General features: G+C 33.0%; 2 protein-coding genes and 1 pseudogene across 2 annotated transcripts; all 3 read right to left on the bottom strand.

Annotated features, from left to right (window-relative positions):
• Nucleotides 1-58,950: 58,950 nt before the first annotated feature.
• LOC123662685 lies at nt 58,951-99,506 on the bottom strand (annotated as a pseudogene).
• A 6,280-nt stretch (nt 99,507-105,786) lies between these two features.
• Nucleotides 105,787-107,649, bottom strand: LOC123662684 (piggyBac transposable element-derived protein 4-like). The gene has a single exon (XM_045597488.1). The coding sequence runs from the start codon at nt 107,647-107,649 to the stop codon at nt 105,787-105,789; it is 1,863 nt and encodes a 620-aa protein (XP_045453444.1).
• Nucleotides 107,650-143,009: 35,360 nt separating this feature from the next.
• LOC123662683 lies at nt 143,010-143,652 on the bottom strand. The gene has a single exon (XM_045597487.1). It carries the CDS (start codon nt 143,605-143,607, stop codon nt 143,026-143,028), a length of 582 nt encoding a protein of 193 aa, XP_045453443.1. The 5' UTR covers nt 143,608-143,652; the 3' UTR covers nt 143,010-143,025.
• Nucleotides 143,653-144,179: the final 527 nt, after the last annotated feature.

The raw sequence follows: 144,179 nt of genomic DNA, 5'->3' as shown, positions 1-144,179 counted from the left end.
CCTACGCCTGTATACGTGAGAAACATATTAAAGCCTATATTGAGGTAACTTTGACGTAACATTTATAACTAAAAACATTAATGAAACTTGTTACAAAAGTATAAACATGCATGATCTTCAAGATCTTATTGAAGGAAAAACTTTATGGAAAATACAATAAAGGTTATAGTAGTCGAATGTAAAGCGTTATCTAATGATTTAAAACACAAAACCATGTGTTAAATAATAATTTTTAAAAGAGATGAATCTAAAATCTGAAATTAAAAAATATTTTTTCATTTACTTCCTAACTTCTCGTTAACTTCATTTAAGATGAAAATTGTTTTCCTCTCAGTCTTTTAATAACAAGTTACTTTCAACATAAGTACTGATTATTTTAAAGACTTTCGCTGCTTTCATTAAATTTATTCTGATCTTTTTTAGAAAATGATGTAAGAACATAAAGTAAAAAAAAAAAACTTAGAGAAAAATAAAATAAGTCGACGAAATATTATTTGTGAAAATCTTCAATGTGGTTTCTTCAAATGAAAATTTTATAACGAAACATTCCTTAGAATGTTGTGAAAAGGCTATATTTGAAGGCTAGCGTGATGTTCAACGTAGTTTTGAATTGAAATGTGCATTTCAATATTTCCCTAGACACTTGAATATTTATATATGCAGCTTAACATTACATCAAAATCCATTTACTTGTTTTATACTGAACTTTACCTTTACAGTTTGTTGTTTATTTCATCTATGGATAATCGAAAAAAAGAATTTTGAACGAGTGTCATTTAGAATATAATTTTTAGTTAATAAAGCCTATTTTTTACCTATTGAAATTTTATAAGTCATAAGGCATATGTGAGTTTCGAGAAACGGCTAAAGAAAAGTATTGAAATTAAATATATACATACATTACGGGTGAAAACACAAGAAACATAGGATATTTTATTTACAATATTTTTCAGGTTATTTCGAAAAGAATTTTTTCTTTTTCTTTTTTCAAAATATTTTTGTATGGGTAACAAAAACAACTAGCTTGTTGAAGCTCTGTGTGTATTTTACTGGAAGTTAGAAAAATTTATAGTAATTAATACTTATAACAAGCCTTTACGTTCCGTGGGATAATAGGAAATAACAATGTTTTGTATCATAAAGCTACTGTCAACACTTTTAGTCATACTTACGAAATTATTATTTGGAAACTACATATATTTTGGTGACGTCGCAGACGCCCCACTCACAGGCGGCTATAAGTCTTTATTCATTTTAAATTTGTGATCTGATATTTTACAAAAAAATTCCCTTGCTCTAGGCATTGCTGTGTTGTAGAATACATTCCATTGTTACTTATATAGACATACTATCCCATCTATCTTCTACTGTTGACACACGCGAGTGATACATTTGTCTGTGCTTTGTACTTTGATTTACGGCACTATCTATCCTGTACTTGATTAACTGCTTACATGTTTTATGTTTTGTGTTGTGCTGTGTTTGCCACGTTGATGTAACGGTCACAGCTATGCATTGTGCCTGTTGCGCTGGCGGTTGCGGGTTCGATCCCCGCACATGACAAATATTTGTTTTGGACATACAGGTGTTTGCCGTGGCCTGGGTGTTTGTGCAGTCTTTGTGGGTCTCCGCACCGTGCCTCGGAGAGCACGTTAAGCCGTCGGTCCCGGTTGTTATCACGTACACCTGATAGCGATTGTTACTTATAGTAAGAAATATATACGTCAACCCGCATTGGAGCAGCGTAGTGGATTAAGCTCTGATCCTTCTCCTACATGGGGAAAGAGGCCTATGCCCAGTAGTGGTATATTACAGGCTGAAGCATGTTTTATATTTAACAAATTCGCTTATTATACTGAAATTGATCTTTTATGGAATGAACAACCACTCTGACGTCGTTTGTCACTTACTTTGAACTATACTGTCTTAAAAATTAATTTTCCTTACAAAACCTCACCTAAACTCCACGTGGCAAATTTCCAGTGTCTGACGAGAAGGCTTTTCAAGCACTTACTTTTTTATAAAGATGCTTATGTTGTGGATTTATTCCTAACTACGCGTTAAATACTGCGTTTGCATTTAAATTCACATTAATATGATTTTGATTACGTTAAAAAGTTTCACAATTTGTAACAGTTACTAAATATCTACGTCACTTTAAAATTTCTAACATTTTATAAATAAGGTTAGTTCATTTTTCGGCAGCTTAAAGTACAACCATTAGATACGTATTAAGAAAGAAAAAACGCAAATTTTTGTAATATTATCTGAAAGGCATGTTTACAAAAGCATCCATAAACAAATATTGGCTTTCATTTAAATAAATTATATGTAAAAACAGTTAGTTAAAATGAGTTATTTTAATAGATAGAATATGTATTAGAAATCATCAGATACATTAATAATAGTATTTTTTAAAATTCCATCATTAATGTGTAATGAAAATCTTTTACCTCTACCTATGTGTTTCTGCCTGGTGTACCTATTTTTCATACAGACATTATTGTTACTTAGACTAACATAAACTTCTACTTGAACAATATCACTAGCATCTTCTATTCTAGACTACTTCATTAATGTAATGACATTATAAATAATTATACACTAACAATATATTCGCTTTATACGTACAAGTAACGAGAATATACGAGAGAATTTGCAACGAAGTATACAATAATTATTCAAGCTACACGCTTCCTTCTACCTTATTATTAACGTGCACTGCTTCAATGTAATTTCATTCATTAGGTTTACTGAACTGAGGTTCAATAATAGATCGATTTCAACAATATAGAAACGAAACGTTATTAGCTATTAATGAATTGTGAAGGTCAAATAATATGCAATTGAGAATCAATATCCGGAAATAGTCTTATTTGCAATTTTCTTCATTTCAGTTTTTAAGCTTTTACTGTTACTATCAACATTTTTACTTATACGGAACTTACGGTGATGTTAACTTTGAATTTTCCGATAATTCATTGATTTCGTGGGCTACTCGCCCGTGACTAATGTTCGTATAAGAAAAATTGTTAATTTTCTTGTAGGTATTATGGATATCAGTATGACGGAATAATAAAAAAGTTTACGAGCAAAATTTGAGCCGAACCTGCAAACAAAGGATTCATTGTCATCGGTGTCAGCCGATAATGGTTTTTCGTTGTTAAATGTATTTGAATGGATCTCGTACTCCCACGATTTTATGACAATAAACTCACAGGGAGTGACTTAAATCCCGTATTCAGTCCTACACGGACACCTTCAAACACAAACCAACCAAAAATGTGTTTGTTTACTGTCAAAGACTTTAGTCTGGACGCTGTCCAGTGATCTTCTGTTCAAATACATCCGCTACCTACAGACTGAGAAATTGGGATCAATATTATCAAAGCTTTATAACACATCGGAAACGTCGATACAAAATAAATTTCCATAGGGAGCTATAAATGGGACGCAAGTAGGTATTTACGAATGTATGATCGACGGGTTTAAGGGGATATTCATGTTAGAGCGGTCTCGTTTCACGGATTGCGGTCGTATTCTATCAATTAATGCATGATTCACAAAGCGAACTACAATAGCGTGCAAAAAAAATAACTCACCTGCACGCTTTTATTTTGATGGATGATTTAAACAATTATAAAAAATAAATTCAAATAAGTCATTCTTATAAGTATTTTAATAGTGTATTTTACTGCGTTCTTCTATATATAACGACTAATTCTGTTCTTCGTGATTTACAGTTATCGATTTATTACATTTTTGATAGTCTTGTGGAATCTTTCCCCATTTCTGTTGAATAGATTTTGATTTAGAATCTCTTGGGGGTTACTGGGGTCTGAGTACTAACTCTAATACCACAAACATTATTATGTGAATTCAATTAAGCTAAGAACTCCTTGATGATCACATCATAATGTGAATTGCAAATTCTTATAGATATTATAGGCTGATTTAATATGTGACAATTCAATTAGTCTAGTCGACAAGTTGAAAATGATCTACAATAAAGATACAGCTCTTAACATTATGTGTGACAGCTCATTGGATCCGGAATAACGCCAAGGAATATACATAGGTATTGAATATATATATTTTTTAAATTTGAGATCCTTGGTTGCAAACCAATGTAGATGATAACAAATTCAACAGCAAAGATGTGATGGCAAACCTTGACGTTAGCACAGTGTCATAGAATTATTTAGAAACACTTTCCATTATAATTTAAGAGTACTTGTATTTGCAATAATTACAATAAACGTTATTCTATTCGAAAAGCGTATTTAAATTCAAGCAAATGTTAGATCATAGCTGAATTAACAACTCGTTCTAACTATCACAAATTCTATACATTAGAGAATTTACAAAATCAATTGTTTCGGATGGGTTATTTCTAACAACCTTATTACGTAGTACATAAAGTTGAATCTCTTTTAAATTTAAATCTTTAATTTAGTCGGTATAATGCACTAATTTTAGTTAGCGGCAAATGAAGTGTTATTAACGTGTATCAATTAATTCTCAATAGCAGTCTCCATTAAGCAACTTCATTGTGTTGTGGAATTCTCAAATATTTATAGTAATATTTTCGATAATTACTGCTTTCTACATGTCATTATTTTTTTTTAAATTCTACTTTAGTGGTAAATAAGCTTCGGGCCGCCTGATGTTGCCTTCGAACGTAGAAACATTGCAAACACATTGCTGGCCCTAGTCCCACCCTATTAGATATAGCCACCTCACTCGTCATAGAAACACAACTTGGAAAGCAGTATTATTTAATTTTGATCTTCCATAAGGTTAAAATATTTTCCCAGATGGGCAGCTCCAAACTCTGGAAGTACGAATGTACAAAAACGTAAAATTATAAGTATGTGTGCCCTTATGTAAATGGGTGCCCATAAAACCCCTTAGTATGAAGTGTTTTTATTATGTTCAAATGAAGGTGTTCAAACTCTCTTAAACTTAGATTACGTAAGATAATATTGATTGGAAAATTTTCGTAATAGTCAGTTTCTAATATTTCACTAATAATATCAATTTGAGTTTTAGAGTTATAAATGAGAATCTGTGTAATATTTTTTTTTGCAAATAGCACAGACTGAATGCTGAATAATAAATGTGTTTGTAATTGTGTTTTCGGAAGCCAAAACAAGAATCTTATTCAAACAACAAAAATAACGAAAAAGATTGCATATGTAAATTCACATTTAACACTTTGTCTAGCTTACATATGAATTAGAATGGTAATCAGCTCATAAGCTGATCGCTGAAACATGTTATATAGGCACACTTAATAGATGCAATCTGTTTAAACTACGTCTGAATAGATTTCATAGTACAGATTCTAGAACATTTTGTATCTACTTATCTATATGATACCAGAGGTAACATAATTAGAAGCTAATCTGTACAAATAAATAAAATTTGAGTGTCTGTTTTTAATATTAAAATAACCGCTTTTTACTAAACGCATAATTATGGATGTATATATGTCTGTCTGTCTATCTGTTTGTTCCGGCTACTCTCTGAAACAGCTAGACCGATTTTGACGGAACTTTCACTGGCATGTAATAAGGAGTAACTTAGGCTCCTTTTATTTTAGAAATTTATTCATTTTTTAACTGATAATAATTTTATTTAAATTCCACGCAAACGAGGTCGCGGGCACAGCTAGTATGTTATATAATTTTATTAAATGATTAATAAACTAATTTTTTTCTCTCATAAAATTGGTACAAATTATTAGACATTATCATAAAGTGGTCATAAAAATGTTGCATAAAAAAGTTATTAACTCGGCAAACAAAAATATTTTGATAAAAATACTTTTGACGCTCAACAAGTACCGCTTCTTTCGTTTCTTGTTTGACTTTAATTGCTTTTGTTTTATAACTTATAAAAATAATTAGTTGTATATTTTGTGTTTAACGAATTTTTTATTGTTTGTACATCTCAAACAAATCTATTTTTATTTGTTTAAGAAATAAAAGAGATTTTCGTCAAACGCAATTAAATCGTTTGCGCTGACTAGTAACAAAAGCAAGCTTGTATTTTCATGAAAGTTATCTCACAATAGTTATGCCACGGAGGTGTTAATTTGCACTGAATTGATATTCGTACCAAATTTGCACGTGCATGTTTGTAGACATACGAAATGAACTCTGCATTATTCGGTTTAACTGAATCCAGGTCGGAATGCCTTTAAAGCGATTTAATTGAAAATGAGGAGAGAGATTTGTAAAAATAAACACGGAACGGAAACAAAAAAAAAAAAAACAATAAGTAAATTTGTAAAAATAAGTAATTTGTCGTATTGTTCTTCTCTTTTCCTCTTAAGATGATGGTGGAAATAAATAGTGAAGAATTAAAATAAATAGTGATTCCCTGGATATGGATGAATAAAGAGTATCCTCTCCTTAAGTGTCATCGTCAGATGACATGGAATAAATAGTGACTCCTAGTGGGGGGGAGGGTCCTCTGCTTAAGTGTCATCGTCAGATGACATGGAATAAATAGTGACTCCTAGTGGGGGGGGGTCCTCTGCTTAAGTGTCATCGTCAGATGACATGGAATAAATAGTGACTCCTAGTGGGGGGGGGGTCCTCTGCTTAAGTGTCATCGTCAGATGACATGGAAAAACAATAAAACTATAAAAAATATGGTGGCTGATGAAGACGGATAATAATAAAATATAATTAATAAAGTAAGAGTTAGAAATAATAAACATAAATTGTTGTTTCTCTATTTTCAGGTGAGAGTATTTATAGATTTAAGTGATTTTTCTTACAATGTAAATTAAAATTCAACGAAATAAAAACTCTGCTTACAGAGCAACGCAATCAGTTTATTTTTAAAGAAATACCCTATTTATACCGAAAAAAAAAAAAAAACATTTCTGACTTTGACATAATTTATAAAAACTTTAATAATTTAATTCATTATAAAACATTTCAAAGAATCAAATCAGATTTCTTGAATATTTATTCACCATTTTTATTTAAGAGTTGTATGGAAGTCAGAGAGAACTATATTATATTATTTATTTATTTATATTCCTTTCTATTCTCAGTTGAAAAATTTATTTTATTCTTTATACCCTTAAAAGTTATGAAATGATAATATATATATTGGCTTAGAAGATCTTGGTGGAAATTTACCGTAATGTAAATAATATGAATTTACATAAATCTTATTTATACAAACGTAATAATGCTTAAGACTCAATTTGTTAGAAGCGCTAATCTCGGGACAAACCAGATTAATTTATAAAATTATTTTCCTTTCGAAGGGCTGTTTACGTTGAAAAGTAATACAAGTTTGGAAAATTTACGACACATTTATTAAACACCTTACCTTTTTTCTGCCAATAAACTGCTTAGCCTCTAAGTTTTTCAAATAATAATGTCATCGTAATCTTCAACTTCTTTGAAAAAAATTCCAAACAAAATTGTTTACACAAACCTTGTTGACAAGAATAAACGCAATAACACGAACTAATAATAAACCAAAAGATCAGGTATTTATTTACATCTTTTTATTGATTGCACAAAAGACATATCTCTTCCTACGCGTTCTCCAGTTACCTTTCTCTCATTAGGGTCTGTACTTCAAGAATCTGTTTATAATGTCAACGTTTTTGTTCTGTATTATTTTGTTCTTGATAAAGACCTTTTGATGTTCTATTTTGACACTTAATTTCACTTTATTTATTTCTTAATTAAAAGTGCTGTGATTGCTTGAGACGAAATAAGATTTTAATGATTAAATTTCTATAACTGCGTGGTATTTTGATATTAATTTGTTACCAATATAATTTCGTAAGACGAACTCATCATAATTACAATCTACTTTAGATCTCATCGTTCATTCGTTTCCATTTTTGGAAGTAAATATTGCAGTAAAATTAATCAAACCGAAGTTAAAGTAAAGTGAGGCGTTTTGTAAATAATCAGATTGGTTATATGTAAGATTCGCGTGCATGAAGTTATTAATCTGTATGTATATATGTGTGTGTGTGGGAATGATAACTTAAAAACTACCAATAGTAAATATGTTATTTTATTCCTTGTGTTTTATTGGAAAATATATTATTTAATTGCATGAAATTAGCTTAATGCAAAAAGCATTCTCTATAAGACTAACTTAAGACGTACAAAGGTTGATATTTTGTAAATTTGGATATACTTGGATAAACTGAGGAATTTAAGAATTAAATAATTGTGTTTATTAGCAAACGAAAAAAACCGATTTCAATTACATCGACAAGTAATACAACGTAAGTAGACGAAAAAAATTAATAAACGCACTAGTCGTCACTAAGATTTTCGAGGGTACTCTTCGATTTCTCTAGGATTCCATCATCAGATCCTGGTTTTCTTAACATGGTATATTGGGATATGGCATGGTATATGGCACGGTGGAATATTTCCTTTCCAACAAAAAAAAAAATCAAAATCAGTTCATAAACGACGAAGGTATCCCCGAACATACATTAAAAATAGGTATATATACGGTCGAATTGACTAACCTCCTCCTTTTTTGGAGTCGGTTAAAAAAGAGTAAACAATCAATGAAATGAATACACAATCATATACATTTCCTACTTATATATGTATATGTTACGGATACAAAACAAGGTATTACAAACATAGTAGGTAGACGTATTTTGACGTAAAAGTATGTTTGTTCATATTTAAGGTTTTTTCTTCAGTCTTTTTGTCACTATAAGTGTAGAGTCAAACATTGTTAATCTCAATTAATGGAACATGGAATCCTAATTTTATTGTATAGTTATTGCAAAAATCGGTTAAAATCTTCAGAGTAAGTTGCGTCTTTTTAAATCACCTAATGTTTATAGAAAAAAATTATATGGAGCTTATCTGTTGTTATCCGGTACTCGGTCTTAAGAAAACCAACACTATCACAAGTATATGATCTACTTTAGCAACGTTAAAATACCTTAGATTAGTGCAATTGTTAGTTGCAGTTAGTTGTTTTGTTATTTATAGGATAACGAACTAAACAGCTTCAGTGTAAATAGTTTAATACATTTTACATAATTTGAATACGGTGTCGGCCCTCTGGCGGATGTCACTTCAACGTTGCTCTTGTTACAGTTTGGAGACACAATCGGATTGAGTTCATTCAAAGTTTGATTGTGAGTTGAATAAGTACATTCCAAGAACTCAGATATCTCGTTATGCAATCGAAGAAGAAACATTGAAATTTAATTTATCAGAAAATAAAAGGATTGTCATAGTTGTCAAGTATCTATGCTTTTTGGTTTATCTTTATAAATAAAAATTAATATTGCTAAGCGCATAACTCGAGAACGGCTCGACTAGTTTGGCTATTTTTTTTGTATGTTCCCTAAGGCCCACGGAAGGTTTTTTAATACAAAAAAATGTACTATTAATTTTTGACAGAACGAAGTCTGTCCGGGCAGCTAGATTTTCATATAATTATGTAAAAATTTGAACCAGTTTAGAAATGTTTTAATTTCAGATTTGTATACAATATGCATTTTAACTTATTGCTAAATATTTAAAAATTCAAGAAATTTTACATTTACAATATTGAACGTTATACTCGTATTTAAAAATGAGCGAAGTTCATTATAATGTTTTGAGTGAATGTTTCGTGGAGTTTTTTTTGTTTCGCAATTAATCTCGAAGTTTTTATCAGCGAAATTAATTGGCTGAAACGTTGAGTTGAAATTGATGAAACAATTTTAATTAAAATTGTCAGGACTGTTTAGGACGAGACTTTAATTTATATATTTTAAATTAACAAGATTTTCATCTCGAAGTCTTCTAAAAGTTATGCTTTTAAACTTCCTATTATATATATATATATATATATATATATATATATATATATATATATATATATATATATATATATATATATATATAATTAAAATTTTATTTGGTTCTATAAAATTATAAACAAAGTATTGTAAATATTACCTTCATTTTTATATTTTTATAACAAGTTCTTCGCGTTAAAAATAGTGACTCAACCTAAATTATCATGACTTATGTAATTAAATTAGAAAATAGTCTAAATTACTTTAACAGGTCAATATGAACACGGTATTCTAATTTAATTTTATGTTGTAGTCAATGGTCTAAGCCGAATGACGATGAGTCACTAATTTCTTAACGTGAACGGGCATTAGGCAATAATTACTCCATATATTGAAAATACCTCAAAAGTATTATTAGTTTTATGACAAACAAAAAAAAAAAAAAAAAAAAAAATAATAATAAGAGAGTGATAACATTTTTCTTTTGAAAATAATATTGTCTTGGAACTTTACATGCCAGTTTACATTTGCTTGGAGCTGTAATAGAACTCTGTTTCTGTTGTAAAGGGCTTTACACACAAAACGTGCAATTACACAATACTCTCTGGTGTGACAAACACAACATGCTAAGACGATGAGCTATAACTCTAATATTTATTTTGAAATTCTAGCTAATTCTAATATATTTAAGATTTTTTTTAAAGTTTTTTTTTGATGACGTCTTATAAAAGCAACTAAAATTTTTGAAAGTTCTCTTCATCGTTTTTTTCTTTCGATCTTTTTCGATTGGTTATAACACAGATATATTAATTTTCATGTCATATTATATGATCAAAACTATACTGTTAAACCTGTTCAGACACGCTGGCCCCTGCCCATCTACATGGAACCAACAACAGAGCTGGTGCTGCTTGTGAAGCGGCTGAAAAAACAAAAGCATACAAATACAGGGGTCTAGGCTCCGAATATGATTTTGTCCCGATTCGGTATTGGGACCCTTGGTCCGTGGGGTCCTAGCGCTATAACTAGGCCTTGCCTAAAGGGACTCCTTTTAATAATATTTTTTAGTTATTTTATTATATATATATAAAACCTTAAGTATATATATATATACTTAAGGTTTTTTAGTTTAATGTAATTTATATTATTATTATAATGTTATTGTTATTTATTAGTTTCTTAAACTAAACTTATTTTATATTTACCATGTCTTTGTCATGAAGATTATGGAGTTCAATTGCGATCATGACGTTAGTCACGTGGTATAAAATTTTCAGTGCTTGTCCTGGATTAATTTCAGTGTGGATAGATCTTTACTCCGATATATCAATTTGCATTGACACGTGTCCCATAGCGTCGGCGTTCCATGATATAATTTGGATTCAAGACATTCCCTTGTGAAAATTATAATAGATAATGTCAGTCCTGTGACAAAGAAAGCTTTTATTATACTGAATAATATAATTTAAAACTTTACAAGTAAATTGGATATATTTATTTTAGTTTTACAATATTTCAATGAAGTGCTTAATTCTAATTATACACCGTTTTTAATAATTTTATTGTTTAATTTTGTTAAAATTTTATTTTGAACTGATAATAAATAATTATTTTCTAAATATATGTATGTATATAAAAAATATTATCATATCTTAAAATAACGTAATATTTGTATAAATAATATTTGTAAGTCTCAATAAATAAAACGAACGTCATAAAAAAACAAAAAATTTCGAGTCACTGAACTTAAAGCACTTTCAAATTAGTGTTTTGAGTGATTGTTACACAGTGAGATGACAAAATAATGCCATAGGTTTTATGGACTACCACGAACGACCGATATAAACTTTGAGCTATGTCATTGTAACAATGTATATAGAGCCATTACAAACAAAAAATGTTGCAAACTATCACGAATGTTACGAAAACAAGTGACAAAAGTATACACGTACAGTTTCTCAATTTTTTTGTCTACTACACTAACATTGTGTGTAAAAATTGAGTCTGAATCTAATTTTTTTCTTTACATTCGAAAGATTATTAAGTCCGTGACTCTTGCTTCAATATTGGAGATAAAAATGTGCATACAATCTCTCAGAAGCCTCTAGATTTTCCGGAATAAAGTAGTACCACGTATATTTGTAGCAACGAAGTGTAAAAATCTCCTTGGTTCAATTCGCTATAATTGTTCTGTTAGTTACTATAGGTATACTAAAAATAAATAAATATGTATATGGTGAATTAGAAAACTGTAGTAATCATATATATCATTAGTACGATTATTCATATGAGTTAACTAGCAATAATAACATAAGTACTAAGCCTAAAATATTTTTCGGCAGGGATGAGTTAATTGTGTTAGAAGAACAATACAAAAAAAAGTTATTTAACAATCATTTTCATTCAACGACACTCAATCTCAAGGAGCTTAATTAGTCTTGAAAGTTTGTATACAAGAAATACTTAAATCAACACAAGAGAGGGACTACAATTAATTTAAGAGACCTTTTACCATTTATTACTATGCCTACGACTTTTTGACATTTATAATATACTAGCTTAACTGGCGAACTTCGTACCGCATTTTATTTTTTTTAAATAAATAATTACATATATCAAATTAAATATAGCCTATCTTTGAAGTTGGACCAAACTGCACACTGTGTGCAAATTCGATTAAAATCGGTTAAGTAGTTTACGAGTCAATCACGGACAAATAACTGACGCGTAATTTATATACATTAAGATTTTTTTTTTTTTTTTTTTTTTTTTTTTTTTTTTTTTTTTTTTTTTTTTATTTGTTCAAAATACAAAAAACAAATAGTTAAAACTTATACATAAGCCTGCCACGAAAACTCACAAGAGCTTATCCGGACAAGCCGTCGCGTCGCATATCATATTATCATATGATATCTTTATCGTACCGTACCATGTTATAGCCATTAAATTAAAACTAAGGTAATTACCAAAATTTTGTAACTATTAAACGCTTAAAGATTTTAGTAAATGTTCTTTTAGTGATCTTCTATATTTTCGTTTGTCCAGGTATAACTCTTGTAGGTCTTCGGGAAGTTCATTAACAAATGCAGGTATAATAGTGTTTAACATTCTAGCTCCGTAAAAATTCCTAGCATTCGGCACAACAAATTTTTTTGAGTTTTGGATATTTCTTAGGATATTGGGTCTACATTTTTCGATTAGTAAAGAAGGATCATTAACTTCATTTAGGATATTGAATTTCACCAAAGTAAATACATCCATGACATTACAATATTTAAAAATATCACTTTCAATCAAGATACGTTTATTTTCAAATTTTGGGATAATGGTTTTTAATAAACGTAACTGTAAAGCATAAATACTATTTAAATGTGTTTTATAGGTCCTACCGTAGCTACTCAGTCCATAACTGATAACAGATTGAGCCAGGGCTAGATACAGTGTTCTACAAATTTTATATGGGAGCTTATGTTTCAATATAAACAATCTACTAAGTAGAGATCTTAATTTAGAGCAGACGAGGTCTATGTGAGGCTTCCAGCTAAATCTGTTATCAATAACGATGCCGAGATAAGTATGTTGATTTACTTTTTCTAACAGTGGACATTGACAATTCAAACTAATACGACTACTATGGAAACATTCATGAGTGTGGGCCATGATAGCAGGGGAGGTGATAGGTACGTTATGGGAAGAATGTATATGTATAAATTTAGTTTTTTGAGCGTTAATCACCAGTCCAACATCGTGGGCCCATTTACAAATAAGATTATAATTGTTTTGCATAATATTTTCAGCTTCAGATACTGATCTATGTGCCGCAATCAAACAAGTGTCGTCGGCAAATTGATAAATGGAGCCTTGTTTTATCAAATTACACATTTCATTAACATAGAGGAGATATTCAATTGGCCCAATTACAGATCCCTGTGCTGTGCCATTTGTGGTTGGATACATATTACTATAGCAATTGGCAACTTTAACGGTGGTAAAGCGATTTGCATGATAATCTTTTATTAAATTTAGTAAAGGGCCTTGAATTCCATTTTGTGATAGTTTACTGTATAAAGTATTGAAATCTAGCATATCAAAGGCTTTTGAAAAGTCTATAAATAAAGTAATTACATGATATTTTTCATTAAGATAGAAGTTTATTTCATCTGTAAATTCCCTTAACAAGTCAGTAGTGCTTCTGTTTTTCTGAAAGCCATACTGTTTGTGGTTAATGATATGATTGTTTCTCAGAAAAGATGTTATTTGATCCCCTAGAAATCTTTCAATAATTTTATCGATACAAGACAGTATAGTGATGGGTCGGTAGTTACTGTAATCATTATGCTTGCCCTTTTTGAATATGGGTCTTATAAATCCGACCTTGAGACTGCGAGGATATAATCCTGTATCCAGACAGCGGTTTATTAGGTGACATATAATAGGTACTAGCACATCAGATAAATATTTAATTTCGCGCGCACGGATTCCGTCAAAACCTGGACTTTTATTTAAGTTGATACGTTTTAAGATTTGGGCAACAGCCTCGTGACTAGCGCGTTTTACTCTTAAGGTCATAGTGGGTTTTATTTCGTACAGATTTTGATCTAAAAGTTTAGTGTCACAGTTAATTTTTATTTTATTTACTGAAAGGTCGAATTCTTTTGCAAAGTTGTTCGCTAATGTTAAAGGGGTTAATTTAAAGAACTTTAATAAGGTATCATCAATGCATCTAGTGATTTTTCCGGATATCCTATTAATTATTCCCCACATTATTCTTGGATTTTTAAAATTACTACACACCTCTGACATAATATATTTATTTTTTAACTTTTTAATGTATTTATTGGTTTTATTACGATAAATATTATAATATAACCTTTTAGCAGAATTATTTTCATCTTTCCGCCACACATTATACAATTGCTCCCGCTTATAACACATATATTTTAATCGCTGGTTAACCCACTTGCACGAGTTCCGCCTATTATTTAAACTAATATTTTTTGATGTTGTACACATGTTATATGCACTTTTAAATTTATTTTCTATTGAAGAAATGATTTCATTTGGATTCTGAATATTTAAACATTCACGCCAATCAATATTACGAAGTTCATTTTTCAATTTATTGTTATCTAATACATTTATAAATGCGCGAGCGCTCGATCGGCTGCGGCCGTGCTCGGGCGCGTCGACGGATGACGTCATCGGCCACGCACAAGCGGTAATGCAGTGATCAGCTGGTGCGATATTTACTACCGCGCTATACACATTTATGTTACTGCAATAACTACGGATGAATAGATGGTCAATGCACGATCTGCATAATATATTGCCGTGTTTTTCTATACGCGTAAATTGATTTATAGCACACTCAAAGCCCAAATTACTCAAAGAATTAAGATATAAGGTCGTCACAGGGTTACTCTGCTTCAAGTCAATGTTCATATCACCAATTACAAGGTAATTATTTTTATGTGTGTAGTTCTTAATTATATTTGTTAATTCTCCTATAAATCGAGATTTACATGTGTGAGGTGGTCTATACACAGCGCATATGCCCATACAACTCATTTTATTTATAGTTAATTCACCCGTTATGTATTCCATTTCTTTCGAAGGGTTATTATTGAACCTTGTGAAAGTAAGGGATTTATGTACATACAAAATCACTCCACCACCCCTTTTAAAAATGTGTGTTTTGTTTTGGGCACAAGAGATTTCTTTATAATAATCTTTTATCTTTTATTTATATACATTTTATTATACTATTATTCACAAGAGTTGAACCTTAAAAATATACCTACTGAGTATATAAAATAAAGTAGGTACAATGACTATGAAATCCGACGGAGACCCGTAACATTCCTATGTAAAAGTATTTCTGAATGCATTCAATCCAGTCGAGCGATGTTGCGACTTAGAGTCATATATCGTGTATTCTTTGAAATATGAATATTCTTATAAAGGAATAAAAGTACATAAAATCTTATACCGTCGCTTATCGAGTACATCGGTAGTATCATTTTAATACTTTTTTATTTTTCTCATGAAATAAATAATCTACATTAATAATAATACTGTAACAGGATCAACTCTATTTATAAAATATATTGTATTCTGTACTCTATTTGTAAAATTTGTCAGATTTTCATTTACATTATTTGATTATTTATAGAATGTGAATGAAATTAGGTGCTTTCTATAATATCATCTTTCAAACATGTTTGTTCTATATTAAGTTACTGAAAAAGACGTTTTCTTTGTTTCGATGATTATTTATTTATTTGAATCATTCATGTTTTACAATAATCAAGGTGGTAAGCGAGAATATATCACTGTGTGACGTTTAGGATAAAACTAATAACCTAAAATGTATTGTTTTCTAATGTTCACGCAAATTTTACTCATTTAAATGAAACAAATTTTTAAAAGTTGTTTCATTTAAATCTAAAATGTATTGACATTTCACAATCACAAGTACCACCACTCACACACAAAGCTCAGTAAGATTATTAAAAACTAAATAAGTGTTAGAAAAACAAAAATAAACACGGTCAAATGCTTGTTTTGCTTTCCTTAGCGAAATTTTAAACTTTATTATCTTCTGGGGTAATAATACTTCAAGATAAACCAAGCTCTGGTTTCATTACGGCTGAGATATTAATGTCTCTATCAAAATGCTAAATTTTCACCCCTGTTTAGTAAACTCCCATCTAGAGGTGTGCTGTTGACAAGGGTACCTTTGATGTAATATTTGTACAAACGAAATATTTTAACCAAATAAACATACGCGAGCCTTTGTGATTGAGCTAAGTTTAAAACTTTGTTCTAAAACGTCTAAATGAATTGAAGCGTATTAAAAAGTTTGTATGGTAAGCATGAGTTTATGACACTTATGTATAAAGCTATTTACGCAATAACCATCCCAGTGTGGTGTTGACTAATGTTGTTACCCAAACTGTTCTTAGTAAAAATATTGAATTCTAAACTAATGTGTTTGTGTTTGTAAGTCTTTACAGCAGGGGTTCCTAAACTTATTTTGTCTACTGCCCACAAAGAGAATAAATTATTTTATAGTGCCCCCTTTGAGCTATCTTTTAATGAATATTAATTGATGTTCATAAGTTGTTGTCGGGAGTCCTTATACATTAAATGACAAATCAGCCCCAAGCCTCTACATAACGCCACCATTTTTTTTTCTAGGTCTCTTACCCCCTCTCGCCCCCTTTAGTACTGCAGCGCCTACAAGGGGGCGTTTTCGCCTCGGATGCCTCGGAGAGCTCAGCAATTCTATCATCAAAAAAACTTCTTGTTATAATTAAACAAATATTATACATATATTACAATTATTTTACATTAATTGAAGATGATTATTAGTTTATCTCTCAGAGTAATGAACGCCACACAATCACTTTGTATAGAAAATCTAGAATAAAACAATCCACTAATAGAAATCGAAACAATGCTAAGTAAACAAACGCGTTACGTATGAGGATTGACGAAACAACACAAAATTGCTTTATTAAAATTTTGTTTTGCGTTATAGATTTAAAGTTTGCATTCTTTTATCGATAACATTTTTTTTCAGTTCAAAGTTTTAAAATATTTGATCCGATTTTAAATGTATTATGACTAGAAATGTGAACATTAGTACGCAGACGTAACAAAATACTCACAAGAGATTTTAAGACTCATTATAGTTGAACAGGAGCTCTAAATGGATTATCAACTAGTAAAACCACGAGACACAACTAGTATGTACTTGAAAACATTTTATTTCATAATGGAAACATGTTTACGGTTTCAAAATAAAACCTTCTTCCATATCCATTAAAACGTAACGTTTTCGTATTAAACTATTCACATACACTTACTCGGGTTAATTAGACGAAGTGGTACCCTTTACAAAATATCTTTGATGTGTAAACTCGGCCATTTACATTTTAACTGCCAAGAAGTGCTTTAAATTATTTATAAGAGAGTTTTGAATACAATTGTGAGTAAATTAAATGAATGTTCAGATTTGTTTTTAGAAAAATGTTATCGAATATTTACTTCGTCTGGTATTCAAAGCAATTTCATACAACGTAAAAAGGTTTTACATGATGGGATGATGAGGAAATATAAAGACATTTTTAGAGCGAACTGTCCCAGTAATAAGTGATTGACAGTTATTGTCTAAATTTAAAAATGAAAGCTTGTAAGTCATATAATTATTTCAAAAAGTTTGTAAGTGTTGAGTCAAGAATTTTGTAAAAGAAAATAATTGTGTCATGTGAAATAGGTCAATTTGACGCTAGTGATAAAGCACTGATGAGTTGTAATTCCGGTTTTCTAGACAAAAAATGAACCCGTCAACAGTGGAGTCAACGACGCGAACAGTTGAATCTTTTATACTTTTTTTTGTACCATCAGGATTCGAAGTAATTTTGAGTGCTTAGATCACAGAATTTACATATAATTTAAAACTTGAAAAGACGTAAATTAAATCATAATTAATAGAAGAAATCCATTAAATAATAATAGTAAACCAAGTAATCTATATGTTGCAGTCAAAACTCTTAACCAGTCAAAAGCACTATTGACTAGCAAAATCAGTCAGAAGTACTTTTGACCGTTTGCTTTAGTCAATAATACTTTTGACTAAAATCACAGTTAAAAGTACTTTTGCCCAATGGAGCTGGTTAAAAGTACTTTGGACTAAATGATTCCGTCAAAAGTGGTTTTGACTGATTGTATCAGTCAAAACTCTTAAAAGGTTAAGGTGGTCGATAAAAATAACGACAAACGCACATATGAACTTTTATATTACTCATTATTAGTGGAGAACGTGCTGATATTAGAACAAAAATGAGTGACTACGAAAAGAAAGAAGGCTTTTTGCAAAAAAAATTAGCGATGGAAGATGACAAAAGAAAAATTAGAAAAGTTTGCAATGGATGTGGAAGACGCGAAACTTAATGAAAAGGAAACACCATTACAGTACAGTAGACTACAACGCTTTAACACATTGAAGTTTGTGGTATAAAAAAATTAGTTACAAACACAGAACCTGTCAAATATTTTTCCCGGCTGAGGAAATCAACGACATTATTGATGCTGCTCATATTTCTATAGGGCATGGTGGTCGCGATAGACTTAAGAATACAACGGCAAAAAAGTACGCTAATGTTACAAAAGAAATGATTAATATATATTTATCAATGTGCGTAGTATGCCAAAGGAAGAAAAGCAAGAAAAGGATGGGTCAGGTTTAGAAACCGATCCTGCACACTGAAATGAACAGCCGCTGCCAAGTCAATCTGATTGACATGCAGTCGCAAGAAGATCGCGGGCATAAATTTATTATGGTTTATCAGGATCATTTGACTAAATTTATTCACATTCGAGTTAATAATGCTTTTGACTGACGCTTTTTTGCAGTTAAAACTACTTTTGACGGAGAGCGTCAGTCAAAAGTATTTTTAACCGCGAATTTGCAGTCAAAAGTACTAATAACCAATAATTTTCAGTCAAAACCACTTTTGACCAACTTGTCCAGTCAAAAGTACTTTTGACTGATTTCGCTAGTCAATAGTACTTTTGACTGGTTAAGAGTTCTGACTGCAACATATACATATAATAAAATGGTAGGAAAGTCAAAATTGTATATTGAATATTTTTTTAAAATAATACTTGGGGTGTGATCTACAATCGATACCGAAGCCAAAAATATGGTTTTTAGAATTTTTGTCTGTTTGTCTGTATGTATGTCCGGGATAAACTCAAAAAGTACTCCATGGATTTACTTCAAATTTGGCAAGAATATTATTAAGAAGTCGGGTCAACATATAGGCTACATATTATCACGCTATCACATACGGGAACGAGCAGTGAACCTTTATTTTTTCAACGCATTCTGTAACAACGCGTAATCTAACGACGCATATTTGAATGTTGTTGTTATTATGTTAATAACCATGCTATAAACTAGCTTCTCGCTATAAATAAAGACATTCTGTAGTATCAGCATTGCACCCGTGCGAAGCCGGGGCGGGTCGCTAGTACATACGATAATTTAAGTGATTTATTCGTTTAATGGCTTTCAGTTGTGCCAGTGGAGCACGCTTGATTCTGCCAATGTCGCGTAGAGTAAAGAATATACGAAGGAGATTGATCGGCGTGGTTGAGATAACAGTCTCAAGTTAATTTTATAAACAGGCAAAATAATCACACTTAACGTTACACCTTATCCTAAAACAACAAAAAGATTTAATGTTAAACTAAAACTACGGTTATTAGTAATTCAACTATTACAAACTAATTACGCTAGGACAGACACATGATTTATATTTTATTGATTTCAAAATATTTACACAAAAAAATTTACAGTCATTATGAAAAACTAACATTGACAAATATTGAACATTTTTTTGGACGAGTAATGTGATAAAGAAGGATGTCATATATAGGACAGGAAAAGAGGACGAAGGAAACCGTGACTTCGTCACGGCCACATTTGCACAATTATAATTAAGTGTGATATGGCAATAAAGGAAATGACACATAGCTGACATGTGACACCTGACTTGACATGACTGACAACTAGCTATTAATCGTTTCGATTCATTCATTTCAATCAAATTTCATTCAGTAAATCAGTACGTAAATATCAATCATAACAAGTCTACTGATGGCAAGTGGTTAATTTGTATACTTTTTCAGTCAATGTTTTACTTAAAATTAGTTATTGAAATAAAAAAAAACGGTATTTTTATATGAAATTTTCATGTCATTGTTCTCTTTACATTTATGACAATAGGTATCTCAAAATTGAAGATTTTTTTTGGTTTGCATGTCTGAAAAATTACCAATTTTTCAGTTACTTGTTTTTGTATTCTACCTCCTCAAGTGCTATCTTTATTACTAGTACATGTATGTAAGTGTTTTATTTATTTATTATAAATGTCATACCCACTGGGTTGTAAAGTTAGGCTTTCGACTCTTTTTAAAAACTATGAATCACAGTTGGAAGGCATATTTATTGTACATTATAAAAATTGACGTCAATGAACATGCATCGAAACAATTACAAATAAAATAATTTTGGTAATTTCATGCAGCTGAAACGCATCGATTAGTCAAATCTTATACTACTAAACGAGCAATTCTTGTATATATGTATATATAATATGAATCTATGAAACGGTTCCAACAATTTTCATGAAATTTAGTATGCAGGGGAGTTCGGGGGAGATAAATAAATCTAGCTAAGATTCATTTTTATAAAATGTTGTTTTATCCCTGTTTTTAGGCAATGAAAAAATGGCTACAATATCGTTAGAATACGAAGGTAAATTTCGCATTTGTCAATAAAGTTGTAATAGCTCGGTTGGGAAATCGGTCGATCGTCCGATCCTCATATTTCCAGATCGATTATTATTATTATTTTTTCTAATTGCACTCGTTATTTTTTATTTAAATAGGCAGTTCATATTTTTTATTATTATGTGGGTAAAATAGAAAAATATTATTCGTATTTTATCAATATGTAATTCGTATTTAAATATGATTTCCAAAACACACGATTTATCAAAAATACCAAGCTCGGTCACCCAGGTACTATAACGTAAAGCGTATATAACCCAAGCTTTACATTTTTATCTATCACAATTTCCTCTCCCTTATTACTTCATTAAAAAAGTTAGGTCCAGGTGCACATATTTTAAATATTTCAGCGACCCTGCGGCGATATTAAATTCCTCGACGGGTACATTATAGCGACAGATGTGTGCGACTTTCACAGGAATAGCCACGAAAATATTAATATTTAGATTATTTTTACCCATTTCACGAAAACCTTACACCATCCCTATTTATTTTCTTTATTAGTAGTACCATTATCGTAAAGCAAAAATAGGTTTTTGTTGTTTTTAGTAACGTTAGCAGTAATTAATAAAAAGTTTGTAGATGTATTGTTCCGTCATCGTACTTTTTCGTAGTGAATCGTAGTTTTAACGTTATAATCGATGTTCTGTGTAAGTAGGCAGCAACAAAACGCCTTAATAATAAGTGTGTTTGCAGGCAAACGAAGAAAAACCGACTTCAATTATATCGACAAAAAATACAACGTAGGAAGACGAAAAAAATAGTCAAGTAAATACGCATTATCAAAAATTACTCCAAAAGTGGTAATCAGATCTCAATGAAATTTGAATGTGAACACGTGATCATCGGCTTTCGATTAAATTAAAAATTATCAAAATCGGTACACCCAGTAAAAAGTTATGCGGATTTTCCCTCGATTTCTCTGGGATCCCATCATCAGATCCTGGTTTTCTTATCATGGTACCAAACTAGGGATATCTCCTTTCAAACAAAAAAAGAATTATCAAAATCGGTTCATAAACGACGGGTTTTGTTTCGTTTGCCTGCAAACACAATTATCCTTGCTAAATTCTCTTACTTTAATAAGAAGAGGTAAATTGCAAAGGTAACAAAATTAAATCAATTTTATTATTACTTAAAACTTATTTGTTTTTGGAAAGGTTCCAATTAGTCAGTAAATATGTTAACAGTATTTTTATAAGTATTCAAAGTCTTACACAGTCTCGCAGCTTAATATAGCTCCTAGGATAGCTAACTGAAACCTCTAATAAGAGTTTGTAGCAAAAGCTTTGTCAAAGGCGTCGTATAATTAATCCGATCCCCTTTTGAAACCTATTTACTAATTATTTTAAAAGGCTTATTAAGATAACAAAAACATGCCACACAATATTTACAAGGTTTATGAGGTTACACAAACACATGCTGAACAATGGTCTTTATTTACAAAATAACGTTAAAAAGTATGGGTACGTTATACCTTATTTATGGAGGACTCAATGTGGTCGCCATACTTTACAAACCACGTACCCAAAATAATTTGCATGGATACCAGGTGTTTTAAGATCGTTGAATTATATATAATTACTGGTTTTACCCTTTACATAGCTAATTTCAAAGAAGAAAATTTAACAACGTATACTCGTGAAGGAACAGTGTGAGGGTTAAAAGTGTATTTTGAATTATATATTTCTACTTCGAAATGTACACACAACATACCTTTATTTACAATATTCTACAGTAACTGCTCTGTGGCTTTGGTCACACGTAAGTTTTATTTTAGTCTGTAAGTATGTCAATTACAAAAATTGGGGGTACTAAAAAGACAGTGAGTCAACGCTATTATTTACTTAACGCTACGTCCCTTAACGACACATTTAGCGATTAATTTTTTTATCATAGAACACAGTTACACTTTTTTTACGTGGGGGAAATCCATCATGGATATCCTCTTGCGCGGGGGCGCCAGAGGGTGATATCAGACTCGTACTGACTAAAAAACCACCAAGTGTGAGCGGTCGTCCGCCTGGGTGGGGCCAGATGGGGGTCGCGCTAGCATTACACAGTCACACTAACATAAGTATATCATTAAATATTTATTCGAATATTTCAGTTGTTGAAATAGTTTAAGAACGCAAAAGTTAAGTACAAGAATATAGAAATAATATACATTTTTAAACTTGATAAATCGCTTTTAATAGGAATAAGGAAAATGAAAAATATAAAAAGCAAATGGAGACTAAGTAGGGGACTCACACGTGTGTATCTGTTCCTGTCAGCCGACATTTCTCCTAATAGTACACACGTGTATATTGTACGTGAGAAAAATATAACATGAAATGTGTACCTCTGAAAGATAACCATTTGTTATCATAATAATATATTCCTAGCGATAAACTTACAGCTTATTAACTGACCTCTTAAGGCCCTATTGTTTAGGCGTCATATTCAGATTGATATATCGATACCTCGGGGCTCAAAGGGCGTAAGCACCAAAACTCGATTTTACAGGAGAGCTAAAAAACTAAAAAGAAAAAAATATTTTCGACATAACTTTCTCGATTATTGTCCTAAATAAATCATTCTAGGACCAAAAGTTTTATTTTTTTTTGAAATAAATTTAAAAGTAACAAAAATAGCTTGTCTATACGCCTCGGAAAATCGAATGATTGGAGGGTTTACGCCCGAAAAATCAATGGATATGTGATTAGTGATGGTTGTAACCGTATATAAGTGTATAATCTATGGTTGTAACGGTCAATTTTCTCACTATTTCTATCAGTTTGTAGACAGCTGCTTTGTTTTCTTCATTTAGGTAATCGATTTAAGTGCAATTTTTATGAACTTTATTAACTTTTGTATATAATTATGTACTTTATTAACCTTTTTAACCGACTTCCAAAAAAGGAGGAGGTTCTCAATTCGACTGTATTTTTTAAATTTTTTTTATGTATGTTACATCAGAACTTTTGACCGTGTGGACCGATTTCGACAATTTTTTTTTAATCGAAAGGTAGTGTGTGCCAATTGGTCCCATTTAAATTTCTTTGAGATCTAACAACTACTTTTCGAGTTATATCTAATAATGCGTTTTTACTTGATGCTTTTTTCGTCGACCTACGTTGTATTATACCGCATAACTTTCTACTGGATGTACCGATTTTGATAATTCTTTTTTTGTTAGAAAGAAGATATCCCTAGTTTAATACCATAATAAGGATACCAGAATCTGATGATGGGATCCTAGAGAAATCGAGTGAAACTCTTGAAAATCCGCAATTACTTTTTACTGGGTGTACCGATTTTAATAATTTTTAATTTAATCGAAAGCTTATGTTTGTCATGTGGTCACATATAAATTTTATTGACATCTGATAACTACTTTTTGAGTAATCTTTGATAACGCGTAGTTACTTGACTATTTTTTCGTCGATCTACGTTGTATTACTCGTCGATGTAATTGAAGTCGGTTTTTTTTCGTTTGCGAGCAAACACAATTATTATAGATTTGATTACCTATTTATCGATTCAGATAACTAATTAATTATACAAATAATTATTGATTTTATCTATACTTAATAGCCTAACCTATCTAGAACCTATTCCAAAACTCATTTATTATAAAAAAAATGATAAATAAAACTCACTTGTTATTGAAAATATTGTTTATTAAACAAAGTAAGAAAAAGACTCTTATTTTTATATAATTTCAGTTGTAACGAAAGATCTTATTAACGTAAAGCAGAATGAACGATTTAAACTAAATTGTACTAAAATGGCAAGTACTTTGGTATCGCTACAAAATTTTGCGCTAATGTCTAATCTTCTGTTTAAAACGTATAGAAAATACAAGGAACTCTTGATTGATCAACCTGAGAGATTGCACTTACGACCCAAAACTAAAAATATTTCGATGTAAAATATTAGACGTAAGAATATTCGTATCATCTACGGTGTCGTTTACTCCCATCACGTTTATGATTATTAACAATGATTGCTGTTACGACACAAAAACTGAAAAAGTATGTTTTATTTTCTACAAAAAATAGGGTCGTAAACGTCACTTTTTGGCCGATAGGAAGACTTTAAATATACAGATCGATAGAGGAGAAAAAAATAAGTAGGGCTGCATTAAAAAGTCAATTTCGCCAAAATGGCGGTTACGCCCTTTGAGCCCTGAGGTATCGATATATTACTACCAGACCCAGTACCAAGATATTTTATTTTATTTTTTGTGAACATATAAGTAATTTTATTTACTTTCATGCGAACACAAAGAAAAAAAATATCCAAGATGGTAACCGTTCAGAAGTTATTCACGAATTTATTTATATTCATAAATTTGTCTCAGTGCTATTCAAACATATATATGTATAAATTTGAAAATTAAGTTGATTTAATTTACATGTTATGTAAGGGTTTCCATATAACTATTTATAAGAAAATATCGTTTGAGAGTTGTTGTTGTAGTATAGAAAATTATAGGTTATAAAAAATCAAATTACTTACGATTTAGTCATAAAAGTGGTTGAAGTTTTACGAGTAGTGGAATAATTAAAAAAAAAAGTAAAGCATATTTATAATATAATTTATGGTTTTTATACCACAATTTAAAATACACAAGATCTTATCTTTATGTTTCCTAAATATACACAGTTTAGATAAACTGTATGACAGGTTTCACTGGTAGATATTTAGGACTTCATTAACTTTATACCGTAAAATAATTTTTATCTTCTAATATATAAAATTCTCGTGTCATGGTGTTAAACATTGAACTCCTCCCAAACGGCTCGACCGATTTTAATAAAATTTTGTGGGCATATCGGGTAGGTCTGAGAATCGGCCATCATCTATTTTTCATACCCCTAAGTTATAAGGGGAGGGGGGGGGGGGGGCGATTAAGCGGATTAATAACATATATGGCAAAGAAACGTTTGCGGGGTCAGCTAGTCTTTATATATAAATTCGATATTTTAAAAGCTTAAAGCTTAATACACGAACAGAATTAAAAATTTCCACGGTACGAATACAAGCCGTGACCAAACTGGATGGAGTTAAGAATGCCAGTTGCATTTTCCTGTTTAATCGTAATTCCGGTCGCCTACATAAAAATGAGCTCATATAACCAGTCAGTGATAAGTAATAAAATCGTATATCGTCAGAGCTAACTCACACAGTAATGGAATTCTGTTAGGGTTTTTCCGCCGAGGTGTTATTTTAACTATTTTGAAAGCCCGTGCTATTTTATATTTTTTGCGGAAATTTAGCTATTGATAAGTACTGTAAGATAGATTGATCTTTGTTAATACGGAAATAGTAAAACGGTGGGCGTTGGTATCTAGTGCTAAGCATACTGGTATACCTAAATTATTTAATTGGTAACTAGTGGTGAGAGAGACGCCGCGTTGGCGCAACGGCCACAGCACTGGTTTGTGGCTGTTGCGCTGGCGGTTGCGGGTTCGATCCCCGCGCATGACAAACATTTGTATTGGTTATACAGATGTTTGCCGTGGTCTGAGTGTTTGTGCAGTACTTGTGGGTCTCCCCACCGTGCCTCGGAGAGCACGTTAAGCCGTCGGTCCCGCTTGTTATCATGTACACCTGATAGCGATCGTTACTCATAATAGGAATATATCCGCCAACCCGCATTGGAGCAGCCTGGTGGATTAAGCTCTGATTCTTTTTCTACATGGGGAAAGAGGCCTATGCCTAGTAGTGGGATATTGCAGGCTGAAGCGTCGTAGTAGTGAGAGATATTAGGAAATGTATGCACTTAATACAAGTATATTGATTGGTTTGAATAGGACAACGATGTATTATCATTTTGGTATCCGTACGTATTATACCGCGTAAACAAATTAGCGAATGGTTTAATTTACGCGACATTATTCTACCTCAATTATTTTGTCGTACGTAATTGAAGTGCGTTCATACTATCACGCACCGTTCAGAATGTAAAAAGTTCACAATGATGATGTTTTATTAAAAAAAAAACTGCAACTATTAGAGGAATGTCAAGTATGATATTATTTGCGTTATATTTATTTGAGTTGACTTTTATTATTCAGCAGATTATTTGACATTTAATGCTTTGTTTCTATGAGATATAGTTTCATATTTCAATTATTATCTTTCATCAATAAACGGGCTACCAGACGCAAAAGTTAACATAATCAAACAAATAATTTAATCACAAAAATATTTTTTATGTAAGTATTACACTCAACTCAGTTGGAAATCGAACCTAGAACCCTAAAGCGGGAATCAGTCAATCACAGCCAACCGCGTCAACGGACCGGCCAGACTATAAATATAAGATGAATCAAGATTTAATTGATCTTTTTAATTACTGAACTTTTGTCACAATTCATTTTCAAATTATGATATTAGAATATAATAGATGTAAAAAAATGAGAGGTCGAAGCAAACCGCTATGTTTTAAAACTTAGTACCCGTAACATACAATATGAACAGCAAAATGTTGTTTGTAACTGAATTTCGGATTCACGCGAAAACTTTCAATCCAATTATAATAACGTTGAACTTTCTCGCCATGATGGCATGGTTGCGGGATACCTAACCTAGAATATATGTATTTATTACTGTAAACTCTATTTATGTCAATGGCGAAAATTATGCTGTGCTTGACACGCACCTTGCAAAAAAACTACTCGAGTTGAACCAATGAAATTAGCTTAGTAGTTTCGGTCTTCGGGGAACGTTAAATTAAAAAAACACAAATGGAATTATTATTCAGAAAACCGTTTCAGAGTATTGTTGATATTACCTAGGGTAAAATATAATAAGAAAGTTTATATGGATATTCTGACTTTTGTTATATAACTTAACTTTAGTAACATGGTCAGAAAACGCTAATTTGGGTATTTTCTTAATACACTAAAGCATGGACATTCTGACTTTTGTTATATCTAGTATCAAGACTGTTAACTTTAGTAACATGGTCAGAAAACGCTAATTTGGGTATTTTCTTAATACACTAAAGCAATATTGTAAATTTTAAAGTATTAGAACAAAGTTCCTTATCGCGCGAATTACGCTCTCAGCGGGATTGGAGTGAGATCGAAAAAAGTGTAATAATAACTAGACTTTTTCTCGACACTTATTGCTATAGTACTTGTTTAAGGTTAGATCTCAAACTTATATGTTATATTTTAGTAAACACATACCAATTACTATTCATTATTATCATCATCGTTTCAGCCTATTACAGTCCACTGCTGGACATAGGCCTCCACAAGTTCGTGCCAAAAACTGGCGTAAACTAATGTGTTTTGCCCATTATCATTACTGTATTTGATATTTATGATTAAATATATCTTAACTTTTGTTTATTTTTATAATAAATAATGAAATCTATGTTTAGTTTGTTAATGTATACAGTTCCTAAATTTTTATTCGTTGTTATCTTTGTTATCCTCCATCAGTCAGTGTTTAATTTTTCATCGTTTTCTTTGTTTATTAGAAATTTTTTCAATGTAACTTTGTTCATTTGATATTTTTAACCGACTTCAAAAAAAAGGAGGAGGTTACTCAATTCGACCATATATATATATATATATATATATATATATATATATATATATATATATATATATACTAGCTGACCCGGCGAACTTCGTATCGCCTAACACAAACTTTATCGTATGGTATTAAAGTTCAAATTGACTTTTAAGTATTATCACAAATATTTTGTATGGGAGTATAGAAAAGTGTTGTTTTTAGACTTTTTCAGGAAATTTAAATTTTTTTTTAGAATTTTTCTCTCCGTAAGAACCATTCTCGTACTTCAAGGAATATTTTAAAAAAAGAATTAGCGAAATTGGTCCAACCTTTCTCGAGTTTTGCGCTTAGCAACACATTCAGTGACTCATTTTTATATTATAGATATATATGTATGTTCGGGGATAACTCCGTTGTTTATGAACCGATTTTGATTTTTTTTGTTGCAAATAAGATATCCATTACCATGATAAGGAAACCAGGATCTGATGATGGGATCCCAGAGAAATCGAGGGAAACTCTCGAAAATCCGCATAACTTGTTACTGGGTGTAGCGATTTTAATGATTTTTTAATTTAATCGAAAGCCGGTGTTTATCATGTGGTCACATTTAAATTTCATCAAGATCTGATTACAACTTTGGAGTAATCTTTGATAATACGTATTTACTTGACTATTTTTTCGTATACCTACGTTGTATTACTTTTCGATATAATTGAAGTCGGTTTTTCTTCGTTTGCCTGCCAACACAATTATACAATATAAATTACGAGTGCTCAGCAAACGTCTACAAAAAAGTGAAAGAAATTTCATTCCGACCGGCGGCCCATAGGTCTCTCAGACCGCTTTTTTATTTAATTGTTAGTCTGACATACGAAATGGATAATTTCATCAAAACCAAATAATACAGCTGTAAGCATCCTTACAAAGTATATGAAAAGATAATTTTGTACAAAACAGAAATAGAAACTAAATGCACCGATTATTTTAAGTCGAATCTAAACACTAGTGATTGATATGATTGAGAAATTAAATTGTTGTCTTGTCAATTTTGCTTCAAGAAAATTGGTTGAAACAATTTCTTTCATGGGCTGTGAAACATGACATGAAAAATATATAATTACTAGCTGACCCCGAAAACGTTGTTTTGCCATATCTGTTATTAACCCCCTGAATCCCATCCCCCCTTTATAACTTAGGGATATGAAAAATAGATGTTGGCCGATTTTCAGACCTACCCGATATGCACACAAAATTTCATAAAAATTGGCCCAGCTGTTTCAGAGGAGTATTGTAACTAACATTGTAACACGGGAATTTTATATACAGAGATTTAAAGGGCAATGGCTTGAAAATTTAAACAGAAACGTCATAGCATTAGATTTGATTTATACGACCGCTATTTGACGGATGACGATACAAGTAGACTTTGACAGCGGGATATAGAATAGGCCAGTAGGACCTTCTTCTGCTCAATTAATAAACTGCTATTTTATGATTAATATATGCGAATAGAAATATCTCATAAAAATAGTAGAATTCTATGGTAAAAAAGAACAATGAAACAAAAACTTTTTATGCTCGGATACTGTCATCCATCAAACAGCGTTATATACAAATGGTAAAACAGGCCCTTAGTCCACACTACTTACCCCCGTAGTACCTACTTTATTTTATATACTCAGTAGGTATATTTTTAAGGTTCAACTCTTGTGAATAATAGTATATAAAATGTATATAAATAAAAGATAAAAGATTATTATAAAGAAATCGCTTGTGCCCAAAACAAAACACACATTTTTAAAATCTATATATATATATATATATATATATATATATATTTAGGAGAAACAAACTTATTTATTTAAAAAAAAAGACAGAAAACCGAACACTTAACTTCTATTTATTACTCATTTTTACAAATATAACAATTATCACAAAAATTAACCTTAACCAATAACTTAATCGGAAATAATGACCGAGAATTACAATTTAAATTAACCAAGCAAACAACTGTTACTTTGAATATAAAAATGATCAACGCACTCGTCATGAAACAACGACCTATCGTTCCGAAAGCCGAGAAGCAAAAGAGCCCTCTGAACGGGTAGGGACTGCTTTTATTGACGTTGTTGCATGACGTTACAAAACGTATTAGCGGGTAGGGAACTATTTTTATTAACACTGTTGCACGACGTCACGAAACATATTAAAATAATCGAGATTATGCTAACAATATAGGTATATATATATTATTGCATTGGGAAAATTAATATTCCAATTTAATCGCGTTTGGAAAATTGTAACTTATTGCTGTCACTTAATTTAGCAACGCTCTTAGACTAAATCGTAGTAAGTTAGAACTTAATTAATTACATGTCCAAAAGGCTCCAAAGGTTTAGTGGTTATTTGAACACGATGTCCTAATTTACTTTAATTAAATTAGTCAATTGGCGGGTTTAAGCTAAGTGACAGCGATTTATCACCATTTCCTTAACGCGGGTAGACTATTTTAAACACAGGTATACAAGTTATTATCAAATTTTGAGAATTGTTTTATTAAAATATTGTTTTATATGTAACGAGCATTATATAAAAACATTTGCGATCGGATTTTTTGTCTCTCTTGCGCAAAAATAAAATAAAATAATAAATATGACATCCGTATTAATACTTCTGATGATTGACATAATAAATAATAAAGTAAAAAATATGCTCGTATTTGCATTGCACGATTCACTGGAATACTAATTACATATTGCAAAATCCCATACGATTTCGCCTTATGAATCTGTATGTTTGTTTAGACGCGTGCATTTTTTAGGGACTATTTAGTAAACAAAGTTAAAATTTCCGGTGTTTTTTTTGTTTATTGAAGACTATAAACAAAAAACTTTTCTCCACTACCAGTCATAGCAAATCTGCTTAAATTTAATGCATGAGGAACTGCGAGTCATATGAGTTTATGAAATATTTTTAAATATTTGTATTAATCTCAATGATTCCCATGCGAAATAGTTCGAGCTTACAGCGAGCACTGAGAGCAAACAACGAACCTGCATCCGTCGCAATTGAAAGTGAATTATTAATGTATAATTAATAAACGATTGGGTTTGAACGTTTGGATTAAGTTATAATAAATTTATCGAAGTGTTTTACGACATGAAAAATGCAAAAAAACAGTATGCAAATCTGTATAAAAGTACATATATACATATATATTTTTATAAAGCGAAACTTTTACAATTGGTGGTATGTGGGTAAATGAAAAATATTTCTAGCGATAAACGTCATGTGTATGTTTTTTAAATAACCAATTTTGTTTATGTTATAGTGTTGTATCTTAGTGTCCCTTTTATAATATGAATATTGTATAAAATGATAATATTTTTTTTTATTTTTGGTGCTTTTTAGGGTTCGGTACCTCAAAGGAAAAAAACGGAACTCTTATAGGATCATTTTGTTGTCCCTTTTTCTCAGGAACGCGCGGAGCTAACGAGCTGGAATTTATATCGCATACTCAAGTCTACTGTCCCTTTGAGTTGTAAAAAAAAAAATCAAACTTCGAAGCCAATGCGATAAAAAGATACAGCCGTTTATGCTGCAAATTTTCGACACTCGCAAGGAAACCAAAACCTACAGGATACTTACTGTGAACTTAAAATCTTAAATTTTGGTATGAAGCAATTCTTTATACCACAGATAAAGGAAAAATTGCGAAAAGTATACATTTTTAGTTACATTATATAATAAAAATATTTTTAATAATTTTGTTTGTACGGAACCCTCAGTGCGCGAATCCGACTCGCTCTTGACCTTTTTTATTTTCTGTGCTATTTTCTCTTTGAACGCCTAAAATGATTATTTTTTCTTGAACTTTTAAGATCAATCCATAAATATCGTCACTTATATCAAAGGTGGTTTTTATACATTCTTTGTATACGTACACTAATTTTATTACAACTTAAGTTTTTGCTTATTTAAAGGAATTTCGACTATATTGTTAAGGACACACAAAGAAACTAGCGCCATCTAGCGACAACCATTGAAACCACGCAAAGACAGAGACCGCATGAAACTCTCTACTCAATACTAGATGGCGTTAGAGGAGCAACTGCGGAACTATATAGAAGTATAGTCTCGAAAACCGTGTACATGCGCGAACTTTCCAGAATGGTCTGGGCCTCGTCTCGGCCGATATAAATAGCCGTAGCGAGGCGAACGAGACAGTTCAGTTTGAGCGATCTTCGAGGCGACTTCAAGAGTGAAAACTAGTGATCAAGAGTGGTACCAGCGAAACCTACGACATTGGCTACGACTGAGGACATCGTGAGTGCTTAGTGGTTGAACTTAGTGCTTAGTGTTTAAACCTAGTGCTTTGTGTTGGACCTAGTGCTAGTGAATAAAGTCTTGAAAAGAGTCAGCAGGTCTTTCTCTCCAAATCCTTCGAACCCTAACACGTAACAACTGGTATCGGAAGTGAGATTTGGAGATGCCATTGACTCCGAGAGAAGACTCCAAGGACTTCAAGGGCGTCAGGACAAGGGCACAACGAGCTGCGGAGCCCACACCTACTAGGGACCAAGCTCCGCCCACCATGGACCAAGCCCCGCCCACTGACCCCGCCTATCATGCCCCGCCCACTGACCACGCCCCCAGGTCCCGCCCACTCGGGCTCAGGCCCCGCCCACACGGACGCAGGCCCCGCCCACTCGGACGCAGACCCCGCCTACTCAGGCTCAGGCCCCGCCCACTTTGTCTCAAGCCCCGCCTACCGGACCCGCCCACCTTACCGCGCCCACCAGTGACACCGTAACTTCTACAGACTCTCAAGTGGCTCTTCAATTAGGAAGTTTAATTAAAAAGCTGAAATTCGTGGTGCTTTGCAAGAATCACAAGAGCAACAAAAGGCTGAAATTCGTGGTGCTTTGCAAGAATCACAAGAGCAACAAAAGGCTGAAATTCGTGGTGCTTTGCAAGAATTACAAGAGCAACAAAAAGAGCTCCAAGAAAAAACGCTTTGGGCTGTAAAAGATGTTAGTGACGCGGTGACTAAGCTTCGAAAAGATGTCGACGTAGTGGAAGAACGAGTTACCGGGTTAGGATTGGATCTTGAAAATGTGAAAACCGGCCTCGCTGAACTACAGAAGAGAGTAGTACGCCTTGAAACCATGAGAATTGCGATGTCTAGTGGAACAACCGGTGTGGGGCAAGGAGCAAAAGTGAAAGTGCCTCCATACGACGGCACTACTTCGTGGAACGCTTATCGTCGACAATTCCAGACTGTTGCTACTGCCAACGGATGGACGGAAGAACAATGCCTGACCGCTCTCACTGTTGCGCTCAGGGGGCAAGCTTTGTCGGTTCTGGAAGCACTGCCACATACGGAAAATGGGTTCCAAGACTTGATGGAGGCACTTGAATCCCGATACGGGGATCGACATCTGGAGCACGTGTTCCGTGCCCAACTGCGCGACAGAGTTCAACGCCCAGGAGAAGGACTACAACAATGGGCGTTGGAAATCGAAAAACTCGTTAGGAAGTCACACCCAGGAGCAGACACCGAGATGGTAGACACGAATATTGTTCAAGCATTTGTCGACGGAATCAAAGACCTGGAGGTCAGAGCTGCAGTGAGGCTTCGTCACCATACATCGTTAAAGGAAGCATTGGCGCATGCTTTGGAGGTCGAGGCTGTTCGCCATGACATACGGCATAAGATCCGCGAGGTTTCTGAGGAATTCAAGGTAGTTAAGGCTCCTACGAAGAAAAGTTCTGGAGTCATGTGCTACAAGTGTGGCGAGAGGGGCCATCTTCAGCTCAACTGTCCGCAGAAGAAGACCCAGATAGCACGGATGAAAAGGATAGAGGAACAAATAGAGGAGCTGAAGAAGGAAAGGGCTTCACCTCCTGCCCGGGATCAGGAGTATGACTTCAAGACGAAACACCGCAGCGGGAAATTGTATGGGAATGCCGACGCACTCTCACGAAGGCAGTGTTCGGAAGTCTGCAAACATTGTGTTAAGCAGGATTCTAATGAAGTAACATTAAAGCTAACAAGAACAAGTCCTTTGGGTATCTGGGAGAGTGATGCTATGAGGGAAGCTCAAGAAAGAGATGACGACCTTCGGCACATCATCACATGGAAGAAACGGGGTGACGTAAAACCAATCTGGAGTGAGGTGGCACCCACTGGCACTGTCACTAAGGCGTACTGGGCTCAATGGGACAGTCTGATACTTCAAAACGGAATACTCTACCGGAAATGGGAGAAGACTAACGGCAGAGAATTCCACCTTCAGATAATTGTCCCAAGAACGAGAGTACCAGATGTTCTCCGTGAAATACATGATGGCGTATCAGGAGGTCATCTAGGTGTCAAGAGGACGTTAACAAAAGTGCGAGAACGATTCTACTGGTTGCATTGTCGAGATGATGTACAGGATTGGTGCCGCAAATGTACTACTTGCGCTGTTGTAAAAGGACCACAGACCAGGAGCCGTGGGAATCTGCGATTGTATAACGTCGGTGCACCGTGGGAACGAATTGCAGTTGACGTAGCGGGGCCATTTCCTGTAACGGAATCGGGAAACAAGTATTTTATGGTCGTCATGGACTACTTCACCAAATGGCCCGAAGTGTTCGCCATACCAAACCAAGAAGCTACAACAGTTGCTTTTAAGTTAGTCGAAGAAGTGATATGTCGCTTTGGCGTGCCTCTAGAAATCCATTCCGATCAGGGCAGGAACTTCGAATCGCAAGTATTCCAGGAAGTGTGCAGAATTTTGGGCATGCATAAGACGAGGACCACCGCGTGCCATCCACAGTCTGATGGAATGGTTGAGAGATTTAACCAGACCCTGGAGAGGCATTTGGCGAAATTGGTAGACGATAAACAAAAAGATTGGGACAAGTATATACCGCTCTTCCTTCTGTCGTACCGAACCGCCGAGCATGAGAGCATAAAAGCTACCCCGGCGTATGTCAATTACGGTAGAGAATTACGAATACCAGTAGACCTATTGACTGGAGGGGCACCGGAGGGACCAAATACCGTACAAGACTATGTCAGCGATTTAAGGGAAAAAATGCGCTATATACACGCCTTGGTTCGGGAAAATGGGTTACATTCAAGCGAGAACATGAAAACCAGATACGACCGGAAATCGAACACGAGCGGCTTCAAGGAAGGGTCACTGGTGTGGCTGCATAACCCAACCCGCCGGAAAGGGAAATCGCCAAAGTTGCAGACCAAGTGGGACGGTCCATACAAAGTGGTTACCCGACTGAATGATGTGACTTACAGGATTCAAAAGCAACCAAGAGGGACATTCAAAGTGGTACACATAGACCGTCTGGCGCGTTACCATGGCAGTAACAACGATGCTCGGGACGAGCATCTCTAAGAGGGGAGTAGTGTTAAGGACACACAAAGAAACTAGCGCCATCTAGCGACAACCATTGAAACCACGCAAAGACAGAGACCGCATGAAACTCTCTACTCAATACTAGATGGCGTTAGAGGAGCAACTGCGGAACTATATAGAAGTATAGTCTCGAAAACCGTGTACATGCGCGAACTTTCCAGAATGGTCTGGGCCTCGTCTCGGCCGATATAAATAGCCGTAGCGAGGCGAACGAGACAGTTCAGTTTGAGCGATCTTCGAGGCGACTTCAAGAGTGAAAACTAGTGATCAAGAGTGGTACCAGCGAAACCTACGACATTGGCTACGACTGAGGACATCGTGAGTGCTTAGTGGTTGAACTTAGTGCTTAGTGTTTAAACCTAGTGCTTTGTGTTGGACCTAGTGCTAGTGAATAAAGTCTTGAAAAGAGTCAGCAGGTCTTTCTCTCCAAATCCTTCGAACCCTAACACGTAACAATATTTTTTACTATTAGTCTTTTTTTTATAATAGTATGTGTTTGCGCTTATGAATGTTATAACTGTGCCTTGAAAAAAACCTACCAGTAGGCGTATTTTAAACACCTGGTAATATTTATTTTGAACTTTTCACACCAGTGGGAAAAAAAGCTTAGAGGTATTTTAAAGTTAAGCTTAATTATTACGAGAATAATTCTGATAAGTTCATCCACGACAAACGTTGTTTCAAACACAAACAAAAATCATATAATGAACAAAAATGAATTTTGACAGAACAATCAGCTTAATCTTCGTAGCCGGGAGGACCGCGTCCACCCGCGCATTAATATTCTTAACGAATACGCTAGGATGAGTCCCTTTTGAATTTTAAAGCGATTATTCACATCAGGAAAATGGAGCGTAACAACAAATAAAATGTATCGCTTAATTGACTAATATGATTATTGATGCACATCCATTATACTATAAATTTTGTAGTAGTATGATACTGTACATTGACCATTCCTTTAAATCCATTTTGATCTTATCACGAGAGTCAGTGTATTTACTGATAAAGTTATTCAGTTGCTATAAAATATCCTTTAGTATGTAGAGGTGATGAGACAGTTACTGTTTGTTATCTGATAATATGTATTCACGTTGTTTTATTGTACAAGTACTCAAGAACTATACAATTTGGTTCCACCATAACCATTCTACCATCGAACCGCAAGTATGCCGCATGAGTCTGCACTGGTTGAAGTTCCACGATTTCGCACTAAGCGTTTTGCTTCCTCTTTCTTAATACACACCGCAAAAATTTGGAATCCGGATGGGCATGGGAATTGGAATGGGCATCCGGATTCCGTTTTTTTAAATAGTTATAACTTGGGTATCTTCACATCAAGAGTGAATAGGAATCTTCTAGGCGCACTATCTTAGGCTGCATCTTCAGTTACTATCAGGTGAGATCACAGTCAAACGCTAGTCTATATATTAAAAAAAAGGTATCATTATCACGATTCAGCCTTTTTTTTACGTGGGGAAAATCCATCATGGAGACCCTCCGGCGCAGGGGTGCCAGAAGGTTATGTCAGACTCCTACTGACTAAACACCACCACGTGTGAGCAGTCGTCCGCCTCGGTGGGGCGAGATGGGGTCGCGCTAGCATTCGCCACCTCGCCTCGGCATCACGATTCAGCCTGTATCAGCCCCCTTCTGGACATAGGCGCGGTCGGAGCTTAATCCAATACACTGATATATTTCTTACTATGAGTAACGATTGCTATCAGGTACCAATGGTAACAGCCAGGACAAACTTAACGTGCTTTTCAAACCACAGTGTGGAGACCCACAAGGACAGACATCCGAACCGGATTTTTTTTAATACAAATATACATTCCGAGCAGAAATCGACCCTGCAAACCGTTAGTGCTTAAGCGCTTTCACGCCGCACTCATCACTATACCAGAGTGGCTGTTACAACTATAGCTAATCTTCAAATTAAATTTGTAATAACGGTAACTGCAATTATTTAAAGTCTCTTTGCAGAAATATTATCTTCTGCCTCTTAACTCTTTATTTAGTCTGGTGACAGACTTGGCTCCAATCAAAATGAATCGAGAGAAGTTTTTTGCTCGTTTACATTCTGCTTTAGATTAATTAAAATAATTATTATCTTGTAGGCTTTAGCTTGATTCGCCATCTGTTGCCGCATTCGTGAAACAAAATAAAACGTTATTAATTATTTATTTTTACAAAAATGTTATTTTGTCGTTGGTGATTCTAATTATATAAACAAACTCTTCATTACTACTATGTAAATTGATGTAAATATTTCAAGCGAAAAACTAAAATAATATAAATCAAATCACAATCGGGAAAAGTGTCAAAGTACAACACTTTTCAGCAAGTTTGTGTCGTTTGTCTGAAAACTAGAACTTAGGTGACTTAAAAATTCATTTCCCTTTTAAAGCAAAGACTTCACTCTCGGCGAAGTTCTAGATACTCGAATAACTAAAGTTTTAAAGGCACTCGAGCTTTGTTATTGTATAAAACTGGCCATCTTTAAATGAGCACACATATTTTTAAGGACAAAATGTAATCACGGTAACGATGAAAGAAAAGTTTACATATCATTTTTGCGACCGAAGACTGAATTAGTTTTAAAAATTATTTTAGGAAAATACGAACTTCTAAAAACAAGTATCTAAACAGGTTTATTTTATTGTGTAGTTATTGCAATAAATGAATAAGAAATGGTATAAAATAATCAAATAAAGGCTATCCCATTTATTCTATATAATGATTAAAACTATAACGTGGTAAATTTAACATCTGTATGTCTTGTTTCCGAATGGAATGGTTTTAATACCTACGAACATTCAGTATCACAATTCTAATATCTAAAGGGCCCAGCCCAAAGGTCCATAGTAGGACCCTTGGAGTATTTATATTATACTACATTAACAGTTTACAGAAATGTTTCACGAGTTCATTCGTTTAGTTTCGGTTCGTTGTGCATATACAATTAACAGAACTTATCATTATTTATACAATAATATTATATATTGCTTTTTCATTTATTAAGTACATATTTACAAATAGGTTTGATAACTCGATATTTTATTTATTACGCTTTTTTCCGAAAGAAGAAGAACAAGTCTCCAAATTAAAATATTAAAAAAAGTAGAAATAATAAACTTAAGCATGTGTAAAATTATTCATTATCCACTCACTAGTCCATTTTTGCATATATTTTACTAACACTTTACATTGCACGATATTGTATTCACGTTGAAATGGCGTGATAGGTTGGTATATCAAAAAAATCTGTTTATTTGGTTAAGTAAAATGTACGTAGTGCCAATTTATTGAAACATTGTTTTTATTATATTCAAAAAACAGTGTTTTATCAATACTAATTGAATAAAATATTGAATATGCGTGGCACATCGTGCAGTCGCAATTAAGGTTTTATAAATGAACTATACGCCCCATGCAATTTTACTAACCTTGATTAAACAAATAAATTTCTACCTATTTATACGTTTTTTTTAGCATAGGAAAAATAAATTACTTATATTGTTTATTATTATATTATTTATTTTGCAATTAAAATAAAACAGGTCGCTAGAAATTATATTGAAATATAATAACATATTATGTTTATTCATAATAGTCTTTTTAGAATTTATGCCCTTTTTAAAAAAAGAATCATTTTCGGACATGAAATCTATTTTATTCCCTTTATAAATTAAATATCTCCTCTAGGATAAGCACACATTTTTAACATTTATTTTTACAATTTGTAAATTTTTATGATATTTCTGTTTATGAAATGTTATTGTTATTGTTTCTGTTATTTGTACGAATATTAAAGAGTTAAGTAATATATAACCTATTAATGTGAACGAATAAATAAATGAATATAAAATATATTTACCTCCTTTTAAGACAAAATATGTTACGTTACTAATAACGAAAGTTGTTTTGTTGTTGTGCTTTACTATTATTATTTTTTCGATTTTCAGTTATACTTATTTGGATACTATTGGATAAAATTTTATAATAATTCTAGACTGTATGTTAGTTGTTATTTGCCTGTTTACCTTTCTTTAATATTGTAACGCCAGATTGCGCCGCTTTTTATGCGGCTTTCATTATAGAACTTTTACTGAGAATTGTGTGAAATTACTGAAACATTAAAGTTTTAATTAAGTTCAAACTGAAAGAAATCTTGTTTATTTACCAAATCTCAATAGATACAAAACATTGTAAGAAACTTTTGTATAAACCTTTTTTTTATTTAAAAATTAACATTCACGGGCTCAAAATGCCCATGCCTTTTGTTAAACATGCATGCATTATTATAATACCACAGCCGATTTTTCATTACAACTACAAATCGACAGTCATGTGACTGCCTAGTAAAACTAGGACGTGGTCCGACGCTAACGGTTTTTTTCCTTACAATAATTACTGTTTGATGGAAAAGTAAATACATCATTCATTTATTTATTCATCATCATTCATTAAATAAACATTAAAATATCTTTAGATTTAAAATTAAACCATAATTATAAATATACTATATGTTTTCTACTTATTTACCTGTAAATTAATCTAAAAAAAAAAATGATATTTATTTTCTTACTTCTCTTTTACACATTTAGGGCGTGACTATTTTTTACGAATAATATACTCACGCCATTTCTCACCGGCTCAAATCTTATCAAACGGTTCATAATAAATCAGGGAAAAATAATAATTCACCAAACCTTTTTTCAAGCTTTCCTGTTAGCTCTTCTCTTTTATTTTTTATTTATTTATCCTTACTGATTTATTTTGTGGTTCTTTTTACGTAATGGTTACTTTATATTTTTAGGACAATTTTTCTATTTATTACTCTGTTCCACTGCATTATTCAGCATTTGATGCCACACAGAAAATGACAAGGGTGTATCTCTTCATCGTTAGAATGAAACCAATATGGTTAAAATATTTTCATGCTAAAATTTTCATTTGTTTCTAGATGATAATGTTTAACCTATGTCATCTACATTCCGTATACGTGACAATGGATATGATTAGTATTTTTATCAAATGAATAATTTTTTTAAAGTTAGCTCTTAGTAGTCTATATATAAACTGTAAAACTAACAAGAGCTACTAGGTTAAATATTCTTTTCGCTTTTCGTTTTCAAATAACTTTGGTGTATCGATATTGCACTTTGGAGTACAATCGAGTGCTGGTTATATTTTTAATTTAGTTGCCGTTATTGTACAATAATAGTAATTTTTCTAATATAATTTTAAAAATGTATTCATTTCGTTTTTAAATGAATTCGTTAAAAAACAGCGGTCACATAATTTATTTCAGTTCAAAAAAAAATCACATGAAATACTTAACCTCAAACCTTAAAATAACTTTCGCTTGATTGACTAACTTTTACGAATAGCTTTCTCATTTACTTTGAATTTAGAAAAGAAAACTTCAGCTTGGTTAAAATTCCAGTCTATTATTCTTTAATTAACGTCCAGTCGGAGATTCTCTGACCTTTACGATTGTTAATGCGGTGGGTTCCGAATGGGTTGTATTTTCAAACATTCGAAGGAGTTTTTACATGTCTGACAATTCGTAGATGTATTCTTTTATTTATTTATTAATTTTATTTATTAGGTTAGCCAACAGTTGTTTACACTGATTCACAGACATTTAACATTTAAATTTTTCTTGGAAAAAATACTTTAAAGACATGAATCACTTTATAATTGGGTACTTTTAAATTCATTGCAAATTGACGAAGTGTACGATGATTTACTACGGATACAAAACAATTATATGCTTTGTTTATTAAAATGTCAAGAAGAAAAAAATTAATGAAAGAAAATATAAAACTTAAATTTAATATGCAGTCAAGACAGGAAACGTTCGTTGGTAATTTTAATGCTATAAAAATTATTGAGTTCTGTGATGGATTGACGATGACAGCAGCAGTGCGTTCAGAGCGATTATTATGATATACTAAAATTAAAACTGGTATAAATTACATTAGTAATACATACAATGAACTAATTTATAATTTTAGAAAAATATTAAAATTTCACTTTTATAATATAATATGCTATTCCATAATTGGCTCCTAAATTTTTAATAATTAAATACATATTTTTGACGTACACCCACGGTGGGCTGTTCCTAAGGTAACTTGATGCTTGCGTTATAGGTAACAGACAAATGATATAGTGTTGATTTTCATTAAACTTACTTAAACAATGCATATATTACCACACCCAGACTCAGGGCTGGAATTGAACCCACAACCCTCGAAGCAGAAAGCAGGGCACTACATACTGCGCCATCGGGCTACACATTTATAAATTGAAATGGATTTAAAAATGTAACTATAGGTTATTCTTAGAATTATGTACGAATAAAGTAGATTTTAAGTTTTGTTATTGATATTAATTTGATGGAAGCATAGACAAGCTTAAATTAGTACAAAAATGTAGGAACTGGAATTTGGCAAGGAAATGAGTCGTATGCGGCAGTTTGCCAGAAATAGATAAATAAATGGACTCGTGAATAGTAAAACAAAAATGTAAAATTATAGAATACATGTTATCTATTAATATATATTATGTGAAATTGGCACCTTAGTATAGATATTTACAAAATCGTTTGTTGTTATCGACCATTCATTCAAACAAATTTCTAAATAGAATAATAGAACGTACATAATTCAAGTATATAATTTTCTAATGGATGTGTTCGTGAATAAGAACTAACGCTGTCAGTAGCAATTCATACGACTGTTATGACGTACAACAGTTTTTACATTTAAAAGTAAGACCTACTAAGGTTTTTGCTCTATGAATTTTACTCTGTTCATGAAAAGGCATTTACGCAAATTATAACGAACATAAAATAGAATTCTAGGGAATCTATTATTTATGTTGTTATTCAAGGGCTCGAAAATACTTGAATTAATCCACGGAATAAAATGATTGGTAGCTTCTATTTAACTTTTAATGTCTTTTTGTTTTAATGTCGTTTTGTTTAAACTTTTAAAGATATGTTGGAGTTTGTCTATCAGCCTTCTAGATTAAAAACTATTATGTACGCATTAATGTTTCTTTTTATTATTATCCAAAACGAATAAAGAGATCGGTATTCAGCAGTGGAATGTTAGAGACTGAATCATTATTAATAAAATATCTCATAACATACACACATGGTCGTCTGTTCCTATGATATGCAATGCAACTTAATGCATGTGTTACAGGAATCAGCAGACTATAATAATTATAAATATAAACTTGACTATTTTTTTAATATACATACAAATAATACATATATAAATATATAAATACAAATATTACACCCAGACTCAGGCGGGAATCGAACCTCCAAGCCACGGAACAGAAAGCAGGGCCACTACAAAATACGCCAACGGGCTAGTCATTCATTCTATTGGTCAAAATAGTTTTACTAAACAGAGTTGTAAATTTTTTTCGTTAAATTAATTGTCTTAATTTAAAACAACAAAGTTCGAAACTTTCTTATAATCTTTCTGCTAAAGTTAATAATGAAATCATTTTGACTAAAGAATTTCAATATCTTCAGAAAAATGAATGGTTTGCCTAAAAAAGTAATAATTGAGTTATGAAATATTTTGCAGTAAATCAAGGAGAGTTATAACGTTGGTTATATTAAATATCAGTTCTACACTAATATTTGCTTACCCTAGAAATAGACGCCTGTGTGTCTACGACCAAGATATTTATTTTGTTCACTTTATAATATAATAGATTTATTAAAAATATAAGAGTCAACTGTGGAATAGCTTAGGTGAAATTGTAATGTTCTCCTAAAAGTTAATTACTTCTGCAAGATTTTATTATAAGTATTAAGTGTATGTATTACTAATGTAATTTATACCAAAGTTAATTTTAGTATACCACTAGCGACCCGCTCCGGTTTCGCACGGGTATAAAATATAATTATAGCCTATGTCATTCATTGAAAAAATGATTAAAATCGATCCAGTAGTTTTGATTTATTCATTACTGCCCGTGGCCCAAGCACGTAATAGATAATTATTAATTTTCCTACATATTTTCTTTATATAATATTATTTTTATAACGTTGTTTAATTTAATTATACTTAGTTTTTCTGATGGCAACACTTCACTTGATTTATAATCTTTAAAACAGTGAAATGTAGATGATTTGACATTACGGCTTGGGCTAGGTTATAAATATCGTATGTCGGTAGGCAAAGCCCTCTTTTCCCTGACGAGCCGCCGACCACGAGTAAGATAAGTACAATAAGGTATTTTATTACATTTCCAGTATGTAATTAGTTGTTCTGCTTATATTTTATTTACCCTTGTAACCTATGCTATGTATTTCTTAATTCTTATAATGTTGAAATTCAAGTTATTAACACTGTAAAAATTTTTTGTAAAATTATCATTTTTTTACTCAACATGAGATGGCTAAATTACTAATCAGTGTGTATGAATTCAAATTATAACACATTTTGAGTAATTTTCCAAGACATATGAGAAAATTTGCTAAGATGCGCTTTAATTTTACAATCTTAGAGTATAAATCTTACTTGTATTGTAATTTCACGGAACAGTTTATTAAATTTTAATAACAAACTTTGAAGATTTACCAAAATTTTTAGTAATTTGAGATACTATATTTTTTTGTAAAATTACCAAATATTTTATAATTCGAATTACTGTGAAGTGTTTAGAAATTTACAAATTTTGTTATTATTTTTACAATTTGAACTGTAAAATTACACAATACATTGTAAAATTACTAAAAAATACTATTTGTCTGTTGCCATGTATAATTTTACTAAACAGGTTATCAATTTTCGATACCAAGCTCCTTAAATTTACTAACATTGTTTGTGTTTTGAATTACTAATTTTGTTGTAAATTTACAAAACAATATTGTAATTGAAACTACAATGGAATTATTGAAAATTCAAAAAATTTTTTTGGTATTTTTACTATTCTTATTGTAAAATTACACAATGTATTGTAAAATTACTAAAAAATACTATTTTTCTTTAGCCTTGTTTAATTTTACTAAACACGCTGTCGACTTTCGTTTCCAAGCTTCGTAAATTTACAAACATTGTGCGTATTTTAATTTAATCTGTGGTCTAGTAAGATTGTGAAACAATAGTTAAATTCGAATTCTAATGAATTCATTGGAAATTCAATAATCTTCTCATTAATTTTATTATTTTGACTGTAAAATTATACAGTGTTTTGTATAATTAACAGTATAATAGGGTAACTACTTTTTTAGATGAACCAAAATTGTTAGTATTTCGGTTTACCATAGTTTCTTGAAAGATTACAAAAAAAAATGTTTATTTACATATTATTGAAATTATTAAAAATTTATCAATATTTTTATATCATATTTATATGTAAAATTTTGATTTGAAAATTATATATAGTAAAGTTATGATTAATAAAGCATTTTTAACTTCCCTCTAAAAAAATTAAAAATTTTTTTAAAAATCGGGAAGTTATTGGTTTTACCCCGTTTTTCGAAAGTCGAGTTTTCATCATATCTCGACGTTTAAAGGCCCTAGAAAGCTTCCCTGACTATTTTTACGAGGGTGTCTGTATGTCTGTGTGGATGTGTGTGTGTACGCATGTAAACCTCTTATAACTTTTGAACGGCTTGACCGATCGAAACGAGACTCGTGGCATTCGAAAGGGTTCCACTCAACTTAGACTTCCTGAAAATTTGAAGTGAATCGATTCGGTAGATTTTGAGAAATTTAAAAAAAAACCGCGAAAAAAATTTTTCGAAAATGATGTTTTTTTAGAATAACTTTTTGGCTATTGCACCGATCAATTCCATAACCTAATCAGCTCTTAAGCTCAAAAAACGACGTCGAATGCCGTTTTGCAAATCAAAATCGGTTCATTCGTTCGTGAGATATCGAAAACCAAAAAAATCGAAAAAATTAAAAAACAAGCGTTGCTTAGAATAACTTAGTGACTTTACGTCTAATCGATTTTGTTCTCATTGTAACATTTTTAGGCCTCAAAAAACTGCGTCGATTGCCGTCTTGAACATCGAAATCAAACCACGCGTTTTGCAGTTATGGCATTTCAAAAATTCCAAAAAAAAAACGTTTTTTCAAGATAACTTTGAAATTTTGAGACTTATCGACTTTGTTTTCCTTACATCACTTTTAGTGCTCAAAAAACTGCGTCGATTGCCGTTGTACAAATCGAAATCGGTTGATTCGTTCGTGAGATATCGAAAACCAAAAAAATCGAAAAAATTCAAAAACAAGCGTTTTTTTAGGATAACATGGAGACTGTACGTCTCATCGGTTTCGCTCTCATTGTAACATTTTTACGCCTCAAAAAACTTCGTCGATTGCCGTCTTGAACGTCAAAATCGAACAACACGTTCCAAAGTTATGGCATTTCAAAAATTTCAAAAAAAAAGTTTTTCCAAGATGACTTTGAAATTTTGAGACTTATCGATTTTGTTCTCTTCACAACATTTTTAGTACTCGAGAAACTGCGTCGAATAGCATTCAGAAAGTTAAAATCGGTCAATTGATGCGTAAGATATCGTTGTTGCAAAAGTTCTAAAAAAAATTTTTGAGCTCGAAGAGCTCAAAAATCATTAATGTTGAAGTGTTGATGAGCTCGCAGAGCTCAACAAAGCACTCCTGAACTTACTTCGGCGCGCTTCGAGTGTAGATAGCGGGAAGTTGCAAGGATGGCCTTCAGGGTCATCCTCTTTTCGAATTTTTTTTTAACAAGTTATAAAGTTAGAAAATGTTGGTGAATTAGCTGGTTAGAAAATGAATTATCGAATACTTAATTTTTTTCCATTCAATCTTAATATATGTATTTAATTTTTTTCTTGCAGTTAAAAGTAATGATTTTTTTTCTCAGTTAAAGTTCTAATATAAGGAGAATAATTATGTATAAACTATCATTTAAAATATTAAATATTCCCTGACGGTTTTATGGGCTAAAAGTTCTTAGTATGCATAAAAAACTAAACATTTTTATGATCAATTATTGATTAAAATTACAAAATTGTATAGTAAAATTACTAATCAAATTTTCTGTAACTGCTTGGCAAATTTCCAAAAATATTTTGTAATTTTATCAAACCCAATTCAAATGAATTGGTTGGTGTAGTTACGAAACTGCGTAGTAAATTTACTAAACATTTTTATGATCAATTATTGAATAAAATTACAAAACTGTATAGTAAAATTACTAATCAAATTTTCTGTAACCGCTTGGTAAATCTCCAAAAATATTTTTCAATTTTATCAAACTCAATTCAAGTGAATTAAGTAGTATAGTTACAAAACAGCATAGTAAATTTACTAAGCATTTTCATGATACATTCTTGAGTAAAATTACAAAACTGTATGATAAAATTACTATTTAAATCTTCTGGAACTGCTTGGTAAATTTCCAAAAACATTTTGTAATTTTCTCAAATTGAGTTGAAGCATTCTGTTTAGTAAATTTACTAAATTGTTTTGCGTTAAAACTTCCCACACATTTTTAGTAAGTTTACCAAAGAAATTTTTAACAGTGAAGTTATATTCATATTATAACTATTTTTGTGAGTTTGTAACTGTGTAATAATGACGATATGACAATAATAATATAATCTAATGGTTACCATTTCCTTTGTCTTATTTACTTTATTCTTTACAATATATTATGCATAAAGTAATAATTAAGTATCATAAATGTGCTTCTTTTGACATTAAAGTAATGGAGGGTAGTTGGACGCTATTTGATATATGATAATAATTATTTCAAATACAGTTCTTTTAATAAGTAATGATCATCAAAGATATAGTTATTTTAATATTAAATTAATAGAGGGTAATTCGAAGCTTTGCAATATATAAAGTAATAATTGTTGTAAACATGGTTCCTTTAATATTTAAGTAAACGAGGGTAATAATAGCTTTTGCAAAACTTTCTCTTTTCTTACTAATTATCTTTATAATCAGTAAAATTCTATCATCAGAAGTGGGATAGTGTCCACTGTTCTAATATGTATTGTATTTCCAGAATGGATCTCTCGGCTATGCAAGAATTTCTCATGGCCATCAAGGACGCTGTCTCCGGGAGTCGGAGTAAAGACGACGACGTTGCTTTGCCTATTTTTGACCCGGCCACGAGTGACCTGGGTGCAGAGTCTTGGTGCAGCAACATCGAGTCTCTCGCGAGGGAATTTGGCTGGAGCAGTATCGCTACCGTTGCTAAAGCAGGTAAGGCCCTTAAAGGGTCTGCATTACTGTGGTTCGAGACTTGGGATCCTGTAGACGGGCGTTCCTGGGAAAATTTTCGTATAGAGTTAACCGCTTTGTATCCCGAAAAAAAGAATCTGGCCGAAAAACTTCAAAAGGCAGTGTCATATAGTTCTGAAAGTGCAGATTCCTATTGCGAATACGCAAGGGAAAAAATTAGACTGTTGCGTAATACGAAAATAGCTTTTACCGAGTTACAATTAGTTGAATTAATATGTGGTAGTATATCGGATGTTAATGTAAGAATGGCATCATTTAATAGTAATGTTAAAACTACCTCTGAACAAATTTCTCTATTCACTTCATATGCTAAGACTAAGAAACGACCTTTAGAGCATAGTGGTAGGGATTCAAAATTTTTTTCTAATAACATTACTAAACGAACTAAAATAGATACTAGATTAAACGATATACGGTGTTACTCGTGTGGTAAATCAGGACATACTAAGGTGCAATGTTTTAAACAGGACTCCCGCATATACATTAATAATACAAGGGAACAAATACCATCCGATTTTATAAACAAAATTTGTACTTTTTGCAAGAAACCTGGACATAAGGAATCCATTTGTAGATATAGACTTAATAATGATAATAACCCTGCTACAGTTGCAAATGAGATTAATTTTTTAGAAAAACAGAATTAGTTTCAACAAAAGTATCTATCTACGACATAAGTATAGATTCTCTTGTTGATACTGGAGCTAATTGCAGTATTATTAAAGAGTCTGTAGCAAAGCGTCTAGGTCGTAATTTTAGTCCATGTTTTTTGTATATTTCTGGAATAGGTAAAGGTAGTTTACAAGCTTTTGGGAAAATTACAGCACCCGTTAAATTTGATGATTTGTGTATTGAACTGGATATGTATGTAGTTGCTGATAAAGATTGCGGGTACGATCTTCTAATAGGTAGAAACGCTGTACAACGCCCTGATATTGAAATAGTCACTGATTCTTTAGGCTCTCGTTTAAGTAAGAAAACAAATTTTTAATTCTAGTCCTAAAATAAATTATTTAGAGAGAGATCAAATTCCGGATTCATTTTCAGAGCTTTCAATGGCAATAACTCACTTAGATTTAGAATTGCAAAGTATGATTAAAGCCATTTTTGACAAATATCCCTCAGTCTTGCAAGACATTGGATATGTTAAAACTGGAGAGCTTGATATTAAACTAAAAAAGGATAGCGTTGTTTATTATAGGCCATATAGGTTAGCCCCCATAGAAAGGGAGAAGGTCAAAGAAATAGTACAAGGTTTGTTAGATAAACAGATAATCAAAGAAAGTAATTCCTCTTTTGCTAGCCCCGTCCTCCTTGTAAGGAAAAGCGATGGAAGTGATAGACTATGTATTGACTACAGAGCATTAAATAAACTTATTGAAAAAGATAGGTACCCCCTCCCTCTTATTGAGGACCAAATAGATAAGCTTGGAAATTCAAACTTTTATATTAAAATAGATATGAAAAATGGATTCTATCAAATCCCCATATCTAGTAGGTCTACCAAATACACAGCATTTGTAACGCCAGACGGGCATTATGAATTCCTCAAAATGCCTTTTGGTATTTGTAACGGTCCATCAGTGTTCCAAAGAGCTATTTCTAAAGCAGTATGTCATTTAAAATTTTTGTTAGTGTATATGGATGACATCTTAATTCCATTTAATACTATTGAACAAGGTCTCAACTACTTAGAACAAACCATCGCAGCACTCGATCTTACTGGTTTTAGGATAAATCTAAAGAAATGTTATTTTTTTGTAGATAGTATCGAGTATTTGGGGAGACATGTATCTCGGGCTGGTGTGAGGCCTAGTAAATCTAAAGTTATTGCTTTAACTAATTCACCGGTGCCCAGTAGTATCAAACAAGTCAGACAGTTCATGGGTTTATCTAGTTATTTCCGAAAATTTATACCAGATTTCGCTTCAAAAACTGCTTGTATCACCAGGTTAATTAAAGCAAATCAAAAATGGGAGTGGGGCCCAGAACAAGATGCAGCTCGAAAATATGTAATTGACCACTTAGTTTCTGAACCTCTTTTAACTATCTTTGATCATAAACTTCCTACAGAACTGCACACAGATGCTAGCTCAATAGGTTATGGGGCAATTCTCTTACAAAAGGTTGACAAGGTGAATAAAGTCGTAGCATATTATAGCAAACGTACAAGTCCAGCAGAATCCCGATATTGCTCCTATGATTTGGAAACATTAGCAATATATAATGCTCTTAAGCACTTTAGAGTTTACCTTCTTGGTATTGAATTTACTCTTGTTACTGATTGCAATGCAATAAAATCAACCATGACAAAGAAAGACTTATCCCCTAGAGTCGCTCGTTGGTGGACCTTTATGCAAGACTTTCGCTTTAATATTGTATATAAAAAGGGTAAATTTATAAGTCATGTTGATTTTCTCAGCCGAAACCCCATTAAGTCTTCATTTCAAAATCGTAGTCAATCTTTCCCTAGAGTTAATTTAATTGAGGCCCCTAATGATAATGAATCACAATCTTGGTTGAAAATGGCTCAACAAAACGACCCCGAGACACAGACTCTTATATCACAGCTACAAACAGATGATTTAGATTCTAATAGATACTTAATGAAAAATGGTTTGTTACACTATAAAACAAATTCTAGCTCTGAACCTAAATTGTTCGTACCAAAAGGGTATAGATTAAGCATATTAAAATTATTTCACGATGAAAACTGTCACGTGGGGTACGATAAAGTTTTACATAAAATTAGACAGTATTTCTGGTTTCCTGGCATGTCAGCTTTTGTCAAAAAATATATTTTTCATTGTTTAGTTTGCACTGAAAAAAAGGGTGTTCTGGTCCTAAGCAAGGATTGCTACATCCAATTGATAAAACTGCTATTCCCTTTCATATAATACATTTAGATTGCACTGGCCCCTTTCCAGTGACCCAGGAAGGGTACAAACATATTTTATTACTGGTAGATGGGTTCACCAAATTTTGTTTATTGAAACCTCTTAAAACTTTAAATGCTCAAGAGTTGATACCCATTATAAGGGAAACAGTTACGTTATTCGGTACACCTAAATTAGTTATCACTGATCGTGGAACAAATTTTAGCTCTAATAGAATTCAAGCTCTCTTTCGAGAGCTACATATTGAACATCACATGATAGCTACTGGTACGCCTAGAAGTAACGGTCAGGTAGAACGTTATGTGTCCACAGTAATAAATATGCTGAGTACTATGTGTAAAGAATTATCAGAATGGCCGAACGTACTTTGGAAGGTACAGCAGTCTATTAATACTAACATACAAAAATCTACTGGGTTTTCTCCTCTGCGTTTGTTGATTGGGGTAGAAACTAATATACCCGTGATACAAGCTCGTCTAAATGATGTTCTGATTGACGATTGCTTAGAACCTAAAATTGATGTGCGAGCTGATCGTGAACTAGCTAAGCATAGATTACAACAAATCGCAGAAAAATTTAAACAACGTTTTGATTTGGTTAGAAGAAATACTAAAACATATAATGTAGGTGATTTAGTTTATGTTAATCAGGATCATAGGCGTAATGACAAATTAAAATCGAAATTTAAAGGTCCCTATGAAATTTCTTCGATTCTTTCTAATGACCGCTATGCTCTGAATGGTACAAATAATTTAAGAAATATAATTGTTGCAAAAGAAAATTTACGATTTTGGCCTGGAGAATGGGTAGATGGAAATATTATTATGGAAAATACCATGTGAAATTATAGTATAGTATATAATTTGTTATGACAAAAAATATATAGATTTAAATTTATAATTGTTATATTTAGTAATAGTTAGTTATTAAGGTTATACTATTAATTTTAAGTTGCTTTCATATATATAAATATATGCAAACATACATTTTAAGTTGAAGCCGTATCTTGGTGCTGATTAGTCTCATCAACAAAAGGTGAATGGAATCAGCATGTCTAGGGTACAGGCATTGGTATATAGTTATTGGCACCTCTGCTGGTCGGCCTTCTATTTGGTACCAATTATCTCACAGGCAGCAGGTGAATGTGATTGGTATGTCTATGTAGTTGGCAAGTGCTCGCTGTAGTAGTACTTACTTGGTGTCAGTCTATCTCAACAACAGCGGTTGAATGGGACTGACATGCCTATGTGAAGTATATATAAATATAATGTTAATGCAACAAGAATATGTGTTGTAGCAAATACAATATTAATTATCAGAATATTGTTTGTATGTGTATTAATATAATTTTAATGCAACAAGAATAATGCTGTGTAATTTACCAGAATTTTGTTTGTATATGTATTAAATGTATGAATATAATTTTGATGCAACAAGAATTATGTTCTGTAATTGATCAGAATTTTGTTTGTATATGTATTAAATTTACAAATATAATTAAAAAAAAAAAAAAAAAAGAATGTTTTGTAATTAATATAATATCAATTATCAAAATATTGTTTGTAATAGGTAAGTACTAGTTACTCTAAGAACTGATTGTGAATAGCAATCGTAGAGTAATGTAGTACTTCGTGGACGAAGTACTGTCAGTATGGCCGTAATAGATAATTATTAATTTTCCTACATATTTTCTTTATATAATATTATTTTTATAACGTTGTTTAATTTAATTATACTTAGTTTTTCTGATGGCAACACTTCACTTGATTTATAATCTTTAAAACAGTGAAATGTAGATGATTTGACATTACGGCTTGGGCTAGGTTATAAATATCGTATGTCGGTAGGCAAAGCCCTCTTTTCCCTGACGAGCCGCCGACCACGAGTAAGATAAGTACAATAAGGTATTTTATTACATTTCCAGTATGTAATTAGTTGTTCTGCTTATATTTTATTTACCCTTGTAACCTATGCTATGTATTTCTTAATTCTTATAATGTTGAAATTCAAGTTATTAAGTTATATTCATATTATAACTATTTTTGTGAGTTTGTAACTGTGTAATAATGACGATATGACAATAATAATATAATCTAATGGTTACCATTTCCTTTGTCTTATTTACCTTATTCTTTACAATATATTATGCATAAAGTAATAATTAAGTATCATAAATGTGCTTCTTTTGACATTAAAGTAATGGAGGGTAGTTGGACGCTATTTGATATATGATAATAATTATTTCAAATACAGTTCTTTTAATAAGTAATGATCATCAAAGATATAGTTATTTTAATATTAAATTAATAGAGGGTAATTCGAAGCTTTGCAATATATAAAGTAATAATTGTTGTAAACATGGTTCCTTTAATATTTAAGTAAACGAGGGTAATAATAGCTTTTGCAAAACTTTCTCTTTTCTTACTAATTATCTTTATAATCAGTAAAATTCTATCACACGCGTTAACTTTAGAGTAAAAGCCGGCCGGAACCGCCGCAAACGCTACGTACCGCAATTTTTAAATCTGTAATATCTTCGAAAATATTCATTTAAATCATATGCTGTAAAGGGACATATAGATCTATATTAAATCAGCAATGTATTTAAGGTATTTAATTAGATAAGGATTAATGCTGTATAATAGGTTAAAATCGCTTTGAAAATTAGCCATTATTTGTCGTAAAAAGTAAATGACAAAAAAAATGTTATTGTGGGATATCCATAAGAGATAAACGTATACCATAGGGGAGTTTTCTGTAGACCTGTTCAATGTGTACAATATTTAGTACATTATTTTGATAAATCTCGTAGGGTTCAGGCTGCGTTTGCAATGTAAGCGGAAAAAATGTAATTAGTTACGACATCACATTAGAAACTTCAAAAATAACAGTATTTCTCCACTATTTAATGGATGTTATTATACATATAAACATTTCTCTTCAATCACTCTATCTATTAAAAAAAACCGCATCAAAATCCTTTGCGTAGTTTTAAAGATTTAAGCATACATAGGGACATAGGGACAGAGAAAGCGACTTTGTTTTATAGGTACTATGTAGTGATAATAATCGCTCTGAAGTCACTGTTGCTGTCATCGTCAATCTATCACAGAACTCAATAATTTTTATAGCATTAAATTACCAATGAACGTTTCCTGTTTTGACTGCATATTTAATTTAAGTTTTATATTTTCTTCCATTAATTTTTTTCTTCTTGACATTTTAATAAACAAAGCATATAATTGTTTTGTATCCGTAATAAAGCATCGTACACTTCGTCAATTTGAAATGAATTTAAAAGTACCCACTTATAAAATGATTCATGTGTTTAAAGTAATTAATCGGGGATAGGGTTGGCAACGCGCTTGCAATGCTTCTGGTGTTGCAGACATATATAAGCTACGGTAGTCGCTTATCATCAGGTGAGCCGTACCCTTATTTACCGACCTAGTTATATGTATATATAAAACCTGTAATACGTCGAAAACCGTCTAGTTATAATAGAATTAATTAATGTTTCGTAAGTAGGGTACAACTAGTTGTTATATTTTGTTTAAAGAAACAAAATTTAACTGTATTCATTATTACTTCTAAATTTTCCACTCGTTATAAGTATAAAGCTTAACAAAGTACACTTCAAACAATCCATTAGGTATTTTAGCAATTTAGCTTATCTAGGTGCATAAGAGTACACGAGGAAGTTATCTGGTTCAAAGGGGTCTAGTAATATAACATCGACCAGTTCGAGCTATCTTAAGAACCATTAAGGGGTTGGATGTTTCAAGTATATTAACATGTTTCGATAAAGTCTAGCAAGCTATCTAAAACTACTCTAATTTTACAGACGCCTAAGAGCAGAAATCACGTCTTGTCATCGGGTGATTTTTGTGCCTATTTTTTAGACCGAAGTTCCTTATGGGGCGTTGCGGAGGGGTACCCTAGCCGGCAAAATACGTCCGTAACGTTAAATAAAAGCGTAATAGTCTTTTGTTTAGTCATAATTATATGATGGCTATACAGTGTCAAATGTATAGTCTACTGATGACTGTTATTATTATTGCAGTGTGCTATTTTATTATATATGTTTTTAAATCATTGTATATAAAATAAAGGTGTTAAGATAATTTTGTAAAGTAGTTTTTTGATTTTTATCGATAAAAACTCATAATAAAAATGTATATCCGAATAATTATTTTCTTTATACTTCAAATAGAACTTGAAATTAATATTTTATAATAAGTCACTTCGTTCGTATATGGTAATCCACGACACCACACGGTTTTTTTATTTATAAAAAAAAACCCACCAACAAATATTGTAATGAAACTGAACTGTAGTCAATCAACCTTTTATTTGTACCTACTAGTACTAATGCCTAAGTACTACATTTAGACGCTTCTGTTACGCGTCTGTTTACTGTTATAGGAGGCATAAACATATAGAGGACTTATGTATCACACTTCTCCACTTCTCTGAATTTTCCAAAGAAGATTAATTCTCGCTATTAGGTTATATTTATCGTTAATGGGACATCCGTCAATACTACATCAGAAAGGATTTTGAGTCTTAAAAGCTTAATTAATTATTTTGTTGTGTACCATAATTATGTGCTATTTTATACCAGATTCCAAATTTAAAAATATAAGTCGCAAATGTTTCGAGAATAAGAGCTTAAAAGTCGTAAGTACATACAATTTTTACGTAAGCCATCAAAAATCTTTTTTTTTTTACTTTGGTAGAAGTTTAGAACGACTCTTCCTCAGATCTAAATTTTTTTCTCCTATAGTAAGTATAGTATATAAGTAATTTCTCCATAAATAAAATTACCTAAGTAAAACATTAACAACAAGACACAATAATTTGATATTTGAGCTAGGCAATAAATTCATTTTTATTTTTTACGATAAAAATCTTACCGATACATTCACATTTATGTATTTGATCTGATCATGTTTTCTCAGAATATACGAAGTGTAAGAGTCTAGACGAAATTGCATTCGTCCAAGGAGCACTATGTTGAAATAATAAAAGACTTCTGAGAACTCTGGAAAGTGTGTGTGGTTAGTACAAAAGGTCATAGATATAAATACAATTCTTAAACTTGTATTGAAGCGCTCTAAGCTATTCAAATAGTATAATATTTTGAATTCATAATTCTCGTAATAGTGTAATATTACCATAGTAATGCGAGAAAACTAGTTTTATTGTTAACTATTTGGTACAGCAACCTTCGTATCGCTATATTATATTAATTTTCTCTTAAAATACAAATTTTAACTGATACTAACGAAAGAATAAAATGACGGTTCCGTCGTTCGGAAGTTATGCCCGCTTATACATTTTGGTGATTTATTTTTATTTGTATAAATATTTTACCCTACAGTGACTGTCAGGTAGATCGTAGTAATAAATTTAGATATTTTAAATATCCTCTTAGATTTGTTTTAGCATGAGTATTAATAAATAAATTCATCAATTTATTTGGCTGTAATTTTATAACATTTAATTTAAAAGGCTGATTAATTAATTTTATTTAAAATTAATTAATCAGCCTTTGCTTTGATCAAAGGTTGAAATGAAAAAATGGAACAATAAAAAATTATGTTGAATTTGACACAAACAATTAACTGTAATTGGAAAAACTTCTTCAAGCATCGTACGATCGTATGATCAAAAGTCTTGTCACTTGACAAACCTTTGGATCATCGAAGCATTAATGCGAACGCACGGATCGCGTTTCCGATTTAGAAAAGCAATTTGGAGATAAGATCTTCAAATGAAAATTTCTCGAATTCTATGTCCAAAAGAAATTTTTGGCTACACTTGTGCATTAATAAAGAAATGAGAGAGAGACAGAAAATACTGATATCTTTATTTTTGTTTATTTTAATTTAATATTGACATCTTTATTTTAGCTTGTGAAAATTACGAGAAATAGTAATAAGAGATTGTTCGTTAATCACACTAGATTTAAGAGTGGGGGAAGGGAAAGGGGATTTTAATTTACTTGGTACAAAATATACGTGATTTTTGGGTATGGGTGAGAGATAGTCTCAACCCTAACTACATATCACAAAGGGGCATAGTAGGGGGTCCAAAAGTTGTTGAAAAAAATCATGTGATTAATGGACAACCCCTAAGTTACTGTCGCTCACAGTAAGAACTAAATGGTATTACAACGATGTCTTTACGCCGATTTTCTGTGGCGTTGTGATATATGACAATAATCGACTCAGCCAATTTTCATCTATTGTAAATTGTTTACACGTTGAAACTATTCACTTTACTTTCTCATCATTTTCTGATTATGATGTCATATTGATACATACTTAAGCTAAAACTTCTAGCTACAGGACTTGTCTTTGTGCAAGTAGTGTACTTAAAAGTAATCAGTCAATTGTAAATACAATCTGATATAGTATAGTCATTAATCTGTACAAGAAAGTAAACTCCACGTAAAGAAAGAAAACTAAAAGCGGGTGACTCGTCAATTTTGTTTCATGGTTCCCTTCTAGTTTCGCTGTTTAGGTAAATACACATACTTACAGTTCTTTGTAAAATTTACCTAAAATTTGGTCTGAAAATGAAGATGTGAAGAAATTGTAAAAATGAAAAGAACAGTGTCAGGAAATTGATGTGAGACAAAGGCTTTCATGTTTACCCTGCATTTAAGATTTTCTGAACCTTCAGAGCTAAAATTTATTCCGCGCAAATATTTTTGGTGTTTTCATAAAAGCTTTTTGTATAAATATTGATATATTTTAAGGTTTCGCAGATGAAAAAGGAATTCTTAAGTTTTTCCCTAACCTAAAATGTGAGACGAATATTTTTCTTAGTAAATTATTGCGCTCAACTTGGCGTTTACTTAAATATATGTTATTGTATTTTCTTATATTTTTAGAACATTATTTATTTATTTATAAAGAGTTCAAACCTACGACAGCTAGTCCATCATATAGTATCTGTGATACCTCGTCAGACCAAACCTTTTTTTCAAAAGCCAGTTTGAAGTAATCACAATAAATTGTGTGAATATTATATCTACAAAAATTACGTCAGCATCTATCTATTTGAACGATAAATTAATTCAAATTTCTATACACGTTAATAAGATCGCTAAATCACGATCACTATCTTCTTTTAAAGCTCACTTACATTTAAATGAAACAACTTTTTCGGATTTTATCGCGGTTTATTAACTTTTTAAATTCCCGATGTTTCGGATACTTTACAGTAACCATGGTCACGGGAGGACTGAGGTGTCAGACGTCCCCGACATACATCAATATTTTATTTAGTCCTATCTACGCAGATTGTGCTAATTGAGTCTTTAATCTGTGGTATAATTATGCTTGGTTTTTGATTTGAGGTGGTAATAGCCAGCCATCTTCTCTATCGTAATTTGGATGTTTTTTAATTTCAATAGCCTCACGGATCATCCTTGGTTGGAATCGGTGTTCTTTCGCGAGGATCTGTGGTTTATCGAATCTAATATAATGGCTAGCTGTGTCTAGACTGTGTTCACAGATTGCAGACTTAGTATAGCGAAGATGTTTCAAGTCAGCTATATGTTTTTTAACGCGAGTTTTAATTGATCGTTTTGTTTGTCCTATATAAGAGAGACCACAGTCACAATCAAGCTTGTATACTCTTGCATCTTGTAAGGGTATATGACACTTGACAGTTGGTAAAAATTGACTTATCGTTTTTCGTGGCTTGAAAAAAGTTTTTGTAGAAGCTCGCTTTAGGATGAAGCCAATCTTGTCAGTGACCCCTTTCATAAAAGGTAGCACAGCAGGTACTCGTTCGACGGTGGCTGGTTGTTGTTGTTATTCACGGGCTCTTTTCCGCAACTCGACGTCTTGGTGTGCCGTTTTTGCGTGAAAAAAGGCGCACCACGGTGGCTGGTTACACACGTTCACTGTGATGAGGACGCGGTACCCAAAGCTTGTCGTCTCGCAGTACTTGCTTGACATGTTGAAGTTCGGTCTCCAGGTGTCGCTCATCGCAGATCCCTTGTGCTCTCTGAAACAAAGATATACCCACGGTAGCTAACTGTGTTGGATCATGGTGAGATTCACTGTTTAGGTACCTATCCGTATGGGTATGCTTTCTATACACTGTAGGGCTTAAGGTATTGTTGGGATTACGGATGACTAATACATCTAAGAAAGCTAAAGAATTATTTGCCTCTAACTCCATTGTGAATTGAAATTTTGGAATTTATGGAATTGAGATAGTGTAAGAATATGGATACTTTATCAGCTGGTAATACTGTGAAAGTATCATCTACATACCGCTTGTAGAACCTGGGTGTTATGGGCGAAGTACGCAGAGCAATCTCCTCGGAGTCCTCCATAAATATGTCGGCAACAACGGGGGATACTAGTGAGCCCATCACTACGTCATCTACTTGCTTGTAGAGCTGATTATTCCACAACATGTAGCCAATGTAAGGCAATGCTTGAGAAGGTCAGCATATTCTATCGGGATGTCATTTTCCCTCAGTTTTCTTAATACAATACTAATGTAATCTTCAACCGGTAAGCATGTAAAAAGTCTTACATTCTTCAATTCTCATTTATTACTCAGATTTCATTTGTTGAATCTGTCAGATTTCAAAGCAGATTTCCTTGTGGATGGATATTTGAAAAAGTTATTTTTAAGATTATTATTTGAGGTTAAATGTTCCAATATAAAGTTCCAATTTAAAAATTACATTAATTTAATGACAATATTTTATAAAAAAAGGTAAATCATTAAAATTTCAACAAATACTAAATTTAAATGCACTTGAAACCACAAAACTTGTTTAATTGTTAAGAATTAATACGAATTAATAAACGCTTCATATTCAACGGATCCCCCAGTAGGAGTTTCTCCTGTGTTTAGGGTTCGGAAACACACACAATACACAAACACAACGCTCAGACAACGACTAACATCTATATGGTCGATACAAATGTCTGTCGTGAGCGGTCCAGCGCAACAGCCAGCGCTATTACCGCTGCGCCAACGCGTCGTCAATTGTACGTAATCTATACTCTATAAAAATAAATAAAATTGAAGTGTCTATTTGTAATATTAAAATAACCGCTTTTGATTAAATGGATATGGATGTATACATGTATGTGTGTGCTGTGTGGCTACGGCACTAAAGAATTTAGCCACCCCCTCTCTTCCCGTGGGTGTCGTAAGAGGCGACTAAGGGATAACAAGGTTCCACAACCACCTTGGAACTTAAGAAGCCGACCGATGGCGGGATAACCATCCAACTGCTGGCTTTGAAATACACAGGCCGAAGATGGGCAGCAGCGTCTTCGGTGCGACAAAGCCAGTACTGCAGTCACCAACCCGCCTGCCCAGCGTGGTGACTATGGGCAAAACACATGAGTTCACGTTATTTGTGGCGTAAACTTGTGGAGGCCTATGTCCAGCAGTGGACTGTATAGGCTGTAATGATGATGGATGTATACAAGGTACATACACCAAAATAACATTTTTTACAATTTTATCTGTCTGTTTGTTCCGGCTAATCTCTTAAACGGCTGGACTGATTTTTATGGGACTTTTACTGACTGATATCTGATGTAATAAGGAATTAATTAGGCTACTTTTGTTTTTAAAATTTATGTATTTTATAACTGGGAACTGAAAAATAACTTTATTGTTAAATTCCACGCGGATGAAGTCGCGGGCACAGCTAGTACTGAGTAAAATAATACCATTGATCTGATCTTATAACATCATGTTTAGGTACTATAGATATTGTTTTTTTAATTGACGACATTAACGAATTGCAGCGAAAAATTAATTACTGTAGTTTTTTATGAAAGAAAAACGTTTAACCATAATTATATTATTATAATTCTTTAATTTTTTTTTTTTAATTATTTACTCGACTAGCCCGTTGGCGCAGTTTGTAGTGGCCCTGCTTTCTGCTCCGAGGGTTGTGGGTTCGATTCCCACCCCGAGTCTGGGTGTAATATAAATATTTAGTTATGTATTTTTATATATGTATTATTTATAAGTATGTTTATCGAAAAAAAAATATGTAGCTATATACCAGTCTGCTGTTACCTATAACACAAGCATTAAGTTGCTTACTTTAGGAACAGACGACCGTGTGTGTAATGTAAAAAAAAAAAAAAAATAAAAAAAAAAAAAAAAAAAATTAATATACCATTTACGATACAATAAGTGTTATAGTGGCAATGTTTCTTGACATAATACGTGATATATTATTGTGTCAGTAAACAATGTTTTATGATCTACATTTACCGGGGGGATTTGTTACAAGCTTTTCCGAGTAAATAGCACCTTCTGTTAATGTACAAATGCCTGTTATGGTCGGCTGCTCATTGTTAGGAGATTTCTGTTATACCGTGAGTAAGAACCCACTAGACTTCTAAGTTGTTAAATAAATAATTTGATAAAATGGTGACTGTGATTTCTAAGGTAATTTGTTTACTAGTTTTCGTAATGATACAGAATGTTTTAATATCCCATTGATGGTCGTATTCCTCTTTCTCCATACAGGAGAATGGTCAGAGTGTAGTCCACCACGTTGCTCGACTGTGATTTGGCGAATAAGTATATATTTCCTATAGTTACTATCAGGTGTATGTGACAACCATTGTGACGACGGCTTTACGCTCTCAGAGGCATGATAGGAAGACTCAATAGCAGAAGATTAAAATGTAGAGAATATGGTTGTTCCATTATTATTATTTATCGGTATGGAATCTGATTATATCTTTTTTAACGATAGTTTGAAAACATCGTTACGTTGAATTCGTCGGAGCAAAGCTAACTGCGTTTCGAGATCAGTCGACTATAAAAAGGCCGTCATCTGTCAGACGGCCGTTTCAAGAGATTTAAGGGAATTGCGACAGGTGTAATAGGATTATTTCCTTTTTTTTTACTTTCGGAGACCAATAAATAAAATTGCTTGGCTACGAAATTTAATTTTTTTTTATCTCAATGAAATTGATGAATGTGACAGTTTGAACATTTTTGTACTGCTTTCTATATAATTTTTTTTTTATTTCTAAATTACCGAAGTGGTGAATCGCAGACCACTAAATCAAGTTAAATTATAGAAAATGTATTAAGAAGTAATATAATTTAACATGGAAGGACCAAACCATTTTAGAAATTACCAGAAGTTGAACAATGTTCGAATAAAAATAAAATGGATAAAGTATAGACAAATAAAACTATTATAATAAAATAATAAATTCAAAACATAAACAATGTTTCACATAGTTTCAAGGTAAACTGGTACATAGTAACAAGGTAAAAAGGTTATCTGGAAGAAATCGCTATTTAGCGATAAGATCGCCTTTGTACATCTTGTATTGTATCTTTCTTTATATGTGTCCGTATTTTGGTGTACATTAAGAATAAATAAACCACTAGTTGGACTCAAATACGAATTCCACAGTATTTTAGGCATCGTGGTTTTTTTCATAAATTGATACATATTGTTCTAGTTATAGTGTAGTTTATAGTTGGTTTCTAAAAGTATTTTACTATATAAGGTATATTTTTATCAATTTTTGTATGTATCTGTATTATCATTATCATTACATAGTATAAAAAAACAAAGTCACTTACCGCTGTCTGTATGATTATCTTTAAAACTACGCAACGGAATTTGATGCAGTTTTCTTTGATATATAGAGTGATTCCAGAAAGGTTTATATCTATAATAGATACATAATACAGTAAAAGGACACTGATAGTTTTACAGGTTTCTGATGTGATGTCGTAAATAAACACATTTTTTGCGCTTACATTGCAAATATTTATTTTATATTTTATATTTAGTATCGGCATTGCATCCGTGTGAAGCCGGGGTGGGTCACTAGTTTTATATAAATTTAAGGCCTTTGAACATTTCATCATCATCATTACAGCCTATACAGTCCACTGATGGACATAGGCCTCCACAAGCTTACGCCAAAAATAACGTGAACTCATGTGTTTTGCCCATAGTCACCACGCTGGGCAGGCGGGTTGGTTGGTTGGCTTTGAATATTTATACCTGTCATATTTATGTATAAAAAATAATTGAAAAAGGAAGGGCAGTAGAATTTACTCCCCTAACACGCTACACGGTTGCTAACTACTTTATGCCGTAGGCAAGCATGCTCTTTCCAAGATGTCTACATCCTCTCCCCGTACAGTAGATGTTGCAGGTCACATGAAATCTAAAAAAATATTTATTATTTTGGTTGTAGAGTTGTAAATGGAATGCTATTTTATTATTAATATAATGTTTCTGTTTTATTATAATAATAGCTGTGCCCGCGACTTCGTTCGCGGAGAATTTAACAAAAAAGTTATTGTACAGTTCACAGAGTTTTAAAATAAATAAATTTCTAAATAATAGTAGCCTAAGTTACTCCTTACTACATCAGATATCTGCCAGTGAAAGTCCCGTCAAAATCGGTCCAGCCATTTCAGAGATTAGCCGGAAAAAACAGACAGACAGACAAAAATTGCAAAAAAAATATTTTGATATATGTACCGTGTATACATCCATATGCATTTAGTTAAAAGCGGTTATTTTAATATTACAAACAGACAATCCAATTTTATTTAGTTGTATAGATTTATAGATTTTAGCAGGATATTATTTTATGTTATGAAAATTGTAAGTAGATTGATTTTAATTAATTTAATACACACTACAACACTACATGGTAAATAAGATTATTCACGAAGCCAAATATACATTTTTCCCATATCAAACAAGTCTTAAACATAACACTTCTACTAATTTGATTCAGCTTCTAAATTAACAGTTTCATTTCTAAGAATAAAATGGTGAACGAATAAAATCTTCCTTTAAAAATAAGTTTCGTTATCTCCGAGAAATATTTACGAATGGAATAATCAGTTTATCTGTCGTATCGGAAGAAATATTGTTATTGAGTCGTAAACCGACCGACATAGCTATCAACGTTGGGTCGCTTGTACGTTACTTGAAAAGAAACACAATTTAGAAAACAGAAAAGTAATATTTTTAATACTTAATCAATTTTATTCTTTTAAATTTTATATTCTGAACGATTTACTCTATATCTGAAATACGTGTTTTCTTGCTATTTTGTTTTATTTATCCTGCACATTATTTCCGTTCCGTCTTACGTTCCTTCACGCTACCATTATGATCAAAATGCTGAAATAAAAAAGCCAGAAGCGCTGAAAACAGTCTAAATATATGCTTTTTATAAAATACAAGGAAGTGATTTCAGATGATACAATTCTATCAAGCACTCAAGAGATTAAACATACGGGCATCCGTGATGGTTTAATAACGTAAAAAGCAAAAATAACTTGTTCCTACGTAGGTACAAACACCTACATTCAATTGTTAAAAGATTTACGCAGATTTGTGCCATTTGAAAATTAGTTATTATTATTATTTATTTAGTTTTTCTCTCTCTCTATTTTTCCATTTACATTAACGAGAAAAGCAGGAATCACCAATTTTATTATTTCTAATGTTACTGAGGAAAGCAATATCTTTAAGGAAAGGTGGATACTACATAGTCCTATCTATATAATAATAAAATCAAGAATATTTTGTTTTATATGTATGTTCATGTTATACCTTTATTCTCTTAATTTAAACTTTAATGATAGCCAGCCAGGCGTGGCATAATTTAACTAAAAAGATACTATAGGAATTTCTTTATATATATATGTGACTGAAGAGTATGTTTGAGATGAACGTTGTTCTTGTAGTAGGTCGTTTGTTGTTAAGGTAGTCATCATAATGTTTTTTATTCGGTTAAGACAACAGCCATAATAAATATACATACTTATTACTGGGCAACATCCAAATGCGCTCACGTTTAAATTAAAATAGGTTTCGGTTAGACGTTATATGTCATATGTTATATGTAATTTGGTAGAATTACATAGCAACCAGTATTTATTATACGAGATATTTTTACAATACAGATATTTTTTTATTTTCTTCCTTTATATTTTCCTTTTTCCTTTATATTTCCTACCATTTTTTCTTTATCTGAATTTTACTAATACCCGATTTCGCACACCTACAAACCTCTGCTCTTGTACGTCCTAAGGTTGGCTGGTAGAGAATTCTTTTAGCATTAAGCCCGCCTTTTGTACAATTCTTAAATGTACTGTAATAAATAAATAAATTTTCTTACATATTTGTTTTATATTATACTGGCGTATACCTTTCATTGCTTTTCATTATTACCATTCAACTTACATAAGATGTACATAAGTTTTAAGGCAGCTTAAAATTACTGCATCGACTAAGTGCAGCGAGGAAGGAACGATATATTACAGGATTTTCTATCAGTAAATATAAAGATTTATCTCGCGCGCGTGACTGGACTACGTTAGGCGTACCTACTATAGAGATATATGCTATAGCAAAGCATATTCTGAAAAATTTTGTCGGACTCCAAACCAGACTAGATAGTAGTCGTTCAGTTTGTTTATATAGATAATAATAGTTAGGTAATTTCTTAAGTCAGTGACATAAAAAAGATTGAAATCAACTTCTTAGAATCTAATAATATCACTATTTAGTTTTGATAGAATCGATGAGAGCACGTATTAAAGAAAGCAATACATGCTATATAAAATAAAAACACTAATAAATAAACATTGAACAGAGAAATAAAAAAAAAATCTAAAGCTTTTTAGAAATTTTTGTGAGGTCAAAAACATTTTTTGTGTCTGTGTGATCAAACAAAAAATTTATCGTTCATTATTATTTGAGATTACTTGGAATTTTAATTTTACATGTCACAAACTAAATTTGAGCAAAATACATTTCCATGCAAGTTGAAACTCAATCAATATATATGTTAAAATAGTTACAATGCATAACGATGAGGGAGGTGAGGCTGGATGTATTTCCCCGTTGAATCGTAACTTTGATTCCCCGGACGAAAAATGAACTCAACTTCTCTATCACAAATGGAAAAAACAAATGAGGATTATGATGATATTTTTTTCTCTAATTAAGTAAAGAAATATGTGTGAGTACAAAAAATAATGAATAACTTAATTAAATACTATTTATAAAGAATTGAAAAAATTGTAATGATGATGGCTTATTTTTCATTATATTTTTTAATTTTTTTAATTATGTAATATTACGTTATGTAACAAGAGGTTAAATTGTTAAGATTGTAATCAAGAAAAGACTTAGCTGAGGTAGGGCGCAGTATAAAATACGGCGCTCCACACGCTGGAGGTGTGCGCCGCCTGGGACTCGTAACGGCACACGCTTTCGTTGGTCCTCGGACGGGATCTCTCACTGTCGAGCGTCGTAAAAGAAACCATGCTCGACAGTGAGAGATCGTGGCAGGCGGCAGTCTCCTTCTGCGAAGAGGTGATGACGTAGAAGGAGGCCGCGGAGCGGGCCAGGGAAAATGACGTCTCCGCTGACCCACTCCGGCGCAGACGTACGGGGGCAAAGAGGAGACAGTTTGCTCACCTCCCCCCCCCCCGTAATAGTGGGGTCGCCGGCCGATAGTCGTGGGACTTCAGCCGGTCGGATGACACGACCCCACATGTCTAAGGGGTGGCGTTGTTGTGAGCGAGGCCACTCCCACCATTGTGCCGGGGCCCGGAGGTTTCGTCCGGGCCTACCGCCGGGGCGAGGTGGCGAATGCTAGCGCGACCCCATCTCGCCCCACTCAGGTGGACGACTGCTCACACGTGGTAATTTTTAATCAGTAGGAGTCTGACATAACCATCTGGCGCCCCCGCGCTGATGCCGCGTTGGCGCAACGGTCACAGCTGTGGATTGTGCTTGTTGCGCTGGCGGTTACGGGTTCGATCCCCGCACATGACAAACATTTGTATTGGCCGTACAGGTGTTTGCCGTGGTCTGGGTGTATGTATAGTTCTTGTGGATCGCCCCACCGTGCCCCGAAGAGCACGTTAAGCCGTCGTTCCCGGTCGTTATAATCTATGCCTGATAGCTTTAGTTCTTTACTCATAGTAGGAATATATCCGCCAACCCGCATTAGAGCAGCATGGTGAATTAAGCTCTGATCCTTCCCCTACATGGGGAAAGAGGCCTATGCCCAGTAGTGCGATATTACAGGCTGAAGAGAGCCCCCGCGCTGGATACCTTTCGCTTGTTTACCTAGTTGTATATAAAATAAAGCATTCAAAGTCCACATGGATATATTGCACGTTGAGTGAGAAAATATAGTAGTCGTTTCGGGTCACAGAAGGCTGTTCTGAATAATTAATTCAAAACCGGTGTGATGAACGTATGGTATGACCCTATTGCATATTAAAAAAATTGTCTTTCGTCGCGTCATTAATGAAAATTACAGCACAAATATAATAATAAAAATATGTTTATTCTAACCAAGTATTTAAATTTCTAAACAAAACATTTTACGAAATTGTAGCCGTAGAAATAAAGATAAAAAAAAACAATATAACATAAGAAATAAAATTCAATGTACATAATATAACGATACAGATTAAAATTAAGAAAAATTATAATTTAATGCGAATTTAGAAAATGCTACGTCGACCACTCAAATTAAATTATAAATAATATGATTAAGGAAACAAAAAAATATATATACCGTAAAAAATTATTAAGCTAAGTAATTAATAAGTAATGTCATTTAGTAGCGCTATATTCGATGCAAGATCACATTAGATTTATAATGATTGACATTTAAAAAAAGTAACTAAAGAGTTTCTTGCCAAATGTATTAAACTGACATTAAATCAAAAATAATATAGTTATGTAAAAATAAATAAATAAAATGCTCTTTCAAATTAGCTTAAAATAAGTAAAGGCCTTCGAGTATTTGTGAGTAGTTATTTGTACTTATATTTTTCGTCTTATTGTATAATTCGTGAAGAGAATGGATTAAGTCCGAAAAATCTGCAAAGAAAGCGCTAAGATATATCTTCATCATTAAACTTTTGTAATAAAATGACGCACTCACGTATATAACTTTGAAAGCTCTGACAAAACAAAAGACTAGTTTACAATTAAACGGTGCTCTAAGAGTTTCTTATTATTTCTCGAGATAAAAAGATTGTGAGATTGAAATTGTACTTTTGTTTTATTGTTTTTACTGTTGATGCTAAATTAATTTAAAGTTAAAATCTTTCTTCTTTTGTTTGGACGTTTAAATGACATTGTTTTAAGCATATTCATAAATTGAGGCAGGTTTCTTTAGAATATTATACTGCCAGTCTGAATATAATATATCAATTTCTATCAGGCCTATTTTTTATTGGTTCATCTATAACGCTGTTTTACTGCAAGTTGACCTATTTTCATATCTTCAAGTTAGTAATTCAAGTAGTGTGAAGTATCTTCTCGGTGTTTATCTTTATCGTTAAAGCAGGAAGTTCTTTTGAAACGCAAATTCGATACTTATATCTTCAATTTTAAAATTATGTATTGGACTTGTTACTGAAAAACTTTATATGGTAAACTTTTTATCAATGTAAGTCAATGGAAGGAAATTCTGTTAATAAACATAGTCGTCGGTTCCTACGATAAGCAACGAATACTTTTGTTAAAGGTAATCGCCAGCTGATATAGTTAAATATTTTTTTATAAATATACATAGTGATAATACATGTATAAATAAAGATAAACATTACACCTAGACTCATGCGGGAATCGAACCAATAACTGCTCCAACGGGCTAGTAAAAATTATATTTTATGTAACTGTTATGTATTATATAACAATAAGAGGTCGTTTGACATAATTAGTTGTAGACAACGCAATGAATATATATAATAATACTGTATATTTATACATATAATTTATACATTTTAAAAATTCCGATCTCCTACACACAACAATGACATACAAATTCAGCGTTAAAAATTAATTTATGCCACGCATCGTACATAATCGTTTAAAATTATTAATAATTTATTGTTATTGTTATTAATTTACAAATGTATATGTGTTTTTTTAGTAATAATCTCAAAAGTCCTGGCTAGACTATATTAAATTAAAAACTGAAAAACTTATTTTTGTTTAAAAATGCACCTACGAGTTCAAAAAATTAATTTAATACCTACCGATAGTATAAAGACTGTAGAAAATGCAAACGTTGGGTTGTCTATTATTTTCCTGGCATCACTATGGGGTTGGCAGACATAAACAGGTATATCATCATAACATTATTACAGCCTATACAGTCCACTGCTGGACATAGGCCTCCACAAGTTTACGCCAAAAATGGCGTGAACTCGTGGGTGTTGCCCATAGTCACCACGCTGGGCAGGCGGGTTGGTGACCGCAGGGCTGGCTTTGTCGCACCGAAGACGCTACTGCCCGTCTTCGGCCTGTGTATTTCAAAGCCAGCAGTTGGATGGTTATCCCGCCATCGGTCGGTTTCAACACAACAGGTATATGTATTGCTCTAATTGCTTTCACCCACATGCTTAATAAATAAATCTTACATCAAAATGAGCGTTGTTTCTTTGCAAATACGAATTAAAACCTGCAAAAATTCTGGTTTGAATGGCGGTTGCCGAATATATTATTTTATATTTACAACCAGCTTTGTCGCGATATATCTTTAACATACAAGAAGATAATTAATTAACTTATCCATCAAGTAGATGGATGATGGATGAAGGTAACGTCTAGTTCGTATCATAGACTAGCACATACAATATTTCTAAAGACGAAAAAATAACTAAAAGTCGTAACAATTACAGCGACATGTTGAAGGATGATAAGATGACATTCTTTTTATATATAGAAAATATATTATTTTTCCTTCTTCCAATGGTACTCAATGAAATTGACTGTACACTGAACAAAATAAAGTCTGAAGCTACTTCACATTATAAGTGAGTGGATAAGAATTAAATCGTTCTGGTGTAGTGGGTGCCTGAAAACCGACGTTTGCGCATTCGATTTCCGCTTGAGATAGATATTACGTTTGTACAATAATTTCTTTCCGGTCTGGGTGTCTGTCCTAGAGGGTCTCTCCACTGTACCTCGGAGGGCACGTGAAGCTGTCGGTACCAGTCTTTATCATAGAGAGCGATCGTGAATATATCACAATAGACCAGCGTGGTATATTAAGCTCCAAACCTTCTTTTACATATATAATTGTTATTGTTTGCAAACGAAAAAAACCCGACTTTAATTATATTGACAAGTAATACAACGTAAGTAGACGAAACAAATTAACAAACGCACTAGTCGTCACTATGATTTTCGAGGGTTTCCAACGGTTTCTCTGGGATCCCATCATCAGATCATAGTTTCCTTACCATGGTACCACACTTGTAATATCTCATTTCTAACAAAATAAGAGTTATCAAAATCGGTTCATAAACGACGAAGTTATTTCCGAAAATACATTAAATATATATATATATATATATATATATATATATATATATATATATATATATATATATATATATATATATATATATATATATATATAGGAGTTTACTCAATTCGACCGTATATATATATATATATATATATATATATATACGGTCGAATTGAGTAAACTCCTCCTTTTTTGAAGTCGTTAAAAAGAGGTCTATGTTCATCAGCGAGATGTCAATCAAGAATTAAAACTTTTCATATTGAACTGTTCAATTATAAATTAACTATAGATACTGATGCAATATCACTTCGAATAAATTTTTTGTTCTATTCTCTGAAACAGTTTGATTCTCTATGCCATTTTTACTATGATTTACTATGACTAATTTACGTTTTTTCAAGTTGTCGCAAAAAGAAAGTATTTCTTTTATCCACTTCTAAGAATACGCTAATCAAGTAAATAGGAAAATTATGCAGGGTCGGCTTTGACATTTGTCACTGACCCTTGTTCGTTGTGTTAAAAAAAATTGCCCATTGTGTCGAATAATCGTCAATTTAGTTAAGTGGTTGTTCGAAAATGTAAAAGGTTTTTTATTCATTAATTGTCCTTAATCATGAAAATAATAATGTAATGACTGCAACTGAAGTTAATTTAACTATTCCTTACTATATAGTAAAATATGGTTTTGGTATTTCAATTTCAATTCAACAGTTACGTGCTTGTACATGTAATATGTCAATATATGTTTTGAATTTTAAAGAACTATCTCGTTTTTTACTTTGAAATCATTTATGTGTACTTATATACAGCGGCATACTCTGATCAATGAATCATGACTTCTTAACGAGCCGAAGAACTTAAACTCCAGACGCGTGTTGGTGTTGAAACACATAGTTTTTTTCTTATACGGTGAAGCTAAAAAAATTGTTGACGTAAGAGTTGATATCAAAGAAATGAAAAAAACAAAAAATAATTTTTTTTTTAATAAATATCTACACAATACACACACGGTCGTCTGTTCCTAAAGTAAGCAACTTAATGCTTGTGTTATAACAGCCGACTGGTATATAGCTACATATTTTTTTTTCGATAAACATACTTATAAATAATACATATATAAATATATAAATAAATATTTATATTACACCCAGACTCGGGGTGGGAATTGAACCCACAACCCTTGGAGCAGAAAGCAGGGTCACTACAAACTGCGCCAATGGGCCAGTCTCATTCATCATTGAAAACAAGTTTGGCTCTGTCTGAAAGTAATCATCTAAAAGTTTGTTCAGATGTCAGATTAGGAATCGAATTTGGTTTTATTTTAATAATTTAACACTGCGAATCAGTAACCGATAGTATTTCCGAACTAAAAACAATATAAATAAAACTTTTCGGGTCGAGCCCGAAAATCCGAATTTTTTATGTTTCGCATTCAGTTTGTAACATCCCACTGTTGGGTAGGGGCGGGTATATTTTATATTTATGTACTTCGTATTATTTTATGTTTATGTACTTCAGGAGACCTATTTCAAACCAAGGTTAAAAAGTAGCTTTTAACAAAAAAAAAAAAAGAAACTATTAATCGTCTTATTTAATTTTTATTTATCATTTAAATTTTAAAGTAGCTTAAGTTGGGAAAGTCAATTGCGATATGTTATTATTATAATTAAATAGAATATTAACAATAAAGAACGAATGGATATTAAGCTGATGACTCTTTTCATTTATTTTTCTGATTGTTCCATATTCATAATTGACATTCAGAATTGATTGATAAAATCGTTTTAAAGCACTTTCATTATTTGACAATTGTCGATATTATTCCTGAAAATTATTTTATTATTCAGTCTGGAAATTTTCATTAAATGTCACTTACATTATTAATGATATATCAACAGCTTTAGTTAATAGATTTATAATTTATATGTTAAGTACAAGGTATTTAACAGATACAAAACTAGGATGTATTCTTTTCACCATCAAATGTTATTTTTTCAGTCAGACGTTTCTATTCATTATTAATATTAACTTAAATTTGTCATTTTTATCATATCAATATATCCTTTGAACAAAAAAAAAAATATTTTATATGTTAAGTTTAAGTTGGTCTCATAGACCGTCAAATCAATTATTTATAATTTTTTCAAAAACTACAATCACCGAAAACTCGCGCTTCCCAGAAGCTTCTTAACTTGTTCTTCATATTTGTATAGTAACGAGTGTATGTTATGTCTCTTTAATGAGTGTCTCTTCAGTGAGATCGATGCGAATACAGGTGTTAATATTTTTTACGTAAGTTTCTAATTTACTATTTTAATGTATGAATTACTTCAATGTATTATTTTATTTGAGTCGTGAGTAATACTTAAGTATTGAGTATAAAAACTTATATAATTTATAAACTATACTGTTTCGTTTTTAGTTATTTTTGGGCAGAAGATTGAAGGTTGAGGTTTGTCAGACGAATTTAAGGAGGTCTAGCATACGTCTGCTAATTAATATGTTGGTGGAAATACGGTAACTAGGTGGAACAAAAATAGTCCTCCTCTACAGTTAGAATAAGGTAACAAAACAATAAAAGATATAAAAGAGGGCGGTAACATAGATATAAAAATATGTGAGACCTATAACTGCATTCGCTTTAGCCTATCGCAGTCCACTGCCGGACATAGGTCTCCACAAGTTCGCGCCAAAAATGGCACGAATTCATGTGTGCTGCCTATAGTCACCACGCTGGGCAGGCGGGTTGGTGATCGTAGGGCTGGTTTTGTCGCACTGAAAACGCTGCTGCCCGTCTTTGACCTGTGTATTTCAAAGCCAGTAGTTGGATGGTTATTCCGCCATTGGTCGGCTTTCTAAGTTCCAAAGGCGTAATAGAACTGTGTTATCCCTTAGTCGCCTCTTACGACATTCACGGGCAGAGAGGGGGTCGCTGCCGTAGCCAGACAGTTAACACATAGCTATAGCTGCATTAGAGGAGTTAATTGGTGGTCTGTGGTTATTACAGTATGATAGATTGTAGCGATATAATATATAATCAAAACAATAAAAATATTAAAAAGAAGTTTTTGAATATGCTTTCGTATGATTCCATCATCCCCCCATATAAAAATTTCAAGTTTTCTCAGAAAACAAAGACAAAGTTTCGTTTTTTTATTATTTAATTATTATATCTTGTTCTTTAAAATACATACCAATTATAATTAAAAAGTATAAAATATTAGAATAACATAGACGAGATGAAATCTCGGCCTCGGATACCATGCGAGAGTATATGTATCATGCTTTTCCGCGCGAATATACGAAGGTTATCTAGTATCTAAAGGCCCGTTTAACTTACCACGGATAAATCCTAATAGTAACTCAAATGAGAGGTAATTTTTTTTAGGAACAGGTAAAACAGCCTTCATTCTAATATATCTAAACAGATGTACCTACGAGTTTTAATTAAATTTTATTAAAATATTCAAATATATCTCAATATAAAAAAAAAACTTAATAAATTAAGTGGTTAAGAACCTACATTGGCGAGGTCATGATTTGAGTTGGAAATTTTTAAAAGGGGAAGTGACTTATATATTTTTATTTTACTTATTAAAAAGCGGAAGCGTTAATTACTTCGCTTTAATCTCTGATTAAAATACGCAGAAATGTGGCAATGAATAAATCATGAAGCTTTGCCTTATCTTTTATGATTTTCGCAAAGTTACCCTTTTACGCCTTAAAATAAAACAATATACTATATTTGCACGTTTTGAAGTAAAAAGTGAAATATTTAATCTTAAACTAAACACAGATTGCGTGTAACTTTCTGGAGTAATAATATTAATGAAAAACAGATTGAAAACGCACTTTTCTGCGTATTACCATTATATTTTTTGTATATAAAAATTAAAAAGGCTTTTGACAAGTCTTAACTAGTTCTAAAACATCGATGAGGTCTAGATTGCACTTCGTTTGTCTAAAAATTGTATATATATAGTGTCTTAGTCTTTCTATTTTTTTTATGCATTTTTATATGTATATACGTATATGTATGTACAAGGGAATAAAATTGTCGATTAGACGATCTATACAACTATTGTTTATTTAGTACTGAATTATATGACTGATCAATATGTATTTTTACTATTTTTGTAACAAAAGTTATTATTTATTTAGTGACACGAACAACACATTGTAAAAGCCAATACGAGTATACTAATTATATTAGTTCGAGGAAAAAGTTTCTTAGTATTTATATACAAATTCAAATAAGATTTTACATAATTTATTTATATTAATTATAATATATATGTACCACTTTGTTCGATAACTTGCCACCATCTCCTAGGTAGTGGCGGAATTTTGGAACTTCTTGTTAAAAAATTGCAGCTAGTTGCAAAGAACACAGTCAAATTTTTTTATTGCAAGTTCGTACTAGAAAATACGAAAATACTTTTGCCCCGACCTATTAAAACAGACAAAAGCGAAACCAAAGGTTTTTGGGTTATTAGATTTATGGATTTTCTTGGGTTCCTTATCTATGGCTGACACCTTGGCACTGAAATTACTTATTGCAACATATAATTAACTTCAGTACCAAAGAAATGTAAGCTAAGCTTTATAACCTGTACAATCAACCGTGACAAGAAATCATACCAAAAGGTGTAGTCACATCTGCTTGATTGAAGCGAAATAACAACGACAGAGCAACTTGCTATTCGTTTATTCGCAAATGTAGCCGTATCTTAATAAGCTTATTCTTTTCGCTGTATTTTTAAACGAATTACATAAAAAATAATAATATAAATAATACCTAATTTTTACTCTGTACTTGTAAGGTTTTTTTTTTTTCGTGCAATAAAGAGTATTTATTTTTGTTGTTTTGTTATTGTTGATGATGTATCAAATATTGAAAGTATAAGTGTTCAAGTTATTTATTTTCAGAATTTTTTGGTTGTATTTTCAAAGTTGTTCATTTCTTTTTAGCTGACTGGACTGGAACTCCCTGTTGGGTAATTGTATTCTCCAATTTAAAAGTATTTGTTTTATTTTCCGTAAGTACCTACTTTCACAAAATGAAAAATATCTTGAAATGGATTCAAAAAATTGTCGTTGGAATTTTATTATGAACTGCTCACTACTATGATATTTTGTTATATTTTTAACTATTTTTAGGGAAAAATCAAAAACAAAAATAATCAAATTAATAAAAGAACGATTGCAATTATATCAATTATAATCATAATGATAAACATCACATGGGTTATTGGACATCCTCTACTGAACGAAAACATACCCATCGTCTTAACCAAGGTAATCTACATTAACATTATGACAGCTCGTTAACTTAAATACACTGAATTGTGTACAAATGGCGACGAAACCGCTTCACGAATGATCACTGGCTTATCTTTTAAATAACTAATGACTGGTAGGAGCACAGTATTACGTACTAAAATCTTTTTAAAAAGAAATGGCACATGGTGTAAAAAGTAGTATTTAGAAGAGTCAACGAATTTTTAAAATATAGACATGAAACCTTTTTGATAATGATTCAGAAATAGTTGAGTGATTGACATTATTAACTTTTAAAGTAATTGACCAATATGACCTCTAAATGACACAAAGATAAATGCTTTCATTATTATCTTAGTAGTTAATATTTTTAAGCAGTGTTCCTTATTATACTCCATTTATTGGTTTTAAATGAAATTTAATTCGTTCTGGTCTAGTGGCAAGAATAATCTTCACTTATTAGTGCCAAGGCATAACAAGGAATCCTTCGGTTTTCAATGCTTGCGCACAAGATCCTTAGATCTGCGGCTACATTCTCAGTCATACCAAAGCATAACTTCATAACGGCATGCCTTAATATACCGTTGCATTATTCTTGTTCATACGGCGCTTCTATTTCAAATTTCTACACTATTTTCCTTAAGTTATTAATCATTAATATTACCTGGTAGAGAGCCCTATTTAGAGATGTAGTCGCTAATTTTACATCTCAGTTAAGACTCATTTGTAGGTATGTATGTATCAGTGTGTATTGTGGTCTTGTTCTAAAAGTACTTACCTATTTCTATTCTCATAAAATTTACTTGTCGCGCCCTCTCAATCTTGCGTATGTCAATCTACATGATGTCATGAATACATAAATTCGTGGTCATCCATTTACGGTCCTTTGTTAGATTTTAATGGTGTTCCTTTAGTAGTAAAGTGGAATGTTTTATTCAACGATGTTTATATATCCTTGCGAATGTGGGTAATATCATAACAATTTCTTTATGACTGAGCGTAAACTGTAACCTTTAATATATTCCGACTTAGGGTGAGGTCAACCTAGCATAATTTTGTGAGTTGTCAGTCGCGTAACTTCGGTCGACAAAATTCTGACTCATTTTGCTTCGCCGTGTGGCACGAACTAGACTTTTCTATGAAACCGAATGTAACAAAAATACGTGACCGAAATCACGCGTCAAAAAACAAAATTACTTTCGTTTGGCCTCACCCTTAAATTGTAATATATACATGATTAATTTTTGAAAATTTTTTTTAGGGAATAAGGTACGTACTTAAACTCCTTGTCCTTTCCATGATAAAGAGTATTTTTTTACTGTTTCTATACCACTAAGGGTATAAAAACAGTGAAACAAAAAATAATCTTATTAATAATTATCGAGAACACTCTCAACTCGAATATACATAAGTACACACTTCACACTTCAGCCTATCGCAGTCCACTGCTGGACATAGGCCTCCCCAAGTTCGCGCCACACATCCCGGTCTTCCACAATCCTCAGCCAGCCTACACCGGCAATCTTACGTAGATCGTCGGTCCAACGGACTGGAGGACGTCCCACACTGCGTTTGCCAAGACGCGGTCTCCACTCTAGGACCCGTCTACTCCAACTGCCATCGGTCCTGCGACACAGATGACCAGCCTATTGCCACGTCAACTTGCTAATTCTGTGGGCTATGTCGGTTACTTTCGTTCTCTCGCGGATAGTCTCATTTCTAGTCCTGTCTTTGAGAGAAACCCCAAGCATTGCCCGTTCCATTGCACGTTGAGCGACTTTAAACTTGTGGACCAGTCCCTTCGTTAGTGTCCACGTCTCGGCTCCGTATATTAACACAGCAGGACGCATTGATCGAAAACTTTTGTCTTCAAGCATTGCGGAATCTTCGAAGTGAAGACTCGACGGAGTCTGCCAAACGCCGCCCAGCCTAACCGAATCCTCCTATCGGCCTCCTTCTCGAAGTTGTTGCGGCCTAGTTGGATAGTATGGCCTAGGTAAATATAATCCTGAACAACTTCGAGAAGGGTACCATCGACCGATACCGGTATCGGTATGACTTGGTTGTTAAACATAACTTTCATCTTATCCAAGTTCATACAGAGACCGACATGACGGGAGGGCTCGTTTAGGCTGGCCAGCATCTGGCCTAACTCATCCAGCGTCTCCGCAAAGATGACAATATCGTCGGCAAAACGAAGGTGAGAGATGAATTCACCGTTGACGTTAATGCCTCGTTCCCCCCAATTCAAGGTCTTAAAAACATCCTCTAGCGCAGTGGTAAACAGTTTCGGTGATATTATATCCCCCTGTCTTATCCCACGCCGGAGGGAAATAAGTCTTGTTCTTTGGTCATTGACATGAACGGTCATCGTCGCCGCGTCGTACATAGATTTCAGTACATCGATATATCGCCAGTCGATATGACATCTCTGCAGAGAGTCCAGGACAGCCCAGGTCTCGACAGAGTCGAAGGCTTTCTCGTAGTCCACAAATGCCATACACAGCGGTGGATTATATTCTTCCGTCTTTTGAATAATCTGCCGAACAGTATGGATGTGGTCCATGGTGCTGTAGCCATTTTGAAACCCAGCCTGCTCTGGTGGTTGGAATTCGTCGAGTCTTCTGGCGAGACGATTCGTAACAACCCTCGAAAACAGCTTATAGACGTGGCTCAGAAGTGAGATCGGTCTGTAATTCTTTAACAGAGACTTATCGCCTCTCTTAAAGAACAGCACCACTACACTCCTGGACCACGCCTCCGGCGTGGTACCTCGGTGGATGACGGCGTTAAGTAGTCTTGCCAAGGCTTTCAGGACAGGTCGCCCTGCGGCTTTAAGAAGTTCAGTGGTAACTCCATCATCCCCCGGGGAGGGCCGTTTTTAAGCTGCCTGAGCGCTGCACCAATCTCATCCTCTTCGAAGTCCGGGATAAACTCCGAATAATGGCGCAACAATGGTGCCCGTGGATCTTCGGTGTCCCAAGTCGCAGGCTTGCGTGCGCTCGACGAGTATAGCTGTCCATAAAAATTCTCAACCTCTTCTCGGATCTGAGGGCAAGAGCAGACGGTTCTGCCATCTGCTGTTTTAAGCTTCGCAAGAAGGCTTCTCCCCAATGGTCTTTGGAAAACTTTGGACCCCCTATTCTGCTCAATCAGAGTAGTAACCTCTCTCGTATTTGAGCAGCGGAGGTCTCGGCGAATAAGTTTCCGTATCCTCTTGGAAAGAGCCCTCTGTTCTGGCGAAGCAGCCGGCAACTCGTGCCTCTGCCGCATCAGATCCAAGGCTTCGGGAGAAAGTTTGGACTGCTTCGTTGGCTTTGTTGGTGGAAAGTGCCTGCAACCCAGTGTACACACCGTCTTCACCACGTTGTCGGTTATCTCGTCCACGTCGCTAGTAGTTTCCAGCGAATCGAATCGGTTTTGAAGTTCCAATTGGAACTGCTCGGAGCCACATAGTATTTGGGGCAGCGTAGGTCGGAGAGTAGATTTCATCAAGCGGGTCCGCTCCTTTCGGAGACATATATTCAGAGTGCCCCGTACTAGCCGGTGGTCGCTGCTGAATATACATAAGTGAAAATCATCATATCAAAAATTTCGACCTAGCGGGTACATCGTTCCATAGCTTAATTGGCTAAAGCACCGACACGTTCAGTCGGAGATGCAGGTTCGATCCCCGCTGGAACGGTCCATTTTTGATATGATATTAAAAAATGTTTAATATTATTATTATTAATTTATAGACGAGAAGTTTATAAGCTTATAAGTCGCTCGTCTATGTCAAATGTGTTGAATAAATCATTATTGCAGAAGTGACAGCTTCTCTGATTTTAACCAGCTATCGAGTCGGTTTTTGAAAGCATTAATTGAAGTGACCAAAAAAGATTCTTGTGGTAACTTGTTTGGATATTGCTTAGGAAGTTATATGCAGCTTGTTTACAGGTTGGTGTTCTGTTTAACTTCATTTGGCGCCCTCTATATGTTATAGATATACAGAAGTATATCAGGTAAGTCATAGTGGTGGTTGAGGGTTTTGTATGTTATACATAGTTTTAAAATTGCCAAACGTATTGTATTTTACTGCTTGTAGTTTAATGGTCTTTATTATGTTTCGATTTCAGAAAGCGAATGGAATAAAAGCTTTAAATATCGTTATGGTAAACAAACTGTTCTTTTGCAACAGAAACTACAGTTCCAATTTGCACCAAAAACTTTCGTTTCCTCATTTAAAGCCTTTATTTGCATTTGTACAAATATTTCTTTCTCTGGTGCTCGTCTTTGTAAGTCTTACCATCATGTTTCGGAAAACAGACAATATGCATATAACACTATTAAATATTAAACACTATTAAATATTATTATTATTAATGTTCAATGTAAAGATCCATGAACAATAAAAAATAATTGACACTTAACAAAAACTATAAATATAATTATTTAACACACATTTTAAAATTTATAAATGCGAAAAATATATGCAATTATATTTAATCCCTCAAACCAAAGTGCTCGGATTAATAACAATCACCTATTTAGTTAAATTAATTTTCATAACTCGGAATATTGCGGCGTTAGTGGCGGCTAATTTAGAGTAATGAGAACCGGGGCCCCAGCTCAGAGCCTTGGGGCTCGTGATTGACGTTGAAGTTATGAGGCACGTGACCCGTCAGACATCATGGAGTTTAGTTGGCTTGGGACGTTTTGAATTCAAAATCAGAAGCGCGCGTTAATTTACGTCAAAATAGTTTACTGTATTGTAACATGTACATGTATTACTAAGCTGAAGTGACGACGTATAGGACACATTGGTTTAGTGGTTACAGTAATTGGCTTTTAGTTACTAGCTGTCGTGTGCTCGATCTCCGCTCGTGACAAATTTTTGTATTTGTGTAGATGTAATGAGTCTGTTTATCAAGGTATAAGTGTTTATTTTTTTGTCAGTGCTAATCCTTATTACAGAGGACCCTATAACGAAAAAGTATACCTAATCATTACATTATCAACTAATAATGCTTCCAGTTTTTACTTTGGAAGAACGTATTTTCTAAAAGTTTTTTATTACCTCATCAAATGTAGTTATATTTTGTATATACCTATGAGATAATACCACATGTAAGTTCCATCCTCTCCCAAATTACCAATGTAATTAATCAAATCTTAACTGACACGGATATAATAGGATATTGTATTTTTATACGTTATATTTTAAAATATCTTTTTGAAAAAAATAATTATAAAGTTGTGGCCTATATACTAACTTTTTATATTACAATAATAATCAAACCTCATTTTACGTTTTTATATTTTTTATAAAAAATATTTTTTGATAGACGTCGAGAATTCGTATTTTAAATTATTCTTTAGAATTTACGTCTTACAATTTATTAATTCAATTGCTACGTGAACATTGTTTTTGATTTTATTGTTCTTTCATAAAAAGTCCGTGGAGATATTGAATATTTTATCATTAAATACAAAATTATTCACTTCTTTATTCGTAAAATAGCTCATTCACTAAAAATTCTTTAAGTTCTTTACTTAGACTTATTCTGAATTTATTTGGAATTTACATTATAAATATACGTATGCGTTACATTCTTTTTTGTAATCAGATGTAATAGGTATGCCTGTCAAAAATACGAAGATGTTTATTTATAGCCTGTAGGTTTAGAATGTTGGAAAACAATTTAATGGCAATTTACCTCTTATATTACAGGATCGAGCCACCCTCTGCATTTGCTTTGAATTTTAAACGACCGCAATTCCTGAATTCTATCTTATTTTAAGTGGATTTCGTACAAGGAAATTAAATTACAATTAACAATATTGATATAGCTTGGTCGCTTTTAATATTCCAAACGAAATTAGTTAAAAACTAAACGTAGGATGACGAAAGAAAATCTATAGATTTTTTTAATTGGAATATTTTTTATTTTGTTTCCTTCGTCTATTCATCATTCCAATATATTTATTTACCGGTACCAGCGACTTTACTGGAAGATATAATAATAAAAGAAATACCGTTACTAATACCATTTATTTCTTTCACTCTAACATATTATAAATAAAATAGGAAAAATAAACAAAATAAAAAAGTATTATACATACAAAAAGTGAAGGCAAACGATGAAAATGACGAATGCAATTTTTTACACCTCGTTGACTAGTGTTAGGGTGTTCGAAAATGCGTCTCACTTAGGATGTAACTCCAATTCATAATAGTAACATGTACATGACTGTACGTCTTATATGACTGAATGCTTAACAAAGGGTCGTGCAACGTATTTTTAAAGTTGTATGATAAAGTATAGTAACGTTAAACAAATTAAAATAATAAATTGTACTAAACCGTAGTAAAGCGGTTATCGGATTTAAAAAATCCTATCATCCATTTTGAAACTACATATAGATAAACTCCATCCATTAATCTTAAAATAAGAACGAAAATGAAATGTTTTTAATAATCTAATATATAAAATTCACGTGTCGCGGTGTTTGTAGTTAAACTCCTCCGAAACGGCTTAACCGATTCTCATGAAATTTTGTGTGCATATTGTGTAGGTCTGAGAATTGAACAACATCTATTTTTCATCCTCCTAAATGTTAAGGGTAGTCCACCCCTAATTTTTTTAAATATGTTTTGATAATTTATTTTATTTTTATTTTATTATGATTTAGCATCAAAAAACACATACAACCCTAAATTTTCATAATATATATGGCAAAACAACGTTTGCTGGGTCAGCTAGTAATAATAATATAAAGGAATATTTGTATCAAATACATCAACTACTTTTAATATTCCTAGATAAAAGAAAAAGATAAAGGAAACCCAATCTATACAAAAGTACAAAGTAAAGGCTTCTTTTTTCATTAGGATGATGGTGTTTCCGTCAGATTTATTCTTTATTCAAATAAAATTAATTTTATTCTAAAACCCTGATATAAAAAAGTACTTTTGTATTGTATTTTTACTACCTTTAACATATTTATAGAATCTTGTATCCGAAACTTAATAGCTCAAAACTCTTAAAGTATTCATCATGGAAGTGGCTATTACACAGAAATTCTTATAAAAATCCTCCATAAAGAATTCAATTTCGTTAACGAATTCGCTTCTGCATAAAATTCTGAGCGGATCCGGGTAATTATATTATATTTTAATGACGTCGAGGTGATTATATCTTCTGCTAAGTATTATTTGATTACACTCAAATAAATTTTAAACTTTAAAACTTCTAAATACTAAACATCCGACATGGTTTTGTCCGAGGTCACCCTTAACGTAAACAAATAAACATATTTATTTCTTGTCTGGTTGTCTGTTCTTATGGCTCTCCCCACCGTGCCTCGGAGAGCACGTAAAGCTCTTGGTCCCGGTTGTTATCACAAACACCTGATAGTGATCATTACTCGTAGTAGGGAATATATCCGCCAACTCCCAGTGAAGCAGCGTGATGGATTAGTTTTTATTATGCCAAGACCTTCTCGTCGATGCGAAAAGAAATCTTTATCCAGCAGTGGCATTTTAGAGGTTGTAATATCAATCAATTAAACAAAAAAAAAAGTTTGTTTGGGCCAAATTTAGTAATTAGAATTTTACCCCCTTTCTGATGACAGATTGATGGGATATTTGGTACACACTCTTAATCTTGATGACAATACAACATAATATATTCCTTAAGATTGTAAATCCAAGATGGCCGCCGATACAAAATGGCGGATCACATATTACTTCACAAAAACCTCAATATAGGTGTCAAATGAAAGGGCTTGATTGGTAAGATAGGGCTCACTATGAAAAATTCAAGATGGCCGCTGCCACATAATGGCGGATTACATATTTTCCACAAATACCTCAATATGCGAATCAAATGAAAGGGCTTGATTGGTAGAATTATGAATATTTGAAGATACAAAAGTTATGTTGCGTTCTAATATTGACGTATCGAAAGGATTGGTAAACGGCGCTATTGTTACATCACAGAAATTGTTTGGCCTCAGTTTTGTCGGGCCCAAATATACCAAACAGATGTGCTGTCAGTTCAGATCGACTTTGGAAGAGATGGCGTACACTTTATTCACCCTAAAGCCATACAATTTCCAGCAAAGTTCAATTATGGGACGGCTGAAAGAAGGATGTTGCCTTTAATTTTGTCTTGGACTCACCGTCCACAAAATGCAAGGTAGCACAGTAGACGACGCAGTTGTATATTTAGGCTCAAAACTGTTTGAGGAAGGACAAGCATACGTATCTCTGAGTCGAGTGAAGTCTTTGGAAGGATTGTGTATTGAAGAGTTATATTGAAACAAATTGTCAGGAAACAAACCAAGTAATAGTGAGGCATTACATGAACTCAATAGAATGAAAAGTATCAACTAACAACAAAACTAAATCAATCAAATAAAATCAACTAATTTTTTTTTTAATGTTAAACGGTTTTATTACAATAAAAATGATGTAGTTAGGTTATATATTAAAAGTTAAAAAATAATTCAGTAAGTTCTAGCTACCAGCTCGTACAAATCTTCTCATCAATCTGGGGTATTGATCAGACAAATATAAAATCATTAATATGACATTTGTTTGAATCGATCGCTTAAATGTTGTAATGATTAATATGTGATTTTTATTCAGTATTTGAGTGTAAAAAAATATTATTTATAAAAAATATTATTTATAAAAAAAAAATATGTGTTTTCTTGTAAACGAAAAAAAAAACTTTCTTCATTTATATGGACTATTAATACATCGTAGGCAGACGATACAAAAAAATCGCATTATTAGCGATAGCTTAAAAAAGTACTTCTCAAATCTCGAGCAAATTTAAACAAGATCACATGACAAGTAACACCTTTGGATTAAAAAAAGGATCACCGAAATCATATATTAAAAGAAATACAGTCAAATTGATAAGCTTATTCTTTTTTGAAGTGAGCTAAAAAAAAAAAAAACAAACAAATTATATCGTACATATATTTGTGTCTGTAATATAGAACTGGAAAATGTTCCTTTTTTAAATTAATTTAATATAAATATACATAGAATAAGTTAATATTAAAAAAATATTCGCAAATCGGCAGTTAAGCAGCGTAATTGATTTATTTTCATATTTTCCTTTTCTTGTACATAAGGATAGATAGTAACTTGTTAGTGACACATTTACCTATTAATTCGGTTTAGGTTGTAGGTACTTATTACTGATTTCATTACAAAAGAACTTTTTGTTTTTTTGTACAAGTTTTTACGAGTTACATCAAAAATATACAACTGGGACAAAAGTTGATAAAACTATGCTAAGGCCTTATTGTTTAATACCAATCTTTTCCAATTTTAATAAAAATAATATGAAGAGAAAATACCCATACTTTATTTTTTTATTGCCATTTAATATTTCGAATATCTTAGTAATATTTTATGACGTAATTTCTGAAACGTAGTAACTATTTTTAATAGAAGTGAAACAACAAATTGTGTATGTAAAAGGCAAAATACTCACACGAGTTGAATAGGAAACTAGGTCGCGTAATTAGAAGACACTTTTTATATAGCGAAACTCAACAGTTAAATGGAACGTGAAATAAAAGTGCAAATAAAAAATAAAAGTTTTTTTTTTACAAAACGTTACGGGATCGTACCCACACGTTTAAACAAATAACGCACACATTAGAATACATAACACTACATTTTTTTAATATTTGAATTGAGTTTTTTAAATTCGGGCTGTAACTCCTGGATTTTCAAGCGAATTTCTATTATGAGGTGTGGAATAAAAGAAAATATCTTTGTTAAAATTTTGAGCAGCCTAATTGGTGAAGCAGAAGGAGATCGGAAAAAAGTTATACAGCTTTCAAGGTTGTGTTCCTGTGGTGAGTAACGAACCTAGAGTTCAGGGGGATGCGCTGTGTGGAAAGGGGAATTAAGGTCGGTAACGCACTTGTGATTCTCCAATTGTATCGGTACATGTTTAAAAATTGTTTACATTGCGAAAATGTGTTTATTAGCATGAACAACGAAGAAAAACAAATAAAAGAAGGCCTGCATGTTGCGAGGTCAATGCTGAAACGTTTTGTGACTTTGATTTTTTCAAAGCGTTTCTTATTAACTATATGAACTATACGGCTACACTTAGGTTTATAATTAACAAACATTATGATCTACTAATTATTGCACATTGATATAAATACCAGCATTAAATATTAAACATCAAATTGGCTGTAAAATGCTATCGAGTCGTTTCAATTGATGCCATAACTAACAAGGTTGTCAATTTTTGTTTTAGCTTAGCCTTAACACTCAACATAAAATTTAGGAAAAGTTACACGTTAACAAAATACGTCATAAGAATTCTTAGGTTTAAAAAAACAGTACGTGTTTATACTGCATTTACTTTACTTCTTGAAACGTATTTCATTCGATTTATTTAACACATGGTTCGGTAAAACTTTTCATTCAAGCAATACTTTCAAACCTCAAAAGTAATGTGGTGAATTCTTTACCTTCCACGTAGACTTGGTACCTCATCAAGTAAGTGGTTTTAAGCCAAAGCACTATTTTAGGTAAGACAGTGTTTCATTGTACATACTCGTAATGTATACAATACCTTTGCGGTAATGCGGCTGCATTTTAGAATTAAAAAGGCCAAGATCTGGCAATGTGTTCGCAGCGATACTGGAATATTTATGGTAGAAGCTTCGTGGTTAAATTATTGGTGTTTTTCATGCTTTCGTACTTTTCCCTTAGACCCTGTAATAAAATGTAATAGCACTCTTGAAGTACTTTGACAACTTAAAATATACCTATAATATAATTAATATTGGGTTGTCTGTCTGTAAATGTGTTTTAAATGTGTTTATTGTTTAAAATGTAGTTGTGATATACAATAAAGTATAAATAAATTAATAATAAATAAATATAATGATAATAGTAAAATCCTGAGATTATGAACTTCAATAATAACAAACTTTTGTCACAATTACGCTTTTATGTTATGTTAGTGTGTGTGTGTGTGTGTGTGTGTGTGCGTGCGCGCGCGCGCGCGCGCGTGTGTGTGTGTGTGTGTGTGTGTGTGTGTGTGTGTGTGTGGTGTGTGGTGTGTGTGTGTGTTGTGTGTGTGTGTTGTGTGTGTGTGTGTGTGGGTGTGTGTTGTATTTAGTATATTTCTAGGTAATTACTTCAAGTAAAGCCTCAGTCTCTTGATTATTTTGTTTTGTAAGCCATTCAGTGATTTTTTAAGTTTGTAAGAGTTAAAAGAATATATTTTTAACAAATTGTTTATCTTCTTGTATATATGAGCCGATTTTTTAAGCATATTGTTGACAAGCAAATTTAGTCTTAGCAATATATGTTTCATTTACAATGTTTAATCTTCTTTTTAACCGACTCCAAAAAAGGAGGAGGTTCTCAATACGACTGTATTTTTTTTATGTATGTTACATCAGAACTTTTGACCGTGTGGACCGATTTCGACAATTTTTTTTTAATCGAAAGGTGGTGTGTGTCAATTGGTCCCATTTAAATTTATTTGAGATCTAACAACTACTTTTCGAGCTATATCTAATAATGCGTTTTTACTTGACGCTTTTTTCGTCGACCTACGTTGTATTATACCGCATAACTTTCTACTGGATGTACCGATTTTGACAATTCTTTTTTTGTTGGAAAGGGCATATCCTTAGTTTGGTACCATGATAAGGAAACCAGGATCTGATGCTGGGATCCCAGAGAAACCGAGGGAAACTCTCGAAAATCCGCAATACCTTTTTACTGGGTGTACCGATTTTGACTATTTTTTCGTCGATCTACGTTGTATTACTCGTCGATGAAATTGAAGTCGGTTTTTTTTCGTTTGTGAGCAAACACAATTATTGTTTTAGTACTAACATCTATACTCGCTGTTTTATGCACATTTAGTATCAGCTAAATCATGCTATTTTGGCTACTATGAGCTGTTGCGTATAAGGGGTTTATTTTTAATTATAATGAAACAACTTTTTCGGATTTTATGGCGGTTTATTAAGTTTTTTAAAAGCCCGACGTTTCGGATGCTTTATAGCAACCATGGTCATGGGAGGACTGGACGGTTATTTATAATTTGATAATATAATAAATAATTAGTATTTTCGAACAAGATTCTCAAAATCTTTTAGTGTTAAGCTAACTAGATGTGAATTCTTAAACAAACTTAGCTCTCAAAAATTTAGCGGCAAAAGCCTCAATTTTGACGCGACCTTTCAATTAAGATCCAAGTGCTTGTGCTACTAGGTCATCTAAATATAAACTAAGATACACAATAAAAACTATACTTGTAAATACGCTCTCAAATTACATTTACTACTTAAATTATTTGAAAAAAAATTAATAACAAAATAGAAATATATATTTGTACAAGACTTCAATTTCTGATTTTCAATTAGACAAGAATTTCATTTATTTTTTAATTAATCAAACGAATGCACTTAAAAATGAAATGAAAAATTATCTCAAAAATGCTATGGTTTACACGTAAAGCGTAATATTTAGCATGTTAGTCATTTCAGTTCCCTATATTTCGATACTATTGAAAGAGCCTTTGACGCGGGTGAACTGAAATCTGAGCGAGTTGGTATTAAACATGTTTATTGATAGCTATATCGGTCTAACCTCCTTGCTTTTACGTTTTAAACTCTCACTATCACTACCACTGTTATAATACTAGAATAAATTTTCATTTTCTCAACTACTAGTAACCCGCCCCGGTTTCACACGGTTGTAAAAATTATCAGTGTTCCTCTACTATATTATGCGTGTATTATACATATAAACCTTTCTCTGGAATCACTCTGTTTACTAAAGAAAACCGCATCAAAATCCGTTGAGTAGTTTTGAGGATCTAAGTATACAGACAGCGGGAAGCGACTTTGTTGCGACTTGATACTATGTAATGATACACAATACTTACTGTGTACATATTCGTAATAGAGTTTTTGCAGTTTTATTTTTTGGGTTTAATAGCTAAGAAAAAATTCGTAAATACTAATTGTAAATGTGATGATTTGAATATCTTGCGAATTATTGCTTATTATCGCGCGTTTTGAGATATTTTTGTATTTGTTCACATTGTTGCTATAATACTTAAACGAATTATTTAATAAAAATTACTTACAATACGAAACTCAATGTAAGAGAATTTTCTGTTTTATAATAATGCGCCTTATGATAGCATATCGAATAAAGTCTTTTAATATTACATTTGTAATATAATTCGAATAGTTCGAAGCAAATTTAAAAAGAATCAAAATAAAAACGTAACGTATAATATAGAATGGCTGGAATTATCGCCAGTGAATTCCTACCGACGTATGCAAATAAAGACATTTGCATTTTAATTTACTCTATAATAGAAACACGAAATGCTAAAACGAATTCTCCGATCTGTTGCAACATACCTTCTCTGGTGCCGAGTATTACCGTTTCTCTTCAATTTTCTATTTTATCGATAGAGTTTCGGATTTTATTCTAACACTACGGTTTTTCTGTGTCCTTTTACACAATAGTATTCATTGCAATATCTTAAATAAACTGTGTAAATAGACTAATTAAATTAGTAATATAATATTTACTTTAACTTATTTATTATTTTTATGTTATGATTGTAAAAGATTATGAATTTTCTTTGGCGTAATTAATGATCGTCGGTTGAATCATAGCTCCCAGGAAATATGTATGTCGGCCATATTAATTTCGGCATATTCTGACATAGACCACACGGTCTATTTATTTTTAAGTGTACATGGCTCGGTGGTTTAGTTTTACTGCCAAAAAAAAATGAAAATATTTAATGATACATTCAAAACTAATATTTTCATGAAAAAGGTTCAGGAAACAATGTTACGGTTGATGAAAAGTTGCCGAACTTTCAAATGGTAAAAACATTGTCCTATGGACGAAAATTGAATAAAAGCGGTAAAAAGAGACCGCACAATAAAATAACGGGTTATAAATCATTTAATTGCTATTGTGTGGGTTTATAATATGTTTAAATAAAACAACATATACGTAGGTACATGTATAATGTATGTAGTATATTGATACTGAATAAAGCTTTTCCAAATATATTTTCTGCGTCTGATACTTATGTTTACCTAAGACAAGGGTTCAAGTCATAATAATTTTCTAAAATGCAGAGATGAAGAAATTGTAAATGTCACAACTAAGCGAAGCCTGTCTATTCAGAAAGCATTAAAGCTTAATCCACCAAGCTGCACTGCGGGCTTTCAATATACATAGCTTAAAAGCTCTACAGGGTACTGCTGTTTTATGATATTTCGCATATCTTGCAGAGCTCAAGACTTATTGTTAACCTAAAATGTGTAAGTAAAAAACTTGTATTTCTGCTATTTATATTACACTTGTAAATAGTTCAATCATTTTTATTTTAAACACCCTTAATGAAATAGGGCTTTGTTCTACACGGGGAAAAAAGGCCTATGACCAATGAACTAATCAATGTACCAAAAAATGAAATAGTTCTCGTAACCTATGATAATGATAATGCAATAATGGTATGATATGGTAAGATATATGAATATATAAATAAATGGTAATAAGGGTAATATGAATAATATATAAATGGTAATGATATATGCAATTTTAATCAGTTACTTTTCTATTTTAAGCAATAACTGACGTGATGATGTGAACAGTTTTGACTAAAGCTCTGCTTATTTAATTTCTTAAACACGTGTGTTTCGCTCAATATAAATATGAAGCATATCGAGCATTTACTAACAAAATAGATTATTTATAAATTAGGAGCTTTGCTTAAAACATCCAACTACATATATTCATACACTGATATCAACAGCATTTTACAAATATTTGTTAAAATTTCATCTCGAATATTTAATTGAAGTGTAAAGGGGGAGGATAAAATTATAAAAGCACTGTTCCATTACCTTTACCTAATGCCCACAAATCAGTTATATTAAAAAACCAAAACTATTTTATATTAGTCTCTCACATAAGAAAGTAATCTCACAGAATCTTAGAAATAAACACAAAATTCAAATTGCTAACTCTAGAACTGATTATGGTAAAAAAAATGTGGAAGGAGAACAGATCTATAATTAATTACCTACAGTAATAAAAGTATGCGAAAATGCACCAATTTACAAATAATTTTGCCAATCCCTCTTAAAAGAAAGCTCAAAAATCATATCTTAAACGCTACGTCATAAAATTGTATATAAAATTATTATAATGGAACTTCGTTCCAATACTTAGGCAACTTCATCGAAGAAAAATTGTAATCACTTATTCTGTATATCATTTAAAATGAACTTGTATAGTTCTTATGAGAAATAAACCTCTTTTAATCTAAAAATAATTTGTAATAACTTAAAATTTGTGTATTAAAAATATCAGGGATATTTCTGTTAGATACAAAAATTGCAATTTTTAAACTGTTTTATATGAAAAGGTTTTCAATTTAATATTCAAAATGCATAAGCGTTTGATGGGTGCAATTTTCATACACTTTTCATAAGAGTGAAATATTAAAAATACAAAATATTTTACATTGAATTTTCGAACGTTTGTGTAACATCCGTTTCAGTAATAGAGATTTCATCAGATCAGATTAGTCTAGCCCTTTGTAGATTTAGTATAAAAATGTGCGTTTTATTTTTAAGTTTTTTATTACCTTTTATTATTAATGTTGATGAATTATGTTATATAATATTAAAAATGTTACTACTGGTATACAAATGAATGAAACGTAAATAAAATGTCTCTAATTGTATATGAATATTATTGTAATTAGTCATCATATTCTTTTTTTTAATTATTTTGCAGAGATTAGTATTTTTTTCTTGTATAATTTCGAACTGTAACTTAAAACTCCTGTAAAGATTGTTCTTTATTGATTACTAGCTGCGCCCGCAACTTCGTCCGCGTGGAATTAAACAAAAAAGTTATTGTTAAGTTCGCAGAGTTATAAAATAAATACATTTCTAAAATAAAAGTAACCTAAGTTATTCCTTATTACATCAGCTATCTGCCATTGAAAGTCTCGTCAAAATCGGTCCAGCCGTTTCATAGATTAGCCGGAACAAACAGACAGACAGACAGACAGACAAACAGACAAAAGTTGTAAAAAATGTTATTTTGCTATATGTACATCATAATATGCATTTAGTAAAAAGCGGTTATTTTAATCCACTGCAATTTTATTTATTTGTATAGATTATTATATAGCCGTACATTTATAAGATCTCGTATTATGGCAAAATATACTTGCATCCAGGAAATGTCGTACAAGGAACTGAACTAACTGACTGACTCACAGGAAATATCTATTAAAAAAAACCTTCACGAAAGTTATACAAGAAATTGGTATATTTACAAAAACAGGCCTATTACAGTTCCATTAAGGTTTAAGTGGTTAGTGTAGACTTAGTCTAAAATCCTTCCATCAAAGTCTTAAGGGTCCAAGTTTACGTATCAAAACTTATTCATTACTTGTCCTTCCAAACCTCTATAAACTAGATAAGCAATATCAACTGGACCAAACAAATATATAACCTTCCGAATTTGCATTAATCAAAGTTTCTTGGAAAAGTTTTTTTGGCAAGATCAGGATACCCTATAATGTAATGAAGTCGAAGTTTTCTATTTCTATATTACATTTCACGTAAACTTATATAGTTATATTAAAAAGTTTAGAAGTATATTATTTTTTCAATGACACTATAGATTTGGCCTTTTTTGTGAATGTGAGTAAGATCTTCGGACAACAACACCCGTGCCATTTATAAAAATAACATAATACATTATGCTTATCCTATAGGTAAGTAAGTGGATGTCTTTTTAATTCAGTAATTTCAGATTAATAATAATCAATAATAAACATTTATTTTGTTTTCTCTCACACACAATAGACACAAAATACAAATTTCAACAACAACGAAGCAAAAATAACGAAGCAAAATCGGTGTGTGAGACTGGCGACTGTACTAGGAGACCTGTATTACAGATTGCCAGATTAGCTAGATTAGCAATTTTGTGACTCCCTATTGATTTAGCTCGCATAATAATAATAATAGCACTTTACTGTACACAATAACGTGCTTTGGCGCAATGGTCACAGCAATGGATTGTGCCTGTTGCGCTGGCGGTTGCTTTTCGATCGCCGCACACGACAAACATTTGTATTGGTCACGGGTAAGGGTGTTTGCCGTGGTCTGGGTGTTTGTGCAGTCCTTGTAGGTCTCCCCACCGTGTCTCGGAGAGCACGTTAAGCCGTCAGTCTTGGTTGTTATCATGTATACCTGATAGCGATCGTCACTCATAGTAGGGAATATGTCCGCCAACTCACATTAGAGCAGCGTGGTGGATTATGCTCTGATCCTTCTCCTACATGGGGAAAGAAGCCTATGCCCAGTTGTGGGATATGACAGGCTGAAGCACAAAAATTAAGTTAAGTAACATTAACAATAATCAGTAGCAATATGTACAAACATGTACATATAGGCACGTAGAATCATTTGTAGCTTGATTTGAGATTGTAATGTAGCAGTTACATATTTAAGTATCTATTCACCAACGTGCAATGACCTCTGGCGATTCAAGTCCCAATACATCTCCTTCGTGAGCAAAAATCTTGTTCAGAATTTAATAGTTTTAAGGCTATTTTTACTCAACGAAAACTACTCAAACTACTCAAGAAGAAGACTCGACGAATTCCAACCACCAGAGCAGGCTGGGTTTCGAAATGGCTACAGCACCGTGGACCACATCCATACTGTTCGGCAGATTATCCAAAAGACGGAAGAATATAATCAACCGCTGTGTATGGCATTTGTGGACTACGAGAAAGCCTTCGACTCCGTCGAGACCTGGGCTGTCCTGGACTCTCTGCAGAGATGTCATATCGACTGGCGATATATCGAGATACTAAAATCTATGTACGACGCGGCGACGATGACCGTTCATGTCAATGACCAAAGAACAAGACCTATTTCCCTCCGGCGCGGGGTAAGACAGGGGGATGTAATATCACCGAAACTGTTTACCACTGCGCTAGAGGATGTTTTTAAGACCTTGGATTGGGGGGAACGGGGCATCAACGTCAACGGTGAATTCATCTCTCACCTTCGTTTCGCCGACGATATTGTCATCTTTGCGGAGACGCTGGATGAGTTAGGCCAAATGCTGGCCGGCCTAAACGAGTCCTCCCGACGTGTCGGTCTCTGTATGAACTTGGATAAGACGAAAGTTATGTTTAACAACCAAGTCATACCGATACCGGTATCGGTCGATGGTACCCTTCTCGAAGTTGTTCAGGATTATATTTACCTAGGCCATACTATCCAACTAGGCCGCAACAACTTCGAGAAGGAGGCCGATAGGAGGATTCGGTTGGGCTGGGCGGCGTTTGGCAGACTCCGTCGAGTCTTCACTTCGAAGATTCCGCAATGCTTGAAGACAAAAGTTTTCGAGCAATGCGTCCTGCCTGTGTTAACATACGGAGCCGAGACGTGGACACTGACCAAGGGACTGGTCCACAAGTTTAAAGTCGCTCAACGTGCAATGGAACGGGCTATGCTTGGGGTCTCTCTCAAAGACAGGATTAGAAATGAGACTATCCGCGAGGGAACGAAAGTAACCGACATAGCCCACAGAATTAGCAAGTTGAAGTGGCAGTGGGCTGGTCATCTGTGTCGCAGGACCGATGGCCGTTGGAGTAGACGGGTCCTAGAGTGGAGACCGCGTCTTGGCAAACGCAGTGTGGGACGTCCTCCGGCCCGTTGGACCGACGATCTACGTAAGATTGCCGGTGTAGGCTGGATGAGGATTGCGGAAGACCGGGATGTGTGGCGCGAACTTGGGGAGGCCTATGTCCAGCAGTGGACTGCGATAGGCTGAAGTGTTTTACTCAACGGAAATTATTCACCGTATCATCTGATTTTCAAGGTACAAAGTTTAGTAAAATACGTGTGTAGTAATAAGCGTGTAATAAGTTGAATAGGACTCTTATCAAAAAAAAAAAATCATTTATACGTTAGACATATGTGCACGCAAACTTTTGCTTTTATAATATTTATGTTGATAAGAAAAAGAATCGAAATAATATATTTGTTTTTGGTCACCAACACGGTATACCTATTAAACTTTGTTAGAAACTTCTTTTATTCGAAGTTTTCACGTGTTTTTCTTGCGAGATCCAATTAAGATAAATTTTATCAAGACAATTGTCGCATAAAGTATTGTGATAACCTAATATATTAATGTTTTTACTACATCTCAAAACAAATTAGAATTCACTTGAAAAAATTTGCTTTCTTTTTTGAATCTAAACCTATTTTTTTATTATTGATAGCACGGTCGCCTGTTCTTAATGAAAGATTGATACTACATACATATATAAATACCTTTTATATAGATAAATAGATATATGACACCTGGGTGACTCGAGGCGGGAATCGAACCCACAATCCCCGGAGCAGAAAGCAGAGTTACTGCAAACTGCGTCAACAGTCTAGTCAGTCTATTTTGTTTCATCGACATTTACTGACTTTCAGTGCAATAACCAGGGTAGGGCACAGCAGGAATTTCCTGTTTAAAATATGGAGCAGCCTGACTGAGGTAGTACCTAGACCTTATAGAAGATCACAGCTATATAACACTGTTTTCAAGCAGTATTGTGTTCCTATTTGTGAGTAAGGTAACCAGAGCTCCTGGGGGGATTGGGGATCGAGTCGGCAACGCGCTTGCGATGCTTCTGGTGTTGCAGGCGTATTATTAGTAATTATTATAGGCATATTATTGGTAATCTCTTACCATTAGGTGAGCCGTACGCTTGTTTGCCGACCTAGTGATATAAAAAAAAAGAAAACACAATACAGTAGTAATATAACAGTTATGTACTATGATAATAACTGAGAAAAAAATATCACTATTTATTTTTTAAATTATAACATTTTTAATCTATCGGCATGTAATTGCAATAAGCAACGCAACGATAAGCAATGCAGTTTTCATTGATACACTGTGTATAGGAATCAGTTGTACTTTTCATTTAATAAATATTATAGTTATTTTATCATTTCTATTGTTAGACAAAAGGAATAAGTTTGCGCCAGATTTCTTATATTTCATTTACTGTGGCGTTAATACACTAGTTATTAAATAATAAAAAGTTATTAATAATAAAAATAAGAAACAATTTAATTATCTATTTATTCTTTATTGTACACTTAAACTACAAGATACAAATTGATCATATTTTAAAATAGTTATGGGTGGACTTATGGCTATTTAGCTATTTCTTCCAGACATGCAAATGCAGTAAGGATAAAATTAATATCGAGACCGGTTATTAGTTCAAGTATTCTTGCTTTGTTTTCTGGATCATATTGATAAAAAAATATTTTATTAAAAATTGCAACTTTATTGTGGAGGTTTTTGAACAAGCACAACACTGAACTGTTTGAATTTATAATACGACTACATTTATGTAACATGTTCGAAAGCGTGAAATTCTCGGCAAACAGAACACTGTTCCATTTCGTACGATATTGATTAGCCAGCTTTCATGCTTTTGTATTGAAGCTGTTCAATACAATCTTTATAGACACTAAGACTCCTAATTAGTAACGTATATTTTTATGGCCATGTGTGATTATTTTTAAATATTTAACATACGCAGTCGTGTGTTACCACCACACAGCAACAGCAACTTTATGGTTGTGTTTTAGGTGACGCTCGGCTATTAAACATACACACATATAAAAGTATGTGTTATCCAGACTCACGGTGGAGTTAAACATAATCCATGGGCAGGAAGTAAGCGCAAGTGTGCCTATGAGTAGGCAAATTGTCACAGTTTACGTGTTTTTGGACCCCCACCATAGGATGATATTCTACTGGTGATTTTCGAAATTGTTGTTTATTTATCATTTAGGTTTACAATTGTTATTTACATTTTTAACCTATTAACGCAGTCGACAGTACCTAATTTTTTTTGATGTTTTGACATTTCTCTAAAACTAATTTTGAGAAGGCTCAATAAAAGTTGTTCTACAAAGTAAAATAAAAGTCGTAAGTTTCTTATTAAGTAGATAAGTTAATAAGAAAAACTGTGAATCATGATAACTTTTCAGAAAGAGAGAGAAACAGAAAAACATTCTAACACACTAGTTCATAGGAAGTGTTGTGATTTATATATTTTGTTACTTTCTTTGCTAGTTCTCCCACATTTGTTATTATTGTAGTCGACTTGTCCGTTAGCGCAATTGGCCTAGACTTTTTGTATCAGGATCATGGTTTTAAATCGTAGTCTGGGTAGTTAATAATCTATTATTTAAAGTTTATTGGATGTTACCTAAAACACAAGCAAGCTACCTTAGAAACAGATAACTGTGTGTGCGGCTTGTAGGGTCGGCAACCCGTTTGCGATGCTTCTGCTGTTAAAGGCGTCTATATGCTATTGTAATCATGACCAGGTGAGCTTCAGGCTTAGTTTTTTTGACTTTAATAAACATTAATTAGATATATATTGATACTAATTTAGCATCGAGCTAAAGTTTTATAACGACAGACATTTTTTTCTGGTTGTAGAGTTTATCGTTGGATTGGCAGTTGGTGGATCGATATTCGTTATTATATTAGACACCTATAAACATAGTGTAGTGATTATGTGTAACATCCAATCTGCAGAAGAGCAGATTATCAAATCAATATTTCATCAGACATTAGTAAATGAGGAGGAGCTCTGACCAACAGTAGGACACTAACTGGATTTTTTAGTTTTGTCAAAAAGAAAATTAGCATTCTAAATAATTTTTTACTTTTGTCAAAAAAATAAATTAGCTTTCTAAATATTATAACCGCTGAAACGTTCTTAAATAATTTAAACAAACCCCTTACAAATTAAGTCATCTAAAGTCGGAACATCATTAATTTATAATACAAACATTTAAGACAAGATATTTACAGCCGATGTAATTTATCGCCAGGAATACAGTTGTAAATTAAGTTCTAAGAGCATTATAAACAGATCCATTAAACATAATCTTAAATAGGACGAGGAGAAGGCGATTGGGAGCCAAATCAGAGACAAAAATAATCTATTATTCGAGCAGTCGTCTTCAGTAAAAGATTATAAGGTTCTTAATATCCTCTTCGCTGGACAGTTTAAATAACTCACATAATGTAGTAGTCCTTTTATATCTTTTAATTTTCCAAAGTAAATAAGTTTTTAGCGTGCAAATAATTTATATATTGGTTTATTAGACCATAAAATTGAGGGTTCCAATAACAAATAAATAAATAAACTTACATGCATTATAAATAATACAATATTACAAGCTTTGTAATATTATAAGTGGTAAATTAATATACTGACTTTGATAGATTCCGAACTATTAAGTGCCAGTGTGTAATGAGAAATGGTATGGTTTTATCGATTTTAATCACACATTCAAGCATTATACTGGCTAGAGATTTGACTAAGACTAGTTTTAGATTTCCGGTCAAGTGGCTGTCGTCGTTGGACTACCAGAAACACACCCCGCTCCCACACACACACGCACACACACACACGCACGCACACACGCACACACGAACACACACACACACACACACACGCAAACACACCAAGATACGCCCACACATTCTCCTTATCCAGCATATTTTTTTAATTATGTATAATTTACTTTAAGAAAATATTAGGTATATTTACTTCAGTTTTCTTATATATATTTTGTTTAATAAGGAATAAATAATGGAAGAGAACACTGTTTCAGTGTGATACAGGCTTTTGTCTATCACAAGAACCAGGGAACTCATTTTTATACGTAAATAATTTTTTATGAAAAAAGCATTAATATTATTATTTGATAAAAATACATACACATACAATACACATACCAATCTATATGGTATATATGTGTCTACAGTATATTATACCCCTACATACATATATAAGTAAAATTTTTCAAAAAATTATACTAGACCAATTACTTTTCCATTTCTAGGTTAACGGGATTTTCCACAGTGAACAATATGGTATCACTAGAGGCTGCTCTACGACAGTTGCTGGTGTGGCATTTCTCAAGCATATATATGATGCTTGGGAGAGGTCACATAATGCTATCGGTGTATTATGTGTTTACCAAAGGCATTTGATTGCGTGGACCACGGGGTCCTATAAAGTAAACTTGAGTATTTATTACTTTGTTAATGGTAAAGCTCTTAATCATATTACTTCATATCTATCTAATAGAATTTAACACGTATCAATAAATGGAACGAAGTGTTCTGGATCTATGCTAAAAATGGACATTCCAAAGGCGTCGATTCTAGGTGCTTATCTTTTTTAAATATGCATAACTGATCTGCTACTGTATGTTAAGGGTATTTGTGATATAGTGCTATTTACTGATGATACATCGCTTATATTTAAAGTTACCTCTGTCTGTATGTATCTGGAGTCTGCTGAGCAACCGAGCAAAGCTCCAGGGAGCCAGCGCAACCCGGCCGGCACACCGCGCTTTTGCGCCACACCGCGCATTCGTGCCACAGGGCGGGTGACCGAGCCACTGCCCCGTCCATCCAGCCATTATTGGTCCACGGGGGTCCAGGACCTAAGACTCCTACCACTCACTGGAACCAGGCGAGTGACGTTCCCCCATTCGCCACCTAAGGGGACGCGCCCAGGTCCTAGACCTAAGTCTGGGCCTAGGCTCCAAGGGCCTGGGGTCTTTATTTAAACCTAGCTTATCCGATAGTAAATCCAAATCCCAATTCCAACACACGAAGTCTAACTCAAGTACTCTCTAGCATACATGGTCTACATTCTTTACTACATTAGGTACGTAGTGTTTAATTAGAAGGCTGAGCGATTTTCATTATGAACTCGAACGCTCTGTGGAATGCAACCGGATCGAACTGTATGTACTAAGAACTTGTTGTAAAAATCTTGTCTATCACGAAATAATAAATAATTAATTATGCGTTAAAGATTCGTGTTATCTTAGGAAATCCAATTTAATAATTTTATTAATAATTTAAGTATTTTCTACTAAACTTTTATTAGAAAGAATTCGTTCAAAACATAGACAATTTCTTAATCGCAATTTCGAACATTATTAAATAATATCAAGTCTTTAGCTATGTAGAACAGCTATTTTAAGTAGCATATTAATTTCTTTCTAATAACATCATCTAAGATAAATTTTAACTTATCGAGATAGGTATTCATTTTTTATTGGCATTATCATCACGTTTCATCTAGTGAACCCTGTATACAAGTTGTTATTACTGGGCCTTTTTAACACTTTTTATGTCAAAAATTATTCGGCTAACTCACTTAAAGCCAAATTTGGCTGATGCAATATCCATAGATAACAATAGACAGGAACATTAACATGGTAAAACACTATTAAGATTTAAAACCCAATTTCATTAGCTCCGACTGGCTCATATTTCGCTCAGAGAATCGAAATTGAAATTTAACCGTTCTTTACTGTTGTTCATAATTTATACTAACTTTTAGCAATTTTCAAATTCCGGTGTTCTGAATTTTGAATTTTACTATCAAAATAAAATTGATTCAAACCTTTTAATTTGTATTACATTTATATTCATAAAAAAAAAGAAAAAAGAAACGAAACTCTCGATTAACCACTGGCAAAAGTGATATATGTGTACTGTAGCTCCTCAAACAGCAGATTAAGGTTAGAATTTTATATTATATAATTGACTTCGCTTTACATATATATATTGAGCCTTCGCATTGAATTACATTCCTTTCTCCTACATGTAAGTGAGACCTATCGCTCAGCTGTGGGATGTTACAGTCGAATCAATCAATCAACCAATCAATCAAAATTATATTACATATTACAAACATTAATTTGCTTAAAGTCAGAAATAATTTATACACCATCGACGTTCCTGCTCTTATCGAGCCAACTGGAATTAATCGCAATGATGGCAAGAGACCTGATGGATTGACGTTGGTTCCCTGGGAAAGGGGACGGGCGCTTTTGTGGGACGCAACCTGCGTTGACACACTTGCTTCGTCTCATGTCAGGGAAACAGCCTTAAAAGCGGGAGCTGCAGTGGAAAAAGCTGAAACGACTAAACGGCACAAATATTCGTCACTAATTCCAAATTACATCTTTGTGCCGTTTGCAGTCGAAACACTTGGACCTTGGAGTAGCAGTGCTAAAAAAATTTTAAATGAAATAACAACTCGCCTTATTGCCTCCACTGGTGACAAGAGGGCTGGTGCATTTTTTGCCCAGAGAATCGGCATAGCGATTCAACGGGGAAATGCTGCCAGCATTCTTGGCACAATTCCACGCGGACATGACTTATACCAAAACTATCTGTAAATATTTAGTTCTTAAGTTGTGAATTGTAAATATGTATAATATTATGTATAAATAAAATTATATAATTTATACACTAAATAAATGATTTAAATATAAAGTTAAATAATAATAAGATTTAATAGATATTTATATATAATACTAGCTGACCTGGCGAACTTCGTATCACCTTATTTTTTTCTGAAATATAATAATAACATAATATATCAAAATAAAATATAGCCTATCTTTTAAGTTGGATCAAACTGCACACGGTGTGCAAATTTGACTAAAATCGGTTAAGTAGTTTAGGAGTCCATTGAGGACAAACATTGTGACACGAGATTTATATATATTAAGATATACAGCACTGTCATTCTCAAATAACTCAATTTGTCAAGACAAGCGTCCGTCAACGTAGGGAATTCCTAACATAATTGAGATTTGAGATCAATCTTTTAAAATAAATAAATTTAATATTTAGAGAAAACTGAGAAAGGTTTTAATAAATGTAATTTATTGAGCAATATAATAAATCTGTCTTCGAATTTTATAAACTACTTGATTCTTATTTCCCTGGCTGCTAGTAAAAATTTTAACTACAAGGAATTAAGCAATATCTTAATGTGTTTGGTTGTATATATTAATTGTGTTATTAATACAACTAGGCATACTTTTTCTTTCTCTATACTTTTTTTTGTCATTTTAAAACTTATTTTAATATTACAACTAAGATAGTTCGTTTCTTTTCTCTTTATATGCAGATGCATTACATAAACTTTAAGCGAAATATATCAAGATTTACTCCCAACATGTGGAATCTCAAGCCAGCCGAAGGTCCCACCCCCAGCCGGCTACCCTACCTTAGGAACTCTTAACCGGACCAGTCTACCGTCTGCAGATCGGGGACACTGGGGCCAGGAGCGTCCCACTTCCGAGCTAGGCTGGCCTGACCTCCAACGCCCGCGTGCAACGGCGTTGGAGTGTATAGATATTTACCGTGCTTAGCATTTTGTTACTGTATTGTGTGTGTTTCCATCTTTAATATTACATATTATTTACTAACTCTTATATAATTGATTACAATGTACAACAGTCGAAAGTCGAAACACTCTCGTAATTAATATTTAGTATGAAACTTATTCTTTTTAATCCTAAAAAAAATATTGAGTAACTATCCATTTTCTCCTGAATTAGTCCAAATGAAACGAATTCATTTAGAACAATTTGTAAAACAAAACGTTGCGATTTAAATCGATAAAACACGCAAGATATTTCGTTTCGTCTTTATAAAATTTGCCAATATTTTTCAAGTTTAAAATACAAAGAAGTACAAACGAAATTAGACTTTAAATAGTACGACTGTGGATTCTTATTTGCTAAGATAGAATTTAAGCGTGAAATATTCTAGGGTAAATAACTCTTTATGAAATTTTACGTATCCGTTTTTGATTTCAGCGTACGTGCTATCATGTGAGAAGCGATATCAAAATATTTTTGGAAAAATATTAGCTTTATATCCGACGTTCTTTGCATTCGAATCGCGTTTAAATAAGGCAAAAGTATGGATATTCCCCTGGCGTTCTCATTCATTGAGAAATTTTTCTTTTTTTCCCCTCACATTGACAAGTGTAACATTATTCAGACTCTTATCGTTATTTATGGTTGAATTCTATAGGTGTGTTTTTTGTGAAACGAGCTTAAGCTGTTATGTTACCGTAAGTATTTACGTGTAATGTAAATTTTTATGTTTCAGCCATTAGCATTCCATTGCTGGGCCTGTGCCTCTTTCTCCACGTAGGAGAAGGACCAGAGCTTAATCTAACACGCTTTTGATTTTTGTTATTCACGGATCTATTTCGTTACTTGGATTAATTAATTAATTTATTTATTTATTTATTTAAGCGTACTAACAATATTCATATTTTTACATTGATATAAACACATTAGGTATACAGTAAGATCCTTAATAAATATATCAATAACTAGCATGCATAACGTTCAATTTTTTTTCAGCTTGCAGAACACAAAATAAAACTTAATTACTTAAAAAAAGGATTACAAAAGAGAATAGCAATAAAGAAAAAAAACTATATTATTTGTGAAAGTGAACAATAAGTTTCCTTTTAAATATATTATAAGGATAAATTAATTGGAGATAATTTTTTTATTTTCGTAATATCATTGAAATGAGTGTTACTATATAAGAGTGACTTTAAAAAAATTAGTTTTTAAATGGATTCTTAAGTATTAAAAAATTAATTAATAAAAAATAAATAATAAAATAATAATTAAATCATAGTTTTGATTTATTTTCTAGAGCAGTGATTTTATTACAATTTATTACAATTTTTAAGATTTTATTTCTTGAAAAAAGGGTAAAAAGGTTTAGCTAAAATATTTTTAAGAATTATTTCTATAATATTATAAATTCAATAACGCTTTTTATATAATATAATTACAATGACTGGAAAACTACGCACTTGATTAGTTTTGAAAGGTGTAAGATCTTTACAGTATCATATAATTATGTAAATTAATCATTAAATTTTAGGGGTTTCTTTACAAAATACGATAAAAAGGGATTCTTATGCGATAATTTAGTTCTGCCTGACTGTTTGTTTTGAATTACATAGATTTCACGTAATATTGTTAAAAAAATACATTGATTAATATTTGGACGTGTCTTTCCGTAAAATTGTTGTTAGTCTGTATGCCCGCAATAGACATAATCTGAATCGGATGTGCTTCAACGTAGGCAAAACATTTTTAGTTTTAATTTCAAAATAAATTCTGAATATTCCTTTCTTTCTTTGATCCGCTTTATAAAACATTGAAAGTAGGTAATTTTTTCATTTCTAAGACAAATCTAAAGCTAAGTTTGTATAGCTTTAATTAATAGTACATGTAATATTATCTATATCCTAAATAACTCGATTGTGATTTATTTGTAATACCAAATAATGCTACACAATACAAACGATGGCGTTGTTTCTAAGACGATTTATATAATATTGTGTAATACATTTAATTATGTCTGTTTTGTGATAAAAATACTGAAGCAAACGTTTATGTTCGCAATTTATTATTCGATTACAATTAGTTATCGTGGTTGTTACTATTAGTACAAATGCCAATATCATTTTTTATTCATTTTGCTATTTCTTTTGATATTGTACGAAGTTAAATATGGCTGTTATTACAATATGGTATCGTTATAAGCTTTAAACGTATTTCTGCTGTGAAATATTTGTTAATATATTGTGATAAAATTATTATTCTAAAGTGCCAATGTGCCCATTGTTATAGTTGGCAATAACTTCTACTGTAACATTATTTGGATGATTGCTGCCCGAGTCTGGGTGTGATAATATGTGAATCTGTATGTATATATTTCTATTAAAAATACATAAGTATTCTTACTGTTTTCTAACCTAATGCCTGTGTTTGAACACGGCATTAGTTACCTAACTTAGGAACAGACGACCGTGTGTATATATTAAACATATTTACTTATTTATTCTTTGGTTATAACTAGTTTTAATAGTGTACAATAATTATGACTATATAATATTAAGGGTAACTAATAGAGGGGTAGATTTGTTGCCGGTCCTGCTAGACATGGCGTCGTCGGGATTGTTCAGAGGTGAGCCGGACAGTCCCCATGGAGGAGAAGTCTGGTTTTTTCTGCAGATCCGGGACCCTCCAATTAAAGCGGCTGAAGGCTCCCGCAGGGGTTTTGGTCGGTAGTGCACCCCCAAGTGCTGAAGCCGATATAGACGACTAGGAATGCCTACCCGGGCATCCTGGATATCACTCATAAATGGGTTCCCCTGCGATACCAAAAAAGGGTAGATATGTTAATACCTAAATAGTGGTATTTAAGTTTTTAAATGTGTTCCTAATTAAGTAATAATTTTTTTTTATATCTATTTGTATTTCGGCGTACATTAAGAATAAATAAAATAAATAAATATTAATTTGTAAAAAATCAACACCAGCTTTGCTTTATATATTTAAATTATTTGTTCTTATTTATGTTCGATTTTTGTTTATACTAGTAATAAAAAGAGCGGACTGAGAAAACTTGTTTGTATTAACCTTTAAGTACTGAGGTGGTGTAGTCAAATCATAAATTGTGACGTGACGTCTCTCAGACGGTTATTTAAATAATTAAAATGAGTTTTTGCTATTCACTTGAATCCACATTATTTAATTGCAATATGATCCGTTTATTATTAATTTACTAAGGAAGTGTAAAAAACAACAATTTTTTCATATGAGTTCAACATTTATTAGGTACTAATCAAACAACTAATATTTCGCTCTCTTAGAAACATAGTATTTATAATCAGGCTGTATTAAATTATTTTGTACTTTTTTTGGCAAATTTCTTATAATTTAACATCAGTCTTTATCGTAGTATTGCCTAAGTAATCATTACTTCTCTAATCAATAAAAATATAAAAAAAAAAATTACTTATTGTCTGCACATTCCACGCATACTGTTTTTGAACATCCGAGACAGATAGCCTTGCGACATTCGATGCAGCTGTACTTAGTACGTCTTTTGAGTCTTGATGGACAAATTTTACATGTTTTTCTCGCTGCTTCTGTATCTTCAGGGGCAGTTATTTCAGGTTCTGGTGGTTTATCTGTACCTAGTACGCGTGATATTGTCAATCGCAGCTCTCTTGGTAAACGATTATTATACACTCGACGTTTTAGGTGTGGTAAGACCAAACTGCGAGCAAGATCCTGGAGAAACTGAGCTCTAGAAATATTAGGAACGGCAGTGCAGGTCTTGTACAGAGCATAGGCATTGACTCCACTCAAGTCCAAGACTCTAAAAAAAATAGCGAGAGGCCAACGTCGGGTTCTACGACTTGATGAATAATTCGAACATTTTTTATCGATTTCGTCAACACCCCCTTTTGTTTTATTATAATCCATTATAATTTCCGGCTTTTTTGTTAGTGGATCCAATTGCTTTGTGTGGTGCATAGAAGATATTAATAACACTGCTTTTGACTTTTTGGGGACGTAAGACACAATAGTGAAGTCTTTCGTGAAGCCGTGTAGCGACGATTCAGGCGAACGAGTTTTAGATGCTTGAAATTCAGGTGGGATGTGTCTTTTATTTTTTTTCAGTGTTCCAACGTAAGTGAGACCCCTATCTTTTAACCGTTCCATCAATTCTATGGAGCTAAACCAATTGTCAGCTGTAATATTTCTATTGGTTTTTTCAAAATCCTTACACAAACGTAATACAGACTGAGTTGGGATGGCAAGCTTTCTCTCGGTTTCTGGTAGTCCTAGCCCATCAGAGTCTTTTCCGTGGTAGATGTATGCATTATGTACATAAAAGGTTTCTGCGTCACAAACAACTAAAATTTTTAGGCCATACTTGGCCGGCTTTTTGGGCATATAAATAATAAATTTACATCTGCCTCTAAATGGAACTAGCATCTCATCTACACATAAGTATGCTCCGGGAGTATATGCTTTCTTGCAATTGGCAATGAACAGCCCAAAAATTTCTGAAATTGCAGCCAATGGGTCCGTTTCAAGGCGTTGTGATCTACTGTTACTGTCATCGAAACGAATGTAGTTTAGGAGGGTGAGAAATCGGAATTGAGACATTACGCAGCGAAAAATTTCACGCCCGGAACCATCAGTAGCAAAAATGCATTTGGTATTTTCGTGATTTGATTTGAAAACTGAGGTATAAAATAATAAACCCAAGAAAGCTTTCATTTCTTCGCGATCGGTTGGTCTAAGTTCAACTTTGTCTGGATTTTTGTACTTTGTGCAAACCTGTGAAAGTTTTTGATTAGTACAAGTAACAATTGTATCAATCATTTTCGTGTCAAATAGCTCAAGCCATAAAGATTCCGAGTCGATGAATGTTTTGGGTTGACGTGGTGGAATATCAACAATATTGTGACTTGCTGTACGACTTGATCTGTTAACAGGTTCTTCAGATGACCACTTGTACCCATTTTTTCCGTAATAATACTTTTGATTACCAGATAAAATTGAAATAGGACTCGTAGTTTCGGATCTTGAAGTTCGGTTGACATCAACAAGAGGCACACTGGTCGGTCTAGTTTGTAGCTGATTCTCATGCTCTTGTTCGTCTTCTGACTGTTCGGATTCGGTTTCGTGATCAGATTGCAAGAAGAAGTCTGGGTCTGCCTGATCATCGTCAACGTCGCTAAAATCACCCTCCGTTTCCTTTTCTAACCAAGTTTGTAGAGTATTTTCGAAGTCCTCACTAGTAACTGCAACCACTCTTCTTCTTTTGGGACAATTTTTTGAAGTATTTGGTTGATCCATCTAAAAAATAGCATCAATAATGAGGTGACGTCTAATAGACACTTAGAAAGATATACACTAATAATGACCTGACGTCTAACAGACCCGAAACATTAATACTGACCTTACGTCTCAGAGACACTGCGCAGCCCCACAGCCGAACGTGTTGATGCGCCGCTTGCGAGCGCTCGACTGACCAATCGTCACATTCAATCCGTAAGCTACAGGGAAGGGCGCGGGGGTAACTTTAAAGGCGTCGAAATAAGGCTCATATTTGTTTTGTCACCGTCTGTGAGACACCCACGTCAGTACTTAAAGGTTAAAATAACAATTTCACGGTATAGTTTTTTATTATCGAAGAATTCTTTAATCAATGTTGCAATCTGCGTTGCTTCGTTAACAACGCACACAACTAGCAAAGGTTTGTCTGAAATAAGGACGATACCTTTTAAATATTTTTTACTTATTAATTTTATATTCATTATGTATCATGCGGAACGAGTCTAGCAAAGTTGTTCGTCTATTTAAACAAAATTAAATTTAACTATAGTTTAAAAAAACTAAAAAATCACGCTTTTATAGCTAATCTTAGACTTTATATTTTAGTAGTAGAATAATCGAACAATAAATCATAATTAATTACTTCAAAATGAAATTATAATAAAATTTAAGTTATTAACAGAATATTTTAATTCAGAGTAAAAAACGTGGCTACATACATGGCGGCATACAACTCAAGCTAATAAAAGCGTGGTAAAAAGGGCTAGGATTTCTTTTTACGTGGAACGTAGTCTATAACACCTATAGAAACCCCCATTCGAAGGAAAGCAGTTAGAAGTCGAACGGTCGATATAAAATATTTAATTTATTCTCTTAACATACTACTCATATTCAAATATTCATACGTAACGAATTACGGCACACTTCCGTGAGTCAATGCCAGGCTTTTCTGAAATTTACTCTTTTTGGCAGAATACCAGTTATTACTTAACTTCTTGCTATTTGGCAGAAGCGTAAATGTGTAAGACAAAAGATTCGAAAAAAGCGAAAAATATTAAAATAAACAAATGTTAAAATGTAATTGAATAAATTAAATTCAAAAAGGAATAGTAGTATGATACAATTTTAATTTGTTGCTTTTCTTCTTAATATTCATCATACGAAATCTATAAAGAGTCTTAGTGTCATGGATATTAGTTGGACGTCTAAATTATGAAGACGGATAGAACTTTCTTGAATTTTAATCTATCAGAATTAAATTAATTCGTGTGTTCTAAAAAAAATGTTGATTTGGATCAAACTTTACGATTTTTTGGCATGTTAAATTAACTGAATTAATCCGGACTTAAAACGTATTTTTGCTCACCCCAAATGACTTGTAGGTACATATCTTACTCTGAAATAGGTATACTATTACAGAATATTTCAATAAAAGGGGTATAAAAAAGAAAAAAGAAAAATAAAGTAGCTAGTAAGTAGCTAGATGTTTCAAATGAAGTATTGAATTCTACCAAAAAAAAATTTAAAATACAAAAGAAACATTTCAACTGTTTATAGAAACACTCCGTGCGTTGGGATAATGTTTTAAGTCTTATTTACTGCGGGTGTTTTGTTACGTATAACATCAATCTTTTTAACAAACCCATCTTTGATTACACAATGTCATGTTTTCCGCCCTTAGCATGTTCGTGTTTTCATCAATCATGCTTTTCAGACGTATCTTGTCATATACCGCCACACTCAAAGAGCTTCATACTGATAGCGTCATAGCAGCGTACTAGCCATGTATTAAAATATACATTATCACATCCATACATAGTGTTGCATTTGGTGTAGAGTGTCATTGGTGTTTCAACTAATCTTATGATTAGTTGAAAATGCTTATTTTGTTTTAGATATGTTCTAAGAGAACCAATCTTCTATAAGAATCATGGAAGATGAAACCTGAACCAGTTATTTTTTTTTCTTCAGCTGCCTCTTCACGGAAACGCATTTAGTGTAATTTACTCTTTAGCTGTTATAGCGATTGTCTTTTACAGTCTGAAAAAATACCATATTTTTACGTACTAAAGTATAAATTTGTTTAAATTTATTTTGAATCGTTAAATGTTGCCTGTTAATGCGGCGTCAAAATTCAGCTGAAATTCAAGTGCTTTTTATTAGATCTGTTTTATTTTAAGCTGGTCAATTATTTTAAAAATAGATTAATTTTAGTAATCTAGTACTTTTCCATAATTTTTTTTGCTAATACGTTTTCTGTACTAATATTTTATTTACATACTGTGCTACCAATTGTTCGATTTTTCTCGTCGAATTTAAGTATTTTACGTGGATAAGTACCTCTTATATTTCAAAACCTATGTAGGTTACTTTAGTATCAGCCACAGAACAGATAGAAAAAAAGATTGGTAGATAAATCTTTAAAATATATTCAGTATAATGAATAAGCGAGTTTTCATTACATCATAATTCTATAGTGAACAGAAGCTTTAATTTTGTCATTTTTGTTTTTTTTTTGTATTCATTTCGATATATTGATATCTAAGTGTCGTTATTGATATCAACATTTAATATTAATTGAGAATTTTACGTGTTCTCTCATCGGGAACATCCACAAGGTTCAACGGAATCATTCACACTAAAAATTAATATTTCTACAAATAAAGATAGACACTCAGGGTTCGTTTCTGTTATGCTATGTTCAGTCATCGTCATCAAATAATTCTGAATAGCTCATAGCCACACATTGTATTTGCTTAGCATGAAAATTGCGTTTAATGATAGTATAATTTAATTGCCCACATATTCAAATTTATCAACAAGGCATATATTATGCATTATTTTATCATATTCTTGTAAATGTTCAACTAATCTCATATATTTAACATATTTTCATTGTAAAATGTTTCAAAGGACCTTTAAAACGTTTGCGCAATAACTTTCACGAGCCCTTTTTGAACGGTTTCGCGACAAAAGCTTCGACAAAAGGTAAAGCTTTGTCGTTTGTATAAGCTCGTTAGGAAATCTTCTTCGGCTTTTGTGTTGTTTGACTGTTTACAATGTTTGTTAGCATATTTTTGTTACATTTTTGCACCTGGTCACAACAAAGTTCAAATAATGTTTGTAGTTTCGTAGTTAGTATTTTTGGAAACGTAAATACTGTAACCGTAATATTTTTAAATAAATGTCTCTATTTTTATGGCTGATATCATCATTACAGCCTATACAGTCCACTGCTGGACATAGTCCTCTACAAGTTTACGCCAAAAATAACATGAACTCATGTGTGTATATTGCCCATAGTCACCACGCTGGGCAGGCGGGTTGGTGACCGCACCAGCATATAATTTAAAAAAAGGAATATTCGAAGTACTGTTATTATCGGAGCGCCATAAAACAACCGAATTCTATTATATTATTTTTTATTATTCGAAACAAAAAATTATAATTAAATATAAAGATATATCTTTATATCATTTTAATTTATTTGTTATTTTTAAATAATGACTTATAAATTATAACAAAATTATTATATACATAAATCCGTCTGTAACCATTTTTTACTTTTCGTTATTGATACACTGTTAATGCGAATAATTTATATTGCAGGAAAAATGTCAAAAGGAAAGTAGGTACGTATACATTATAGAAAATGAAATATTGCGTAGCAATATTCAAGCTATTTATCTTAGCGGAAGAGTGTATTTATACGTTTCCCCCTATCACAAAAATACTTTATTCTTAATTTGACATTCATTATTTTATATACAATACAATACAAATATACTTTATTGTACAACCAGAAAAAATACATGTAACATAAAAGAAAAAGAAACAAGCAAGAAAAAAATAATAATAATAATAACATTTACTTCGTTCATGAAATAATGTACATCATTTTATTGTGTGTTACCGACGCGGCGTTTTATTAATTTTTTCATTTACTAACTTATCTTGTATGTAATTATGTAATAAATCTAACGTAAATATTTCCTAAAAACTCGCTTGAGTATATTTCAAAGAAATCAGAATTTTAGAATATGCAAACAATTTTTTTAAATCTTTTTCGTTGACCTGAGCCGATATTATTAATTTTTCTGTCTTGTGTCTGATCATAAAAATCTGTGGAAACAATCTCAAATTGTCGATGTATTGCCATTTTTTTATTAGTGTTGCTTTCGTTGTTATTGAAACAATATTAAGGTTACTTTAGTTTTTTTTTCTTAATTTCCGATTTTCTTAATTTAAAACCGGGATGTCAGAGAGAGACCCGACTAAACTAATATATGTAAGGAAAATTATCATTTTTATTCCTTACATAACGTTTCTCAATCCCTATTAACAGTTAAAATAACATTTAAATAATCACAATGTATAAAAAATCAATAGTATAATAATAATTACTCAAAACCATAAAAGGTTAATTCAGTTAATATAATGAATAGCAGAAAATACATTGATAATGAAAATGATTGATGAGTTTTCATTAAATACCGTTGAGTACGGCTACTCGTAACAAGGTGTAATTGATTGATAGTTGCAACGAACTGTATTCAATGCTCCATCAAATTTTGTATTCATTTGTATAATATAAATTGATTACGAAAAGCTGATCTTTTTGTCATTATTTATATAATTTAACAATTTTATTATGCTTAAATATAACGGGCTATGATTAGCCTTCTCGGAGGGGACTTGTCACTGCCTAGCGTCATCACCGCGATGCTCGGCGACGACAAGTCCTGGACGGCGATGGTCTCCTTCTGCGAGATAGTAATGTCCCAGAAGGAGAACGACGAGCGAATGAGAGAGGAGGCCACCGACGAGGCATCCTTCCGCAGGCGACGAACGGGGGTGCGTAGGAGGCGCTACTTATTGCGCCTCCAGTAATTCCCCTGTGCTCGTGTCGGGCCGGGATGGGAACCCGGTCCTGCTAGACATGGCCTCGTCGTGATTATTCAGAGGTGAGCCGGATAGTCCCCATGAAGGAGAAGTCTGGCCTTTTCGCCGAGGCCAGCCGGTCGCTGGAGGGATCCTGTTGCCTGCAGATCCTCCAATTAAAGCGGCTGAAGGCTCCCGCAGGGGTTTGGTCGGTATTGCACCCCCAAGTGCTGAAGCCGACATACGGTCTAGGATTGCCTACCCGGGCGTCCTGGATATCACCCGTAAATGGGTTCCCCTGCGATAAAAAAAAGGCTATGATTAGCCGGTTGGCGCAGTTTGTAATGCTTTCTGCTCTGCGGGTTGCGAGTTCGATTCCCGCCTGAGTATGAATGTAATATTTGTATTTTTATACGTATTATTTCAATGTATTTTTGTAGAAAAAATATTTAGTTATAACAATCGGCTGTTACCTATAAAACAAGCATTTAGTTGCTTACCTTAGTAACAAATACAAATTAATAAATATCATATAACATACACACACGGTCGTCTGTCCCTATGGTAAGCAACTTAATGCTTGTGTTACAACGGGCTAGTCTAAGTAACAGAAGACCCTGACAGACCCCCCCTTTTCCTATATTTTTTTTTCTATATTTATTTATTTTCAATTGTTTCCTGTTTATATTTATTATAGAAATGTGTGTAGTGTTCTTGTGCCTAGAAAAAAAATCATCCCAATTCACTTAAAAAGGAATGATTACATATAAAAATTATAACCGGTAAACTTACAACTGCTTAAATTAAATCGAAAAAAATACAGATATAATAAAATAAAATAAACGTATCATTCGACTTTTTCTTTAATTTCATTTGATTTATCTTCCTTTGTTAAAAACTAAGAATAACAATTATTTACTTGCAATATATTACATTATGGAGTTATAAACATCTCTTTATTATTCTCACAAACAAGTTCTTCAACTGTAAAACATTTTGCGAAGATAAAAAGAATGTCTTTTTTAAAATTCTGAATCGTATTTTTCTTGAGACATGAAATCTTTTACAAAACTGAGCCAGCTTAAGCATCCGTCCGACTGAGAAGTCACGTGAGCCGTTGCATTATAAAGTCAAACTAAGCCAGTGTTTGCATCGTTTATCAACCTTCTACACTTACGAAATCCCTTAATGTGACTGTTTGTTTATACATAAAATGCTGGTGCCATTTTATTTCTCACAGCACATACTTCTTGGCTTCACCTGTTTTTGTATTTCAAAATAATGCTACGCTACGATAAATGGTTGCTTTGTAGCTTTATGATCTGTTAATGCAGTTCACTGTCACGGGTTTGGTTCTCGCGCGAGTTAAACATTTTGACATGGGTATATTTGTCGTGATGTAAGTGTTTTGATGTGTACGGTTTTCCAGGAAAAAATACGACAGTCCCATTAAGGGCATTGAGTGTAAGATGTTTATGATCTATATCAGTGTCGTAAGTTATCTGTGTAACGTTGTTGTGCGTACATTATACATAGTTTGGTTAGTTCACGTCTTCGTACAATAGCAAGAGATTTATATCAATTATGCTCCATGTATTTTCACTCCAACTCTGAAGCTGAAGTCCGATCTCTAGGACATACCGATAGGGCGACGATCCATCTTTAGCCTTATTAGAGGACATTCATATATTTACAATTTTGTCTCTGTAGCCTGTTCCTCTACATATTGATAAATAAATATAAATATTTAATAATTTTACATTATATAACGGATTTGTAATACAAGTAGTATATTTGTAATTACAAACAAATAAAAAAAAAGAACAGAGGAACACGAAAACAAGTTGCTCATTACGTTTTATATTTTCCGAAGAAACAGGAGCATTTACTCTCAAAATGCCCGAAGAAAACTTAAATGCAGAAATTTAATCAAAAGAATCTGAAAGACGTAACCAGCTTTCGTTTACTTTTTAAATGATTTACTTGAATGAATTTGTTTAAGCTTGTTAAAGAACAATTTTTAGTTTTCTACGCTAAGCTAAGAAGGTAGTTCAGTTGAACGTATTACTTTAAATTTGTTTAAGAAATCCACTAAAAGTTTCATGTCTAAATTTAAATATTTATTTTACGTTTATAGTACGTTACGAGCAAAGTACAATGTTAGTTATCAACTAAATAAAACGATACGCTTACGAGAATACTCACTCACTTCAGCCTATTGCAGTCCACTGCTGAACATAGGCCTCCCAAGTTCGCGCCACACACCCCGGTTTTTCGCAATCCTCATCCAGCCTACACCGGCAATCTTACGTAGATCGTCGGTCTAACGGGCCGGAGGACGTCCCACACTGCGTTTGCCAAGACGCGGTCTCCACTCCAGGACCCATCTACTCCAACGGCCATCGGTCCTACGACACAGATGACCAGCCCACTGCCATTTCAACTTGCTAATTCTGTGAGCTATGTCGGTTAATTTCGTTCTCTCGCGGATAGTCTCATTTCTAATCCTATCTTTGAGAGAAACCCCAAGCATAGCCCGTTCCATTGCACGATTGATTACGAGAATACTACTATATAATAATGTTAAATTAGTTTAAAAATCAAGATCACATATAAATATCCTTAAATTATTTTTAAAAAATAATGTTAATTTAATATTTTTATAGCTTAACACGGATAAAAGCCGATCTTTTTTGTCAGTAATAAATTAAATATTCCAAATGTAAGTGAGAGGCTACATAAAGTTCATTGAGATAAAGTGTTTTAGTTCATAAACATAAAAAAGATATTATATTTATTTTAAAGAATTTTAGCCATAGATGGTATTATTTGTCATCCGGCTTTCATCACTGAGCGTCTAATATACGTCTGAATTTCAAAAGCTGCTAAAAATTCAATGAAAATCTATTACAATTTAGTTTTTGTATTATTTCTACTACTTTTTAAATCACTTTAAATTTAAGCTCCTTTAGCAGCCTTCAAACAATTTATTATCAGGAAATTAGTGAAAGCTTTTATAGCAGCTAAGCCCACATGAGTCAGCGCGTGCTTATCAAGCAAAAAGGCTTACTAGGTAACATATTGCAAGATAATCTCATTTGGAAATCATTTAGCTCAGTAGCAAGATAAATTAAGGTTGGTGTTTGTAGTTCAATTCTAGGATAATAATTTGTAGAAATTAATCTTTAGTCAAACTCGTACTATCAAAACAATTATCTTGTAGGTCGCAGACACTCAATGTCACACAGCTTATCTATAAAAATAAATAAAATTTGAGTGTCTGCTTGTAATATTAAACTAACCACTTTTTACTAAATACATGGATGTATACATAATACATATATCAAAATAACATTTTTCCAATTTTTGTCTGTTTGTCTGTCTGTTTGTTCCGGCTAACTCTGAAACGGCTGGACCGATTTTGACGAGACTTTCACTGGCAGAAAGCTGATATAATAAGGAGTAACTTAGGCTACTTTTATTTTAGGAATTTATTTTATAACTGTGCGAACTGAACAATAACTTTTTTTGTTAAATTCCACGCGGATGAAGTTACGGTTAGTCTAATATATCATAAGAAGTTAAAACTCAACACGACGTTTTCTCCAACTAACGAAAAAGGAAGTTGCTCAAAGTAGCCGCTATTACAAATCTCTGTGTTGATAAGTAATAACTCAACAGTGTCAAAAACACATTTTTTGAATACAGTTATAACGTATTTTCCAGTTTAAACCACCCCTAATAAAAAGTGAATTGTAGATACTTGTTACGGTCCAAAAGTTTTTATAAAAAGGCACTTATACACGCACAGCGCACACATAAAAAGGTCCTTTATGTGTCATTTGATGCTCAGACTATAATCTTTAATGTCTCTAAGATAAAGGACCTGATTTCTAATTAATAACAATTTTATCCAAAGATAAAAAATACATCTCGTACCGCAAAACATAGTGAAAAATGTATAAGAAATTAAATTATGCATAATTATTAACGAGAGATCCCGGTGATGAATGAAATAATTTTAATTCGGACAATCTATAGTTCAAGTTATGGAGTGCTCCTTTTTTATTGATATTTTATAACTATATTTTTTAAGTGCAACAAAGATATTCTTAACGGCTATCTAAAGTATCTAAATAATGTAGTTTGATGTATAATATTGTGAAGTTTATTATATTATATTACTAGCTGACCAAGCAAAGATTGTTTTGCTATATATGTTTTAACCCCGTTTATCCCCCCCCCCCTATAACTTAGGGGTATAAGAAATAGATGTTGTTCGATTCTTAGACTTACACAATATGCACACAAAATTTCATGAGAATCGGTCAAGCTGTTTCGGAGGAGTTTAACTATCAACACCGCGACACGAGAATTTTATATATTAGATATATATTGACAAGCCCGTTGCGCAGTTTTAGTGACCCTGCTTTCTGCTCCGGGTGTTGTGGGTTCGATTCCCACCCCGAGTCTAGGTGTTATGTATGTACTTATATATATATATATATATATATATATATATATATATATATATATATATACTATTTATGTGTATATTTATTGAAAAAAAGGAGCTATGCCAGTCGGATGTTACCCATAACAGAAGCATTAAGTTGTTTATTTAGGAACAGATGACCGTGTGTGTATGTCATAGATATAAAAAAAAAGAAACAAAAATTCTTTAATTTAAGTAAAGTAATATTTTAGAATATGTCCATTTTGAATTGCAGCGTTAGGAAAAATATTCGTAAGGCGTTAAAGGCATGTAGTATAAATTCATAAATTACTTCATTGACGGAAGCACAGTCGTGACTTGCTAGATAGATATAATGTCACAAATAATTCAAAGTGGACATCAGACGTTACGTACTCATTGTGAAAAAAAAAAACGAAATATCGAGGCAATTTTTTTTTATATCACTAGGTCGGCAAACAAGCGTACGGCTCACCTGATGGTAAGCGATTACCGTAGCTTATAGGCGCCTGCAACAGCAGAAGCATCGCAAGCGCGTTGCCGACCCAATCCTCAATCCCCCCCAGGAGCTCTGGTCACCTTACTCACCAACAGGAACACAATACTGCTTGAAAACAGTATTATTAAGCTGTGATCTTCTGTAAGGTCGAGGTATTTCCCCAGTCGAGCTGCTTCATAGAAAAACAAATTAAGCATTTGCTTAATTTGTCTTAGTAATACTAGTCAGAACTTGAATCTGCAATCTTCAATAACAATTTACATATTCTATCCATTTTAATTTCAGAACTTTCCGTTGTTTCTTACAAGAAACAATAACAATCGTATGACCTGCATTGTTTTCCAACAGTTGATTTCAGACGTGTGCATATTTTTTAACAATCAACTCTACGAAAGCAAAGCAAATACATTTTCTATCAAACAAGAATCTATCGAAAGATAAATTCAATTTAGTTTTCAACAACCTCTATAAAAAGTGCCCTTATAAAGGTACAACTTCGCTTTTCTACGACCCAAATAGTTTCCATTGTCATACAAATAGTACCATATAAAACTTTTTAAATAAACGTAGTCAGAAAGTTCGATATGGTTGTAAGTAATATTATCGGTTTTCATTTTGATGTACGTATATTATTTTAAATCCAATTCCAATGAGAAGAGTGCATTTCTATAAAATTAAATTGTCGTGTTAAAACTTGTGTTTTTCATTAAAGGAATTTATAAAATATTTTATTCATTTGTTTATTATAGTTTACTAAACTATGTTTGTGACAATTGACTTCTCCCATGATTGTGTTTCGTCTCAAACAAAAAAAAAAGACTTCAATTTATATCGACATGTACAGTATAATTACACATTCTTAGACATAACTCATGTATTACTCGTCAGATTTTACTCAAATTTAAATGCAATTACACAAAAAGCAACAGTTTCTAATAATAATAAAAAAATCAATAAATTCGGTACACCCAGTACAAGCTTATGAAGTAACAGTGTTTTTAAACATAAGAGAACCTGCTCCTACTTTTAAAGTAGGCTTAAAATAATACCAACAAGAGCTTAAATAGAAAATAAAAATAGGTAAAAAAACTTTTTAAGTTAAACGGTTTTATGTTAAACATACATTGCAATGTTTAAGATAAATGTACTAAAAACCAAAAAATAATAAAATAGATACAGTCGTGGGAATTATAAACATATGCATAGACTAGACTAAAATAAAACCGTGGGGCACGTCAATTGTCTACAATCGTTGATTAAAATGTTTGTTTTGTAATGTTACACTATAATTAGGCAGTTGTTCAACCGACAACGATGGACGTGTGATAAGTAGGGCTAGAATGTGGAAACAAGCTAGCAAGCTCGATTATAAGCGAGTTTTAGGGTTTCATAGTGGTGAGCGAGTAGTACTTTTATCATATGTTTTGTCGATTAAAGACAAACTACGAGCAGTGAAACGATTCCTCGCCAGCCAGCAGTGTGAATGTCCAACGATAAACTAGTTGAAACATCTCTTTTATTTACATGGAGTGTATAACTATTGGAATTTCCATGAGCAAGAAAATAGTAAGTAATTTCCTCACCGTCTGCGGGCCAACTGCCTATTTTAACGACGAATTAAACGATTCTTCTATCGCACATTAAGTCGATAATTTGTAGACTAGATTTGTAGTTTGATTTGTAGTAAATTGACGTGCCCCACGGTTTTATTTTAGTCTAGTCTATGCATATGTTTATAATTCCCACGACTGTATCTATTTTATTATTTTTTGGTTTTTAGTACATTTATCTTAAACATTGCAATGTATGTTTAACATAAAACCGTTTAACTTAAAAAGTTTTTTTACCTATTTTTATTTTCTAGTTTTTAGTTTTTATTTCGCATTCTGTTTAATTCATTTAGTGCTTCATTATTGCAAGGCCCATCTTAAATATTGAGGTTGTATAGTGCACTGTATTCTTCTTGTCAAGCCCTTTTATTTGATACCCATATTGGTGGGATTGATAAAAAATTGTTATCAGACATTTGGTAGCGGCGGCCAGCTTAGATTTCAATTTTGCATAGTAAATTGTATTCTACTTGTTGAGACATTTCATTTGATACCCATGTTGATGGGATTGATAAAACCTAAGTTATCCGCCATTTTGTAGAGGCCGGCATCTTGGATTTTAATTTTATACAGTACATTGATTATACTGGTTGAGCACTTTCATTTGATACCCATATTGATGGGATCGATAAAACCTACGTTATCCGCCATTTTGTAGCGGCCGCCATCTTGTATTTCAATTTTTTATAGTATATTGTATTCTGCTTGTTGAGCCCTTTCATTTGATACCCATATTGATGGGATTGATAAAACCTACGTTATCCGCCATTTTGTAGCGGCCGCCATCTTGGATTTCAATTTTTTATAGTATATTGTATTCTGCTTGTTGAGCCCTTTCATTTGATACCCATATTGATGGGATTAATAAAACATAAATTATCCGCCATTTTGTAGCGGCGGCCATCTTGAATTTATAATGATAATGAATAAACATAATTGTATTGTCACCTAAATCCAAAGTGTATACAAAATTTCAGATTAATCGGTTGACAGGAAGAGGGTGAAATTTGAATTACTAAATTTGACCCAAGAATAAAAAATAAAACAAACGGGGTGAGCTAAATAAAACCGTTTAAAAAAATACAAAATTGCTTTTCTATTGGTGTTGTTTTTAATGGACCTGGTATTATGGACATTTATATTAATTTAAAAAATAATGACATCAACAATGTGTGTGCATTTTAAATACGTTTATGTTAACTACAGCATTCCCTCTTTTATAACTGAATTAAAGACTTGGGTCGGGCAACATACTTTTAATTTTTACCAACTTTTTCATATTAAATTCCAAGAGTAAATGTTATCGTCTGTAACATACATAACTGACACTTGTATTCATAAACGTATATGAAATATGTTATGTGTGTTGATAAAAACTAAGTTTTGTCATAAGCCGTATCAGAATTTTCAGAGGGGTTTGTCAATGACATAGAGGTATCACTAATACTGGAGTTCACATACGTTTGCCGGAAGAACCGTAAGCTTTAATATTTTACCTGTATCTGCCATGAATTTAACTGTTATGTTGTATTATATTATATGAATTATATATTAATAAGCTCCCAGTATCAGTCAGTATATACCGTGAATTTGACTGTATTCTTGTTACTCTCTTTCCTTGAAAAAAAAAGTAAAAAAAAATATCTTTATAATAAAGACCTTTGTGCTAAAGCTATGATATTGATATATAATTTGATTAAAATCTTGATCAAAATCTTTGCACACTTTGCACATAGTTACAAGGTATAAAAAGTTTATGTACTAAATCACTCACACTAGAAACAATGTCTGCTTATTACTTGCTAGAAAGATTTATAATTGTATGTTAGTATTTATTGTTAAAAAAGTTAGAAAAATACACATGCTAGCAACGTCAGTAAAGAATTAACTATAAAAGCAAAGACATAACAAAATTTAAAAAATAATTGTATGTGCTCACAAACAAAAAAAAAACCGACTTCAATTACATCGACAAGTAATACAACGTAGGTAGACGAAAAAATAGTCAAGTACATACGCGTTATCAAAGATTACTCAAAAATTGTAATCAGGATCTCAATAAAATTTAAATATAACCACTTAATAAACATTAGCTTTCGATTAAATTAAAAATCATCAAAATCGGTACACCCAGTAAAAAGTTATGCAGTATACAACCTAGATCGACGAAGAAATAGTCAAGTAAAAACGCATTATTAGATATAACTCAAAAAGTAGTTGTTAGATCTCAAATAATTTTTAATGGAACTAAATGACACGCACCACCTTTCGATTAAAATTTTGTTTTGTCGAAATTGCTCCACCCTGTCAAAAGTTCTGGAGTAACATACATTAAAAAAAATACAGTCGACTTGAGAACCTCCTTCTTTTTTGGAAGTACTACAGTAAAAATAAGCCAGAAATATATGAGTGCCTACATTTTATTATAGTCGTAATTTTGCTTCAACACAAACAATTTTTATCACGTAAGTATAAATTTTGTTACGAAAATAACTTAGTGTAAACAAGAGCGTCAACAAATTTAAACTGATTTTGGCTGGAATTAGGTTTTTATTTACTTTAGCTAGTCTGGAAATATTATAAAATATACAAAATGTCTTTACTTGGATCACTTCACTTAATTTTTCGATCAGACTAATAAAAGTGATATAAATTCGAAAAGTGTCTATTAATATGTAGGTATTGTTGCATCTATAGTCTATGTTAAAACTAAATCTAAACTGAAGTAGCACATAGTTTTATAATCTAGTGAAATTAAAAAAAAAAAGTTTTTCATGTTAATTTGTATGTATTTATAATTTTTTTATTTAAATATTATTTCTTATTTTTATACAAATACAGTGGCAAACAAGCGTACGGCCCGCTTAATGGTAACCGGATACCCAAGATATTGGATACCTGCAACACCAGAAGTATCGTAAGCGTTTTGCCGAATACACTTCCGACCCTCACCATGAGTCATCTTATACACCACAGGACATAATAATAATATTGCAGTCGTGAATCCAATTTTAAGCATAATTAGCGTTACAATATGATACTACTAACTATAAATAGAAACATATATATAAAAGGTTTGTACTTTTTTGGGATTAAACTTCAATGCTAGCCTAGTTCTGTGCTCAGTTATTTCTATATTTAGACTATTTTTTCAACTTGTATGAGCGACTACTTTGTAAATATTTTTTATTTGTATTTTTGAGTCCTAGCGATTAAAATCAACTTGACAAACCTTGAAGTGTTGACTTGATTTGTTACAGTGGAAATTGTATTCTAATTTTTTTCTTCGAAACTGTTTTTTGTAATTTATATGAGAATGCTTCTATTAGCAAGAAAGTATTTCAATAAATTTAAGATCACACTTCAAAATTTGTCCAAACATATTTGCTCATTTTAGTTCAATATACAAAGAGTCAAATGCATTTATGAGGCAGACAAACCGAATGGCATTTAGTTTTCACTCAGAAGATTACTTCTTAGAAGGTGTACCTTCTAAGAAGTGTGATTGATCCGTAGTGTGGCACCTTTAAAAATCACAATGTAACGACGACGTTTTGTCAAAACGTAAGGGATATCGATTGGAAACATACATAAAACATAGTCGCTTTTCAATATGTGCCGTTGAAAAGATTTATGCTTATCTTATAAATAAAACATCAAGTGTAACGGTGGTCAAATTAAAAGATACATTCCGTTGCATTCTAGCTTCTAAAGCTGTTGTCTTAAGAGCTACAAGTTTTTTTCGTCTTGAGTATTTCGTGATACAGAACTTGTAAAGCTGTGGTCCTAGTGAAGTCTTATTTTAATAGACTGTGGAAAATCGATATATATTTTTTTATTATTATTTATTTATCGTATTTTCTATCAATACATTAATAATATAATTTTGACTAAAGAAACACACGACTAAAAAAATTACACATGGGGCAATAAGATCACATAAAATTTGTATCGTTAACTAATTAAATGTATTTTAATTTATTTTTAATCTTAGTTCTTAAGTTGTGAATTGTAAATATGTATAATATTTTGTATAAATAAAGTCATTGTTTTTATGCTTTTTAATCTTTGAATTAACTTATATATATTATGTAACTCAAAACAATCAATATTTAAAATGGAAATTAAATATCACATACGTCAATTCATTATGTTTTTGTTTTGATTATTTAAAAACGCCTTGACCAATATTAAATTTAATTTGGACTTAAAATGTTAATAACTATTATATGGTGTTGTGAATATACACGCTATGATATAGCGTGTATATTCACAACAGTCTCATTCATTCTCACATCTAACAGTCTCATTCATTCACGTTAGTCTCATTCATTCAATATTTTTTTATCTGATCACTTTATAGAGATAAAAAATACCGAATAGGCCAGTATAATAAATTGATCAAAGATCCTCAATACTAACTTAATACACATATTTGTAATAATGCATCCACGTGTATTCACATACACATAAATATTTGATATTCTTATAGATTATAGTAATATTTTCATATTGCTAAGCTAATTGTGATTTGTTTTCAGTGTGCCATGAACCTTACACACACTCTCACCAATCACGTTGGCTTTGTGCCAGCGTTGACAGGGTTGTCAAATAAGTGAAAATTAACCGTCAAAACAATGTGTGATTTATCCCGTCGTCTCGTCTCTATATTATGGAACTTGCACATGTTTTACTGTATAATACTACTTTATTAAGATAAGCCGTATCATAGGTTTAGTATTTTAATGAACTTTTAGAAAAGTCTATGTCCTAAGACAAGTTTTCCGAAGTACCATCTGTAAATCGAAATAAATCAGATAATAGTTTCATTTAATCTTGACTTAGGATTTTTCAAACTAATTTACTGAACACTAAATATGAAAAACGTTAAGTATCCATTAGTTAAAAGGAGATTTATCGATTGTCTAACATTTTAATATAGATCCAAACATATTACACGCCATCCTAAATAAAACATCTGAAATTAACGTCAAAAAATACCTATTCGGCTACGTGTTACATGCTGAAGAGAAAGACACATTACATGTTAATTTAAAAAAATGTCCTAAAATTAAAGTAAAAGAAATGCTTATTGAATTTTTAATATTCTAATACTATAGGCCATAATTAATCTCTCTTGCTGTGTGGTGTCGGCCGAGTAGAATAGCACCACCCCCTTTCTTCCCGTGGGAGTCGTAAAAGGCAACCGAGGGATAAACCTGGCTCAAAATCATCAGGGTCCTGGAGAAGGAAAACTTCATTTGAAACCCGGAATGGGATCTCCGTCAAGCATTCGTGGCATAGCTCTAAAATGCTAAAGACACCTGCAGCCGAACTGGCTCCACACGTATCGACTCGTCGTTCCTGTGGGCCTAGCCAGTGAGGTCGAGAGGGTGGCGCAGAGCATAGGCAACTCTGCGTTTTCTTGAAGAGTGTCCTAGGCAACAGTGACTTTCTGACACTGTCTAAATCGTCTGCAATAGACGGATTAAGGCCAATGTTTGATTGAATTAATCTCATAAGTGACAACCCTAGTGTCCTTTTTTGCTGTTTTGTCATAACGTAAGCGGTACATATTCGGTACGTACGAATGGGTGTAAAAATTGCTACTGTTATCGTAGAGGTTTCTTTTGTTCTTGTTTTGTATATTCATTTACTGAAAATTGTTATTTTCTTTCTAGAGTTTTGCCACGTACGTGCTCTGTAATTGGATAATTTTCTTCAAGTATTTTAAGCGATTTTACTGTAATAGTTTTGTTGATTTGTTTGTACCTTACTGTTGAATTTTTAACGTGTAATAATCGTGCATTTTATAATGTAAACTTTTCTTTAATAAAGAATTCTTAGTTCCTTTGCAACGTTATCTGTTAGAAGTCTTATGGGATTTTTATTCTTTGGGTTTTATATTTTTAAAGAAATATGTTATTTTCAGATGAACCGGCATATAAAATTAACTAAAACATCTAGTTAGTACATTTTATAATAATCGAAATTTATTTGTACAAAATTTCAAGTTTAATTTTTACAACAGTGAATAATTTTCCTTAATATTTTATATACAAAGTATGGACGCTATACAGTTGTAAAATTTTAACAAAAGCATATCGTAACAAAACACAATTACAATTGTTAGGCAATTTAGTGATACCTAGAAGGCTAGAATACATTACTATAGAATGAGCGCTAGCCGGAGCCGGAGCGGAAGCAGTACGGTAGTTTTTTTTTTTAAATCGACCATTTGTTATTTTTAAAGCCAATTGACTACCCTGTTAGCCCGGTTTGTAGTGGGTTCGACTCCCGACTGAGTATGGATGTAATAATAAATACTAGCTGTAGTATATGTACATGTATTTATTTATATACGTATTAGTTATATGTTAAAAAAGGTACACGTGTACCTTATGTGTGTGGTAGTATGTGCGTACAAAAAGGGGATATAAATGTGTATTAATAAAAATATTAAAAAATATATTTTCGTAGCCTTAAAGTAATTTTTAAAGAGAAAATTGCATTCTCATTTTTACTTTTTTTACTAACTTGTTACGATACTATTCGATATTAAAATACAGATGAATTCACACGATGTCGATCGATAAAGTGTATCAGAGATCATCGCACATTTTACGTATACAAGCACTATGACTGAGGTAACATTTTCATCACGTTAAGCACATATTTTTATAGGCCATTTAGATTTCAGTCAAGATATGGAGATTTATGTTACATATTTTTGGATCCCTAGCACTAATGTTGAATTATATTATAAAAGAGAAATTTTGTGAGTACCTACGGGTTTAGTTATTATTTTTCAGGCAAATAAAATCAAATATGAAATAAAAACTTATGGGAATGTAAAAAAAAAGAATATCCTAGTAATAACGGTCCACATCAGAATTAACTACTTAACAAGTTTATATCGGGTGTCCGGACACAATCTCATACGATTTAAAATGTTTGCCAAAAACAGGAACCGAACAAGTTTCGCTAGTCAAGTGTCAATTCAATCCTGAGACCGAGGTGCCATCGCCTAGTCAACAAATAATCATAATATTGTTATTTCAAAAATAATGTTTGTCAACACTAGCGCTATCATACGCAATTAGAAAGGAATTTATAAACAACAGATGCAATGATCGCGCCACCTAGCACATCGTTCGATAGTCATCTACCCTCATTTATTATATTACTCGAGTTATTCTGACGTGTACGAAACGACCGGTGCAACCGCGCTAAGGCAGTCTTGGCTTTGGCTTGGCACGATACACTTGTTGTATCCTGCTAGTAGCTTAACCTAGACTCATTCAATAATTAATTTGTGCAAACGAATTAATTGTTATCTATTACAATTAATTTGACTAGGCGGGACGTATAACTCGAGCAGTGAAGGTGAGCGTTGATGCGCATCTCAAAGGGGGCCTCCTTAAACCTACACCTAGGTCGCAAGTCCTAGGCACTGCTCTGAGTTACTCCCTCTGCTACACGATGAACGAGAGTATTATACCTTCATTCCGACATATTTATTGTAAAAAACAATAAATAAAAATCGCGTTTTCTTAAACAATGACGTCGCTCCCATAAAAAAGTATCTCATTAATGTTACCATAAAAGGTTTCGTGTTAAAGTAAGTTGTTCATAAAACTGACTTAATTACTTTCTTCTACCTCGTGTTCCGTTCACTCACACCCAGGTACACATAATTAAGAATTCCTAAAGACCTATCGGTAAACAAAGTTTAATCGTTCTTTAAACATTATCTTAGTTAATAAAAGTGAAAAGTTTACACAAGAGCTGTTCATATATTAAGATTAATTACTTTAGCTTTGCATAAATAAGCTTTAATTTTAGAAAAATATATTTGAAAAATATAAACCTATTAAGTACGGTATAAAAAAATATTTATTTAATTAATATAGAGTTGAGTTTTATATTATTAAAGGTTGGTTTTAATATTTTATTTTTATGATTCAATTCCCGGAGTTGGTTTTTTATATATTTTAACAAACTTGACTGACTGAAACTAATTGAAATAAGGATCAGGTAAAGTGGAAAATTGCTTTTTACATTACTTGTAACAAGTTTCTCGTATTTATTATATATAATATAAAGAATTTCTAAGAACTACGTAGCTATTACAACTTATATTATCTTTTATAATGCCTTTGTCGGAAGTCGCTTATACTTTTCCAATATCATAATATGAAATCCTCTTTACAATGTTCACTCCCAATGCATTGAAAGCATACAATGTGATTTTATAAGCTATCTTATATGCTAGTGGCAAATTAACGATTGTATAAAATAATAAGATCGTAATTGATATTTCCCAAAAAAAAAAAAAAAATTGAGACTTTTTTAATTTTATATATTTACATACTAGTAAAACAGTGTGTGTAAAACTACTTAAAAAAAAATAGCATATGTAAATACAATTATTTTAAACCTATTTTAATAAGATAAAGATAATAAGAATGTATATATATATATATATATATATATATATATATATATATATATATATATATATATATATATACTATTATAGTATAAAGAACACAATTTTAATCTCATTAAATCCGAAATCGTCCACACGAAGCACGTCTCAGCAACGTGGCGCATTTAGAGCGTTCTGCAGTTAATTACAAAGCCGTGTTTGCAGCTAAATTGCAGATTGCCGATTGGTAGAACACTGCCCGTGTTACTAACGGGATTTTGTCAGAATTTCCAGACTTAAAATTGAGACATGAACATTTTAAATCGTTCTTGATTTACTGTTCACATTGTCATTGCGATTAATTAAATTTTCCATTGGCTTTTGGATCTAAATATAGAGTATTATAATAAAAATATTGTATTTTTGTACTATAACATCATCATTAAAAACTGAAGTAAAAAAGGCGACTTTATAATGTATCAAAATTTAATTTAATAAATAGTAAATAACAAATGTCACTTTCTTGCACGGATTTTACATGAATATTAACAGTAGAACAATACTATTTTAAGTTCAAAGAAACACTTCAAGTTAAAATCATTCCAGTTTCGTTAGCCTACCTCACGTTAAAGGCTATAAAATATAACATTGTGACTCACAGGACAAGAACTGTAACTATAAATATTAAATCATCTGAGTTCTGAACTCAAAATTATTGATACTTTAAGGAATACATGACAAGAATTTTAAATAAATAAATATGCCAGTAATATATATATATATATATATATATAATACGTTTATTTTTATTTTATTTAACAATTTTTTATACGTACAAGATTATACACAATATTTTGTCATGGAGACTCACGTATAATGGGTGTGCTTATCCCTGTGAGAGATTTCTTCCAGCACACCCAAAAAGGAACGATTACAGACAGAAATTAAAGTAGGTAGACAGACGTACAAAAGAAAATATTAAACCATACCTATAAGTTATCTAAAAAACTTCGGCTAAATACCGAATTTTTGTATATGAAAAAAAAATCCAAAAGAACTATCGAATATATATCGAATATATCGAACACCATATTACGTATTACTTTTACTATTTATATACGAATGCAAGCATTTATGTTTATCTTTTCCTCAATATCAATAAGGTAAGTGTAATCAGGCTTTATTACAAGAATCAAGAGGGCAAAAGATACGTTTTGTTAATATTGTGAAAACGTATCATTTTTGTAGATTAAATTTTCGCTTAAGATAATAATATACGAGTATCTATATTAATATTATATGGCTGAAAAAGTTTGTTGGTTTAATCGTGCTAATCTCTGGAAAGTACTGCTTCGAATTAAAAAAAATATTTTTATAGCCCATATATAGCCCATTTACCTAGTAACACTGTAGGTATACAGCGGTATTTATGATAACAACCGAAACCAATAGTTGAACATGCTCTCTGAGGCACGGTGGGGACAAATAGGAGTTAGGTAGGTAAATAGAAGTATCCGGAATGTTTCCGGAAAACTATAACCTGGCGATCTTTAAGTTGCGAGCGAATAGCTTACTTCTAGGTTAGCGTGTTCCATCCTAGACCGCATTGTCACTTGATATCAGGTAAAATAGTGGTCAAACGCAAACCTATCTAATTTAAAAAAAAAAGGATTTTTTTTTCGGTTTACATACTTAATTTTGGTCGTTGCTGCTAAGCACAAAGCACCTTTCAAAAACTAAGTGATGTTACCCTGGATTTTAAAGATGTACTCGATAGCGATCATGAGTTAAACTGGGTGGCTTATCTCACCTTTATTTGCGTTACGAAAAATAACTATTCTTTTGGAATTTGCCATATGAAACTCACCTATAATATTTATAAATTTATAATATATCAATCAATATAAATAAAAATGTACAAGTGTTTATATGAATTCTTTGTAAATCTATAACAAAAGACACAGTTGATTTTTTATTCAACACAACTAATTAATTTTATATATTGTTTTCTCAACTCGCCCATCTTAATATTTATTTTTGGAGAATACAAAGAAAAATGTTAGCTTATTCGTAGTAATGACTTAAGTTTATCGCTGAAGTGAGTTATAAAGTAAAAGTGAAACAAATAGCTAACTTCATCGTAATAACTCTAACTTTTCGTTTTTTGACTCGTTAAAGGTGTGTGAAAACCTTCTACTTTGACATGATTTACATTTTTGATATAGATCAGATATTAATGAATTTTGTAATAATAAATAAAGGATGAAATATATATATATATATATATATATATATATATATATATAGCAGGTATATAAACTATTTGGTTATGTATATAATATAACGATTGTCACGTTTTCAACGTTAAATGTTCTATAATTTTTAACTTCCTTCAAGCTTACTGATTTAACCAATGCGATGTCATTATGTTGTCTCAAATGCTGAATCTTGTGTATTTGACCAATGATAGTGCCCAAATCACCGGCGCGCTTGCGCATTCGAGCCTTACGACGATAGCAGCGCCCGCGGCAGCCAACTAGGTACTACAACATCAATCATCTAACGGCACGCGTCGCCATTGCGGCCGTTGAAACCGAAAATTAAACCTGACTGTTTTAAATATACTGTTACGTGTTAGGGTTCGAAGGATTTGGAGAGAAAAACCTGCTGACTCTTTTCAAGACTTTATTCACTAGCACTAGGTCCAACACAAAGCACTAGGTTCAAACACTAAGCACTAACGATGTCCTAAGTCGTAGCCAATGTCGTAGGTTTCACTGGTACCACTCTTGATCACTAGTTTTCACTTTGAAGTCGCCTCGAAGATCGCTCAACCTGAACTGAACTCGCTCGCCTACCTGCGGCTATTTATATCGGCCGAGACGAGGCCCAGATCATTCTGGAAAGTTCGCGCATGTACCCGGTTTTCGAGACTATACTTCTATATAGTTCCACAGTAGTTCCTCTAACGCCATCTTGTATTGAGTAGAGTTTCATGCGGTCTCTGTCTTTGCGTGGTTACAATGGTTGCCGCTAGATGGCGCTAGTTTCTTTGTGTGTCCTTAACACTAATCCCCTCTTAGAGATGCTCGTCCCGAGCATCGTTGTTACTGCCATGGTAACGCGCCAGACGGTCTATGTGTACCACTTTGAATGTCCCTCTTGGTTGCTTTTGAATCCTGTAAGTCACATCATTCAGTCGGGTAACCACTTTGTATGGACCGTCCCACTTAGTCTGCAACTTTAAAGATTTCCCTTTCCGGCGGGTTGGATTATGCAGCCACACCAGTGACCCTTCCTTGAAGCCGCTCGTGTTCGATTTCCGGTCGTATCTAGTTTTTATGTTCTCGCTTGACTGTAACCCATTTGACCGAACCAAGGAGTGTATATAGCGCATTTTTTCCCTTAAATCGCTGACATAGTCTTGTACGGTATTTGGTCCCTCCGGTGACCCTCCAGTCAATAGGTCTACTGGTATTCGTAATTCTCTACCGTAGTTGATATACGCCGGGGTAGCTTTTATGCTCTCATGCTCGGCGGTTCGGTACGACAGAAGGAAGAGCGGTATATACTTGTCCCAATCCTTTTGTTTCATCATCATTACAGCCTATACAGTCCACTGCTGGACATAGGCCTCCACAAGTTTACGCCAAAAATAACGTGAACTCATGTGTTTTGCCCATAGTCACCACGCTGGGCAGGCGGGTTGGTGACCGCAGTACTGGCTTTGTCGCACCGAAGACGCTGCTGCCCGTCTTCGGCCTGAGTATTTCAAAACCAGCAGTTGGATGGTTATCCCGCCATCGGTCGGCTTTTTAAGTTCCAAGGTGGTTGTGGAACCTTGTTATCCCTTAGTCGCCTCTTACGACACCCACGGGAAGAGAGGGGGTGGCTAAATTCTTTAGTGCCGTAGCCACACAGCACATCCTTTTGTTTGTCGTCTACCAATTTCGCCAAATGCCTCTCATGGGTCTGGTTAAATCTCTCAACCATTCCATCAGACTGTGGATGGTACGCGGTGGTCCTCGTCTTATGCATGCCCAAAACTCTGCACACTTCCTAGAATACTTGCGATCCGAAGTTCCTGCCCTGATCAGAATGGATTTCTAGAGGCACACCAAAGCGACATATCACTTCTTCGACTAACTTAGAAGCGACTGTTGTAACTTCTTGGTTTTGTATGGCGAACAATTTGGGCCATTTGGTGAAGTAGTCCATGACGACCATAAAATACTTGTTTCCCGATTCCGTTACAGGAAATGGCCCCGCTACGTCAACTGCAATTCGTTCCCACGGTGCACCGACGTTATACATCCGCAGATTCCCACGGCTCCTGATCTGTGGTCCTTTTACAGTGTAGCATATATTTTTAATGGCACGTAGTTTCGTTCCAGCTGATGTATATGATGCACAGTTATGCATTAGCGTTGCTATTTACTTTTTCTAGGCGACTGATTTAAATTTTTGGAATACCCTCGTATTGTATTACGTCGCGGTTCACCTTAGACCCCCTAAGTTGTGTCGCGAAGCGCTGGGTTGCTGTATATAAGCCTCAGGACGAGTGTTTGCGGCCTCTTTTTTGGGTTGGATACTCTCGCCGTCTTAAGATCTGGGTGCAATTTATTGTGGGTGAGCCATTGTAGTTTCTTATGGTATAAGCTTTGCTTTAGTCTAAGTTGGTTTTGTGAGTTTTTGAAAAAGAAGATTAAGATTCTGTAGGATTATTTTTTACTCTCTCTCTCGTAGTCTCGTGTTGGGAATTGTGGGTGACTCTCTAACCCAACGAACAATTTTCTAACACGTAGCAACAGCAGCGCAAGTAGTACATTTGCGGCACCAATCCTGTACATCATCTCGACTATGCAACCAGTAGAAACCTCACTCCAGATTGGTTTTACGTCACCCCATTTCTTCCATGTGATGATGTACCGAAGGTCGTCATCTCTTTCTTGAGCTTCCCTCATAGCATTATTCTCCCAGATACCCACAGGACTTGTTCTTGTTAGCTTTAATGTTACTTCATTAGATTCTTGCTTAACACAATGTTTGCAGTCTTCCGAACACGGCCTTCGTGAGAGTGCGTCGGCATTCCCATGCATTTTTCCGCTGCGGTGTTCCGCCTTGAAGTCGTACTCCTGAAGCTGCTCAATCCATCGAGCTACTTGACCTTCTGGGTTCTTGAATTGCAGTAGCCACTTCAAGGCTGCGTGATCAGTTTGCAGTAAAAAATGTCTGCCGATGAGATATTTGTTGAAATGTTGTAGCGTCTTTACAACAGCCAAAAGTTCTCTTCTTGTCACACAGTAGTTTCTCTCTGGCTTGGATAAAGATTTGCTGAAATATGCAATAACTACTTCTCTTTCACCCTGTTTTTGAGATAATACCCCTCCAATGGTCGTGTTGCTTGCATCCGTGTCGACTATAAACCGACCTTCGGTTTGTGTATATCCCAGGATTGATGTTTCACACAGATGTTTTTTCAGTTTCTAAAAAGAATCTTCACAAGTCCCATCCCAACTAAATGGTCGTTTATCTTCTGTAAGCCGATATGGATAATGGCTTGGCTATCTCTGAGAATCCCTTAACAAAACGCCTGTAGTATGAGCATAGACCGAGGAATGCCCGCACTTCGGTTTTGTTTTTAGGGGTAGGCCATTTTTGGACTGCTTCCAGTCTCTCCGGGTCTGTCTGGATTCCATCACTGGAGATAACATGGCCGAGACAACTGACCTTGTTCCTAAATAAACGACACTTTTTCGGGTTAAACTTTAATTTGGCCCCCTCTATTTTAGCGAAAACTCGCTCCAAGTTTTGCAAATGGTCCTCGAAGTCACGGCCGACAATAATGACGTCATCTAAGTAGACTAAGCAAGCCTCTCCAACTAAGCCTGCCAGTACACACTCCATGAGTCGCTCGAATGTGGCAGGTGCGTTGCATAATCCGAAGGGCATGACTTTAAATTGCCATAAACCTTTACCGGTCGAGAAAGCTGTCTTCTCCTTGTCTTTTGGATGAATTTCCACCTGCCAGTATCCAGATTTTAGATCTAAGGTTGAGAACCATTTCATGCCACTCAAGGTATCTAAAGTGTCGTCGATTCGAGGTAACTGTCCTTCTTAGAGACATCATTGAGACGCCTATAGTCCACACAAAATCTCGTTCTACCATCTTTCTTTTTCACTAATACAACAGGTGAGCACCACGAACTTGCAGACGGTTCAATAATCTTATTCCTTCTCATGTCCTCCAAAAGGCCTTCAACTTCTTTTTCCTTTGCAATTGGTATCCGTCTTGCTCGTTGACGAATTGGTCTCTCACTTCCTGTATCTATCCTGTGCTGGACCACTGATGTTCTTTCAAGGTCCCCTTCGTGAGTGGAGAAGATATGCGCGTAGCGCTGTAAAAACTTCTTGGCTTTCATGCTCTGCGAATAAGAGAGATTACTCTTGCAGTCATCGAGTAGCTCAGTCACTAATCCGTAGTTGTTGCTCTTTGCCAAGTCTGCGCCTGTCATCGAACTACTTTTTTTCATCCAGACAACTTCTTCGCACTTTCCAATGACGTCACCTTTGTTCAAGCAGATCTCGCGATCATCAAGATTTAAAACCTTGACCACAGCGTTACTGGTTCCACTAACAAGGGTTTCTCACCGTCATCAGTTTTTGCGCCGATGTCTTGGTAGGTGTGTCTTCGATCAACACGCATCTGTTTGAATTTTTCTTTCCAGTTGTCGGTAGTTTCACCAACATCCGAGCTTCCGCTCTTCCAGGTATAATGACTTTCTTTACACATGCAACTTTCCCGCAAGCATCACCAAGAATGAAGATTTCTTCTTCACCACACTTGAAAACTTCGTCAGTGACATTAATTCTGCAGTTGTGTTTCTTCATGAAATCCAAACCCAAGATGCAATCATCCATAATCTCAGCCACGATAACGTTATGAGAGTATGAGGACCTCCCTACATACATCGTAATTGACATTTCTCCCAGGACGGGTATTGGCTGACCGGAGGCCGTAAGAAGCCGACAGTTAATTCTTCTCTTGTGTTCCCTTGCGGCTTTTACCAGCTTTGGGTTTACTATTGTTCTAGAGGCGCCTGTGTCTAGAGTCATTTTGCAATCCGTCCCGTTAATAGTTCCCTGTATCGCAAGACTATTCCCGCTGTATGCCTGGGAGATAACGGTTATTGGGGCTTCCTCCGCGTCAGCCAGTACTCGCCCCTTAGTCCTGGCTTTTATTCGTTTCCCTGCTCCCGTGCAAGGGATGAAACCCCTTGTTTCTTCAGCTCCTCTATTTGTTCCTCGATCCTTTTCATCCTTGCTATCTGGGTCTCCTTCTGCGGGCAGTTGAGCTGAAGATGACCCCTTTCGCCGCACTTGTAGCACATAACTCCAGAACTTTTCCTTGTAGGAGCCTTAACCTCTTTGGCTTCCTCAGAGAACTCGTGGATCTTATGGGTCTGCCGTATGTCATGGCGAACAGCCTCGACCTCCAAAGCATGCGCCAATGCTTCCTTTAACGATGTATGGTGACGAAGCCTCACTGCAGCTCTGACCTCCAGGTCTTTGATTCCGTCGATAAATGCTTGAACAATATTCGTGTCTACCATCTTGGTGTCTGCTCCTAGGTGTGCCTTCCTGACGAGTTTCTCAATTTCCAAAGCCCATTGTTGTAGTCCTTCTCCTGAGCGTTGGACTCTGTCACGCAGTTGGGCACGGAACACGTGCTCCAGGTGTCGCTCCCCGTATCGGGATTCAAGTGCCTCCATCAAGTCTTGGAACCCATCTCCTGTATGTGGCAGTGCTTCCAGAACCGACAAAGCTTGCCTTCTGAGCGCAACAGTGAGAGCAGTCAGGCATTGCTCTTCCGTCCATCCGTTGGCAGTAGCAACCGTCTGGAATTGTTGACGATAAGCGTTCCACGGAGTAGTACCGTCGTATGGAGGCACTTTCACTCTTGGTCCTTGCGCCACTCCGGTGTCCACTAGACATCGCGGCTCCCGTGGTTTCAAGGCGCACTAATTTCTTCTGTAATTCAGTGAGGCCGGTTTTCACATTTTCAACATCCAATCCTAACCCGGTAACTCATTTTTCCACTACGTCGACATATTTTCGAAGCTTAGTCACCGCGTCACTAACATCTTTTACAGCCCAAATCGTTTTTTCTTGGAGTTCTTTTTGTTGCTCTTGTAATTCTTGCAATTTTAAACTTGTTTGCTCTTGTGATTCTTGCAAAGCACTACGAATTTCAACCTTTTGTTGCTCTATTAATTTAATTAAACTTCCTAATTGAAGAGCCACTTGAGAGTCTGTAGAAGCTACGGTGTCGCTGGTGGGCGTGGTAAGGTGGGCGAATCCAGTGGGCGGGATTTGAGACAAAGTGGGCGGGGCCTGAGCCTGAGTAGGCGGGGCCTGGGCCAGAGTGGGCGGGCCTGAGCCCGAGTGGGCGGGGCCTGAGCCCGAGTGGGTGGGGCCTGAACCCGAGTGGGCGGGGCCTGAGCACGAGTAGGTGGGGCCTGAGCCCTAGTGGGCGGGGCCTGAGCACGAGTAGGTGGGGCCAGGGGGCGGGGCTTGGTCCACGGTGGGCGGAGCTTGGTCCCCAGTAGGTGTGGCCTCCGCAGCTCGTTGTGCCCTTGTCCTGACGCCCTTGAAGTCCTTGAAGTCTTCTCTCGGAGTCAATGGCATCTCCAAATCTCATTTCTGACACCAGTTGTTACGTGTTAGGGTTCGAAGGATTTGGAGAGAAAAACCTGCTGACTCTTTTCAAGACTTTATTCACTAGCACTAGGTTCAACACAAAGCACTAGGTTCAAACACTAAGCACTAACGATGTCCTAAGTCGTAGCCAATGTCGTAGGTTTCACTGGTACCACTCTTGATCACTAGTTTTCACTTTGAAGTCCCTCGAAGATCGCTCAACCTGAACTGAACTCACTCGCCTACCTGCGGCTATTTATATCGGCCGAGACGAGGCCCAGACCATTCTGGAAAGTTCGCGCATGTACCCGGTTTTCGAGACTATACTTCTATATAGTTCCACAGTAGTTCCTCTAACGCCATCTAGTATTGAGTAGAGATTTTCATGCTATCGCTGTCTTTGTGTGGTTTCAACGGTTGCCACTAGATGGCGCTAGTTTCTTTGTGTGTTCGTAACAATACTCTCCTCCTCTCCTCTTGGGTAAAGTTTGTTTGTGGCGTGATTAGTGGACTATTTATACATAAAACGTGGCCGACCGGCATATATCCTAAAAGTCGCAACAATATTATCAAGAACCACTCCGTCTTTCGTTCCTGCTGAGCATGGTGAGTTGTGCATGATATTTCTTGTTTATCTATTCAATTCGTGTACCGTTTATTTACCAGCGAGTGTATTAGTGAGTTTTTATTTATGCTCGATCCAGAATGTACGCAAATTGACATTGCATTATTATAAAAGAACCGCATTCGTTTGCGTACAAACTTAGACACTACATTGATGGTAAAATTTTATTAACCGACTTCAAAAAAAGGAGGAGGCTACTCAATTCGACCGTATATATATATATATATATATATATATGTTCGGGGATAACTCCGTCGTTTGCAAACCAATTTTGATAATTCTTGTTTCGTTGGAAAGGAGATATCCCTAGTTAGTTACCATGATAAGGAAACCAGGATCTGATGATGGGATCCTAGAGTGTACCGATTTTGATGATTTTTAATTTAATCGAAAGCCGATGTTTATCATGTGGTCACATTTAAATTTCATCGAGATCTGATTACAACTTTTGGAGTAATCTTTGATAATGCGTGTTTACTCGACAATTTTTTTGTCTACCTACGTTGTATTACTTGTCGATATAATTGAAGGCGGTTTTTCTTCGTTTGCCTGCAAACACAATTATTCTAAAATAAAGTTAGTGCGAAAATAATTTTTTTAAATTATTATTTTACATATAAATTAATGACCCGAATAATGTAATAGATATCTCTATAATAGAACAAGGCTTCTAGAATGTACATTATTTAGTTCAACGCCAGACATAATATAAAACGACTATCCAACCACGTTCATAACTTTTATATGCAAGTTGCGTTCTGAGCAGTTAAGTATTTGATGGACAAACAAAACACTTTTGAAATTTATTCAAATGAAAATATACCTTATCCTAGACTATATAAAGTTGAATTTCATTGTACTCTTCAAAATTCTAGTCTAATGTGACAATACAAATTGTAACTTGCAAAACCTTACTTCATAATATTGTTACCGTGTTCATTTTTCAAGCGGTTTTGGATTTTAATACAAATGAATAAAGTTGATTTTTCAATAACATAAAATATTATTTTTATTAAGTTATATTGAATTGCAGCGCTCAGTTTAGTAGAAGGGTATTTTTTTAATATTGTGATATTATCTTAGTTTATGACGACGTAAGCGCAATATCCTTCGAAATAAAAGCAATTATTTTAAAGCAACTTTGGAAACATAAATGTTTTGATTTCACATTAATTATATTTTTATTATTATCTTTGTTACAGTTCTATGTATTATTGTGACTAAATCGCTAAATGTCTTTTGAAATTTTATTTAAGTCATTTATTTAACAATTATAATACATAATTTTATGAATTAATCAATTCTTTTTTTTATACTATTAAGTCGGCAAACAAGAGTAAGGCTCACCTGATATGATAATTGATTACCGTAACTTATAGAGGTCTGCAACACCAGAAGCATCACAAGCGCGTTGCCTAGCGTATCCCCAATTCCCCCCAGAAGCTCTGGTCACCTTGCTCACCAACAGGAACACAACACTACTTGGAAACATTTATTATTTAGTAGCAGTTGGTCTGCTCCATATTTTGAGCAGGAAATTTCCTGATGTGCCCTACTTATTATTAGTTATTATTAGTTAGATATAGAATACACAGAAAATATATAATAATAATTTTTCTTCCATTGCATTTTAAAATACCATAAAAAAATGGTATTTTACAATTACAATTCGTTAATATTATAAATAAAAACAAACTAACCCTATAGAAATAAATAAAAAATATACAATAGAAATAATCTTCTCAAAAATAAAGTCCCAACCACTGCTTTACAATTGTGACAAGATTGTGACAAGAAATACGCACTCCTCATAAAAAGTGATACGTAAACTTTATTGCTCACGGTTCAAAAATCGTTAATGCGCAATGAGGAAAATATCTGCACGTTCACGTTTCTCGGAGATATTCGTGACTCGTCTAAATGGGCTCACGATGGTAATGATATATTGATATTATCATCTCGCATCGAATATATAGTTTCGTAAATATCTTTGTGATATTATTTTTTGAAACGATATTTTAGTCATGTTATAATTATATTTCTATATCTGACTTAAAAAGATAATTTCCACTGTAACGATTATTGTTGTTATTTTTACTGTAACGAAAGTTAATGGTTTATTACTATTTATTATTTGTTACTAGCTGTACACTGCGCGCGTTGCTACGCTTTTTTTTTTGGTCGTACCAACGTAGAAACCTTTGTGGGCTCATGCACAACACTTTGCTGAAGATCGTGACATGATCGAATACAAGTTTACGATTCTATAAAGGACATATAGGCAAACATTCAATGTATAAATATAGATACGTCACTAAAGTCCTTAAAATTGATATTTTAAACGGCTAGGCTGATTCTGATACCTTTATATGTTGAGAAATACTGTGTAGAAAATAATTAAGGAATGAAAAAGTAGTGAAATTGCGCTGAAAATTGGAAAATTTCAGAAAACTTTTGATTAATTAAACGTTATGTGTTTGACAGTTTGTAAGAAAGGTCAAAGCCTGTCTGATAAGCTAGTTATTAAGATTTTTAAAGCAGTGTAAAGTACAAAGAACTCTTTTCAATCTCAAAAGCCTGCCAAAGTTATTATTTTTGATGTATCGATTGTCGATTTCATCTTTGGATCTACATACATAGTATATCTTATATGGAATAACATATTGTTACTATTACTCAATATATTATGGTACTTTCATACTAACATAGAGTGGCTAGATAAACTTTTATTTTTAGTTGGGAGCTTTTTGTTATAATGCTATTTGGTATTAAATTGAAATGATTGTAAATTACCGTCAGGATCTTAACCATTACAGCAAATCTTAATCTTTATATTTATCATTAATTTAATGGCCTCGTTATTGAACTAGATTGGAATTTAACAAGATAGTTATTGTTCAGTTTGCAGAATTATAAAAAAAAAAACTAGCTGACCCCGCAAACGTTGTTTTGCTATAACACAAAATTTCAAATATTTTTTTCAATTTGATCGCAGCACCAACTATCGGGACAAACTGAAATAATATAGAATAATATTTAATATTTGATGCTGCGATGGTAGCGCAGTCTACCGGATCCAATGTAAAACATTCCAAAATTAACAACTACTTATAAATGAAAAATTAGTTAAATAAACATTTTCCAGTGGACCCAATTTGTGAATCTAAACCATCCTCGAATCCCCTTGGACTCATACAAAAAATTTCATCAAAATCGTCCAGCCGTCTAGGAGGAGTTCAGTGACATACACACACACGCACACAAGAAATATATATATTTATATATATATAAAGATATGTAAATTAAAAGTAGCCTACGTTACTCTTTATTACATTAGCTAGATAGCTGATGTAAAACCAGTGAAAAACCCGCTAAAATCGGTCCAGCTGTTTCAAAGGTTAGCCGGAACAAACAGACAGATAGACAAAAATTTGAAAAAATGTTATTTTGGTATATGTACCGTTCGCTTTTAGTAAAAAACGGTAATTTTAATATAACAAACAGATACTTAAATTTTAGTAATTTGTATAGATTATGGGTAAAAAAACCTTGGTGCTAAATAGGTATACTTACGTCTATAAAACAGAATTTTAACAACTGTGAGAAGCTTTAGATAGTAAATTAAAATAATGGACACTAGCGATTAAAGCGAAGACCGCTTTAAAGCGCTAAGGTATTTGAAAGGTTAATTTAGTGGATTTTGTGGAAATAAATATCTTGCTAACCTTACTGACGCCGTTCTATTACCGACCGTTAAGAGAAAATATGATCTTGATATCTCCTTTCTTGTTTATTATTTAAAATTTATATTTCAATAATTTAATTTTTTAAAGCCGCGATGTTACAGTGCGTGTAATATATTTATAAATACCGGTTGTTAATTTGTTTATAATTTATGGTACGTTTGTAAAGTTGTTTTGTTGCGCGTTACGAAAAAATCGTCAGATAATCCAAGTTTTTCGAAGAAGTTTCAAAAACTGTAAATCTAACAAATTTGAATTTGAATCAGCTTGGCAAATTAAACTCTGAATACTCTGTTATATATAGTTTTCCGGAAACATACCGGATACTTCTATTTACCTACCTAACTCCTATTTGTCCAGACCGTGCCTCAGAGAGCATGTAATAGTTTACTATTGGTTTCGGATGCTATCATAAATACCCGAAAGCGATCGTTACTCATAATACATATCCGCCTACTCGCAGTGGAGCAGCGCGGTGAATTAAACTTCAACACAGAGAAAGAGGCCTATGCCTGGCAATGAGATGGTACAGGCTAAATAGTGATCGATCGTGATTAATGAAAATTAAAGCATTTTTTAAGAACACACACACACACACACACACACATATATATATATATATATTTAAATCGCCGAAGACTTGTTGCGTCTTTTCAAAGTCGAACCCTATGGCGTCTACCATTTCCAATGACTTTTTAATTGTTATTCGTGCGAATATAGTTACATTGCTGTCATGTGAATTCTATTGTCGACGAGAAATTTTGTTTAGGTACGAAAATTAGATATTCAATTTGAAATAATTCTCGCTGGTTTTTTGCGTCCGTTCTCGATGGAAATCATGTGACACATTGTATATTTTTGTATTCGTTCCATGCATTTAATCGTTTTTCCGACATCCATCTAAATGCATGGATATATTGATACCGTATATTGTACTATATTAACTCCATGCATTCTACTAATTGAATGACTCCTTACTATATTTGAGATTATATCGGTACCGTATATTATTTTTGTATGTACGCCATAAACTGCTAAGTTTGTTGCTTCCTCCTAACCCTATGCTATATCGATACATACATAGGTACCTATATAATAGATCCCAATAAATTTCATTGTGTGACGTGGTCTCTGTCCACCCCAATGGGGGACAGGAGTGACGATATGTATGTATGAATAGAGAATCATCTCTTTTTATGAAGTCGATTAAAATAAAATACTTATTTATATAACTTGGAGTATATAACAGACATTAAAAACAAGTTATCCCTATATGACATAGATTAATAAAATTTTAAATATAATTAGCTAAGTCCGCTAGGCTAACTAAAAAATATTAAGGATATGATATTTAGGTTTAGGTGGGAGCATTTTATTTATATGACCGTGTTTCTTCTGAACTTAAGTATGAAAACAAAATAAAACAATTGTTTCGGTAGTAAGTATTTTTAAGTTTTATTGTTTACAAATCAAGTTGGTACAATAATAAACCCATAGTCATAATAATCAAAGTGTCGGACAAATCAAATACACCGAAATCGGAACATAAAAGTAATTTAAGAAAATAACAATTTTAAGAATGACCAGTTGAGAGGCTAATTTACTGTGTCATTGACTATAATTAACTTGTGTATGTAAGCAATACTAGTTTTCATCCGCGGCTCTGCCCACGTGACACGTCGAAAAAAATTTACAAATGAAATTCGTTTAGCCGTATTCGTTATCTGTACAAAGTCTCAAAAATAAAAAAGCCCTTTAGGCGTCAAAAAGTAAAATAAAAACGTTTAAAAATTATTAACGTATCTATCAAACATAAAATAAATCAATCCAAAATCTCAAAAATAAAAATTACGCAACAATACTCTTATTTAAACATAAAAAAATCAAACTCATTGAGGTAGGCATTCACGTCACTAAATATTAAACAGTTGTTGCTTTTATCGCTATTAATACTTAGGCTCTATATAGTATTAAAAGATGAGGCACAATATTTATTACTTACATGACAATATACAGGCTGGAAGTAGACATCGCCCGAAAACTGAAAGGTGAGGTAGTAAATGGGGCCGTTGACCTCCATCAGCTGACCGATCAGCAGGCGCCGCGTTAGCGATACATGCCGTTTTTTGTGTTTTTATTGATTTTTTGCTTTAAATAAATGAATTAGTCACAAAAGTACATTGCTGTTTTGTTATACTACTCGTATCTGGTCGGAATTATAAAAAAAAGCCACAAATTATCGAATATTTTTTTCGCAATATTTCATCATGGTTGTGTTCAAAAACATTGTCTGAATACCCTCTTTCAGTTTTCGGAAGTAGTCTGGTGCCTAGGTATTATAATTATGTAACCACCCGGCAAGAATGACAGAAATAAATGATATTGATAGAGAGCTAAGACTAAACGACAAATTTTGAATGAACAATTACCAGGTCTATTTCTTAGTGTAAGTGTTTTGTATAAATACTTTTATTTTGAGCCAATCTTTATTATGCAGGAGGTCTCGGTGTTTTTCTTTAAGAGCCTCACATTCATGTCTTTTAGGTGGTAGTTTGTTTTTTATATGATGTTTAAAAAATGCAGAGCACGCTTTTTTTTGTTCTGCAGTCCATGGTATCAGAGTCCTCTTTTTGCCTTTCTTGACGTGATGATCAGAATCCAAAGTATTTGTTTGAAGACCAGGCCGTCCTGGCTGAGATGGTGGTGATGGTGATCGCGGTAGTCGTGACGTATTTCCGTCTGTTATATCTTGTGCTCGTCCAGGTGACTCGACATCATAATCTAAAATAACTTCATTTTCTGTCATCCCTTCATCTAATTGTTCATTTAAATCAAGCTCAATCTCATCCAGGGATTTGCCTCTGAAAGCGTCTGCTTTCCCATCTTCCATAAGGATGAGCAGCTTAGATATCTTGGCAGTTTGGTAGACATCATCCGGTAGCCGATATGATTTTTTGTGTACATCATTTGTATGGCCCATAAATGTAGCTAGCTGTTCCATGTCATTTTCAGACATACTGAATATTTGTGATAACGTGGCTAAATGTTTCCTAAGCCTTGTAGATGAAATGGCTTTCGGATTTTTTGCTCCAGATAGCCTCGCATGCCTTTCTAGTACTTTGTAACCATATATTGTATTTTCAAAACCTGGATTACCAAATAAAAAACGATTTGATGTTGAAACAAATGTGTCTCTGACCGAGAGTAATAATTTAATGTCCTCTTGAACCTCCTTACTAAATAAAACAGGAACTCCACGCCCACGCTTGCCCCTAATGACAACTCTTTTAAATTTCTGTACCAAGACCCTTTCCGATACAGTAAGAGCCCGGTCAAACTCGTCGTATTTATGAGCAGCATTATTATCAGATTCTAAATAATCGTGAACTTTGATTCTCTGAAGCTCTCCAGGCCTGCGTCTGTTCAGTAACAAAACCCTACAATATACAGTCTCTAATAGCTGAATATAAGTCGAAATATTAAATAAACCTTCTTTGATTTTGTTCGCAGCGTCTTCTGATTTTTTTCCGAGGTATTCTTTTAGGATTTTTAAGTCATTTGCTAACGGGACTATAGTTACTTTATTCC

Source organism: Melitaea cinxia, chromosome 19, assembly GCF_905220565.1.
Source record: "Melitaea cinxia chromosome 19, ilMelCinx1.1, whole genome shotgun sequence".
Lineage (NCBI taxonomy): Eukaryota > Metazoa > Arthropoda > Insecta > Lepidoptera > Nymphalidae > Melitaea > Melitaea cinxia.
This window is presented reverse-complemented; position numbering and strand designations above follow the sequence as displayed.

Bases quoted from the DNA above. Each gene is read 5' to 3' on its own strand.
- LOC123662684 (XM_045597488.1), bottom strand. From the start codon at position 107,649: ATGGATCAACCAAATACTTCAAAAAATTGTCCCAAAAGAAGAAGAGTG.
- LOC123662683 (XM_045597487.1), bottom strand. From the start codon at position 143,607: ATGTCTGAAAATGACATGGAACAGCTAGCTACATTTATGGGCCATACA.